The 103,830-nt window shown below is 43.0% G+C and overlaps 5 protein-coding genes across 5 annotated transcripts in view; 3 read left to right on the plus strand and 2 right to left on the minus strand.

The window, feature by feature from the left end:
* Positions 1-8,130, minus strand: part of kif3ca (kinesin family member 3Ca) — a 22,538-nt gene extending 14,408 nt beyond the window's left edge. The window contains exon 1 of the mRNA XM_080790329.1: positions 6,295-8,130. Coding sequence (XP_080646455.1) covers positions 6,295-7,689 — 1,395 coding nt within the window. The 5' untranslated portion in view covers positions 7,690-8,130. The remainder of the gene's footprint in view (positions 1-6,294) is intronic.
* Positions 8,131-11,919: 3,789 nt separating this feature from the next.
* On the plus strand, positions 11,920-33,071 carry rab10 (RAB10, member RAS oncogene family). The gene is made up of 6 exons (XM_080791136.1): positions 11,920-12,644; positions 18,068-18,128; positions 23,143-23,281; positions 30,182-30,271; positions 31,513-31,614; positions 31,746-33,071. Exons 1-6 carry the CDS (start codon positions 12,518-12,520, stop codon positions 31,830-31,832), a joined length of 606 nt encoding a protein of 201 aa, XP_080647262.1. The 5' UTR covers positions 11,920-12,517; the 3' UTR covers positions 31,833-33,071.
* Positions 33,072-38,132: 5,061 nt separating this feature from the next.
* gareml (GRB2 associated, regulator of MAPK1-like) lies at positions 38,133-53,198 on the plus strand. The gene is made up of 7 exons (XM_080791603.1): positions 38,133-38,358; positions 41,155-41,295; positions 44,863-44,993; positions 46,200-46,365; positions 47,178-48,064; positions 49,847-50,016; positions 50,428-53,198. Exons 1-7 carry the CDS (start codon positions 38,247-38,249, stop codon positions 51,035-51,037), a joined length of 2,217 nt encoding a protein of 738 aa, XP_080647729.1. The 5' UTR covers positions 38,133-38,246; the 3' UTR covers positions 51,038-53,198.
* A 114-nt stretch (positions 53,199-53,312) lies between these two features.
* Positions 53,313-66,631, minus strand: hadhaa (hydroxyacyl-CoA dehydrogenase trifunctional multienzyme complex subunit alpha a). The gene is made up of 21 exons (XM_080791602.1): positions 66,483-66,631; positions 65,544-65,594; positions 64,838-64,908; positions 64,389-64,522; positions 63,275-63,413; positions 62,898-63,017; positions 62,157-62,259; positions 61,587-61,709; positions 61,370-61,488; positions 61,187-61,243; positions 60,431-60,540; positions 59,787-59,921; positions 58,955-59,126; positions 58,275-58,361; positions 57,967-58,107; positions 56,597-56,665; positions 55,930-56,043; positions 55,573-55,654; positions 54,846-54,960; positions 54,629-54,774; positions 53,313-54,266 (listed from the first exon to the last, which is right to left on the minus strand). The coding sequence occupies exons 1-21, from the start codon at positions 66,547-66,549 to the stop codon at positions 54,121-54,123; spliced, it is 2,301 nt and encodes a 766-aa protein (XP_080647728.1). The 5' UTR covers positions 66,550-66,631; the 3' UTR covers positions 53,313-54,120.
* A 228-nt stretch (positions 66,632-66,859) lies between these two features.
* hadhb (hydroxyacyl-CoA dehydrogenase trifunctional multienzyme complex subunit beta) lies at positions 66,860-80,172 on the plus strand. Its single transcript, XM_080791604.1, has 16 exons — positions 66,860-66,946; positions 67,724-67,796; positions 68,182-68,223; positions 68,353-68,449; positions 68,892-68,936; positions 69,460-69,559; positions 70,452-70,539; positions 71,919-72,106; positions 72,353-72,533; positions 72,952-73,073; positions 73,941-74,020; positions 75,026-75,073; positions 75,807-75,894; positions 76,226-76,300; positions 78,531-78,695; positions 79,594-80,172. Exons 2-16 carry the CDS (start codon positions 67,730-67,732, stop codon positions 79,627-79,629), a joined length of 1,422 nt encoding a protein of 473 aa, XP_080647730.1. The 5' UTR covers positions 66,860-66,946; positions 67,724-67,729; the 3' UTR covers positions 79,630-80,172.
* The last annotated feature ends 23,658 nt before the right edge of the window (positions 80,173-103,830 follow it).

The raw sequence follows: 103,830 nt of genomic DNA on the forward strand, positions 1-103,830 counted from the left end.
GGGCAATACACCAAATCATTATTATTATTGTTCATGTTAAACCATAAACTGCAACGGAGACTGCTGTTGCAAGGCATCATGGTCTATGTAAAAATACTAAATACGAATTGATTGGTGTGTGTGAGCGTGCATGTGTGTATGCACATGCATGGGTGTATGTATGTGCCTGTGACCTATGAAGATGAAGGCAGGTTCACCTTCCCTGTCCGCATCAGCCAGCCAATCACTGCAAAGCCAGGCCTGCTGGGAACCACCGAGCTATAAATACATTGCAGCATCTACTGTCCATTGTCAGTGTTTAAGTGTGTGCACACTCTGCACAGTTATCTGTTTGAGTGAGCACAAGGGAAGCAAAGCATGAGAGACAGAGAGAGACAGAGACACAAAGAGAGAGAGAGAGAGAGAGAGAGAGAGAGAGAGAGAGAGAGAGAGAGAGAGAGAGAGAGAGAGGTGGGGGTGGGGGGACCGGTAGGGGGATATGCAGTTTGTGAGAGTCTATAGAGAAGGAGAGATTAGGAAAATGAGAGAGAGACCTCTGATCATGTTTTCGACTCTGGTCTGTACTTTTGCTGTCAATAGGAAATACCGGTATACAACATGAAACCTGAACCTCATTGACAGGCACTAATGGCCATGTTCTCTTCACCTAATGTACTACTAAGAACTAATGGCCATGTTCTCTTCACCTAATGTACTACTAAGAACTAACACATTATAGAGGAGAAAAAGGCAGAAAGAGAGAGAGAGAGAGAGAGAGAGAGAGAGATGGTGGTAGGCAGACACAGGCAGGCACGTACACACACACACACACACACACACACACACACACACACACACACACACACACACACACACACACACACACACACAGAGTTGATCCATCAATATTTCAGTGGTGCAGCCTTCCATGCTGAAAGATGGAGAGCAGTGATGTGCTATTTTCTGTTTGCCAGTATATGGACACCTAGACAGACAGACAGACAGACACACCTCCTCCACGTTCATGTAATTAGACAGGAAGGCTGCTATATAAACAGGAAGCAGAATCATTCTACCCACGAGCCTGTGTGTGTGTGTGTGTGTGTGTGTGTGTGTGTGTGTGTGTGTGTGTGTGTGTGTGTGTGTGGGTGTGTGTGTGTGTGTGTGTGTGTGTGTGTGTGCATGTGTGCTGGTTTGTGTGTTATGCTGACCATATTTCCCATGGGACAATGGCTATTGTTGCTGTCCATGCCTTGTGATTGGTTGAAATCCAGCTGGCAGGATACACTGTGCCCTCAGTTCTTACATCTTTCTGAAGCATTGTATTGCAGATTGCTAACAATCAGAGCCTAGTGCAACTAGGTGCTAGGTGCTATACAAATAAAGTTTTTTTATTATTATTATAACTTGACAACTGCATGTTGTGTTGTTGTATAGTCATATCGTTAAGCTGGTTTAGTGTCGTGTGCCGAAAATAGTTTGTACGTCTCTAAATGATAAACAATTGAGTTGTACTGTTAATAAATACTTCAATCAATAAATCAATGAATCTGCTGGTGGCGCTATAACAGGCCAAAGTGAAAAGGGTGGCATTTGTTCCTCTGCCTAGTAGGAATGTGCATGCAAAATCTCACAGAAATTGCGCACTGATTTGAAGCATTTAGCTCAAAACGGTCCAATCCTGCAATCTTTGGAAGCCAATCTTAGCCAATCAGGATGGCATAATATGGAAAATGGAACAGATCCGTATCAGATTTGTTTTCTACAAAATGTGTCTGTCAGACAGACTGACGGACGGACGGGTGCAAAACATACAGTAGTTTCTCGCCAGGCAGCCTAGCGGAGACAATTAAGGATAAAACTAAAGGAAGTGGTGACAGAGACTCTGCGAATACAGAATTAGGGAATATGAGAGAGAGAGAGAGAGAGAGAGAGAGAGAGAGAGACTGAGAGAGACTGAGAGAGAGAGAGACTGATTGTGACCCAGAAATAATTCTAAGTATAGTTTTCAGTAAGGACAGACTCAGCATCCTGCTCAGCAGGAGGCTTCCTACAGCTACTGCAGTGATACCTCATTACTGCTTCATCAGCCCAAGGCATTATGGGCACCATTAAGCACTTAAGCACTAGCTTAATGGAGATTTAGAGGGAGATCTAACTAAGCTATTGATTATATTAACTATTATTCTATTGATTTCCTTCTTTATTTATCGATTAACACATAGCGGCTCGCTGTGGTCTACTTTTGCTATTGTTATTATTAATAATCAATTTGTAATAATCGATTAAATTCATTCGTTTTATTAACTGATCTAATGCGTGGTTGAAAGTTCTCTTTTTGCCTATCCCGCCTAGATACACATACATACATACATACAGTTCCGTACAATTCAGAGAGGTCAGACTCAGACCACAAGGTCAGCTGTCATGTATGATCCCTTTGCCATACTAAAGGGAACAGAGCACCCCAGATGACATACCAGCCACTATGTCCAACCGCCAGTTTACAGCTGGGATACACCCTTCCTGTTGGTGCCAGCCATCGATCTGACTCTTTGACCAACACTCTGAGTTAAATTAACACTCAGGAACGTACAGTGTGTGTGTTTATGTGTAGTAGTGTATTACACATGCACCTTTTACCCCTTCCCTCTACTTTGTTTATAATATTCTTTGTGTATCAATTTTGACATTTCAACATCCCGACCGCTAATGAAGCTCCAACTAAAGCTCGACAACAGTTGCATTAACGTCGGCCTCATTCCACAGATGGCGAGGTGCACCTCGAAGGCAACTTAGCTCATGCCTCCCTGCAGTGATACCAGCTGACTGAACTCAGTATGAAAAGCTTGGATCCTGACCTACTCGTGTTTGTATGTGACTGTGACTGTGTGTGCGTGTGCATGTGCGTGTGTATGTGTGTGTGCATGTGTGTGTAGTGTACTGTGTACCGTATGTGTCGGTGTACAGTGTGTTGCACATGAATTAGTGAGTGGTTTTGTGATATGTGTGGTGTGCGTGTATCTGCATGTGTGAAGGAGGGCAGGTATGAGGTATAGAGAGATGGTTAGGGGTCTAACATGAGCTTCGATCCAATATAATTAGGGTGACAGAGTATTTTTAAAACCTCACTGACTGAGAAGACCCGAGATGTTCTCCAACATTCGAGGCATGATCGAATGGTGAAAGGTTGTGGCAGTCTTTCCTGGAGTATTTTAACACCCTCCCACATGCCTTCAGTCTTCAGAAAGCCAGCCCCTTCCATTTCTCTTTTAGTAATTGATTTATAATTAATTTGTTTATTTACTTACCCTTTGTATTTTTCTTTTTCTGTGATGTCAATGTAACTATTAATATGCGCACTGTCATTTGTATTGTTTTTTTTGGTTTGTTTTGTTAGGGGCGCTAGCCCGGCCTATATCCAGCTTTTGGTGTCTGTCCACAAACTTTGTCTTACACATACCACCGGTACATTAAACTCCCATTGACAAAATGACAATGAATGGAAAATCTTACGTCATAGTGTGAGCAAATGGACATAGTGTCTATTTTACTTCATGACGATAAGAGTGCCCCTCATTTCACACGGGTGTGATTTTTTCTCCATGTTGATTGATCTTTTTCTATTTCTGCTGAACCATGTGGCTGGATTCTATGGTTCAGTTAGAGTTTATATGGATTATCCAATAATACACAGTGGTAATAGAATTAAAGATCTGAGGGATCTGAGGGCACCCTTTCTGACCACGTGACTCATTTTCTTTAGAAGCCCTGGCTTGCTGTTGTTTCCTTGGTTTCTGTCATTTTGGTCTGTTACTGTGATGTCTGCAACTTCCTGGGAATAATGGGTTAACCGTTCTTTGTATAGGATTAAGATGGATAAATAATTGATAGAAAATGAAGACCTCTTTAAAGATGTTCATCTACGCATTCAGTTCTGTACAAGCTTGCCGTGCTGCTTCAGTGATTGTGCTGTTCTAAATAAAAGGTCATTGACTGTGTACTTTGATGCTAGATAACGCAACACTAAAACAGTCGCAGTACCCTTTATATCGCAATTAAGCCCATGGAGATCCCTGATGTCATCAATATTAGTATATGGGTATATGTCAGAACCTGTTCTGACATTCCATATGTTGAACCTTCCCCATCCATCCTTCCTCTTCGGTGTCTCCGTTTTGACTGATACCTGTCCATTTAAACTCAACAGGCCCGAGTTCTCAACAGGCCCGAAAATTAAGACCCGGCCCTACCTGTGCCCTCATCAAACCTTAGATCTCTATATATGGAGCTGACCTGTTCTGACATTCCATATGTTGATCTGACCTCATCAAACCATGTACATTTCTAGTTCTTACTGTACTGTTGAGACAGATACTATACAGTAAGTCCTGAGTGTTCATTTGACTCTGTAGTCTAAATATTTAACCCAATAAATGGACATGCATGGAGTCATGGACCCATGGACCATGGACCCATTCTCGCTCTTGGAGTTACAAATGGATAACAATGAGGAAGGATGCTACTGTGCAGGAGAGCTGACAGGGAGACTCAGGAGGACAGTTGTGGCAGGATTCCATCCAAGGCCAGCAAATATATAAAAAGGACACACACACACACATGCAAATCTTAAGCATGTCATCTGGGAGTCGACTCTAAAGACTCATCCTGATCTGAAATATTTGATACACGAGTGCACTTCGGGCACTAACTCTGTCTGGTCACAGACTCAATTCATCCTTACTCGTGAAAATGGGATTTCTACCACTACTACACTACTAGCATCCCGTGATCAAAAGCAGGAAATATCTTTCCAACATAATCATCCTCCTCAGGGGAAGGAGAGAGAGAACGGGAGGTTGTTGACATCAGACAACATTAGACATCTAGTTCCACAGTTGCCATCAAAGACCTAATATGATGACACTCTCTCTTGAGTTGTAGGCACTGATCATAAACGGTTTGATACAGTCATTATCCTCGCAGTGCTAAGTGTCATGAGAGAAACGAAGTATGTGATAACCCCTCAATCATACAGGGACAAAAAGGATAAGACTAATATTCTCAGAGAAGTACCGGTATTTGTATCCTTTTTATCCTGGAGGACCAGAACTGTTTGTTGCCTGCCGTGAATAATAATGTGCTTTTGGCCTTATTGGTGCTTCCTTTTTTGAAAAAAGCAAGAAGTGAATCCTATACATCAGCTTGTCTTGTGCTATTTCCTAGACCTAGAGAATATAATGTGCTAAGTATTTCCTATATGGTGATTTTAAGCACACTTCTTTCTTTTTTCTTCTCTTCATATTAGGTTCCAGGGCTAATGGGCAAATTGGCTGAGAAAGCAGTGTCTGGTGTTAGCAAAACCAGGCTCTAGCTACTGTATAATAGACTGCAGGCTAGCTATTCAGTCATTCTCATTCTGCATGAGCGACTTATTGACTGAATATGGGAATGAATCGGAGCAGCTAATTAAAGTAGCTTTGACTCAATCTTTGCCCTGTGTGTGTGTGTGTGTGTGTGTGTGTGTGTGTGTGTGTGTGTGTGTGTGTGTGTGTGTGTGTGTGTGTGTGTGTGTGTGTGTGTGTGTGTGTGTGTGTGTGTGTGTGGGGCACTGTGCGCGCGCACTAGACATAAATAAATAGAAAAGTGGAGAAAGAGCAAATGGAGCCATATAATGACAGAACTGACAGTAGAGGAAAGTGAGACACAACCACACTACTGGTAAACAACACATAATTATAGAAGTAAACACACATAATGGTGTTTCTCTAAATCATGTAAATACAACTCTGTTGTAATTAGGCAGGAAGGACTCTGTCTGTGAAGCCCCTCTTTAGCAGTTCAGCAGATTATTTTACAATTATCTCACAGATTCTTAATCTTACTCCCTAGATTACAGGAATCTCCTGTGTGTGTGTGTGTGTGTGTGTGTGTGTGTGTGTGTGTGTGTGTGTGTGTGTGTGTGTGTGTGTGTGTGTGTGTGTGTGTGTGTGTGTGTCTGTCTGTGTAACACAAGTAAGGGCCTGGTTCATTCGACATCAACATCCGCTGCCCACTATCCCATTATGTTTCCTTAGCAAGTCCCTAGCAAAGTATTTGTACAGGGAGCTTAGAATGAATTTGGTATTTTTGTTGTTGAATGGTGAGTAGTGTAACAAAGCCTAATGATGTATGGCTGACCGCTTTTGATATGTTTATTGGAGTGCACTGGTGGTTTGGTTTAATGCACTGACAATAGTGTAATACAACTTTTACAGTGAGAGAGAGCAGCTGCCCATAGCTCTTCATTCATAGTTCTCCTCAAGCGGCCCTTACCTTGAACTTGGCAGTCAGCTGCTCAGTGGCTTCCTGCTCCTTCCGGAGGTCTCCCATCATCCTCTGGTTCTCTCCCAGAAGCTGCTGCTTCTCCTCGGCCAATAGAGAGTGGTCTTCCCCGATGGCCTTCTTCTCCCGCTCCAGTCTCTGCTCCTCCTGCTTCACATACTCCTGCGCCTCCTTCTCCACCTCCTCGTCTCCTTCGGTCTCCTCGCCGCCGTCCCATCCCTCACTGCTGCCCACCTCCTCCTTCTTGTGTTTGCTCCTTCCCTTCCTGTGGTTGAGCTGGGCGCGGAGGCGTGAGATCTCCATCTGGAACTCCCGCAGCAGTGCATCTTTGGGGTCCTCGTTGACCCGGGGCTGGTTCTGGATGTTCTTGGCGCGGTTGGCGTAGCGGAGTGTGGTGAGGGTTTCGTCGTAGTGCTGCGGGGCGGGGCCTAGCGTGGCCACCATGACAGTCCTGGCGTTGCCACCCAGCGAGTCTTGCAGCAGACGGGTCAGCTTGGAGTCCCGGTATGGCACGTGGCTGCTGCGCCCGTCTGCCAAGGCAGAGATCACGTTGCCCAGGGCTGACAGGGACAGGTTGATCTTAGCAGCCTCCTTCAGGCGCTCACCGTGGACACCTGTCTTGGCCTGCCTTTCACTACCCGCCAGATCCACGAGATTCAGGCGGCCCACGCGGATGTGTTTCCGCCCGTCAGGCCCGGGCTGACTGCACTCCACTGTGATCAGGAACAGGGCATGGGAGCGGGAGGAGTGCTCATTCATGTCCGTTGCCCCAACCGCCCGTGCCTGGTTGCCCACATTCATCACCTCCTCAATCTCCTTCACGCTCTTACACACGCATGATGTCAGGTCACGTACATACACCCCTGTGTCAGGGCTCTCCCGGAGCTCCAAGGCCCTGGCTTTGCCATGGTTGGGATCCAGTAGGTCCCTGACATCCTCTCTGTAGATCTCCAGGTAAGAGGCCCGCACCAGGTACTGCCTGTCAGACTGGGCCCGAGAGATGTGGGTGAAGATGTGATCAAAAGCATTAGGGATCACGCCCCGTGTCTCTGGGTCCAGCCATGCACCCAGCATGGTGTATGTTTTCCCCGTGCCGGTCTGCCCGTACGCAAAGATGGTGCCATTGAAGCCTTCCAGTACAGAATCTATGAGCGGTCGCACGGACTCGTCATACAGATCTCGCTGTTTGGAATTTGAGTCGTAAACTGCATCGAAGGTGAATGTTTTATGTGGTTCAGAAGCAGGTGCTCGGGGATTCCGTAGAACCACTTGGCCCAGTCTTAGGTCCATCTGTACAATCGCCTCTCCGCTCGTCTCCTCTTTTCGATTTAACGGGCGGCAGCGGACCACTACCTTTACAGACTCGCTGCTCTTGTTTTTAGACATGATTGTTGAGGCAATTTTCCTCTGTGAAGAAAAATAAAGCTATTTGTATATTTACCACCAACAAAAACAGAGCCACGAACGCCGGTGTTACTGTTTTGTAATTAGCATAAATGGCCTGTCTTTCTGTCAATGAATTGTGTAATCATTGGCCATTAAATCGCTATAATAAATAGGGTATTCGCGGGGTTATCTCATCGTGGTCAAAATAACCCGTTCTAATAGCATAGATCGGTTGCCTTGCTAATTATCTTATTATTTCTACTGATAAAGAAATTGACGGTCAGAAGCTCTCACGCACTATGTCGACGTTCCATTGCACCCCGTCCCCGTGGCCAAATGCATTCGTTGACAAAACATCACACTCCCGACAAATTCAATGGTGCTCCGACGTCTTGTGGCATGTCCTCTTTTTAATGAGCCTTTTAGGTCAGCTGTAGTCGACCGCTGTCCGCATCTCTTTGCTTCTGTCGGCTCACTGGATGCTGAGGAGTGGATTCGCTGCGCTCAGACAGACACTCTGCCTCTCCTCCACGCACATCCATTCAGCCACACCCCACATCACTGCGGAGCAGCGCAAAGCAGTATGGGATATGAAGTTTTGATATAGACTTGGGACGGAATTTGAGAAAATCCTTCAAATTGATATTTATTCCACTTTATTGATCAATTACAATTTAATTTTTTATATCAGACCGGCTAAAGCATTAGGCTATTCCATAACAGATGGCAAAAATGGGAAAAGAAGGCCATTTGAATTTGAAACATGACATAGCCAGATTAGCCACATCCTCAGTCTGTTTATAGGCCTATATAGTAAGCTATTGACTAACAAAACATGTAAAATTAGTATATAGATCAGACTCTTTTTTGCTGTGTATTTGTGTGTGTCCTACTGCCTGCAATGTGTAATATCAATTATATAAACCATTATTGAATATTGACTACTTCAGAAGATATGACACAACAGCATCACCTGTTGGATCAAAGTTAAAGTACACTTAATTTAATTCACATATAGTTATCAGTGCCACTAGAGAAATAAAAGGCCTACAATTGTGTATTAACGTTTTTGTTTTCACAATCTTATAAATTAACTGCCACCTTGTGGTTCAGATATGGGCTGTCACTGTCAGCCTGTACAGGCCAGGGCTGCCGACACTCCTGGATCCTGCAGGGGTCTTCTGCATTTCTACGACATATCCTGAAGGACTCCTGCATTGTCATTACTTGCGCAAGCAGAGCGCGCAAGTAATAGTTTTTGTCCAATGCGTATGTCACCGTTTGATGTGTATGCGCCGTGCCAGCGTATGACGTAATGACTACTTGTGCTTGATATGGCAGTATTGCAGTGGTGTACATACATGTATACATAGGGGCATTACCTTTAATCCGCCCGACACTAAAACATATCGTCATTACGTCACCATCAATTACACCCTGGCATTGGGTCCTTTAATCCACATCTTTATTACGTCATCATTGAGAGATAGTTGTACCAGTTATACCCTGACGTGGACGTCATATGTGCTACTATACATACGCATCAAACGGGGCATACTCAAAGTAACCACAGTATACCGCTAATCAACTTACAAATTACATATATATACATAGAGGCACCCGACACTGATCGACATACGTCACCATCGAAAGCCGTCACTCATCCGTTCTTTCACAGAGAAGCTGAGATTTGACAGTTTGTAGCGGTCGACAGTAGGCCTACTTGCGCGCTCTGCTTGCACACTAGTAGGCCTACTTGTGTGCAACAAGCAAGTAGGCACTCGACAGAGTGCAGTTCTAGTTTATCCTGGATTTATCCCAGGGTTTGGTATCAGTCCCAAAATTAACCAGAAGTAGGAGCTTATATCTACTAGGCTTATATTAAAAGGTTTCTGGGGGAGGACCCCGGCTTGGGAGGTCATGGCAGTGCATGCAGTTACAGTAGAGGTGTTCACTTAAATGTTTGATTATTGTGATCATTATTAAAGATGGAAGGTCTTACATTGCTTCAGTCATCAAATCAATTTCTGTATAGGCCTACGTTTTGCATTTTAATGCTAGTAAAGTTAATTAATGTCAATGAAGTCCAGTGTCCACACTCACAACACCAAAGGGAGTTCAACAAACGACGTGCAACCCAGATTTGGCTCAAACAAGGGATTAAATTAATTTCGCTCCTATGCCAATAAAATGTGGAACGCTCAGCTGCTACCAACAGCCATTAAAGAAATGTGAATCCCTTGCCTTGATTCCTTCAAAACCGCTCTCAACGAGCACAGCGGAAGACTGCAATTCGAAACTGGCCCCTGTAAATAAAAATATTACCTTTACCTTTTTTTACTTTCTTTATGATTTCCTGTGTGTATATTATTATTTGTACGTTTTTAAAATGTGATGAATTGTAAATGGAGGACCCTGATGTAAACAAGTCTTAGTGCTTTTCATGGTTTCGTCCTCAAAGTAGCAATTTTTGTGAATAAGAATAAGGATTATTTTGTATTATTATGTTTCATGGTTGTTTCTGTTTTGTGTTTCGTTTTATGTCACAAGGTGGACCACAAGCTTCTGCTTTTTTGTGTTTAGTCCATATTGGCGTTTTCTAAATTTATGACACTTTTGTACATTTTTTAAACTGCCAATAAAGTATTCTATCTATCTATTCTACATACTGTGAAATACAAATGTCAATCAATCAATTAAAAAAGAAAGCCTGCATGATAAACGTATCAAACTCCCAAAATTCACCAGAACACAGGAAATTAAATCTACTCTGGGTTTCTGGGCTAAGGACCCCCAGACCCCCGCTTGACCCCCACCCCCCCAAAATAAATCTCCTGGATTCTCACAGTCCAATGTTGGCAGCCCTGGACGGCTGGACTAGTTTATATGTTATGAATGCATGATGTATGCCTTCAGGACAGATTTTAATGGACTGCCTTGTTTTGAGCTGAATCTAACACCCTGCACCCTCCCTAACATTAAACAGGTCATAATTTATCCATCATCCACAACTTGATTACTAACACTGAGGTACTATAGCCTAATTGTAGGCTGAAGTCAATCATTTGTGGGTAGTTCACCCCAAAATTTTAGTTTTTCCTATTTGGGTCTACTGACCTCATGCACCTCGCCTTGAATTCGTGGTGATTTTTTTGTTTGTTTTTGTTGCATTTTTGGAATATGTTCCAAATTTGTCTTTTTCTCATCAATTGCTTTATAAATAATATTGTTAAAAGCAAACCATGAAAAATGTGAACTGAGAACTGCATGTGGAGAATCTATACTTTACAAAATGAATGTGGTTGTGCAATTTTCTTTATTTGTTTTGTATTTGTTTGAAATATATTTATAGTTTATAGGTTACTATATCATATTATGCAAACGTAGCCTACAATAAATTGCTAAAATAATTTAAATTAAATAATAAAGAAATAATGAATTGCTAAAATAATTTTAGACAAGCTACTGAATAAGCCCAGCAGTCGAGCTGGTGAAATGAAATCTAGTGGATTGTAAACCATTCCAGGTGTAGCTGACAGCCCCTAAGGACCCCTAGTGCTCTGTAGCCTCATTAACATCTGTTTTACGTTTGTTTTCTCCTTGTTTAGACTGGCATCATGTTTCCACTGTGTGTCAAGTCTGTACTTGGCAGGAGGAAGCAGGGGAATACTCAACATTCCTGAAGGAGCGCCTGATCTTCCGTCAAACTTCTCCGACAGACAGGCAGGAGAGAGAGAGAGCGAGAGAGATATCTTTTATCTTGTATTGTTAATTCTTGTGTAGTTCTTGTATAGACAGTTCAGAGTATAATGTTCTTGGAGTTTAGGGAGAGGATGTGGGAAACGCCCGCGACAAGCACAGAAGTGGATGACATCACTTTGCCTGACTCACAGCTGGGATAGTCTAGTCACCGACACAGAGTCAAAGTGGCCAACAAGCCCTGCCACCAAACACACCCCGGCCAAGATCAGCATTCAGCAAGAAACTGGAGGCCATGTTGGATCATAACTTACATTTCAACACTGGAGTAATGGTTGAATCAGAGCCCACATGTCCGAAGTGGTTACGCAGTAACATTTGCCCTTTCTATATGTCAATTTAACACACGCCCATTTACCTCGGAGTACGTGAAAATAACCAATGAGGTTTGTTAATTCGTTTGAAAGGCAGTAATATAAACCAATCGGAAACAGGCATTTTGACAGAAGGGGCGGGAAAAGGGCGAGTCTAGGAAATCTAGGGTGTCGCCGTGGTGGCTCCCATTCGAAGGCGACGGCGGTCGTCTGTTTCGGCTTCTAATCTTGTAAAGAAAACCCCATATCTGCGAAAACGCCGCGACCCGACACATTATCACACTGTCCTTTTTTCAGACTCTTCTCGGACGAGGTTGTAGCTGGAATGGGAATGACGGGGTGTACCAAGAATTTCAATTAGATCGCTATTAGTTTGAAGAAAGAGTGAGTCGGGCAGAGGGGAGCCATTTTGTCCCGACTGTGTGTGGGAGAAAAGAAAGCGTGGAAAAGAGGAATCACACAGGAGGATACCCTATTGTTTTACCTTTCCATTCTCACGCCGAAAGGGAAATCGTGAAATTTGGGGGAAATAACGCTACTTATTGGACACGGTTCTGGCACGTAATTTAAGCAAACTACCGTATAGCTAGCCAAGCTAATCAACAGATCCACAAATTCTATCAGTCAACAGATCCACCACGGCCCAACAAGGGGTTGTCTGAAAAAAGGAGCTGGCTTTAGATCTAATAAACCCCGTGCTAGATTGATCCCTTTCTTTTCATTTTTTTTGTCTGAACACATTTTTGTTGTTTTCAATGGCGAAGAAGACGTACGACTTGCTGTTCAAGCTGCTTCTGATCGGAGACTCGGGCGTGGGGAAGACGTGCGTGCTGTTCCGCTTCTCCGACGACGCCTTCAACACAACGTTCATCTCCACCATAGGTAAGCGTTCACTTGAAGAGCCGTGTGGGTGTCTTTGCCCCCACAAAAAGACCAGATCGTCGCGTTGTTGTTGGCTTGTAGATCTGTTGGGTTTTTGGGCCAGCGACACCCTCCTGCGATGGAAAAAAAGTAGTAGCATTTAGCCTCCCCCAGAGGCCTGCTAACGTTATGGAGTTGCATGAATGGTGTTTTATCGTTTAGCTTTTTAGTCCCCGTGTTAACTAACCTGTAGTAGCAGAACAACGTTGGGAGTATTTCGACATTGTTTTTGGCAGTACTAGTCAGTATAACCGGTTAGGTGCTACTTGAATTTGCTGTCATTATGATGGCTGTCAAATAAAAGTTAACGTGAACTGTTGCCCGTCAGTTAGCAGAGGGGGGGGGGGGTGGGGGGCGTGCTAACTGCAGCTAGCACGGACTGACTGCAAGTTCAAAGCAAGCTATTCGCCCTGAAACCGTCGGCGCTTGTCATTTGGGGACTTTGAACGCACGGCACCTTTCAGAATGTGTTGCAGGCGCAGTTTTATTTATTAGGAGCCCCCCCCCACCCGCAAACACACAAAGATAGAATGTTGGCTAGCGTGTGGGCTATTACAGCTGTCAAGCTAACAAGCCAAAGACAAATCATAAACAATTCATCATGGTGGCGTCATTGGCTTTCCCCTGTCTTTTCACTACTGGCTGCGCATGCGTGTCCAACATCAATTTAGCATGAGTCAAGTGTCAAACTATGTTAGACCCCTGCATGTATGCATGACCCACACCAATGCTCACTTTACTGTACGCCCTTTGCTTAAGTTCAGGGAGTAATGACAACGTAGACTTGTGTTCAGGAGGACAACAGCCCAGCCCAGATGTTTTTAGCATTCTCTAAGGTGTGTCTGTCTGTGTCTGTGTGTGTGTGTGTAGCTTCGTGATGCTAATCCCATGCTTGATGCCAGAACTGAGTGGAATGGGGTGCTCTGCCAAAAATAACTTCCACCAACCTTGACTATGTGGACATTAAAGTGGCTCTATCCCACTTTCACTTCTTCGAGCTTTCATTCCAAGCCCTGCAGTTTGCAGCAGCTGTCTGGTAACTAAAACACAGATAACTGACCTGGCAGCAGTTGTGAGCACAGACCATCATAATGGCCATTTTTGTTTGATAATAACATTCCATTTAGATTACAGTTGTTGATGTATACCATCACTTGTACTTTGATCCTGCAAAGGTCTGCGTCACAAGTTTACTTGTGACTTTAAGTGCACTGTTTTGCTTTTACTTTGTCTTATATCATAGGAAACAGTCTTATGCACACCTCATCGGCACAGAGACAGGTGTGTAGGCAGGGATCAACGTATTCACAAAATGTACACAATGACCCGCATACCCTCTGGACTTTCAATATGAACACTTATTATTCATCAGATGCCTGAAGAAGGTATTTTGCCTGAAACGTTGCTTAAATAATAAGTGTTCATATTGCAAGTGCAGACGATGTGCGGGTCATTGTGTGCATTTTTGGAATACAGATCAAAATGTTTTAGAATGTGTCAGAGAAGTCTTGGATCTGGGTATTTATTTATTTAACTGGACTGTTGGCAATGTAACATGGCATGTTAACCACTTAAACGCTTTATTCTTCAGTTGACCCTGGTCCCCAAGGTGTCTACTTGGTTCGTGTTGTCAGTCATGTAGATTTTTTCACCAAATATTTGCCTCTTATGACATGCCCCGTATAGGGACGCTAGGGTCTTCACGTGGTTAATTATATACCCTTTTGTTGTGTGAGTGTACGAGACAGTTAGGGGACAGAGGAACTGAGATAAAAGTGTCAGACAGACAAATTCTTCAGCACTCAGACAATTTGTAACCTTTGGAAACTGGACTTTTTGTTGGCCATTAAACTTTGAGGCAGCGGCCACAACTTCACATTTAGTAACAGTACTTTTCCTGGCAAAAGTTGGCTGGATTGATTAGATCTTTTCCTTAGATTTTCCTTTCCAGAGCTTATTTTGTGGTACGTGACAATATTCAATCATGAAATTTCACTTTAAACCTTAGTCAGTGTTTCCTTTATTTGGAACTGATGCAACACCACAGAGACTGCATTACTTCTACCACTATAGGAAATGGGAAATTATTTGGCAGTGGTGCTCCGTTTTGAACAAAATGCCTAGTGGGAATGTGCCTGCAAAGCTTCATGGAAATCACACAGAGGAAGAAATATCCAATCAGCCTCATGGTGGCGCTATAACTGGCCAATTCGTGTTTTGACCTATAACTGCACTGATCTGTGTAAAACTTTGTATGCACACTCTCCAGAGGCCTGTATTTTTCACATCTGCTCTTTACAGACTTATGTAAAACACATCTTTTGATATTACTCCTCCAGATTTTATCAAAATTTCACGCAAATCAGTACACTCTGTACATTATCAGCTCTACATGCTCACTTGTGTTGCTACACATTGAGCTTGGCCTTGTATTCAGCAAGTTTCAGTTAGGGTTTTCGTGTTGAGGAGGGAAATGGGGAGAGTAGTAGTAGAGTTCTGGGGCCCCAGTCAACTAGTAAGTATAGGGTTTAAGTGTGATGATGCAAGTTAGCCAAATCAGATCATCTCAGAAGTACTGTAGGACAGTGCAGCCAGCAAATATCGAACAGACGAACACAGAAAGGTTAAACTGCAACCTGTATTTTGTTGCATAATGGCAAGTGGATCAAAGACCTTATTTGCCATTCAGACTTATTGCATTTTATGGGAAATGCTATGACATGTTTACAGAAATAATACTGAAGAGTGAAGGCAATACCAAAAGAGTAGTGTCTTACTGTCTTCCTCCTTGAGAGATTAGCAGAGCCGGGACACAATCAGGACATAGAGTAGGACATTGGTGTGAGTGAGAAATAACTGTGTGGGCGCATCCTCTTCATGCAACACTCATACCTTTGGAGACAGAGATGCACAGCTGCTTGTCAAAATAACTACACCGGAAACCCCCCTCACTGATACCCCCCCACCCCCCTCCTCCTTTCAGTCTTCTCTCTTACTCTCTCCTCTTCCCTGCGTTCTCCTTTTGATGTACCTGGCGAGTGCAGAGCACTGAAAGAGACATACTTTTGTGTCACGTTCAGAAATCCATTCCATTCCCACAAAGCATATTATAACTTTGCATGGAAACTGTTGACTCATTTCACAGAGGAATTTCTACTAGAGGATCCATGGTCCATCAGGGATAAATGGAATGTTTGCCACAGCTGTGTTGGACGAATGGTCATTCGGTTCTTACAGGACACCCATTTTCCAGTTTCCAATTCGTACAGCTAATGACCTTAACATTTCCCCCCTCATAATATGAATAGCAGCATACTGTAATTGTATATTGATGGAAATGGAGACATCTGATTGTAGATGCACCGATTCCATATTGTTTCCTTGCAGAAGTGTAGGTTTAGGAATAAGCCTATGCAGACTTGAGTTCAGGTCCATTTCCTTGTACTGAAAAGTACAAAGGCCTGGAGTTTGTTTTTTGGATCATTGAACAATAATAATTAAGGTTCTGGTTCTTTCTTAATCACATGAACCCATGTGTCCCTATTCTGTGAATGTCGTAATTGAAAATAGAAGGAAGGAACACTTGGGAAAAATAGCTGTGTTGTGAGCTTGTAGATCGACTATTTCAGCTGTTTACAATACGTACAACAATGTATAATATAGAATAGAGTTTGAGCAACCATTATTTCCCTCGCTGTAGAGACATTCTTTGTGTGGGGATGGAATTGAGTTGCTCACTTTTCTTTGTCATTCACTTTGTTTTCACGCTATTAACACCACGAACGTCCGGGGGTATTTAGGACCATTAAATCAGAGTGCCCAGCGATGTGCAGCAACGGAGCACATTTAGCGAAGCACCAGGCGCCATCCCGGATGTAGATGAAGTAGCTAGATGTAGCCAAAACACCCCCGAGGCGATCGACAACGGGAGGTATGATTAATTCTAATGCGACTAGCGACGGGACCGCGATGGCCAGTCTAAAATACAATCTTTGGTTAGAATTGGACGGAATGATTTAGATCAAGAGTTATTCACGTTTTTAAGATTTTCGATCTGATCCGCAAAAACGGGGGGGGGGGGGGGGGGGGGGGGGGGGGGACGACGACGACGACAGATCCGTCCTTTTATTAATCTCCGTCCTGAGTGTCGAGCGTTACTACTTGATAGGACGGAGAACTCTGTTTATGCCGCTCAGGGTGCTAAATGTGCTTTATCAGAGGTTTTGCCAGATTTTGCACAGCCCTCACTTCGTTGGTGTGAAACGGTGACAAAACATCACACCCGTGTGAAGAGACACACAAAGCTCCCTATAGTAGTGGTTGCACCACTCAAAAAATACAGGTTAAAACTCTGTCTCTTGTGCTAACCCCCCCCCCCCCCCCCCCCCCCTTTCCTCTATCCCTCCCTCTCTCAGGGGTGTGTGTAGAACACAGTGAGTCACACTTTGGCAGCAAGTTTCTTCATTATTCTGTGGCCCTGCCCCACCTAGAACACAGCTGTTTCTCAGACTTTACTAGCTAACCTCTCTCTGAGCACAATCACTGACTGGACAATTTCAACAGTTGGCTCACAAGTTAGGAAAAGACTAAGACCACTATTTATTTTGAACAATGACAGTTGGTTATTATTCAATTATCCCTCGAAATTGCCCTTTTGGTACTTTAGGTCTTGAGAAGATTTCAGATTGCATCACACTAATGGAATCTTAGTTTTCCTAATGGCTATGTGTAACTTTATGGTACAATGTAGATAGGCGATGTTGTGAATGAGGCAGATTCTTATGAATATAAAATCATGGCAGAAGTAAAATCCTTTTTGTCGATATAATATTGTTCACTGCCACTAATACAAAATTTCAACTTAATTTTGTTTTAGTCAAAACCTTGCCCATGGCCTTCTTTAGGTAGCTTGGTTGACCCAACCACTCTTATGTAGCAGACAGTAATTCTGAACCAGCATGCTTGTCAGTCAGTGCTGCCTGCGGATAGGCCAAGGGCCTGGGCATGACACTGCAGAATCAGGAAGAGATAATGCCATTGTCTCCCTGATGGAAACTCTTGTCACTCACTTTCCATTTGCCCCTCTCTCTGTCTCTGAATATCTGTCACTGCCTGTTTTTCAATCCACATCTCACATTATCTTTATCTCTCTGGGTCTGTCTCTCTCTTTCCTATGGGACTTGGTCTTCACCTCTTCCTTATTCTGTTGGTACCGTTCTAAATATCGACTGCTCTCATGCGGACTTCATCCCTCTTATGGTTTGCGTTATTGACCCCCCCCTGTCAGTGATCTGACAATGTCAGTGTGGAGAGCAGATGCACTGACTCCAACACCAATGTTGAAAGAACCTCAAGCTGATTACGTTTTTTGTTTTGTTTTACAGGAATAGACTTCAAGATCAAAACTGTTGAATTGCAGGGAAAGAAGATCAAATTACAGATATGGTGAGTCAACGATTGTTCTGAGGCGTGGCGTTTTGTGTACAATTCATATCCGAGTGGTTAACGTATGAGTGGCATGCAAAACACGATAAACCTTCATTGATATTACACAATTCTATAATACATGCAATTGGTGTTTTGATGTGGTGATTTAAATCTTGAGATTTTACTGTATAGTTTCATCTTCTTTCGTTTGTATTTCCAAATGCATTGAAGGCTATCTTTCGGTCCTTAGACCCGGAGATTAAAAGCAGGTCATACCGTATGTAGTACATACCTGGACTGGTTTCAGTCTCTGCAAATTGAGCATTTAATGACTAAAGCCTATGCATGCAAGTGTTGAAGTGAAAGACAATAGCTTACACAATTTCAGTGTTAATTTTTCAATTTTTACCTCTTTAGTATACAAATAGGGTCCATAGAAAATGGATTGCATATGTTGCTTTTATACCCACCATTTTAGCCCATCTACACAGTAACAACCATTTGTACATTTTACTGTGTATAACTAAACTGTATCACCATATTCAACCACATGTAACCTAGTGTCCATATGTAGACCTACACTCCTACAGTATATGTAAAAGGAGTATAATTGTAAAGCGCCGTCATGTGAAAAGCGGCAGCATTTTAGAATGCTGCATCAGTGATATACATTGAGCAATTATTACTGGCGGTCTGACATTAACCAAAGTTATGCTTCTTGCCTTCTTCTCATGAAGAAACTGTTGATGTTGATACCTTGTAGTACAATGGTGAATTCACCATAGCATTTAATGACCAAGTTCACTGTTGGAGATTAAAAAAGTGGAAATAGAATGAATTGCTCTATGAATTGTCCCCTTTAAGCTATTCCAAAGTCTGATATTTGTGATTAAATGTGTTTTGTGTAAGGAAGTTTTAAGAAAATGTGATTTATTACGGCATATTTTTGCTCAGGTCTACTTATAAACCAGGCGACTCATGCAGTCTGGATGCTCAGTTGGATCCAATCATATAATGCACCAGTGCACCCAGCGTGCGCCGACTATAATGCTTAATTTAGGCTCCGTCTTATGATGTGTCGCACATCGAAAATAGATCTACAAGCTCACAATGCGTTACATTGCCGGAAAATTGTGAGCTTGTACATTTGGTATTTATTTTTGGCAGGTGTCTCCCGTTGCACTATGAAGTGTAAGTCAGGCCTAAGAGAAACAATAACAGCATGCCCATCAAGAAAGAGACAACTCATTTAATGTTCTTACCCCTGTATTTTCTAGCTGTTTTAGCAATTGCTGGACACATTTATGTTGAAATGTTCTGTCACTGGCATCTAGGGATGTACGATTCATTTCACTGACATTTAAACAATTTTATTAAACATTTATTTGACCCAGAAAATGGTATATAAGGTGGATAAGGCCAAATCTCTGGGAAAATAATATTGGATTGTATAACTATAAAATGAAATCCATTAAAAATACTTATAATATTCAATTAACAGAATCTGATTTTAAATGTGGTTTTAATTGTGAAAGTAGGTCAAATTAGTGGCAGAAACTGAAAGTCACTGGCAAGCACATTTCTTTATAAACTAAATGCTTTTGTCTGTACTCTGTCCTTCAGATTCTTTCAATTCTTGTGGCTGTCTACAGATTAATTCATTTCAGATAAACATCATGTTTAATCAGCTTGTTTAATGATTTTAACAGGTGATTGCTTTGAATGATAGGCTACACATTTGTTGAATGAACTAGCCCTGTTGTGAGATATTGACCCCCCATAAATATCTTTAAATGCCGTTCATTAAGAAAAAAACTTGCCGCCTTGTGGCCGCGGGGTACTGCGCCCTGGGTGCGTTTTCGCATTTTGAATTCACTAATAAATTAATTATTAATTTAGAATTTGTTAAATTGGAAAAAGGGCTTCGTTAAGACCTCCATATTATTATGGTCCATGTGGGAGCGATTGGTGCAGGCGGTGAGGAGATATGGCGGTGTTTCTGACAGACATTGAGTTAATTATAGTATGATATGATGTGGGCACCTGCCATATTTATATGCTCCATATATTCCGGTCCATCAGATTATTGAAGCCCCAAAAAACTGAGTGGTAGCATGTCTAATTGTCTATTGCTGTCATCTGTATGATGACTTTTCTTTATGGTTCTTTTATACCAATTAAGACTGTCACCTATTACATGCAACCTTCATCTTCTTCTAAATCAAAGTATTCCTGTCCCAAAACGTTTTTCAAACTGACATTGTGTAGCTTCATCGAAGTTGGAAATGAAATCAAAATGCCAGGCTGCTAAACAGCGCTGTGAAAATCTGTGTGACAGGCCCATTAATCGCTATTGTTAATCCAAAAAAAGCAAAAGTACATGCCAATTAAGGCATTAACACATTACATTACCAGTGATGTAAATAGGTTTTCAATGTAATGGGTCCCGGGATGCACAGGTGGTCATTCAAATGAGTCCCAAAAAAATCTTATGAGTCCCAAAACAAATCAGTGGTGCAACTCCGTGTGGGGGTTGGAGGGGAGCCACTTGGCCTTTAGTGTGGTCAGCTTTTTGAGGGCACAAGGCCAAGTGCCAGGGCATGAAGGCCATCGATTAAAACAATGATTTTACGTCCCCTTAGCTTAAAGGTTAAGGATGATTACATTTATTTTTATTTAAAGGCGAACATTGGTTCAGAATAGTGCCTCTTAAATAAATAATCACAGCTTTAAATAACAAAATATAAGTAGCTACTATTGTAAAATATTGTAAACATGTCTGTAACATGGGGTCCCAGTGCAGAGATGAAAATCATAATGAAATGGCCTATAGGACCCTGTCACCCTATAGGCTAATTCAGATACATTTAATTTGGGGGTCCTTGAAAATAAAATGGCTGAGGATTAGGATTAGGATTAATCACTGGATTAATCTGTGAGTTAATTCACAGAAAATACAATGACAGACAGCCTACATTAATTTGTATAGCCCTATGTTTCTGTTCTGCCTTCTTTGTTTTTGTTCTGATATTGTCACAACTGTGATATGTTCCTTGTTTAAAAATTTCTTCTATTGTTTATACTGTGCAAATTGTTCAGCACCTTCTAACTTTGTTTTGAAAGGTGCTTTATAAATAAAATTTATTTTTACTCACTTACATAACTTTTGAATGAGGGCTTGGTTTAGAAAAGCCTATATTTTGTGCTAAAGTAATATATTGAATAACATATAAATGACTGGCATAGCCTATGGCATGGTGGGGCTGCAGGACTGAGGACTATAGATAAGTCAAGTGTAAAAAGCATTTTGTACAATTGTGTGCTTAAGAACATTTACCACGTTATGTCCGCATTGATACAGAAATGAATGATTATTATGCGAGCGACGAGTGGTGTAGAGTGAGCGCGCTCTGGTGCTTGGCTACTAGCATTTGGCTAGCGATATTAGTACGGACAATTTACTCTGTCAACTAACTTGGCAAATGGCAACACAACTACAATACAGACAATACAAGTCTGAGCGAGACGTTTGGGGAAGGTTACCGTAATGACTGGAAAATTGTGCAGAGGAAAAACTGTAAAATGAACTGCTGTGGGCCGCGCCGGTCAGAGTACAGTAGTGCATCCCATGGACGCCGAGGTTGATGGTGTAATGCGTCCCAAAACTATAAAGTACGTTTTGGGACGCAAAACGCACCCTAGTTGCATCACTATTTTAGTAGGGGCAGCAATACAGCACTGTTTAACTGTTAGTTGAATAAACCGTCACATAGTTAGTGGCTGCATCAGCACTGTTATGGGTTTCACACAGATTGGTGGGTTTCAGTATCTTGAGTGCACAACAAACACATAGAGCCATGTAGAGAGTCTGAACTGAACTCATTTAAACATCATCACGTGGACTTGGGACGATAGAAAAGTTACAGGGGAGCTTCCTGAGAGAAAAAACAGAAAAATGTATGAGCATTGGTGAAAACTGAAAATTATAAACCGATGCCCCTCAAGAATTTGAACTTGAGCTGTGGTTGCACTTGTTAATTCAATGTCATTTAGACAGGTGTAGCTCTTATGACTACACCTGGACAGCGACACATCTTTTATTCAGTGTCCACCATATATGTTTAGCTCATCCTCCACATCTCATGGCGCATTTTGACTGGACTGTATCCTGATGAGATGAAATTTGATCAAAAACAGTGTGAGCATGCCCACACAGGGATGTGGCCTGGCTCCCTGGATCACCATTCCAGTTAAACCCAAAGCTAAGAGCAGCCAGCTTCATGTGTCTTGATGTGTTGACTGTTGAGATTAGAACACGTGCTATGTAACCACACTGTAGATTGCTTAAGCGCTTGAACTTTTAGCCTCCCTATTCTGGGGCCGACACATGGTGAAAATATCAGATCTACGAGCTAGTAGATTTGTTATTTTCAGCAAAGATATTGTAGATAGTGTAGATTTGAAAAAAGTGGGGTTGCACAGCTCGTAGTCAGGATGCAAAAAAACCTTTTAATATGAAACCAATGTTTCGGCAACAAAAGGCCTACTTCAGCGTATGTAGATAAATGGTGTAGATTTAAAATAGTAGGGGGGCCTTGTATAGAACCCTGGGGCACTCCGGTCAAGAAGTATATTGTTTAAGTGGCTAAGCGTTTCTGGTGCTTGTAGGCTTCTGTCTCTTTCAGTAGTGAACTGAGGCATGTATGTTGACAGTGTTCTCCAATGTGAAAATGTCATGGCAGAGGTGTATGTTGATGCACATGCAGCAGACATTGTTAGCCTGCGGGGGTCCATTTCTTTTTAATATGGGTTTTCTCAAAGGTGCTGGTCAATGCCATGGCATTTTATTTTTTCCAATCCTCAACTGAATTTCTTATATTTTGGTGTAAAGAAAAGTTTAAAAGTTCTCTTACCTTTCCTGAAATCTACAAATGATTGCTTTAATTTCACATATGAAATATACGTATAAAGAAGTGTGAAATTCTTCATACAAGTATAGCAATGGTCTGTTTTTCGTTGTGTTTGTGTGCAGGGACACAGCGGGACAGGAGAGGTTCCATACCATCACCACCTCCTACTACAGAGGAGCCATGGGCATCATGCTGGTCTACGACATAACCAACGGCAAGAGCTTTGAAAACATCAGCAAATGGTTGCGCAACATTGACGAGGTGAGTCATATAACTACTTTAACCCTGGCATCCCAATTGTGTGCATGTGATTAAAGATCATATACGTATATTCGAATAGCCAATCAATAATTTGTAGATGACCAATCTACAAACTCAAGGCAAACTTGCATATTGACTATTTACAATTGAATTTGGAATATTTTAGTGCTTGCCTTCACGGGCTAAACACATGCATCTACTGCCCCTCTTTTCTTTCTCTGTGGGACGTTGCCATGCAACCTCAATGCCAAGATTTCCATTTTTTGGGGGGCGCTATGTACACAGGGAAGACAACGGAGAATACCGCCTCCAACCGCATTTCCTAGAGGCAGAAACCTTCATTTAATTGAAAAGATTAGTGTATTCAAATTAAACACGATTTTAACATAGCATAGTTGTCATATCAAATGGCTACTTGGAGAAAGAAATTGTTTTGCCTGAAATGTTCTTATTTCTTTGGTCTAAGTTTAGAATGCAGGGTTGCAGGAAGTACCCTGCCTGACTGAATCATCCAAACTACATTAGTCAACTCATTGATTAATCTCATTAGTGTGTACAATAACCAATGTTCCCTCAAAACTTTCATCTGTATGAAAAAACACTCCAACCGTCTGAGCACAACTTGAGCCACTGCTGAGCAACATGACGAGTCCACTGTGTAGGCTATAAAGGTTTAATGTGTCAGATCGCACCGTATCGAATCAAATTCCATGAAATTCCACGAAATTGCATCTAATTGCACTGAATCGAATCGTTCTGTATATAAAATGTATCGTCTCTGATGCATATCGAATCGTCTTGTAAGGGAGAGATGCACAGCCCGAATAAAAGGCAAATGCAACAGATATGTATATGTAGACTGTGTGCCAAGTTGCATAATAATTTAGGCATGTATTATGAGGTGAACATTTGGTAGGCCTGTAAACATTTAGGTTTACAAGGTTAGCCCTATATAGAGGTGGACTAGTAAGAGACGTGATTCTCTCCTTCATTGTTGGACATTGCAGGGTTCAGGAGATGGTCAACAAAAATATAAAGTCAATGTCGAGCTTCATAGAGGAAACATTGCAGTTATTAATTCGTACCTTGAGTACCGTAAGTGTGTTATCTCCACTGTCCACAGTGGAACCATGTTTTAAAGTTGTTTATAAAGTAAGAAACTGAGTGTGATCATTTTATCCGTGGTCCCTTTCAGTCACAATGCAAAAGTGCATGTGTGTGTTTTGGTATAGCCATGCTTTTGCGTGTTGGAAAAAAATAATGTTTCTCAATTCTTCTCATCTCGATCTGATAGCGGATATCAGACTTGTGTGTGTGTGTGTACTTCCACAAAAGAATCGACAACTAACTATTCATTACGCAAATCTATCTGGTGTTAATGTGTGATACATAAAATGGTGCATTTATATAGTGCCTTTATCCAGGGTGCTTTACAGAGATTGTGCATTACATTCACCCATTCACACACTGATGCTGGAGGTAACCATGCAAAGCACCAACCTGCACATCGGGAGCAATTAGGGGTTCAGAGTCTTGCTCAAGGACACTTTGACACTAACTCTGGGGGAGCCCGGGTTCGAACTGGGAACCTTGCGGTTCCCATCCGGTCACTCTACCCCTGAGCCACTGCCACCCCTATACATGTATAGATTTGTTCTGCACGGCACATACACGTAACGGAGCCACACAGGCACACATTAGTGTAGTGAGTGCAACTCTGTGTGGGGGTCCCTGGAACATCCAGACCCCCAGGAATGCGGCCAGGGGGGGCGGGCCATTTCCGGCGAGCCGCCCCATGTCCGAAACGGTCGAGAAATGACAGTTACCATCTGGGGGTCCCCAGGCGGTCCCTGGAACATCCAGACCACCAGGAACATGCCCAGGGGGCTGGCCCAGTTCCGGAATGTGCCCAGGGGGCCGGGCGTTTCCGGCAAGCCGCCCCGCGTCCAAAACGGTTGAGAAATGGTGAAAACCAACGAACCAAGCTATTTTCGTGCTCTGACAGACACAGGGACCCAGGGACACACAGCTCTGTAATGGAGTGGTTGCACCACTCAAAAAAATCCAAGTCATCTCACACTATCTCTCACTGTTTGTGTTAAGTTGATGGCTTGAATTGTACTCGTTCATTGAAGCTTTATTATAAAGCTTAGTGAAGTGTTATTATTTCTTTGTTCTCCATTCCCCCATGATCCCTTACGAGCAACACAACCATGAGGAAGTTCAAATAAACAACTTATCACTTGGAATTGTTGAGGCGAGCGCCTCAGACCTGGCTGGAATTGCCTAATTGTTTCATGCGGATCTCTACTTTATTCATTGGAATTGTGACAGGCGCAGCTTTCAAGGAATGTAGCCAACCGGGCCAACTAGCTGTCAATCCAGTGTAGTGATAAATGTGAGTGTGGAGCAGGTGCTTCCTACTGAATTACATTGGCGTGGACTTAATTATGCTTCAGTTAATTAGTTCCATTGTATACATTTAGAGGCTCAAACAGCATAGCTGGGATAGGTTGTAACCACAATGGGCAAGATCAAGCCTGTTGAGTGTCTAAATTGAGTACTGGAATTTGGCAGAAGCAGCCCAAGCAAGTTACATTTGAGGCTTTACAGAGCTAGGTTTAACCATGGGAGAAATTACTTGCTTCAGAATAAAATATGTGCTATCAGTAACTGGTGTCGGATGCAAGGCCTCACACATGCGCGACGGCGTGTACACGCATTTAAAGATCATCCCCATATGGGCTGTGATCTGGCCTAGTCCTGAACGTTACCGGAGGACGTCATCATGATGTCATTTGGCTTGTTGGGACAAGTCTCAGGCCTCATTTACACGTACCAAACACCAATCAAGCTTAATGTTTGGTCGTTTTGGGTTTTTCTTTTGACCGTGACAAATTATGCAAACAAACACAATATTTTGGACCAAACAAATAATTACAAAGAAGAAACGCAACAAAAAGTGTTGTAACCTGCCGTTCTTTTCTACTTTCTAATTCTTTGTTTGGCCAAAACATTGTGTTTATTGTCATGATTTGTCACGACAAGAGTTGGCTTTGTCCGCGGCGTAAACGTCTTCAAAAAAATACTTTCTGAAAAGTCTGAGGAAAATTAACGGGGATTTATTTTCCTGTCTCTTGAGGGGGCGGGACTGCGACGCTCTATAGTGTTATTTTCTAGTGCTCACTGACTTTGCTGATGACATCGTGCTTATCAGTCAATCATTGGAATACGCTCGGGCTCTCCTTCAGTCTCTTGAGCAGGCCTCCAACTGTGTTGGTCTTTATCTCAACGAGACAAACAGAATACGTAAATATATGCAAATCCAACAATAACCACATTATAAAAACATTTAACACTCCTCTGAAACAGGTTGATATTTGGGTTCATATTTATCTTCTTCTAAGGACTTTCAAACTAGGAAGGGTATAGAGCGGTGCAGTCCCTCCCCCTTTCAGAACAACGAACGGCCCAGGAAATGAAAACGCAATGCATTTCCCCATAGGCAGTTTTTATTTAATTTATTTAAAGACCTTTTAAGCGTCGTACGAAGCCAACTCTTGTCGTGACAAATCATGACAACACACACAATATTTTGGACCAAACAAATAATTACAAAGAAGAAAAACAACAAAAAGTGTTGTAACCTGCAGTTTTTTTCTACTTTCTAATTCTTTGTTTGGCCCGAAATATTGTAGTATGTGTTATGATTTGTCACGACAAGAGTTGGCTTCGTACGACGCTTAAAAGGTCGTTACGGTAACCTTCCCCACACAGAAGCCTGTGAACATAGACATTCCGTGCATTCCGACATCTATGCACGGAATGTCTATGTTCACACGCTTCTGTGTGCGGCCTAGAGGGCATCTGAGCATGTGCTACAGCTACACCATACCTTTTACATCATGTGTCCTTTGGGAAACTGGGCCATTGTACGTCATATGTGGACGAGCAAAATGTTGCGTCATGATGATAAGAGCGCCCCTCACTTCTCATTGGTGTGATTTCTTTTACAATATGGACACGTGCATACTCTGGCATTATTTTCAGATAACCACACCTGAATACGCATACTAAATGTTACTGTATTCATTATTTTTTTTCACTTAATTTTTATTGAAGAAAAAAACAGACAAGAAAAAACAAACAAGACTATACAGAAAGAAAAAGACAAGGCTGCATTTTTCATATTACAAAAAAATAAATCCTATTGCAATATCGCTAGGCTGAGAGAAGAGATCCCACTTTTCCCACTTTTAATAGAATTTATCCTCTTGTAGTCTAAGTATGAATGTTAGTTTTTCCATAGCATACAGTTCCTCAATGACCATCCATTGATCTTTCGTTGGTGGGTCCTGTTGGCACCAGCGTTGTGTGATCGCTTTTTTACTTGTTGCTAAGAGGATCTTGATTAAATATTTATCATGTATTAGAAACTCTTCAGGGATATTTCCCAACAGTAGAAAAGAAACAGTCTGAGGTATCTTAAAACACAGAATGGTCTCCAAGGTGGAGTGGATATCCTGCCAGTATTTCTGAATTTTAGGACAAGTCCAGAATATATGAGCGTGGCCCGCCCCCTTGTGGCCACACTTGTATTAATTATTTTAATATATATTTCTATTGAAGAATACAAGATAACAGGATAGCAGTGATGGCAATAAACACATCACTTTTTCTGAAAAGAACTCTGAACTGAACCCGCAAGACAAACGCATGTAGGAGTGAACTGCAGCTGTTTTTTTGCGATCACGTGATTTCCTGGTAGAATGTTTATATGAGAGTCAAATGCTGATGAGTACCATCTAGCGTAAACACTTGAAAACACTCAACATATGTCAGTGTGGGCTTTGGGTTTGACATGCAGTGAAATACACCCTTGGTAGAGAATTACACATTATGCAATATTTCATGTTAAGCATCTCCATTAATTTACACAACGTCGTACAATGATGATGTTGCTCGCAGAAAATCTGGACACGATTGTATAACATATAAATCCCAATTTGGTAGCCAAAGGACTGAGCAATGTGTGAACATGGGGACCGTGTCAGTGAGCATCTGCCTGCCTCTGTGTCATCCCATAACAGGCATAAGGTCATAAGGCCAGAGGAATGTAGGCTAATGAATGCAGTCTGCAATTAAATCAGCCACAGTTCTGCCAACGGGGACAATATTTCATAATGATGACATTGCAGAATGACGACTATTTTGCTGTCTAGAACCAATAGTCCACTCCAGTGGTTTGACTTAACTTAACTCTTGTTGGCCTATTTACCTCTCCTTTTTTATTTGATTAAGGCTTCCCTCTACCAAACGGTAGCATGGTACACAATTCTTCGTGAGGCCCATTGAAAACCACATCAGGACATCTATAGTGATGGCAGCCTTGGTAGCCCTAGCTGGCACACATGGTCATATAGGTGCAAAACTAGAATGCAATGACGTCTATGAATCTGCCTAGACAAGTGAGGGGCGCCCACTGTGCCTGCCAAATGATGTCACTCCTTAAAGGACCACTTCACCACTTTTCAAACTATCTTCATTGGTACTCACTAATGTTCATGATAAAATACCACCATTTTTTTCCCTACTCGGTCTGTGTCTCATAGGAGGGCTGTGGGCAGTTCAGAAACCCGTACACCAGTGACAATCGTCGTTAGGCAGATCTTTTTTAAACAAGATTTCTTTTTCGAAAGATATTTAGTTCTTTATTATCGTGAGGCTTCACTATGGCTTCCATTTTCGCATTGCAACTTTTCAGGAATAGAAACTACATGCTTTCTATTCCTGAAAAGTTGCAATTAGCTAATGAACAAAATAGTAATACTATACCTTCAAATGTTTGATTCTATCAAATGCCCCCCCTGACAGCCCCATACAACTTCCACACACTATGGAATGCTTGAAGTGGTTGCCATGGTTTTGGTCCAAGCAATTCTTAAGCTTTACTTTACAAAGAACCAACTCAGTCTGCTCTATCTTTTCTCCTCTGGTGAGGTGAGTCAGACCTGGCTTAATTTAACACGCACATTTTCTCTTACTTGACATCTTTACACGGGCATCGGAACCAGTTCTGCTCCACCGGGGATTGATGATTTAGACAGCTGTAGTGGTGTTATCAGACATGCTGCAACCAATACTCCGGAAAATGTCTAGATTATGTCAGTCCATCACCTTTTTTGTGAATGTGTTTTACACGTCGCTTAACATTATTATATAAATAAATACTCTACAAATAGCATTTATTCATTTGCGTTTTGCTCAAACCTATATTGCACAATGTACTATATATAAGGCATCTGTACTCATGCTTAAGCCATGTTGCAGATTTCGTTTCTCTAATGTTGCTATTGCTGCGATTGTAGGTGGATATACTACAATGTAACATTCTGTATAGTAACGTACATGGTTTTGCATTTTTGCACATTCATTTCAATTATGCTTGCGTTACTGGTACTACTATAGTAATTCTTGACAAGGCTTTTTCTTCATTATGTTATCGTTATTATGTTGCACCTCACATGACATGTGAGGTGCAACATAATAGTTTTTTGACAAATGTGGCAGCTTTGGCAGACACACTCTCCCCTCTAAACACACGTCTATCTGTGACATTAAACGGCTAAAGTTCTCTACATCAAACCCAAAGACCACTGAACTCTAATTCAGTGGTTCTCAAACACTGTCATGTCAAGGACCCCCAAATTGTAAATGTATTTCCCCGCAGACCCCCATTTAAAATATTGTGTACCAGGAATACCCATAAGAAGATTTGGGAAGATTTGTAAAAAATAAAAAATAATGGCCCCCTCAAGGACCTCTTGTGGGTCCACGGACACCCCTTTGAGAACCAGTGATCTAATTAATCCACTTATTTGTTTCTTTTCTTTTCTCCAGCATGCGAATGAGGACGTTGAGCGAATGCTGCTAGGCAACAAGTGTGACATGGAGGACAAGAGGGTCGTACCAAAAGCCAAGGGGGAGCAGGTGAGTTGGTGGCACCATTTGGTCACTGAGGCTCTGCCAGATGTTGATAGGCTGACATGTTGCTACTGCTTTGGAGCCTCATGTTCATTGCAGAGAATAGTACCATATATATCCCAGCAGGACGCCAGGAGCTTCCACTGTCGAGTCAGGACCTGTATTTTGACAGGGCAACATAATTATTATTCTTTTACACGTAAGCCCGTTTTTGGACGTGGGCCCAATGAGAGGTTAGCTAAAGAACACAATTGAAGAGTCCATAACATATGGAATTGACAGGACGGTCTCGGTACATTTCTTAAGAACACTGCGTTTCATAATACTGTGCAGTTGTTTGAATTCCAGCCTTCAATCATTGAACCCGCAAAGGCAATAACGGGAGCATTTTTAGAATGCATGCACAAATAAATGTTTTATATTCTTGAATGAAGACCGTTCCTCTAAAAAGACATAACAGCCACAGCCTTGAGGTTACAAAATGGGTTTAAATGACGTCTGGGAACATCCAAGTGGAGAGAGAAGTACATGTAAGCCGGGCACCCCACCCCCAAGTATACGCTGTGTCGGAAGTGCTGTTATGCAACTTAATGCACGTCCCTTAACTTGCAGCTGTTCATCGTTTAGTGGTAGCCGACTGTGGTTATAGTCATTTCTCTATAATCAGATGTGAGACATTTGTCTCACATGTGATGTCTCACTAATGATAGTTATTAAGCGCATTCAACTCTTTTGTTCATGTCTTCATAGGCCAAGAGTTTTACAAAATATCAAATTTCAATTATGCCAATATTCACTGGCAAAATGTCACGTTTTGCTTTATTTGCTGAAATTCTGCTATGTAGATTTCCTGTCCTATACCTTCATACACTGAAATAACACATGTGAATAATCTACAAACTCACAATGGGTCACACACTGCTTTATGACCTTGTAGATCGGTTTCGCTCCCATTATGAAAGCTATTCCATAAATGTTTGTTGAAGATTCATAACTACATCAACTGGTGACCAGCACTGACCAGTGAGGCTGCAGATACAGAAACCTCATGTACAATTCTATCTGCTTACTCATCCTCACACACAAACACATTTCCAAAGGGGCTGACAGAGGGTGCGAGAGCAGCCACAGATACCTGATCCTCTGCTTCAATCAGGAGATCATGCAACTTTATTTTTGGCCCAACCCAAAACCCCCTCTAACGTTATCTCAATCACCCCCGCGCCTTCTCTCTCTCCCCTTGGCAGATTGCGAGGGAGCACGGCATTAGGTTTTTTGAGACGAGCGCTAAGGCCAACATCAACATTGAGAAGGCCTTCCTCACGTTAGCAGAAGACATCCTCAGAAAGGTATGCGTTTGTTTGCAGCTGTGTAAGGTGAATCATGTGAATCATGTGTGTGATTTAAATGGAAATGTGTGTGTGTAATTATCATCGGAAAGATGTGATGATCTGTGATTTTGTGTCTTATCCATTGACAGACGCCTGTAAAAGAACCCAACAGTGAAAACGTTGACATCAGCAGCGGGGGTGGAGTCACGGGCTGGAAGAGCAAGTGTTGCAGTTGAACAACTCACCTATGTCTCACGCACGCACGCACAACACACACACACACACACACACACACACACACACACACACACACACACACACACACACACACACACACACACACACACACACACAGGCACGTACATACATACACTCTTTCTTTCTCTGTCTTTGACGACTAATTCTAACTCTCTTGCCCCCTAACCTGTATCATGAGATTTCTTGCACACTGACACATTGGCCCAATTTATGCTTCGTCGTGCAACAGTGTTGCGTGTCAAAAACAGTGGATCTAGAAGCTCACAACCCATCACAGACTTGTAGATTGGCTATTTTCGGCATGTGACACTGTTGTACGACGACAATGAATCTGGCTTTAATCTCTTTCTTTCAAAGTAAATAATGAACCACTTCACTTGTCTAACAACCCCCCCAACACACACACACACACTCACTCACACACACATGTTCGTCCACTCTCAACTGCTTTCTGATCATCATTTTTATTTCCGATAAAAAGAGAAATCTTGTCATGTTTCTTGTCATTTGTTTTAAAGATTGCTAAAAACAAAAAAGAGTGTGAAAAGACAAGCTCACAATTTTTAATCTTTTCCTTTGCCTGAGCTCACCTTGGTTGGACCGCCCCAACCCTCACTTTCAGCCAGAGGAAAATGACAAAAACAAAAAAACAAAATAAAAAGATTAAAATGAAACAAAAAGACAAATGTAGGATTAACATTTTGTATACTAGTGGGGTTTCTGTTGTCTAACCGTATTTGGTCATTTACAATTTGTAACCAAGTTACGGAGGCGTGGCTAGCTCCTTTTGTATGTGGGGTTTATTTTGTCCTGTGCCTTATATGGAAGACAGGGGGCGGGCTGTGTGGAGGGCGGAGCCACATCCACCCAATGAAATTACAATTTAATCTGTTAGTTCTGGCTCCTCCCTGTGAAGCGGAACTGAAGCAGAAGCGTTTGAATTTCTCCTCCAGCCAAGAGAACGGCATTATTATATGTATTGTTTATTGTTGGTTTTGTTATTTTTTTCTCTGTATGATTTATTTTACATATTTGATTTCTCCCCTCCCTCTTTTTTTCCCCCCTGCATGCAGATTTCTTTGGGTTGGAAACGTTTCTGTAGCGTTTCTGTAACGTGTAACGTTTGCCACTGGGTAACTGTGGGCGGGAGGTTCAAAAGTTCTCTTTGGAAATTCAAACAATTTTGCAGATCCATTAAAAAAAATAAGCTTGTTTAAGTTAACTTGTTTGTCCTCAATGCTGTCCCATGTGTAGTGTTGTATTTCTATGTGTATCAGATGACGGATGAGTGCATATCTACTGATGGCTTTACCATTTCCAGCGCCTCATGGGTTTGTGAGAACTGGTAAGTTTCTGATTAAGTGGATAGGACAGTTCTGTCATGAGATGCTGAACTGGTGGGTGGGACACGTGACCTCCAATTCAGGCTTGAGTCTCTAGTTACTGTGTTGTCTTCTCAAGCATCCTTATTATTCAGACATTTCCCATTGAACCCATCATGTTAGGCTCCACAGAGTTATGGACTTTAGATCATATTTATTTGCCTTCTCTTGTCTTGTACTTGCCCCTTCCTTCAGATTTGACTGTTGAGCTCTTTAGAGGCCTGCAAGAGTCGGTGAAAGGATTCCTGTAAATGGCAAGGTGGGCAAACTATCATCTAACTATCAACTTCAGTGGCGGATCACTAGGTGAACAGCCGTGAAGATAAATATGATTAACTTTCCAAATGAAAAAAGAAAATATTAGTGACCTCTAGTTTCCAAACAAAGTAACCGTTTCAGATAGGTATATCAATGATCAATGTATATGTGTGAAATGGAGGTGAGGCACTGATTCACAAATTAAAACGGTCTACTTAAATAGAATAATAATAGACCCCCACCCCCCAGAGGCATATGCCTGTTTAATATAGGAATTCACATTTCAGGCATTTCCCAAGAACTGCTCTCATAGCAAGTCTTGTGCTAGAGACTCTTGAGTGGTGTAGTATGGCATAGGGATAAACCTTGCCCATTGTAAATATAGACACTTCAGAATTAGAAAAACAAGTCCAGTATGCATGTGATGTCAGATACCAATATAGCCATTAGGTGGTGCTGTTTCTCCACATAAATTGACTACTGGTTGTTTGATTGGCATAAGTTACTTAAAGAAAGATTGTACAAAAATGTAGTGTGTGTGTGTATACTGCCTCCTGCATTGAGTTTGACTGATGTACATTGTGCACAATAGACTGATTGCATTAGTACTTGATTATGATAATACACTATTTATAGAGCACTTAAGAAATTTACAAAGTGCTTGATATAAAAGGAAGAAAAATCGAATCGGCACAAAAGTGCCGTATGAAAATAATCTCGTCAATAGAAAGTCGACATCTAAATGGTGGAAAGGCCCTTCGATAAAAGCCAGTAATAAAAAGAGGAAAGAATTAAATGGAAATCAAATGACTCCCTGTTCTTACACCCTCAAGCAAGTCAGGAAGAAGTCCCAAGATTAACCCAAATAAAAGGGCTTCTTCCAATGCTGCAGATATAAATTGATGTTTGAACCGATGAATATTCCCTTATTTGTGAGTTGGTAAGCTACAGTAGCATGGTGAATATCTCCAGCCTTCTGTGAGCAGGATCAGTCATAGTCCCCATCTAAATGTCCGGAATAAATCCTCAGAGAGGACAGTTGTTTAGAGCTTTCTGGTGACTATAGTCACAGCAATGCAACCTCCTTCCTTGGCTTGCTAATCATTTTTTCTTCCACATTTTTAAAATGTTTTTACAGACCTAACCTAACAGTATATCAAATGTAAATACAACAGGTAAAATGTCTGACATTGCACATTTGTAGCCTCTTCAGGTAACCGGTTTCACATATAGTATGATTAAGAACTACTGTTATTCTTTTTTCTTTTCTTTTTTCTAAATGAATGATGGAGAACCAAACTTTCTGTCTAGTAGCCAGAGGCGTTAGGATTGAAAATGGGAGCCATCCATCGTCCACTTGAAGATCGAAGACTCATGAAGGAACATGTAGCTCCAGCCAAGGGAATTCTTTTTTTAGCTGGTTTCAAAAAGCGGATTTCTGGTAAGTTGTAAGATAAGATGTGATTTTTAACTCTTTGATTACAGATCAGAGAACAAACTCCTTCATTTTATTTTAAGACATTAAAACATCTTTAGAAATGTAAGTTTTTTTCCTCAGGTTTGCAAGTAATGCTGAAGAGATCTGTAGATTATGTACACATACATACACAATCATCCATAAGTGAAACCTACTGAATACCACATAGTGCTTTAGCTTTCTTTTTTATACCTAATAATGTGATGTGTAGTTGAATGCCATGGACTTTAGACCCCCTACATTCAACTCAACTGGATCAGAAGGACCAACTTGACTGATTTCAGACAGTTGTCCTGTGAATTTTTTTTTTTTTACTTCATCTCATTAATATACAGAAAATAAATGTTCAGGTTTTGATTCCAATTTTATCCAATCTGGAGAGGACTCCAAAAAGTATTTATCCGCTCTTTCATAGTGTTTCAATTTTAGTTTGTTCATTTTTTGTTTTGTTTCATCACATCCTCTTTGAATTTTCTCTCTTGATTGGATCATACAACTGGTATGTTTTACTAGGGCTGTAGAGGCGGGGAAATCCCTGTTACTGAACTGAACACTATATGATTGCTATGGGAATATAGAGCTATTTAACAAAAGATACCCCCATCCCCTTAAAAATGTAACTATAGAAATTAGTGATAATAGTATAGCTTAGGTATATGCTGCCCTGCTAAGATTAAGGAGGAAGTTATACTCTGTCCTAATATACAGTAAATGTCAATTATGTCACTGTAGTAGAGAGTGTCAGTCAAAGTCAAGGGAGATACTAGGTATGCACAGTGAAATATGACATTTATCACTGCATAGTTATTTTAGAGTGATATATTTAGGAAGGATTCAATTTCAAATTTTAAGTCATGTCAACATTAAATGGAATGTTGTGTTAATACCTTCCTGTGAGCTTATAATGTAGTAAACTACCGGTATGTGTTAATGTGTGTTATGGCCCATTGGTGTTTAGTATTGACTACTCATGGTGAGTAGTGTGCTTCATGGGCAGGCCTGTCCTCATGTCCACATTGGTACATTTTAAAATATTAGTTATTCCTGGACCTGCAGTCCTTATTTGTTCTTAATCACTGAAGAAGAACACAGTGGACATTGAATTATAGGCCAAAGCACTTTCATGTACTCAACTCAGCCCCACTACAATTAAAATAGTAAGCTGAAAGTCTTCTCGCCTCCTGGAGAGTTTAACTGATTACGGGTCATGGAGCATGACTCTGTTAGGAGGGACGGCGCTGATTATGCTTTATTTAGACTAGATTTATATAGACGGTCACTTAGCCCTCAAGTCTGCTGGTCTGACTGCTTAGACTAGATTTATATGGACGGTCACTTGGCCCTCAAGTCTGCTGGTCTGACTGCTTAGACTAGATTTATATGGACGGTCACTTGGCCCTCAAGTCTGCTGGTCTGACTGCTTAGACTGGATTTATATAGACGGTCACTTGGCCCTCAAGTCTGCTGGTCTGACTGCTGCCATTTGAGTGCTGCTTCCGACCTTTCAGGTTTTTAATGGACGATATGGGCAGTCAAAAAGCTGGCAATAGCAACTTCCACCTGGACCTGTCTGCTGTCTTTGTTCCTTGCCAAGCAGTGCTCCTCACCTCTTTTCAACAGGGCTGGGTCTATTCCTCTCTAATTGACTCTTATCACATCATTTTGATGATAAGAGCCTCGTCACATGGATGATCAAAAGGCTGTTATAAAATATATTAACCTCTATTAGTGTACATTGTATTATAGCTTAGAGAAGAATGACTAATGAGGTTTCTTGCTAATTATTTCCACGAGAGTGATGTCCTCTCTCAGTGGGTGGTAAGTCTGCCACTCCTCTGCTGGCTTTGTAAGAAAACAATTTAAATTTATATCTTTAGCAAAATTGTACTTTTTCCTGTCATCGGGAGGAACACTTTGTCTAAATGTGTGAACTCAGTTTGAGAGCAGTCATGATCTGTATAACGTTAAACAGGAGTCACTTTGTTATTAGTGTGGTTGAGACTCTAGTAACTGTAACACTTTATTGTTATTAGTGTGGTTGCCTATGGGCAACCATACTATTGCTTTTCTACCCTTTTATTGTGGGCTCGCCACAGCGAGCACACTATTGTTACTGCCAGTTTATATTTATTTATTCCGCCACTTTTTTCGTCCTCTAACTACTTCCACATACTTTATGCTAGAAATGTAGTTCAAACTTCAAACTGTTCAGCTCTTTGCAGTGATGTGTGCTTGTATTTAAATTTTTACAGTTTTATACTTTTTATACTTTTTAACTTTTCAAACGTGTGTGACAAATCGAACAAATCTCATAAATTCAAATCGAACAAATCTCAAATCGAACAAAATCTCAAATCGAACAAATCTCAAATCGAACAAATTCAAATCGAACAAATCTCAAATTGTTCCCTGGGCCCAGGGGTTCCTCCATCTCACTTTGAGAACCACTGGTCTAGAGCAAGGTCTGGTTTTGCAAACATTCATTTCCAGGCCATGAACCCCAAATAATCAGAACTGGGGGCCGCCCGCAGTCCCACACCCTGACAAGCACTTGTAATTGTAGGAGTTGATGGCATATAGCCTACCACATTACATTAGTTTGACTCAAGGCATTGTGAGCTTGTAGATCGGCTATTTTTAATGTTTTTGCTCTCATTATTAATGTATTTATTTAGTATTATTTATGTATTTATTTAAAAGGTCTTAAATATTCCTTAAATTGTCAATGATAGCCTACCCTACCCTATACATACTGTATACAGTATGAGGGTAGGGTATAGGTAGCAAACCAACATATATGTTGGTTTGCTTACTGTTGACTGAGAGAATTAACAATGTTGCACAAGCTAATCATCTGAGTCCCAAAATAATTTGATGACATGGGGGTCCCAACCCCACCGTTTGGGAACCATTGATAGAAGGCTAGGGGCAGGGTGCGCTCATGGTCCTGCAGTGAGAGCCAGACCATTCCCCAACTAGGACGTTTCCAACGGTCTGTTCGCTGCTCTGACTGGAGGAGGGCCAGCCTCCAGAGAGAGAGGAGGAGAGGAGGTGTCGGCGGATCCACGGGGACAGAGAGAGAGAGAGACTAGCGAGAGAGAGGGTTTGCGCTCCCTCCGCCCCCGCGAGAGCCTGCGTGCACTGCATGCACACCCTATCTATTCAAACATGGCGAGACTCTGTGCCCTTCTAACACCATCGGCCCCACGGACTCCGCCACCGGCTCTGGAAGTCTCTGGTACTGCGAGCCCGTGAAACCACTATGACCCGAGAGGATGGACAAGTTGTCGGCGAGCCTGTCGGAGATAGCGTGGAGTCCGTTGGCTCTGCCGCTAGACGCGGTGGTCAGCAAGTTCCGTCTGCCCACATTGGTCCGTCTCGCCCACGGTAAGAAGAAGAGCGGAACTTTCTGAGTGGTTTTCTTTCTGTATTTTCCCACGGCGATACGACCCGAACGTCACAACTTTAGGGCTGTTGCATCCTAAACAATCGCCTGTTTTAGATCCGTTGTATCGCCGTACTTGTTTACGCAGACCCGTTACTCGTTATAGGCTACTGTCAAAAACTACTAACTATAGAATAGAGTTGCACAGAAAATATCCTTCAAAACGTTATATCAACTCACCCTTTACATTTAATAATGCTGCCCTAAGTTATGTAGTATAGGCTATATGATCTCCGAAAATGCATTTGTTCTTTATTCTTGGGTGTCATGGACAAATTGTTATAGGCTGCCCAGAAAGCCACAAAGTGCCTGTTGTGTTGCTGAAGTGCTGCTCAATTCTTTTCATATGTAAATGATGTAATCTGTCGGTGAATGTTCTGAATACTAACGAGCGGCGAAGAGGAAACATTCAAGTTTCCTACATTCCCACTGAACACGAGCGCGCACCCTGTCACGGTTCCCAACAATACGCACCACGATTTGGCGTGCGTGCGTGTGCAATAGAAGAGAGAGTGGGTGTTCATTAACCGGACTTCGTTTATCCTACAGATGACTAGTTGTTTGCACAAGCAGTCAGCCCCATGGCGGTTATTTATTTACAATGTGATGCCATCATCAATTTCTGGATATTATGCCCTATATTGCATATTCATCTGACTATTTATGACTATTTCCTGTCAGCAACAGCAATGCATGGTAGGTAAGTATCACCAACCAAAAGCAAGTAGTGACAGTAGTCTAGTAAATAAATGACTGGCAATTTTTTCTGGTATAAAAGTTCCCTGTCCAGTAGATTATTGAATATCTTATGAAAATTATAACCCATTATGGATTGCTATTGTGGAAGTGATAGTTTCCTTTTGGAAATCACCTCATCAAAAGCATCATTGAACCAACGCATCAATTTTCTGTCCAGCACCTCTTTGCCCTGTTTTAGTTGTAATGGTTGGAGATTAATAATAATAATAACAACAATAATAGAACAATACAAATTAAAAGTAGGCAATACCCTGCAAATATGGCTTTATGTATTATGTTCAAAGCTCATTGATTTAAAGATGAGAGCTCCAGTGGATTTAAGGACAGGGAAACCTGAATAATTGTGTGCGTGGATAGTAGCCTATTCAAATGAGTCTGATTAATCACCCCCCTCCAGTTACTAAATGAGGTTTTTGCCGCTAAAGGGTTTAGTGCAAATTGCAACAGGTAACACACTCAGGGTATCCAAACAACAGTGGAAAAAGGCAAAGACCATTTTTTGATTAAGCACTCCACTGTCACTGTCACAAGGCAGAAATAAATATTTCTGTTTCAGCAATCCTGTTTCTGTCAAGCTTGACTGTGTCCCCAGCCCAGATGTCCACTACCATTTTTCACTTATTCAGAAGTGTGTGTGTGTGTGTGTGTGTGTGTGTGTGTGTGTGTGTGTGTTATGTGATTGAATTGTGCCATTGTGCTCTCAGCAGAAATCAATGCTACTGTGCTACATGATGGCTTTAGTGGAAGCTGGAAAGGGCCCTCGTGTGTGTGTGTGTGTGTGTGTGTGTGTGTGTGTGCACACGCACCACGCATTGTCGTCTAATAGGAGGTTGCCAGATAGCGGGGTCCTCATGAGCAGGTTAGGGGTGGAGAGACATCACTGATAGGGGTAATTACCTAGTCCCAACAGACTGAATTGTGTGTGTGTGTGTGTGTGTGTGAGCGAGCGTGTTGGTGGGTGGGTGGGTGCGTGTGTGTGTGGCGCGTTGATATTGCAGTGTCTGTGTTCCCTGTGTTCTGTGTTTGTGTCTGTGTGCTTGTATGTTGACAGTAGGGGGTGGGGTTAGAACAGCAGTTGGGTTTGTTGTGTGAGTGTGCTCTTTACAGGGTTTGGGGAATGTACATCTGTTATCTATGTGTTTTGTATAACCCTGGGTATTGTATTTGTGTTTTCCATATATTTAATTATCACCGTGTAGGATTAGAAAATGTCATTTGTCACTTGTCTGTTGCTCGCGTGTAACGGTTACACGCAAGCAAGGGTTACCATACAGGGTTACCGTGAGTGTAACCCATTTCTCTCTGCATTTGTACGAGTACTGTGTGTAGGTCCACTGTATGTGTACTGTATGTATGTCTATGTGTACTGCATGAGTATCTGCACAGTACTGTATAATATGTCTTTGTGTACTATGTGTATGTGTACAGTAGGAGTTTTTGTACAATATGTGTATGCATAATATGTGTATGTGTACTGTATACAGTATGTGTATGTATACTGTATGTGTATCAGGTATGCCTCATATGAATAACCCAATTAAGTGAATATCCCGTTTATGATCATAAGAGAGAACTTAAATAATACCGGAGTGACATCAGTATAGTCAGTCAGAGGCCAGGGTATGTATACTGTAACAGATACTACATAGACCTTTGTGCAGGTGACATCATTTAGTAGCGTATCATCCGTATAAGACGTGTCAGTGTAAAGTTAAACACAACGCAGGTGGCAGTATAGCGGCAGCAGGGTGATCCTGTGTGCTGGCCTGTGTTGTCAGGATACCTGATTATGAATCCCACCAACGTTCTAGGGTAGACCTGCCTTACCATGTGTCTGAACTGTGGCTTCAGTACATCTGATGGTAGCCAGGTGGAAACTGTCTAAAATCTTTTGAAACATCAGATTGTGGACTGGAAGGTCTTTTTATGTGTTTGTGTTCCAGTGTGGAGGGTCTTTTAATTGTTTGTGTGTGTTCCAGGTGAGTGTGTGGAGGGTCTCACAGAGGAAGATGTGGTTCTGTTGCATTCCTGTCGACAGTGGACCACGGTGACGGCCCACAGCTTGGAGGAGGGACACTATGTCATAGGACCCAAGATAGACATCCCACTGCAGTACCAGGGTGAATACACACATGCACATGCAGACACACACGTCACACATCACATACATACTGTTAGGCACTCGGGGCTCTAAAGAGCGCTCTGTCCAACATTTTGGTTCCAAAGAAGATTTCTTGAAATTACTGTATTGAAATGACTGTATTGTCATGGGTTTTGCTGTGCATTTTGGTGACCCCACAGCCTTTCCAGTTCCACTAGAGCCAGCCAACATTTCCAGTTGCGAGTAACTCTTTTAAACCACAGGGCACGCGACAACGCTTTTCCCCGCCGCCACTCCCATGTTAATGAATGACAAAAGATTTACGTTTTCCCACGTGCATTCTCATTGAAATGCATTAACCATAACCAGACATCCCAGGTTTGGCCATGCTTTTTTGGGTGGGTTTCCAGTGTAAAGCAGCACGGCTGCTAGCGGGGCTTTTTAGATGTTTTTGTCTTGTTTTTTTCCTAAAATAGCATGAAGTGAAATAGCAACACATTCAAAAACATGCTGATTAGGTCAATCTTGTACTGTGGAATCTCGTTTGGAATTTGTCCACACGAGCAGACTGATTCGTGGCATAGTGGGTGATGTCTGTCACATCACACACACACACACACACACACACACACACACACACACACACACACACACACACACACACACACACACACTCACTCACTCACACACACACACACACACTCACACTCACACTCACACTCACACACACAGCTCCGGCCACTGTTTTTTCCCAGGCATCCACCCACTGGCAGCCATAGTGCGTGACCTTACCTGACTCTCATCCAATCCAAGCCACTGAGCTTGTCCTCTAAGGGCCTCCTCGTCATCAATGGACCCAGCCAGCGTTACCTCACCAGGGCTTCGTCCCCATCACATTCCCATTGTTCCAAGTGTCCATCCAGTAGCGTCGCTCCCTGTGTAACAGGATCCTAATGCCTCCGCTCCGCTGCTTCCTCTTTTGATGGGAGGGCTGATGTCACCCCGACTGCTGTGATTACTGAGTCAGTAATCAGAATAATGAAAGATGTCTCAGGGACCGGATGGTCAGGGGGATTTTCTTTTCTTTTTTTCATATATAGGCCTATATTTTTAAGGAGGGATAGACAGTAGGCTGACAGGAAATGGGAAGAGAGATGAGGGGGGGGTGACATGCAGTAGAGGCCGTCGGGATTCGGGAGTCGAACCCGCGGCACACTGCCAGGCTGGATTACCAGCCAGGGTGGGGGGGTGGGGGGTTCTGACAAGTTGAGATCAGGGTCATTGTAGAACTTGCATTATTGACATTTTTAACAGAAATTCTAATCTAGGGCCATTTCACATGACCTAACCTGTATTAGTTGACCGATCTTGTGGATGCTCTCTTAATGTAACAGACATACAATGGGCCGACCTGGAATTTGTCCTCTGCATTGAACCCATCCTAACTATTAAGTGCAATGAGCAGCGCCCAAGGAGCATTTAGGGGGCAATGTACTTTAACGTGATACAAACAGGAGTCAGGATCGATTCCCAGTCAACCACCTGTAGGAGATAGTTAAAGGAAAGTCCTGATCCCTATTGCTCTTGTGAATCATGGCGGTAACAGTAGATCCGTCCACATCAGCTTCTTCCTCGCTGCTGTGTGCTGTAGTCGCACGTGATGGTAGTCTGTCATCATTCGTACCGCTAAGCGGTACACATCCTATATATAAACAGGAAAAATGAATCAATTTGGATTGCTTTGATCTCTCTTTACATGATGACGAATGAGCTAGTGTGTTTGCGGAATCATCGTAGATGAGCTAACGTCTGCTTGATGATGTCATACAGGAAGTACAAATAGGCTTAGGAGGAGAGCAATATAGGTTCCCCCTGGGATAGACAACAGGATGTTCCCCCCCTCTCTGTCTCTCTCCCCATCCCTCCTGAATGAGTAGCGGATGACTGAAGGTTAGATGAAAAACAGAACAGCTGAATGATCCACTGAGGTAAGTAAGTAAGTACACCCTGGAACACCCAAGTGAAAGGGAACCAACATCCAGAGACAATAAAATCCTTAGTATTATTTTAACCAATTAAACCCTATAGGCTACTTCATTGGCTGGAGTCCCCTAAGGCTTTTTCCTTGCCCCACGCCTTTTTTCTCTTTTTGATCGTTGTTCGCCTATAATTCCGCGTCCAGAAGAATAGGGATGTGGTTCACATGGTTAACTCTAAATAAGGGCCATTCGCACAGAGCACTAGAACTATAAAAACATAGTTTTAAAAGTCAAGTGTATGGAGTTCACACCTACTATATGTATTGTTATAGTTACTGTACTCTACTGTGCTCTGTACTGTACTGTATTGTAGTGTACTGTGCGGGGGTCCCCGGAACATCCAGACCCCCATATAGTTATAGTGCTCCTGGAGCCAACCAATATGAGCCTAAATATTGTTCTCATATTTGAAGGTGCATTGTTGTTTGCCGGAAGACGTCTTGCTAAACGATGTTGAATGTTGGCCTTTGCTGTCCGTTCGGCAGACATTTGTACGTTCGGCAGACATTGCCTAAGCGTGACAGGAGGTCTGCTATAATTTAGCATTTGGTTTGTTTTTATTGGCTGGTGAAGCGTTCCGTTCAGTCACCTTGTGCCTTGGCTGCTGTAGGTGGGGGTAGGGGGGGGGGCAGGACCTGTTGAAATGTAGCACCACTCTTGTTGTTTGAGGTGGAAGTGGCTCCTTATCCTCAGTGCAGTGAGGAGAGGAGAGGAGAGGAGAGGAGAGGAGAGGAGAGGAGAGGAGAGGAGAGGAGAGGAGAGGAGAGGAGAGGAGAGGAGAGGAGGAATGTGGACATGTTGGCCTGGCGCTTATTATTCTGCTTGGCCTGCCAGACTGGGAAAAAAAAACCTTTCTGATCTCTTTCTCACACGCACGCACGCACAAATGCACGCCACAGGTCTCACTCGCTGCATCCCCCCCCCCCACACACACACACACACACACACACACAACATAACACAGACGCAAACACAGAGACACTTGGAATGAGTGCTACTGCTTCCTTTCCTTATCCGGAATACTTGGATCAGAGAGAAAGAGAGAGAGAGAGGGGCAGAGAGAGCAGAAGTGTGTAAGATTTACGGATGGGGGGGGGGGGTTGTGTGTGTGTGTGTGAGAGTGTCGCCATGGTGATGTGTCTCTGCTCTGCGTAAGAATGGGGGTCCTTTATTGGTTGCCATGTCAACCACCATCAGCTGTCAATTGACTGACAGAGAGCCAGGTCGTAGGTCACTGAGGTGAAACTTGTGCCCCCCACCCGTGTGTGTGTGTGTGTGTGTGTGTGTGTGTGTGTGTTTAAGTTAGGAGGGTTGATAATACAAACAGGAAGAAAGGAAAAAATCAAGAAACAAACACAAAGAGAGAGAGAGAGAGAGAGAGAGAGAGAGAGAGAGAGAAAGAGAGAGAGAGAGAGAGAGAGAGAGAAAGAGAGAGAGAGAGAGAGAGAGAGAGAGAGAGAGAGAGAGAGAGAGAGAGAGAGAACAAATTAAACAAAGACAGAAAGAAAGCAAGGAAACAACTTAACCCTCTCCTCTCCTCTCCACAGGGAGGTTCAAGCTCCTTGACGAGGACAGGGACATCAGAGATCCGGTCCAGTTCTTCTCCAGTGTGGAGGAAGTTGCAGGGGCGTTCCCCGACCGGGTCTTTGTCATGGAAACCATCACCTTCAGTGTCAAGGTTTGCTCTCACACTGTTTCCCTGATATAATAATACTCAGCTGCAGTCTCAACATGTTGTGGGTGTGTAGAACATCGAAAATAGCCCATCTCCATGTGAGCTTGTGGATCAGCTATTTTCGGTGTGTGACACCAGCGCTCAAGTGCATGTACTAGGCTTTACCTTTCTATGCAAAGACACATTTTCATTTCAGACCATCAACACTGCATTTGTCAACTAATCTATTTCAGTCAAATAACTCACGAATAGAATTAACCAATATCTTGGCGTTCAGGGCAGGCTCTGCTACATTTTCTCCCTGCTCAATTAGATAAATAACCATCACTATCATGAACCATTACGAGCAGGGAAATAGATATACAATAACAACCGCCCATGGGGATACAGAACTAATAGCAGAGCCCCACTGGTGGTGCTGGGGTGGCAGTGGGAGAAAACAGAACATAACAACAAACCAGGGATGCGCAGAAGGAACACAGAAAGAACACCGACTTTGGTGAGTTTAAGTAACCCGCCCAATTGGTCAGCTGATCACCACGTCAGCGTATGATGTATGAGACTCGCACTGTATAGAGCGTCGCAGTCCCGTCCCCTTTCATGACGACGCCAGGCCCAGGATTTCCTTGGCGGAATCCCAATGCATTTTTCCCATAGACATTTCAAGTGTTGTACCCTGCCCTTTATTTATTTTTTCTTATTATTTGTTCGGTCCAAAAAAATTGTTTGTTGTCATGATTTGTCACGATCCGAGTTGGCTTACAGATCTTTAAATAAATACTTTTTGATGTCTATGGGAAAAAATTCCTGGGCCTGTCGTCGTCATGAAAGGGGGCGTGACTGCGACGCTCTATACACCCACATAGTAATGCACAAGAGTGTTAATGCTGACTGAACTAACTTGCAGGCTACGTATCACTAGTTGATTTCATCAACAAATCTGTAAATTGTGTTTGCCAACTACACTCCTGCAGAGACCAGTCTTTTTCACGTTAGTGGGGTTGCGAATTGACTATACTTATGTTCTGGCCACTGGTAGAATTAAAGGACTGTATCTTGAGTCTACTAGTTGAGATGTGCTCTGTGTGTGTGTGTGTGTGTGTGTGTGTGTGTGTGTGTGTGTGTGTGTGTGTGTGTGTGTGTCTGTGTCTGTGTCTGTGTGTGTACTGTATATGCGTGTGCGTGCATGTGCATGTGCGCATGTTGCAGGTGGTGTCGGGAGAGTTCAGCGAGGACAGTGAACCCTACAGCTTCACTCTGCAGGAAGGAGACGAGCTGTCACTCATGGGGAAGGCGGAGCTTCTGTGTGCCACGCCTTCCAGGGAGAGGACTGGACTGAGCGCGCTCCTGAGACGCCTGGGAAAGACCCCCAGAAGTAAGGCCTATGGCTACATTCCATACATGCATGTAGACCAAGTAGACTAGAGGAATTCTAAAGAATTACTATTAGTAATAGTAATAGTAATTGTAAAGTGTAATGTAGCGTCAATATATGTGTTTTATGTTATATTGAGTGAGTTGCTTCCAGTGAGTACTTTGTTTCTTATTTCGATATCTTGTATCCTGTATGGATTCAGCATACAGGTTCAACTGATTGGGTGAAATCCTGAAGTCCCGAAAATGTATTTTCTTTTTCCTAAAGCACCCTGTCAAACCCACTGAATTGAAATAATTGGAACATAGAGCTATTCAAGGGGCTGTGTCCACAGAAAGTGCTTTTCTGCCATACAACATTTTTATGTTTGGGAACAAAACAAAACATAAACCATAAACAAAAAACATATATACCGTATATAATATTCCCCCAGGGGTGTATTTGTATAGATACAAATACACCCCTGGGGGAATATTTCCCCCTGAAATTAGCTGAACAACTTACAAGCTCACAATATGTCATGTTGTGATGCATTGTGAGCTTCTACATCTGCTATTTTTGGTATAGTTATCTCTGAGCATCTTACCTTTATGTACAACGGTGGTTCTCAAAGTGGGGTCTGTGAGGGTGTCCCAGAGGGGTCTGTGAGGGTGTCCCAGAGGGACCCTTATTGATTGTTAGGACTCTAACAATCAACTCTGTAACTCTGAGAGTGTACAAATGGAACCAAATGAACCCTTACTTGATGGTTACTTTGTACATGAGTATGTTTGTGTATGAGTGCCTCCATTAACCGTCCTGTGTGTCAGCAGGTAAAACTCCCTGCCTGGTCTGCATGAACCACCGCACCAATCAGAGCATAAGCCTGCCGTTTGCCTGTCGCGGCCGCTTCTGCACGCGCTCCCCACTGGAGCAGGGCATGCTGGGAGCGGAGCACACGGTGCGCAGCATCATCGAGCGTGTGCGGCTGCCCGTCAATGTGTCTGTGCCCTCGCGGCCGCCGCGCAACCCGTACGACCGTCACGCCGTGCGCGAGGGCCACCGCTACAAGCTGCTCAACATCGTCAGCAAGACGGTGGTCCTCTGCATGGTGCTGCGCGGGCGCCACGAGGTGTCGCCCTCCCACTTCCTGCTGCTGCGCTGCATGCCGCGCTTCAACACGGCCGAGGCCTCGGTCTACGTCGCCGCCCTGGAGAGCCTGCTGCTGAGGCACGCCTTCGACCCGGACGCCTATTCCCGCGCCGTGCGCGAGACGCGGCCCGAGCTGGAGTGCGTGACGGAGGAGTGCGTGAGCCCGAGGCGGGGTGGCGGTGGCGGGTCAGGCCCCTCGTCCCGCCTCTGCGTGGTGTCGGCGCGGGATTCGCTGGTCCCGCAGGCGCTGCAACGCCTCTCGCTCTGGGGCGGGGTGACGGACGGCCTGTCGCCGCGCTGCAGGGACTCGCTGGGAGAAGGGCTGGGGGAGGGGCCGGGGGAAGAGGAGCGGGAGTACGTGACGCCAGACTGGCCGACGGAGGCCGACGTGAGGACCGCAGAGGAGATCCCCTACGAGGAGCTCTGGACCAATCAGAATCACACGGAGGGCTTGGGGAAGGAGCCCAACCTCATCTCTTTCCATTCTACATCGTCCCTGGATGGATCGCTGGGCACCGTGGTGACAAGGATGTCCACTCCACCCCCCGTACCTCCCAAATCAGATGCTGTGAGTTTCCCCACCTCTCTCTCTCTCTCTCTCTCTCTCTTTCTCTCAGACCTGCCATTCTCTTCCTGCTCCTGGTTGTCTGACCAGGCAGCATCCGGTTGTTAAAAGTCAGGATGGCTGGCTTGAATTATTCATTCATTACAGCTTTTAAACCTCGCTGACCACACGAACATACACATGCATATACAGTATACACACACACACACACACACACACACACACACACACACACACACACACACACACACACACACACACACACACACACACACAGAGTTTCCTGGAACTGCTGCCACACACAGAAAGCTCTGCACACATTGCAACGCACGAGCATCTCACGGCCAGGCATGCAGAGATATACCGTATACAGTATGCTGTGACCACAAGGTTCCAGTGTGTGGTATACATTTCTATGGTGACGGTCTGATGATATGCCAGCCCAGTGTAATACTGTACATAGTTGCTGCTTGTGATGTTGGCTCCAATTTAGTGTATTAAATCTAGGTTCACAACACAGATGTAAAAGAAATTAGTTTGATCTGTTATTGTTGTAGCTGACTGTAGATATACTAAATATATATATAGACAGTTTTAGTGTTGGAAAAGTGAATTCAGTTCATCTGAGCACTTTCTTTGGCAGCGTAATTGGGATTAAAAGTGCACCCATTCTACACAGTAAAATGTTAATGTGTACAATTTGTCAATTTCTATTCATTAATTTATTAAATACAATTTGGCTTCCAGGTATTTTAGTCCCATAGCATTGGTTTCTAGTGGTGTGTTCAGTGTTGCAACGCACACGGACCATTTGACCACTTAAAACGGCACCCGTGTTAAAGGGATATTTCACAGTAAAACAATATACCCCTCTCACCTATTAGGAGGGCAGTATGAGTCACCAGAACATGACTCATGGTTAAAATGGTATATATATATATATATATATATATATATATATATATACCGGTATGTATATATATATATATATATATATATATCCAGGAACGGTTGGGAGCCGTTTCTGGCTTAGGGTTCACAATCACCTGACTTTCCAAGCATTAAGTTCCACTGCCTGTCTGTGTTTCGGTTTGGTGTGCGCGTGCGTGTGTGTGTGTGTGTTTGTGTGTCTGCCTGTCTGTCTGCGTGTGTGTCTATGTGTGTGTGTGTGTGTGTGTGTGTGTGTGTGAACATAAGCGTGTACGTGTGTACGCACGCGTGTGTGTGTGTGTGTGTGGGAGGGAGGGAGGTTGTGTCTTTTAAGCAGTTGATTTGAATTATAGCCTGTTACATCGAGTCTGCTTCATCCCCTGATATTTAGCCTGCCAGGACATTTTGTGTGTGTGTGTGTGTGTGTGTGTGTGACTGTGTGTGACTGTGTGTGTGTGTGTGTGTGTGTGTGTGACTGTGTGTGTGTGTGTGACTGTGTGTGTGTGTGTGTGTGTGTGTGTGTGTGTGTGTGTGTGTGTGTGTGTGTGTGTGTTTGTGTGTATTTTTCATGTTAGTGTTTGTAAGTGCTTGTGTGTATGTGTACAGTATGAGTGTGCTGTGTGAATAGCTTGAGAGTGTAGGCGAGTGTGTTTGAGGTGTAAAGGTCATTAAGTTTGACATTTACCCAACCGGAACGCACGCACGCACACACGCACACGCACACGCACACACGCACACGCACACACACATTGAACTTTCTGTGAAATGTTAACCGAAAAAAACAAACACTTTTGTGCGTGGATGTGTGTGTTTTTGTGTGCTGGCATGTGCGTGTACACGTGTTTGTTGGCATAGGTGAGAGAGGAGTGTCGGTTCCTGATCGCCCCTCCCGTCCCCCCTCGCTGTTCTAAAGGCAGCTCGGGACCCAGTCCGGTCCCCAGCCCCCCCGTCCCCCCTCGCTTCCCCAAGGCCTCCACTTCACCCAGACCAAACCTCTCCTTCTACTCCTCTGGCCTGCAGGACAGGTGAGCACACACGCACACACGCACGCACGCATGCACGCACGCATGCACCCACGCACGCACACACGCACGTGTGAAAGTGGTTTTATAAGGGTGGTGCAGTGGCAAAGTAGCTATCCACCACCACAGAGTCTCGGGGTTCGAATCCACCGTGGGTTTTTTCGAGGGCACATATTAATCCTACGGGCTAGGAGGCACCTGTCAGAGGGAGTGCTCGGTGGGGGCTCCCCAGGTGAGTTAGATACAACAGCAGTGACAACACACAAATGTGTGAGGGGAGGAAATAATTGACATACTGACTAAAATTGGGTAGAAAAAGCAGGTAAAAAGCTAAAAGTGAAAAAGCAATGAAAAGTATTACATGGAGACTTCCGGCTGACAGAGACCATAACCATGATGTCTTGTGTGCCCTAGCTGTTTGCCACCTCCGGACACATCTCTGTATTGTTATCCCTGCTCCTGGGCTGACTGTCCCGCCCCTAACGCCACCCACTCCAGCACCGAGCCAATCCCTGCCCTCCCTGCTAACACCACAGCCAATCCTCAGCCAGCACAGGCCACCTGGTTGGAGCCGTCGTGGGTGGACTCCTATACTTCTGGGCCTCGGCTGAGGGCGCCTCCCCCTCAGAGCCGATTTGCTCCCTTTGGAGCGCTCAATCCTTTCAACCGCCAATCGCCTTGTCCCTCTCCCGAGCCCGTAGCCAACCCCGCGTCAAATTCCTCCCGAGGTGCCGAAGGGGGCGGGACTTCACCGGGGGTCACCGAAGAGTCGGCTGCCCTTCCAAGCGACCCAACATGGCGCCCTCCCGCCGACCTGTCTGCGCTGTCACTGGAGGAGGTGTCCGCCTGTCTGCGCTTCATCGGCCTATCGGAGGCGGCGGTGGGCGTGTTCCAGAGGGAGCGAATCGACGGCAGCCTTCTGGTGCAGCTGACTGAGGACATCCTGTCACATGACTTCCACCTGAGCCGACTGCATGTCACCAAGATCACACAGTTCATACAGGGCTGGAGACCCAAGATCTAACACACACACACACACACACACACACACACACACACACACACAAGCACAGACGAGACAGTGCTGTCTTTACTGATAATGTGCCTGTTGGCCATTGAGCCATCCTGAATGTGCCTTCCACTATAGGACCCTACTGGCTGCTATAGCCCCACCGGCTGGAGCGCAGTCTCTGCAGGAGGGAAACCATGACACCTTGTGGTGAAACTGTTACTGACACCTAGACTGGCATGGTGTCTGCCTGACATGACCCATTGACTGACTGATTTAGCCTACCAATGTGAAGATGAAATCCAACCCCGGGCCTAGTTTACTAACTGACCACATCAGGCAGTCAGACTTATGCCAATTTATACTCCATGGAGTCAATCTATGAGCTCACAACGTGTTGTGGATGTGACACTTTGTGAGCTTATAGAGCTGCTATTTCCTGCGCGCAACGCCATCGTATGACGGAACATAAATTGAGCATGAGACGGATGCACTGTATTTCAACACGTGTGTCAAAACTTATCTTGTATCATAAGACAACAAAGGTTGGAGGCAATGCTTGGATCTGTAATTGCCTGAGGGGTGAACGCACACATACACTCTTGCACATCCACGTGACGATTACTGACATGAGCACTGAATCACTGATAGCAGTTTCAAACCTCACAATCTGGATTTTGTTTCAATAGAGCTTGCATTGAAAGGATGTTGTGTGTTGTGTTGCAAGGTTTCACAAGATGAAATGTGTCACACACTCTGGCTCCATATGAAGTTATTTCTTAATCAGTACCCTTTTTGATGAATGGAAAAATTGATTATTTCTTATGTTCATTCAGAACTTCCATTAAAAATAAATGTGTGACATGTCATTTGATCAATCTTCATATGACCACCGCGCTCTGACTATAGGTGCGCCACCCGTTCAAAACATATCAAAATAATATGAATATCTGATTGACTCAGCGACCTCTCCAGAAATGTTTGACTGTCCTGATTGTCTGATCAGGTGTGTATTTGTTGGTGTGGCCTATAGCAGTTTATTATGGTACAGTCATGTGTTCATTCTGATGAATGCCAGCAGGTTGAAACATCAATGAATGAATCAGAACTTCATACGGAGCCAGTGTGACACCTTTTACTTATTTTTAAAGTTTGTTCCCAGTAAACTGCACCTCTCACTCCACATGAGCCATTGGTGTGTGTTACCTTTTCTACCTACAGGGTTTCACAAGACCATCACTAGATGCATAGATGTGTTGAAAGAATGCAGTGACTGCTGTAACTCCTGACCATAACAAACAAACTTGGTATCTATAATTTTCTACTGCCACACAAAGTGAATTCTTAGAATGTACTGCAGGGTCACTCATTCAGATTGTCTCGATTCAGACAAAGGATAATGTTTGGCAGGAGAACCTGCCATTGGACTTGTTTCTTCCAGCATCAGTTACATTTTGAGATAACTGCTAAATTGCTGCAGTTGGACATACTGTAAAATAAGGTGAAATTGATACTGTCTGTGTCATCTGCCCTGAATTGTTGTGCTGTTCGCTTGATACATTTTTCTCTATTGTTCCCCCTCAAGGTTGTCATTGAATCTCTGAGCTAATACAATAGGGTGAAACAATCTTGGCACACCCATCTAAATTGAACCTACCTGAGGGGTAGCTAACATTTGATTTACACCAGTACAAGACCCCATGCAGACACAATTGACCTCCTTTATGGCTGCCAGGAGAAGTTGAAATTGTGAGTATTCAATTTACTATTTTATCCAAGCCACTTTTTGGAGCATTTTGCAGCTTTTCAACAAGAGTGGGAGTCTGTTCTATGAATTCTATTTCTAAGTCTAACTTTAATAGAATTTCAAATCATGCCACCACACGGTTAGTGATCGTTTAACCAGGAACTGTAGCCTAAAAAAATGCTGATCTAGAAGCAGGCTTACCCAATTAGCCAGATAACTGTGAATCACAATTCTGCATAATCTCTGTTTTGAATAATTTGTCTGGAGTCAGATTAGCCATTGGTTCTTGTTGATGTCTTCTAGCCAAACCGACTGATGATCTCTCGTTATGAACTTGAAGAATAACTTAATTATAGGAAGTTAGTCATCAGGAAAACTGGGTGATTCAGGACACTTGACCTTTGTGGCATCTCCCTCCTGGACGTTGTTCTAAATCCACATTGTACTGATCTACTCTGACGCTGTAACCATGACGGACCTTGCAACAAGAGGAACCAAGATGATAAATGAATTAAAAATAAATAGAAACTTAATGACCTCTGGAAGAATTAACCGTTTCCCTCGTGTATTTTAATTCTTTTTTTGATGGCAGTGAACATGGATATGGCCGGACAGACACTGTCCAGCAATGCTTTCAATGCTTATTGCATTGAAAGACAATTACAAAATAAGCAGCAGACTAGATACAGTTATCAGAGATGTATTGGAGTGCAAAGGCCAGACTCCCTTGAGTAGGCCTAACAGACAAGTCAAACAGTGCATTATCTACGCATGTTGCCATACACATTAGTCCATCTCGTCACATTTGTCCAGTTTTTCCTAAGACGATTTGTTAACTCGGGGATGAAGTACTGGGATAAGGCATAGCTCTGCTACAAATAATTATTTAACAATCCAAATTATCTAAAAAAAATATCCATCATCTATTAATCAGTTGTAGTTGGATATGTTAAAAAATACTTATCTACAATCTAGTAGATTGGCTATTTTGCAGCGCTATAGCAGTTACTATCAGCCATTTGAAAATCAGCAGTATTATCACAGCAGCATTCATGTAATTTCAGTTCCACGCAATAAATGCTAGTTTGCAATTCTGTAAAACCCTGCAATATTTATGCATAGTCAAATGGGAAAAATGCTGTATGTCTGTTTGCCTGGCCCTAGACAAGAGTGGAATCACAATTTTGCTTTGCTGCTACAAAAAAACCACAACATTGGAAATTGCATCATTTTAAAGCAGCTGCAAAGTCATTTCGGGCTGGCATAGTCGCACATTAAAAGCCCAGTTATATCATGACGGTGGGTCTTCAACACGGTCTCTCTGTGCACTTTGAAAGAGGTTGCGGTGGGGTTACACGTGGAACTTCTTGCTGGGATCTTTGGCATGGTCCAACAGTAGCTGACAGGGGGTGAACTGATTCCCATAGACATCCTCAAAGCGCCTCATGATGCCCACCAGACGCTCTGCTCCTATGGAGTCCACAAACCTGAAGGGACCTGGTGGACATTTGGTGACAGAATAATAGGATTATAGCAACATCAATCATTTGATTTGATTTTTTTGTATGTACCCGTTGTCCCATCCCTCATATTTAGCTTAATATTTAGCATAATTGGTTCCAAAATTGTCTTCGTAGATAAGAGTAGATAACACAAGATAAAGCAGTGACAGCAGCAAGGATGGAACACAGGAGAGGCACGGGTAATGAAAAAGCCTAACCTAAGAGAAACCTTTCACTTATAATTAATATCCCCTTCCATTGAGTCATCATGAGTTCCAATTACCAATCATGTTTCTGGATATGAGTCAATAATCACTGAAAAATAACATCTGTCGTGTGTGTGTGTATATGTCTTACCGCCCAGGCATGGAGGAAAGCCCAGTCCAAACACTGCTCCAATGTCTCCCTCCAAAGGGTTTCCCAGAATGCCCTCCTGCAGACACAGCACGGCTTCGTTCACAAAACGAGACACCAGCCGGTACTGGATGTCTGAGTCAGTGGACCTGCAACACACACACAATGAGCAAGTGTCCGCAGGAGAGCAGTAAGGTTGAGTAGAGTTAGTTTTTCTTACACGGTGGGTGGAGCTGGTAGTTGAAACCTCTTCAGGATCTCTTCAGCCTCAGGATTCACACTCTTGTCTTTCTTTCCCTTGCCGTAAATGTAGCAGCCCTTGCCAGATTTACGACCTGCGCGAAACAACAAAACACGTTCATTGATCCACTGCTAGATAATACAGAAAGTCAAGAGTATTGGGAACTTACCTTCATACTGGTTGTCATTGTTCCATACATATATTTAACATAATTATGTATGTAACATTTTACTTAAGTACTGTACTTCCAATACTTTTACCTCTACTCCACTACATCTGCTCTACTCCACTACAGGCAAATATAGTACCGGTACTTTTACTCCACTACATTTATTTGAAAACTTTACTTTTACTTTGATTACTTTATTTTGGTTATTAATATTATTAGGCTACAAAACTTAAACTCTATATACATTTCAGCCATTTGAAAATAGCATATCTACAAACTCACAATTGTGAGCTTGTAGATCTGCTATTTTTAAATGGGACAGTCTGCATGATAAGTAGGTTTACTTTTGGTACTTTAATTACATTTTGATAGTACCTTTTACTCAAGTAAAGTTTGAATTATTTTACTTGTAACAGAGTATTTCTACATTAGAGTATTGTTTTAAGTAAAATAAATGTGAGTACTTTTTACACCACTGATAACACCGCTCTGTACACAAGCTATAAATAAAGGGGGACTTCTTCAGAGTAGATATACCTTTGAAGCCTTTCTGCACCATAATCTGAAGAGCCTCAACGTTCCCTCCTCCAAGACGAGAGCCGAAAGCCTTTCCCAGATCCTACAAACACACAATGTGATCAACGTTCAAGAGGACAAAATTAATGTATTGTGTCATATCTCACTTTACATTTCCACTGCAATTAAAAAAACAAACAGGTAGTATAATTTGCTTTTTTTGGTAGAACACGGACAACATATTTAGTCTGTATGACTGTATGACAATGGATGACTGTTGCTCGCCGGAAAATACCCTGTTTTCCCGCTTATAACCAATTATTTCTGACTAGCATGAACAGCACTGTTGTGCGACAAAGAATTAATTAGTTCAGTTACCTCTGCCACGTGTGCACCCACGTCAATACCAACTTCATCCACCAGGGTTACTGCGCCAACGGGGAAGCCGAAGCCCGTTGTCAGGGCGTCCAGCTTTTTAAAGCCCACCCCTTCCTATAACGCCAAAACAAAAGCTTGTGTTAACTTCTCTGCATTTGTCTGCTTTTGTAATATGGAATGGTTTCCAGCTGTTACATGGTCTGTTACATGGTCTGTTACATGGTCTGTTACATGGTCAAGAGGGGAGACTGCGGAGAGAAGGTTAAACATGCTCTCCTATTTACATTGAAATTGAACTGGAAGAATTTACAATTTAGGCATTTAGCAGACGCTCTTAATCCAGAGTGATTTACAGTAAGGAAGAACAACACATGGCAATACATTAAATACATAGAAATAGTCATCAAGCATGATAAGAATCATATCTGTCTAACAGTAGATTATCTGTACATCTGCATAAAATGCTGAATTATAAATCTTTATCCTTTGCACCTGTAAGATCGCCGGGGCTAGTGCAAGTGCTACGGCAAGTACTATAATGTGGAACAATGTTGCTGCTAAAATTTCAATTATGACTTTTGTGTCAAAGATCCTCCAAACCAGACTTGAGCATTAATTTATGGCATTTAAGTCAGGGGGCATTAAAGGCAGGTGGATGAGGGCTAACCTGGAGTGCACGGATAGCTTCTGCCAACATTGGACCCAGACAGCGAGTGGTGTAGAAGCCAGGGCCATCCTACAGTACAGGGAAATGCACATGTACAGAAAATACAGTGAGAAAGTGAGCAATGGAGGGACTGGGGTGGGGGGGCGTTTGGTCACAGAGAGAAAGAGAATAAGTGGCAGATTCATACATGTATTAGGATTATACGGAGCGAACACACCAAATTCACAGTTGAATTAATTAATCTAACTTTAGAGTGTACAGACGGAACCATGGATGTCTTTTTTATGCTCTTCTGAGTAACATTAACTCTGGAGGAGTTTACTGTGTAGTGGGGGTCCTCTACTATGTAGTGGGGTCCTTTCAGAGTTTACTGTGTAGTGGGGTCCTCTCTGGAGGAGTTTACTGTGTAGTGGGGTCCTTTCAGAGTTTACTGTGTAGTGGGGGTCCTCTCTGGAGGAGTTTACTGTGTAGTGGGGTCCTTTCAGAGTTTACTGTGTAGTGGGGTCCTCTCTGGAGGAGTTTACTGTGTAGTGGGGTCCTCTCAGAGTTTACTGTGTAGTGGGGGTCCTCTCAGAGTTTACTGTGTAGTGGGGGGGCCCTCTCAGAGTTTACTGTGTAGTGGGGGTCCTCTCAGAGTTTACTGTGTAGTGGGGTCCTCTCAGAGTTTACTGTGTAGTGGGGTCCTCTCAGAGTTTACTGTGTAGTGGGGGTCCTCTCAGTTTACTGTGTAGTGGGGGGGGTCCTCTCAGTTTACTGTGTAGTGGGGGTCCTCTCAGAGTTTACTGTGTAGTGGGGGGGCCCTCTCAGAGTTTACTGTGTAGTGGGGGTCCTCTCAGAGTTTACTGTGTAGTGGGGTCCTATCAGAGTTTACTGTGTAGTGGGGTCCTCTCAGAGTTTACTGTGTAGTGGGGGTCCTCTCAGTTTACTGTGTAGTGGGGGGGTCCTCTCAGTTTACTGTGTAGTGGGGGTCCTCTCAGAGTTTACTGTGTAGTGGGGTCCTCTCAGAGTTTACTGTGTAGTGGGGTCCTCTCAGATTTTACTGTGTAGTGGGGTCCTCTCAGAGTTTACTGTGTAGTGGGGTCCTCTCAGAGTTTACTGTGTAGTGGGGGTCCTCTCAGAGTTTACTGTGTAGTGGGGGTCCTCTCAGAGTTTACTGTGTAGTGGGGTCCTCTCAGAGTTTACTGTGTAGTGGGGTCCTCTCAGAGTTTACTGTGTAGTGGGGGTCCTCTCAGTTTACTGTGTAGTGGGGGGGTCCTCTCAGTTTACTGTGTAGTGTGGGTCCTCTCAGAGTTTACTGTGTAGTGGGGTCCTCTCTGGAGGAGTTTACTGTGTAGTGGGGGTCCTCTACTATGTAGTGGGGGTCCTCTCACCTTGACCACGATGATGATCTTGCCCTGTCGGAGGCCCACGCTGACAGCCGCAGCCACGGTGTCTTTAGACGTCTTGTCAGTGGTGATGATCTCCAGCAACTGCATCTTGTCCACCGGGGAGAAGTAGTGCATGCCGATCACCTGCGCACAAAAAAAACAGAAGAAAACTTCAATAGCTCCTTACTTATTCAGCTTCATAAATGCTTAAATACACCACTGACTGCCATGACATAAATTCTGAGATTGTGACCCCCATTGTGAGATTGTGGGCTGTTAGCCAAAGAGTGCGTGTGCGGATTATAGCTGACCTTCTCGGGCCGTTTGCTGGCGGCAGCGATGTCTTTGATGGGCAGAGACGAAGTGTTGGAGGCAAACACACAGTGGTCAGGGATCATCTGAGAACACAGTGAGCGTCAGAGTCAGATGGGAGGGAATAGGGATCATCTGACACAAAGAGCCACAGAAAATAATATGTCTTATATCGACATTTAATGACCACAGTATTGTTTTTATGAACTTGCAAGAGACAACAGATGACACCACATGACCTAGTGTCTCAGTCTAGACACTTTCCCATGTGAAATCAGGCTGCTTTGTTTGGATTTGGTCTTTATAGATCAGATTTAAGTATTAGGGAACCTCTCCGATACCAATACCTTATTCAAGCCTGTTGTTCACTGTGTTTTCCTAACAGTGTATAAGATGATTTCATTTTCTCATAGAAGTGTATATTTTTGTATGTCTTTAAATGTTCTGATGAATTGAAAACGGAGGACCCTTATTATGTAAACAAGTCTTTTTCTGGTGTTACCCTCGTAGCAGTTTTTGTATTGACCTGTATTTTCCTTAAACTGCACCCATTCTGCAAAATGTTAATAACATTTTCAATCAATCAAAGGCTTGTCTGCACTGCAGTCACACCCACAGCTGGATAACTTTAGATTTCACATATCAGTAGCTGTAGATTGTCTGGCTAGGTGAGACTTACCGCTTCCACCTCTTTGAGTACTTTGTGTTTGATGTTGATGTCCTCGAACACGGCCTCGATGACCATGTCAGTCGTCGCGAAGCCGGTGTAGTCCAGCTGCGCCGACAGGTTGGACAGGATGGAGTCACGCTCAAATGACGTCAAGGTCCTCTTTTTCACCTTGTCATTAAGGCTGAGGACACACGCGTGTTGAAAAGGGAAATAAAACCGTGTTAAAAGTTTATGGACAGTTGGTTATTAGTATGGCCACACTGAGTACAGTGATATAATGGTGACCTCTAGTGCAAAAGGTATGCTATTGCAGGCATTTCCTCAATAGAATAAATTGATTCCTTAATCCTGGCATTGTTGGAGATTATAATTATTACTAATATTATTTAAATTATAGTTGTCATTAAATAATGAATTGATTTTCATCAAATGTTGTCACACTTTTTCCCAAAAAGGGGACGTAGTATTGTGCATGGCATCGCTACACATGGACAAGCTGGCAGTGGTTTTAAACCAGTGGTCCGGGGACCACCAGTGGTCCTTAAAGGGATTCCAGGTGGTCCCCAGCTAAATAATGCAGAGTTGGCAATGGTAACCAAATGGACCCTTGAGAGCGTAAAATGAAACCAAATGGCTGTCGTGAACAAAATCTTAACCAACGACAACAAAATATGAAGTTTGGGATCTGAGAGGGGGGCTCTAAATCTCATCAAATGGTGGTCCGTAGCTCAAATGGACAATAAATAATGGGCCTTGATATGAAAAGGGTTGAAAACCACTCCAGCAAAGTCTTTGTCATGTGTTTTGTTCTATTCAACTAGTGCGTGTGCATGTGATTTACCCTTTGTAGACCTGTTGTTCTCCCCTGCTGGCTCCATCCTCTGTGGTGTCCTTCAGAATGGTGCTCAGACCCTTGTCCACAGACACCTGAGCTACACCTGCTCCCATCAGCCCTGCACCCAGGATCGCCAGCCTCCTAAAAAACACACGCCGACAAATGAAGTATTTGCCACTTTTTAACTAAGCACAGCACACCTTTGGTGTCAACCCGGTCTCACCCAAACACGGTTGAAATAACACAGATTGGATTCCATACACACACTACCAAAATCCGTACATATTACACTGAAATCCTCCCTATTAAACGTGACGGAGGGTCGTCGTCTCAAGCGAAGTTGAGCACCAAGACTCACCACCGAGCGAGCTAAAGCGAGAGAGTTACCGTGGCGAACGTTGCGAAGTTCAATTGAGCCAACTCGGTGGGCACGGGATCGTAAATGTTTGTGGGGAGCACATTTGCACCAAATGAGATAATGGGGTTAAATCGCACTCAAAACAGTAGTAGTGTAATATGTACGGATTTTGGGGTTCAGTAGGGTATGTACGGAATTGACAATCAGTGTTATTTCACCGTGTTTGTGTGAGATCTGGCTCTTGGTGTACTGTGGAAACTAGTGAACCAGTCACCCTGGCCACTGGACTTACTTCACTTCCCTGACTGGCTTTCCGTAGTGGTTCTTCTTACAGGACACCTGACCCTGGTACAGACCAATCAGCGCCCTGGATTCGGACGTCATCGCCAGCTTCCCAAAATTCTGAGGAAGAAGAGAAAGAATTTGGATGGTATGGCCAAAGAGGAAGTAAATCCCTGAATACCTTTCACAATGTGAACATAATCCTTTGGTGTGAATACTTTGTTTTTTACAGTACAGCAGGAAAAGGTTGGCGTCTACCCAAGAATGCTATGATGTCACATGGGAGGACCACGTCAGAAACGTGGACCTCCACGGGGGGGCCTCCCACAGGTCACGGACAAAGTCAGGGAGGGAAGAATGAGGCTGGCTGGGCACCATGTCCGGCACCCGGAACTGATGGCAAGCAAACTGACATTGTGGGAGCCAACCCAGGGCACAGCCAAGAGGGAAAGGCTGGCGCGCCACCTACATAAAACACATTGCGACGTGACAGCGGAGCTAGCTACACTGCAGAGCTCTGGACCCTGGTGGACAAGGTCAGTGAGAGAAGGAGGGAGTGGAGGGCGGTTATCCAGGAGTCCCGAGTTGGTGTCGGCTACTCTCATTGGTGCCAAATTGGCACTGGTGTGCTTGTATCTACGGCAAAATGTCAATATGACAATCAGATTTATTGTTGTGCCACATTGACTTTTGAGTGTTTTGATACTAAATTGACATTGTTTGAATGTATACAGTATGAAGTGTTTTGGTGTGTGGGCCAACTCACCTGAGCTTCAGCCAGGTAGCCCGCCTCTGGTCCCTTCTCCATGCCAGCCTGGACACTCTGTGTATCCAACAGAAGCAAAGAAACAGAGAATTCAATTCCAAGTTACGTTAGCAACACAACAGCTTGCATTATAGAATAGCTATGCATTCGTCTGTAGGAATACGTATGTATGATGTTTCAGACCTCTATGATTTTAACAGGAGCAGGGTACAGCCCTTTGGTCTGTTTCTGGACCTTCTCATTCACTGTCTTGTAGATCTTGTTCCTCACTGGGCCCAGAGCCATCACTGAGTCCTGAATCTCTACACACGCACACACACATTTATTACACATTATATTGGAATCCACTGATATGAACATATTTAAACAATTTCCAGTTGTGGGATCTGAGATAACCGACTCTGCATGAAGCCTTTCTCCTTCTTCAATGAAACAGTCTTGTTGGCGATGCCTTTGGCCACGCCCACAGCCACCTCCTCCAAGTATTCAATGGTTCTCTCCTCTGCAGACTTCAGACCAGGGCCTAGTGCACGACAAACACACACACACACACATACACACGCGGCGCGCGTGTGTAGGGAGAGGGAATGAATTTACATTACTTAGTATTTGTCTTGGCCTGTCGTAACATGCTTCATTAAACTGCATTTCTTTGGTAAAGAAATGAGAGAGCTAAAAATGGGAAGAACTTATAACTTTCACAATTCGACTTGACCTTCAATGCATCGGTAGCTACTACATGCCCAGATGTCTGTGTGAATCTTTAAAGCACAATACAAATCCTGTTTTTTGGAGGTTGCTTTGTTCTCTCTAGATCTACTGTAAATATAACTGAATGAGTCTACAAGCGGGAAAACCAAGTGTAACTCAGGCGAAAGACTACGTGAATGCAAAGGTAAATATGGTACAATATGGTGATAAAGCTGGGGTATGGGACATGCTGACAAAAGCATGCGCATGCACGCCTTACCTAGAGGGTCCACAAGTTGGTGCACAAGACCCATTTTCTTTGCCTTGTCAGCCCTGATGTTTCTGCCTGTCAGCATCATGTCAAACGCTGCAGGAAGACCCAGCTACACATACACACATGGAAACAATTCCTTAATTGTGAATGTTGGTGCTGTGCAATAGCAGGACATACAGACGTACTGTACTCAGTACAGGAACCACACAAGCTCACAGTAATTTAGGACCATACCGGCATTCATACATGTTATTGTCTATTCAGTTTTGGCCATGTATCAAATAATATGAACCATTAATAGCTTTATTTATTTATACTTATATTGTTCGATTACCTATCTCTAGCCTTGCATAGCCAGTTCCAAAGAATTGAAAACCTTTAATCCCTATTATTATTACCGTTATTGTTAGGGATATTATATCTGAGTTGATCCTAGTGACCATTGGGTCACTTCCCATCTGTGATCATTTACTTTTTTGATTGATTGAATATTTTATTAGACAGCAATGCAAACAGCACAAGTACAGTCAAACACGTCTAAAGGGATCAAACAAAAAAGTCCAGTGTACTTGTTTCTATTGATGTCCTTAGCAAACATTATGTCAATAAGAAATATAAGTCAGATGAGAACAGCCACTAAAACCAATCATATCACTGTCCTAATATGAAGGTCCACCCTAACATCTCTGCATTGGTTCTGTACTGGTGGTTAAGTGGTCAAGAAGAATTTCTTAAGTGTCTGCGTACCATCTTAGGCAGTCTCTGTGTCCCTCCAGCTCCAGGCAGCAGTCCCAGCATGACCTCAGGTGTTCCCAGTATGGTCTTCCTGCTCTTGGTGGCCACACGGTACTGACAGGCTATAGCAAACTACACATAAACACACTATCAGGACGGTACAGGCTAGAGAACAAAAAACAGCAAACTACACACAAACAATGAAAGGATGCAGGCCACACTGTAAAATCCTCAGTGTTCATTTAACACAGAGTGTACAAATTATATAAACAAATGGATCCATAATGGTCTTTTCGGTCCATTTGTACACTCCCAGAGTTACAAATGGATTCAATATCCGCTATTCGGACCTGGGCCTCTGCCTTCCACACATACACACAAACACATACCTCCAGGCCTCCACCCAGGCAGGAGCCGTTGATGGCAGCAACAATGGGAATGGGAGACTTCTCAATCCTCTCAAACATCTTCTGGCCTTCTCTGGACAGACTGGTGACCTCTTCGCTGCTCTTACAAGCTTGGATCATACTGATACAGTGGGAAAAGAAGAAAGAAAACGTTTCTTAGAGGCATGGTGGCTTTCCATTTTTAATCTTTTTTTGAATACTGTACATACTGTATGAACCCCGTCCAGAAGGGTTAAAATGCCAAAAGGGGTTCCTGTCCTGAATGAGTTTTATTATAAAACTTGCGCTGGGAATGATGGCTATTGGTATTGAATACCCTTCCGGTTATGCAATACCCGTTGTAGCTGTTATCAGAGTACTATGCACGACATGAGTAATATGATGTCAAAATGTATGACATCAGGTATCTCTAACCCTACATTTTTACATCGGGTATCTCTAGCCTAAACCTAACCCAGACAGACAGACAGACAGACAGACAGACCGACATGTCTGTATTTTCAGTTCTGGACAACCGCCGGTCCGACCAAACTTCCATTTGGTGCAACACAACCTCGTGTCCTCTGCGATAAGTTTGAAGTCGATACTCGGGAGGGGATTTTGTGCATTTATAGAAAGAAACACTGTTGTACAATAAAATAGGAATTGAATGGTTTATCAGAATAATAAATGTTATTAAAAAGCAATTAGAAATCGACACGTTAATATATTAAAAAATAAACATTTTCAAAAACAAAACACAGTTTGAGATGATTATTTGTTTATTCAATTTCTAAGAAAATAATGTATAGTTGCAGCCACAATATGAACTATTTTTTATTCAACTAACAACAGTGGTTCACAAAATACACCAGCAGACAGTTTTCTTAGCTGCCAAAATATTTCTTTTTAAAGACTGAATGATTGAAAAATGTAATACTGGTTAGCTGCCTGCCAAAGAAGTGACAACGTAGCCAATATTTACTGTCATTCATGTGCGTGCACGAGTGTCTATTTCAGTCTGTGTGCTGGGAATCTGTGCTGTGTGTGTGTGTGTGTGTGTGTGTGTGTGTGTGCGTGCATTTGTGTGTGTCACGTGTGGCCCTAGTGAACCTACTTGATGTCTGCCCCAGCGATGAAGCAGCCAGGCTTGGTGGAGATGAGAACGGCACTTTTCACCGCTGCGTTGGACCACACCTCTCCCATCACCTCGGTCAGTTCAGCCTGCATCTGTACTGACAGGGTGTTCACCTACACAAACACAGTGAGTGTGTGAGTACATGCACACACACTTTGAGTAATCATGTTGAATCCGTCAGTCAGTGAGATACTGAAGCAGACAGGTAGACAAAAGACTGTCACTCACAAACACAGTCTCCATCAAATGCACACACACACACACACACACACACACACACACACACACACACACACACACACACACACACACACACACACACACACACACACACACACACACACACACACACACACACACACACACACACACACACACACACACACACACACACACACACACACACACACAGTCTGTGACAGACCCACCTTGGATGTCGGGTCGTTGAGTCGTACAACTGCCACATCATCCTTGAGCTCGTAGCTGACATGTGTACGAGCTTTACGGAGAGAATATTGTCATAAAAACAGGAGAGGCAGACAGAGAGACAGACATAAAAGGTATTAGAATACATTACAGTATAGCAGAGGAGCTGAACCCACAATGACATACTGCAAGCAAGCGACCCCATGTAGTGATGCATTACAGTGTTTAGCTTATGTTAACTTTTTGAGTTGTGCAACCATTCCTTTGTGTGTCTCTGGCTGGCTATGTCCCTGGGTCCGAGCACGAAAATAGCGTTTGGTTGGTTTTAATCACCAATTGTCACTGTTGTGCAGCCTCACTCACACACACACACACACACACACACACACACACACACACACACCCGTGCCCCCTGGGCACGTTCCTAGGGGTCTGGATATTCCGGGGACCCCCACACTGTAAATACGTCATTTCTCGACCGTTTCCGAGTTCCGACGCAGGGTGGCTCGTCGGAACTGGGCCAGCACCCTGGGCTTGTTCCTGTGAGGCTGGAAGTCCCGGGGACCCCTTGGGGATCCCCACACGGAGTTGCAACACTCACTGATTTTACTCTCCCCCCCCCCCCTCTATAAAAATAATCAGTTTTTTTTTTGGCGATTACATGGCCAGAATATAGATGCTAGGGTTCAAATGGTTAAAAGCGATTACCTGCCAATGTGGAAGACACAGAGAAGTTTCGGCTGGCAAGCCTGGCATGACCTGTAATACACGTTTAGCACAGATAAATGCGTGTCCACTCCCCTCCCTCAGTCACAAGCACATAATGGACCAGATTAGATAGCTTACAGTCAAAGCAAAGACAACCCTTCCTTGAAGTACTTTAATTTTTACTTTGACCTAGTCAACACAAACAATGCTATTTAATACCAGACATAATGTTGAACACAGGCCAGTACTGTGTGTGTGTGTGTGTGTGTGTGTGTGTGTGTGTCAGTGTGTGTGTGTGTGTGTGTGTGTGTGTGTGTGTGTGTGTGTGTGTGTGTGTGTGTAAGCAGAGAGGTCACCCCATCATGTTACCATGACCTTGTTCAACTGGCTTGCTTTGATTATTGGCACATGCCATCTGATATTGGCACGATGGCATACAATGCATTATGTTTGATTATGTTTTTCACACAGAGCTTAAAACACGTAGTATGGTAACTTATACAGATTTAACATTAACAAGCCGTTTTCCTTCACCAATCCAACCTTGATATGCTTAAAGTGGGTACAATATGATGTCCAGAAAACCAAAGCAATACAATAAAATACATAAAATACAATTCATTAAATGTATTTATTAATATTTAAAAATAAATAAAACAAATAAATCTTAAAATTAAAGATTTAAAAATAAGGTCCTAGCACTTATTTATAATAACTGTCCTAACATTTGAAGTGAAGTCACGAAGTCAAGTTTATAATTTTCCAAACTCAACGACGCCACCTAGTGACTTCTTTTAGTTCTGGGTGAAAGTTCACGTTGGGTCGCATGAATGGAACGAAGAGTTCCTATGGGAACTGCGGAGTCATAATACAACTTAATTGAAATATATTCCCAATCAAATGAAAACAGGACAAACACACATCACACACACACCCTACCTGTTAAGACGGAGTATTTGCTAGTTGCAAATCTAGACAGAACGCCGGCTGCACGTACTCCTGACATTCTCAACACATACAACTCTAAAACCAACTACGACACGACTCCTGACAGCTGGGGGCGCGATAGTATGCATGTCGCCCTGGAGATATATGGACCCGAAAAGAACAGCCATAATACTGCCGTAACGAATATTTTCTATTTATAGTTTGCTTTAATTCATTTCGAATGAAATAAAATTAAAATCACATTGACGATAAGGACAAAAATGTAACAGTGTCTACATATTTCAAGTTCTGATAAAAGAGATATTTTGAATGTCCAACTTTGTCGTCAGGCATATTTAAGGATTACGAAAAGGTTGGTGGGGCTTTACATGTCGAACGATTTTTGTAGTCATTTAGCTGGATCGGGGCAGACTGTTTGAAGCATCGTTGAGTGCAGTCTTAAAACACCCTTACAGGTAACATTTGTTTATTTCATTTATACAACTCTGGTGAATCTCTCCGACATTAATATGCTGTTCTGCTTTGACTTTATGTCACGTTTCGTTCACTAGACGGTGCGGAAGAATGGGAAAGTTGGGCTAATTTGCTGATCAGCTAGCTATTTAGCTAACGCTAGCCACCTTGTTATTTAGACAGACAGACCCCCAGCCGCCGTGCTTAAATTAATATACTGGTTTTAATGGTGTTGCATAAACAGAACTTCAACTAGAATGTTCTCTGACAGTGCTGTCTGTCTGGGCCCCGTGATGCTGTGGTCCTCCTGTGCTTGTCATTCTCTAGCACCGGAATCTAGGTGAAGGGTCACCTAGAATTGGGTGACCTGGAGGCTGGTTGTTACATCACTTTTATGATTTATTATGATAGCAAATTGGCAATGACGCCTTTTTGTCTGACCTTGTGACATTACACAATATGGATCTGGGTCATAACCTGGAAACGGAGGGTTTTAGTTACTGTCTGATAGAGTTGATCTTTCACTTGACCTCTCATACAATCAGCTGTTCTGTCAAGTGAGCAGTGGTCATCGCACAGATGGCCATTATTAATGGTACATCAGTGTAAAGGGAAATGGGTAGGCTTTCCCATATATAATAATAATAATATAATGCTGATTGTAAATAAATAACATATGACCGAACACATTTCCAATTTTTTTTGAGAGGTTTATTTGGTGTCGTAATGTAAATCCCTTATAATCAACACAATAATTATGGACAATTATTTAATTCTAGGATACAATGGCCTCCATGCTGCTGAAGTCGATTCGGAGCAGCCCAGTGAACCCTGCCTGGGCAGCACAGTTCGGTGAGTCCTCAATATTTTTACTGTTACCACCACCTATGACTAGTTTTGAGTGTTTTTGTAAACATTAAAGACAAAAGTGAGGATGCAAATTGTGATTGGTCAGAATGAAATTATGTATTATGATGATAAGAGCGCCCCTCACACAAAAAATATTATGGTTAGTATTCTCCATATTTTGCCTTGACCGGCTTAATAAAATGGTGTTCTCAGAAAGAATCTTGAGTACATACAGTGTGAGCTTTAGCAGTGTTTGATGCCTTTCATAGATCATGTATGGCAGTGTAGTAACAGCGTTGTGCTAAAGTGATTCAAGTTTGAATATGTGATTTTAATTTAAACAAATATTGGCGTGATGAAGGTTGACATTATGTTTGTCTGTCTACAGCGGCTCGCTCAGTCAGTTCTACAGCTCAGCTCCATGCTCAGGGTGAGTCATCAATAGCAAAATAGTATGTAACGTACAGGTCTTTCGAGTTCCTCAAGTGTTTATCTAATGCTGATAGTGTTAATGTCGATTCTTACACTGAGTTAATATTGAGGATTGTACTGTCTCCAGTTCAGACCAAGAGCAAGAAGACGCTGGCGAGGCCTGGGGTGAAGAACATAGTTCTGGTAGAAGGAGTCCGCACTCCATTCCTGTTGTCTGGAACCACGTATGTCCTGCTCTGCTCCACTACTCTCATTCAGAGCCACTGTGAGCAGAGGCTCCAGAGCTTAGTTATTTGACTAGTATTAGATGATAAATGTGGATAATTTGTGGTGAACAAATTCAATACTCCCACAAAGGAAAAACATGTTAAGCACAAAAGAAAAACTACATTAACATGAGCAGACTGATGGAGCCACTTTCACAGATAATGTTTGGTTTAACCCCCTCAGGCCAAGAACCTATTTTGGGGTTCTGTACAGTATGTACAGTATTCAAAAAGATTAAAACTTTGATGCTGCTATATAAATATTTGAAGTTTTTCAAAAAACTTAGGTCAGGCTTAAGTCCTTTTTAGCCTCAGGCCTAAATGGGTTAAACTGAAAGATTACCAAATTATTCTGTTTCTAAAATATGATTGTTTGAGTTTAGGTTTTGTGTTTTGACAGGTATGCTGACCTGATGCCCCATGACTTGGCCAGAGCTGCTCTACAGTAAGTGTGTGTGTGTGTGTGTGTGTGTGTGTGTGTGTGTGTGTGTGTGTGTGTGTGTGTGTGTGTGTGTGTGCACGCACCTGCACTTGTACATGCTTATCTTAAGTATTGTTAGTGCTCCTGTGTTTGTGGCGACATGAGCATAAAAAGAGGTCAAGGTTATTTAATGAAACACTAGTCATGTCATATAGTGAAAACCTATGACGACATCAACATTGGACACTGAGCAGTTCCACTGGAGCAGCAGCAGTTCAAGTGCCGCGTACAAGGGCAGAGTGATGATACTGTAGCTGTTAACGGAGTGTGTGGTTAGTTGTACCCAATGGCATTCCTGTCATAAGCCTGCTCGTGTAAACCCTATTCTATTCTACAATTACCACGTGATGTAATAGCCCAAAGAATGCAATGCATGTTCTGTTGGCTGTCAGCATTTTTCGCATACTCCGTGCTTGACACTCAAGTTGGAATCATGATGTACAGAACTTTCAATCTGGACCAACTTGCTTTGTATTTGTGCTTTTAGGGGTCTACTACATAAGACTGGTCTCCCAAAAGATGCTGTAGATTACATAATCTATGGAACGGTCATCCAGGAAGTAAAAACCAGCAACGTAGCAAGAGAGGTACAGTACACACACAAATGCCATATACTGGGTCCTTATGTGAGGTTCAACCTCTTATGAGTGCAGATACATAATTTGTAAGCGGAGCGACGTAATTTTGGAGTTGGTGGTGGGACGTAGAACCCGATGAGAGTGAGACCATGGAAAAGCACAGAATGTCACAACTTTATGAAAATGAGGAGCAAATATTGCCGTAGTGTTTGACAACCAACCTGGTTAATGTGACAGATAGCAACACTTCGTTCTGTCAGTGACACACCATGTGAGATCATTATTGTAAAATGAAGTAGAACCTTATTGTTGCAGTCGTATATTACCCATTGTGTATGACACGTGTATAGTCACAACCTCCACCTACATCCGCAACCTAGTGTCATTTTTGACCCTACCACCCCCATGTAAACCACGGCATTATTTCATCGGAGATGCCCCCTCCCTCCCTACCTTCAAAACCGCCCTGAAAACCCACCTGTTGACTTCCCGATGTTTTACTACATTATCTTTTCCTTTAAGTTATTTTTTGCTCTCCCCTGGTCACCACATGTAAAGTGTCTTTGAGTACTTGAGAAAAGTGTAGTAGTAGTAGAAGTAGAAGAAGAGAGATTTCCTACAAAAAGAATAAAGCTCGGAGGAATGTGCCCGAGGTTGTTGATGCTTCTCATGGGTTTGAATATTTAGCAGTACACCCCCTATCAACATAGCGCTTGCAGTGAAGAAAATTCGCTCTGTTTACTGTATTTGCATGGTTAACGTTGTGGTTTGGTTGGAAACCACCGACTCCCTAATTCAGGTTTAGACTGGTGTTTTATTGAAACCTTTATTGAAAGGTGGTAGTAGGATTTCCTTTCTTTTGGGGTGATGTTGCTGATAATGATGTGTTTGTGTGTTGCAGGCAGCACTGGGTGCAGGCTTCTCTGATAAGATCCCAGCTCACACCGTCACAATGGCCTGTATCTCTTCCAATGTGGCCATGACCTCAGGTTTGTGTGTGACCACCGTCTGCCACTTTTGGTTTAGCTTAACTTCGATCAAATGAACACAGACCCAATTAATGCATTAATTAACCACTTTAATTCCATATTCTTTGACCTTCGAAAGGGTCAACAATGCATAGTGTTTAATGGTACATTGTCAGAGATTTTGACCCCCTCAATGTGGTGTAACCCCAGGGAAGCTGTCTAGGCACATTGCTTTATTAAAGTTTTGTTAATGATTTACCACATGTATCAGGTATGGAACATTTGGAAATCTATGCAAATGACACTACAATCTATGTCTCAAGTGATTTCTTTTCTGTTAAGTTGTTGCAAGATGAGCTGATGCTGGAACTGGGTTATTGAAAATGGGCTAAAGCTGAATGTTTTAAAAACGGTATTATGCCGGGTTCTACATTATGTTGATCTAATTCTGAACTGAGTCTTGTTTAGCAAGTTACTGTTATTGAACAGGTGAAAGAGGCCAAGTTGTCGGCCCTGATTATTGACAAAACACTTTCTTCGTCAATGCAAATTAACAAAATGGTGGATAAAATGAGTAGCACTATTTCAATCATAAGAGGAGTACACCTGTTGACTTGCTCAACAGTTAAAGTTGTATTTCAATCACTAGTTTTGGCCCGTTTTGATTATTGCCCAACAATTTGGTCTAGTGCTTCAAAAAAGGATTTGGACAAAGGACTTCAGCTGTGCTCACTCAGAACAGGGCAGCACGCCTTGCTCGACGCTGCTCTGGGAGGAGTAGTGTTGAGTCGATGCATGCTGCACTGTCATGGAGGAGAGTTGAGCAAAGGTTGTCTTGTAGCCTTGTGACATGTCTGGTTAGATACCTGTATATCATACTGGTAATGGTAAACCTAGTGCACAGTTGTTTATGCAGATTCAACCTATACTAGACATGACTATGCAACCAGAGAGGCGGTCACTTTACTCCACCTTTACCAAGAACTAATGCGCTTAAGAGAACCCCATATAATAAGGATAGACAACAAATCAAGCTTCAAAATATATTGTAGAAAGCAGTGATTGGGAAAGAAGTTATCTTTAGTTGGCTTCTTTACAATGTTTACTTAGTATTTGATTGTGTAAACCAAAAGGTAATTTACTAATATGTAATGTAGAGAATGTAACGGTCAATAATCTTTGCTTTGACTATGCAATGGTATAAACTACCGTATGTATTGTAATGTTGTATTATGTAAGTGTGAATGTTTGGACCCCAGGAAGAGTAGTCTTCACTCTCGTGAGGACTTGGGGAACCATAATAAATAAGCTAGAACATTTTAAAATAAAAATGACATTTCTGCCAGAATTGCCACATTGCCCATCCCTAATTTGTATAATTGGTTTATACCTCTGTGTAGCTGTTGGTTTGATCGCAGCGGGCCAGTGTGATTCCGTAGTAGCAGGCGGTGTGGAGTTCATGTCCGATGTTCCCATCCGCCACAGCCGCAAGATGAGGAAGACCATGCTGTCCCTCAACAAGGCCAAGACCATGGGCCAGAGACTGGCCCTGATTGGTAGCATCCGCATGGCACACCTTGCACCAGAGGTAACGAACACATGCACGCACATGAGTATGAGGAGTCAGATCTTCATAGAGTTTCTACAAAGGGATGTTCAATGAGATATTTCTTCCCCCTATGCTATACATTATAAATATCTTGCATTGGAGCAACTTTCCAATACAAATGGGATGCAAATATCTTATATTTTGCTCATGGCCTGAGATCAGTAAATGGTGGACCACAGTCAAACAAATTATGAATTAAATGACAATGAATGATTATGTGTGCAGCTGCCAGCTGTGGCTGAATTCTCCACGGAAGAGACCATGGGCCACAGTGCTGACCGTCTGGCTGCTGCCTTTGGGGTGTCACGGTTGGAGCAGGACGAGTTTTCCCTGAGATCGCATCACAATGCCAAGAAAGCACAGGATGCCGGCTTACTGGAGGACGTGATCTCCTTCAAGGTGCCAGGTAATCCTAGTGGAACTGGACATGGTTGTTTTATACTTGAACGCCATGTACACTTTCTGCATTCAATGTTTAAAGGAAAGCACAGTAGGGTGGGCCGTTTAGGCATTGTTTTAGTGTAATGGTTATTTTGTCATTTGGACAATATACACATGGAATAGCATGCAGTGTTTTCCACTGCCTTTTGGTTTCCTACTTCTCTTAATCGGCTCTCATTTCAGAACTAAGCTTTTAATTTACATTAATAGATGCTGTATATAGTTTTAATTATACACATACACATAATTTTCTTTTAAATTTCTTTTAAATATTTTTGGTTACTGGTAATCTGTTATCTTTTTTTGTTCAGAAGCCAGGTTTGTCTGGGGTTCAGTGTTGGTGGATTTGCTGTTCTAATGCTGAGTATTGTCCTCCTGCTCAGGCCGAGACATCGTCTCGAAGGATAACGGCATCCGCCCGTCCTCCATGGAGCAGATGGCCAAGCTGAAGCCAGCCTTCGTCAAACCCCACGGAACAGTGACCGCTGCCAACTCCTCCTTCCTGGTGTGTACACACACATACACACTTAACTATGCAACATTTACACCACTGCATATTCGTCCCCACAGTTCAGAAAGGCAAGAATGGCAACATATGTATGTCAATCCTATGAGAATGCACCCACGTACAAACACCCAGCCACACATGCTAGCCTCCAGGGATTGAAATTCCAGCCAGCCACCAGGCAGATTCTGGTCAAATATTGTTTGTGGTTAGCCTGTCAGCCTCTGGTGAACCTCTTGGTGCACTACCCACTGTAGCCGCTTAACAAAATAAGTTATTGTCCTGTTCATGGAACACTCACTGTAGCCGTTTTTCTGCTCGAATACCAGTATATTGCCGGGTAAATAATTAACATTCACACATCGTCCTCCTTACTATCATCAGTATCGTGTGACTGTTTCCACGAGAGATTGTTTTAAATTAGATTAAATTAACTTTAATCTAGCAGAGGTAATTTGACTTTGTACGTGTAAAGTGACAATTGGCATTTATACTCACGGGATAACAATGCATGCATTCTGAGAAGGTAGGGTGACGTGATATTGATGCTGACGGTATGAAATACACTGGTATTCAGAACAATGCAGGTTCCCAAGGACAGAGAACTTATACCTGTAAATTGCAGCCATTTCAAGCGTGTTGTAACAGGGTTTATGACCAGCTGAGTTCCTTCTGTATAGATTAGCTATTATCAGCAAAGACATTAGTGTAGAGTGGAAAAAAGGAGGGGACCAAGTATAGACCCATGGGTGTGGTCAAGATGACGTTCTAATCCAGAGTTAGTTGGAGACCACAGTATTGTGAAGTGTGGTGTATAAACTAAAGCTAGTTTTCACTAACCTCAGTAACCTGTGCATGTGTCCTTAGACTGATGGTGCCTCAGCTGTTCTCATCATGTCTGAAGAGAAAGCACTGGCCATGGGCTACAAGCCTAAAGCCTACCTCAGGTAACTTTTACCTATTTGCATCCAAAGCGACACCCAGTATGACAAGTGCACACATTTGTAGCATTGACTACCCTAGTACCCTAGCTGGGTAGTACTGGTAGTATGGTACACTATGAATCCGTCCAACCTTACTGTGTATATACTCTACTATACATAACCTTGTGGTGAATTAAGCCTAATTTATGCTTGAGTGGAAAAAGTGTGGTGCATGTTGCTCAACAGGAATGACACATCACTTTTTCGTTGACACTTCTTCAGTTGAGGATGTGTCATTTCGAGTGACATGTCAACACTTTTTCATCTAAGCATGAATTTATTAGGCTAAAACAGTGGCTCTCAAAGAGTCGTTCCATGAGGGACTCATTAAGACCCGAGGCCAATTCTAAGGCCTTGTAAATCAACAGTAGATGTACAAGCTCCCAGCGCGGCATGCTGTGAGCTTGTATAGCTGATATTTTGAATAGCTAAAATGACAGATGCTTTCCCAATGGGTTAACGATCTACATCTGGCATATTTACATCTAACCCTGTGTATTTAAAGGAGAATTCTGGGGTAGTCGTTTTCTTACCGTAAAATGACGATATCCATTAACCAGCGATGGAGGCAAAAAAAGAAAAACGTGCACGGCGCGTCAATTGCTAAATCGCTTATTTAGATCTCTCGACAATTATTAAAAAAAAAAAAAATTGTTGTCTGTTGTCCATGATGAAAGAAATCCAGGCTTTTGTCACAAATGGGCTTCCACCTACGGCGAGAGGCCGATGAACCCCACCTCCCTGCTTAAATCTACAGCGTGCTAGATATGTTTTCTTTATCGTCCCTACCAGTGGTTCATGGATGTATATTATCAGAAAGCGGTAAGAAATGGGCTACTCCGGGAATTCTCTGTTTTAATACATAAATCATGTTTTAGTGTAGATGAATGTGCATTGTCCCTACAAAGTGAACAAATAAAGTAATTGTTCCATAGATTTGTTGATAGTTTCTCTGTTTTGGCCCCACAGAGACTTTGTGTTTGTGTCCCAGGACCCCAAAGACCAGCTACTACTAGGGTGAGTCTGTTACAGCTGTTACGTTTCAGGAAATGGAAGAAATAACCTGTGTTAAAAGTATAGTATATAGACACATCATGTCTTGGTAATACTTTTCATTGGTTAAATTATAAAACCCACAGACAAACTTAACCACTCTACAAGCTTACATCGCATTGTGAGCATTTTCACTACTTTTGCGTGACAATGTAAGTATAAAATATGGCATTGGTTTATGAAAAGATCATAAAAAGTTGATATATGGACTCGGGAGATATATACACTATACACTACATCCGTGTGTAGTTTTGTTTGTTTACAGCTCAGATGTTTGCTACTACGTGGCTTATTTCTAACCTATAATGTTATCAGATACATATTTTAGCGTTCTGATTAAGTTTAAAATCAGCTGTGTTTAGAGGAACGTGAAAACAGGTGAATTAAATCAAGATTATTCTTTATTCATGCGGGGCTCGACACGTCATCACGCATCACATTTTTGTTCAAAGGAAGCAATTAAAACTTTCTGGACTTTTGATATAAAACTACACGCATTGAAAATGTCCCATTGTTTTGGCATCAATTGTTGGAGGGTGGATACATATTAATGTTAATAGATAGACAAAGATGTCGTAAACATCACATGAATTCAAGATTAGGACTTGGGAGTGAGTCAGCCGACAGATTAAATATTTTCACCCAGTAGATGTTACTGTATCTCAGTACAGTATGCTTTTCTCATTGACTTCTTCAGGCCAACGTACGGCACACCCAAGGCTCTGGACCGTGCCGGGCTGACCATGGCTGACATCGATGTGTTTGAGTTCCATGAGGCGTTCGCAGTAAGTCTGCAGATTGTGTCTGGGAGATGGAATGTGTTTAATATTCCATCGATCTCTGAGATATTGTGATTTATAGACGAGCAGATTTTCATAATTGAAGTAATTCCTTATCTATTGATCCTGTGTCTGTGTCTGGCTCAATGCCACCGTGGCCTTCTTTATTCATGGCCATCCATGTTTTGATGTAGCGAGTGAGATTTGACTAGCTCCACTCTAGTCTACACCACTCCAGTCCACAACAAGCGCTTAAGTGGTTCTGACAGAGCTGTACGAAATCAATGTGTTTCCTTCCCTGTGTGCGTTATTGATTGTTCGTTTGTTTCTTTTCCAGGGGCAGATCATGGCTAATTTGAAAGCTATGGACTCGGACTGGTTCGCTCAGACGTACATGGGCAGGAAATCAAAAGTAAGCTTGAATCTTCCACTTGGTGTCTATTTTGGGGGAATAGCTAGTGAGTTGGCTGTTGCTGCTACTATACCAATGTGACTCGATAACAAAGGGCGTAATAACATTTTAAAACCCCTCAATGTTCTACACAATGGTTATTGTCTCTGTGATAAAGGCCAAAAGGAAGGAAATGCGGGATACCCTTAGTGATGCGTTCATTCAGGGTCAATTGGCAGGTTATGTCTGATTTATACTTGGTTGAACGTGAAGCTTACAGCGCTTCACATTGCAATGTGTTGTGAGCTTGGAGGTCTATATTTTTAGTACAAGACACTGGCAAATAACAAAATATATAAGTCAGGCTTAAGACTCAACTGAAGAATGCATTGAGATCGGGTTGAGCAGATGTTGGTTAAATAAAACTAACATAACGTTTTCCTGTCTTTCTGCTTATTCTTCTGCCAACTGCCAGAGAGAGAGAGAGAGAGAGAATCCCCTAATATGTGTCTGCTCGTTTTGATTGGTATTATTGAAAGGGAGAAAAATATATTACGTTTCTGAACTTCTTTTGAGGAGTTTATGTACTGTATAAACTAATGTGGAAACAAATACCTGTTGAGTTTGCAGGTCTACAATTATCGGTACTATGTGTGGTGTGTTGGCACATATTGGAGTACCTTGCTTATATGTGCATAACTATTGTATTAATTAATATATCATGACCTGTACTTTCTATGGCTTCCATATAGTTGTCCCAGCTATTGGCAACGACATTCATCTACAATTCTGAACAAAACATCTCATTCATAGTGCAGTAGTGTTATTGTGATCTTAAGTCCAACCTTAATGCATTCCAGTTGGACTGTATTATTGGTTACACTTCCGGGTACAACTTGGAGGCGTTGCACTTACAACACAAGTCCAAGTGGATACGTGAAATGTATTCCTACTTTTCCACTTCCCAGAAGCCCTCAGGTGAGAGTAGCACCTGTGTGGTTTATTCTCTCTGGCTTGAGGCTTTTTCTCTTGCCTTTCTCAACATTGTTTAGTAGAGAAGGCCCCACCCACATGAGCACCACCTAGTCCATTTGTGAAATAGACTAGGAAATTCTTACCAGATTTGCAGCATCCTTGTCACCCTAATGAGACATTTCCTCCCTTTCTTGCGCTTAACCCATTTAGACCTGAGGGCGATTCTACAAATGTCTTCTAAATCCTGACAGTTTTCTGATAAACCTATATTTCTATGTCTGTGCGGACCCCCATCTGAAAATATGTTTTTATGGATTTATGGATTTGAGTTAAAAATGTTTGCTCTGAAAGAATATACATTTAAAGATTTGTGCCTCAATTTCAGGATTTTTCCAATAACATATCTACAACCAAGTGCTGTGAGCTTGTAGATCTGCTGTTTTTCAATAGCTAAAGTATAACATAATGCTTAAAACACCAGCAGGGATTCCCATCCAGAATGGGTTAATTCTCCTGATAATGATGTAAACTTTTGTACGATTTACATTTAAAGTGTGGCATACAGCTGATCTGATTTTAGGAGGAATTTGATGAGCGTGTTGCTGCAGTGAGCTACCAGCCGGTGGCTCATGTTCTCCATTTCCATATGTGCACGGATTTTGCCTTGCCTCTGGGCATAAGGGTTAAGGCTAGAATAAACTCAGTGAAATGCCAAAAATGGGCGGAAATATAGTTTTCAAGTGACGTCTTTCTTTTTTTTCTCACTTTGCACAATGAATGAATAGTAGAAACAAAGATCACTGTCAAATATATTTTTTATAAAAGACTAAAAGATTTGGACTTACTGTAAGAGTTGAGAATTATATATATATAATTCTCAACTCTTACAGTAAGTCCAACAGATTTTTCCACACAGTCTCCTCACTTGACAGATTTTTCAAGCACAATTCAGATATACAGTACAGTACTACAGGTATCGCTGGAGACTGGTGTTCTTTGAAGTGTAGTCATTTCCCACATTATTAATGCAGTCAAAAAGTGACTGCATGAATGAAAAGTGTTGTTGAATACTTTTCTTCAAGTGACAATTTTACAGTTTTGGCAGACTCTTATCCAGAGTGACTTACAAGTGCAAGATCATAGTAAGCGTGAACCATGATGCATGCACTTTGATCATTTCCTCGCAGTTTATGGGAAACTGTGCGTAAGGTTTCCCAGTTCGAGAGCTATTCCATGTTGAAGAGTTGCATGTTAAATTTGTCCCCGTTTTGTGCAGGTCGGCACTCCACCGATGGAGAAGTTCAACCTGTGGGGAGGCTCCCTGTCCCTGGGTCACCCGTTTGGAGCCACAGGCTGCAGGCTGGTCACAACCGTAGCACACCGTCTGATGAAGGAAGGGGGACAGTACGGACTGGTGGCAGCGTGTGCAGCAGGAGGACAGGTGAGGAACACATACCACTATGATGAAAAATGTTGGTCGACTACCTTTTTTTCACTGACAGACTGAATAAGAACTAAGCTATGATGACAAAATATATATAAAAACTAAATATACTGACAATTTTGTCAACACATAAAAACTTGACTAAAATGTTAGGGAGGGACTAGTGGAGACTGGAGACGTGATAAAGGACAAGTCATTTTATGCTTTGTTGCATTCTGAAATTGGCAGATGTACAAGCTCACAACACGTGGCTCTGCGATGCGTTGTGAGCTTGTAGATAGTCTAAAATCTGCGATTACGAAGCAATCAAGGCCCCCCAAAATACATTTCAGTGGAAATCAACTGTAGATTTAGGCGACTAAACCTAGACTAACACTAAAACATTTCAGGTGACTAAAACTAAATGGAATTTAATTCAAAAGACTGAATAAACTAAAATCTTAATTTGCTGTTAAAATCAACACTCGGAAACAACAGTTTGTACTGTAGGGAAAAGACCATGACATGCCTGTGTTTTTCTTTTAGTCACATCTTGCCTTAGATTGCTTTGGCAAATGTTATTTTGGCACTCACATAGTTCACATAATGTAATGTATATCCATAATATCATGATATGAGACTAGATATCGTGATATGGAAAACGCATTATCATTTCTTGGTTTTAATTACATAGGCCTTTGTTTTCTTCCAAAATGTGAAAATGGTTGATCTACAAACTCGCAACACGTTATATCGCAAAACGCTGTGAGCTTGTAGAGCTGCTATTGAAGGTTTTGAAAAAAAAATAATGTGTATTATTGGCACAACATTGATATAGAGGTATTTGATTTAAAAACGTATATATTGCCCATATCCATGATCTATACATTGATTGTATATTGTTTGGATGTTCCAGGGTCATGCCATGGTGATTGAGGCCTACCCCCAGTAAAGCACTGAGGCTCTGTGGCTCCATCACAACAACTCCACACGCATCAGTAGCGCTACGGAGGCTGTACATGCATACCGCCAGCACTTTGCCTTGATTGGGGAATTAACCGTGTTCCCTGATTTATACCTGGTTCGTTGCGTCGCACACGGGAAAAGAACCCATCTACAAGCTCACAATGTGTCACAGACTCATTGTGAGCTTGTAGATGTGCTATTTTCGGTGCATTGACACCTGCTCACAACCAAGTATAAATCAGCCCAGTGTTTGTGAAGGCCTGTATGTAAATGTACATGTTGTTTATAGGGATTGTCCTGGTATGTTCATGTGCCTTGGGTTTGTTTCACTTTGGGGTGCAGCGTTGCAGTACCGTACGTCATTGGCAGGATCTAGTCAGCACTCCTGAAGTCTGAAATGTAATATAGAGAGGTGTATGCATTCATGAGGAGCTAATAATAATGATAATAGCATTGTTTATAAAAATGTAAAATGTCTTTTTCTTACAAACTCATGGAATAAAATGGTCTGATGGTAACTAGACAAACACTCATTTGTTACTTTTCACAGTATTTTATTCTGTGAAATCTGCATGATTAAGACTTATTCAGATAGGAAAAGATGTCGATTAAATATGTGGGCAATGGAACTAAAGTAAATCACTATTAATCTTAACCCTACTGTGCGCAGTATATACAGTACTTTAACTGGAATCCCCCAGGGTTCTGTATTTGGCCCCCTCCTTTTCCCCCGCCTACACCAGATGATGAATATGATAATCGCGTACATACCGTACACCAACATGTATTTGGGTTCTGATGGGTATGATTTTTAGATTCAAAATTGTTATAGCTGCCAGTCCAACTTTCTCACTGACAAAAACAAATTCACTCTGTGTGGGTAAATATATATCAACACATTGTTTCACAACCGCAGGCAACTTTGGTGCGTGTATGATCTCCTTAGTGTTCACAGGGGATTCCAGTCTGCTCAGCGCCTGCATAGACGATCGCACACACGCGCACACACACACACACACACACACACACACACACTAGTAAACACAGACACGACTTGCTCATACATACTGTATGCACATACACATTTCTCACAGGTCGGGGCTTGTTAACATAACTTCAGACAATTCTGTTTAAAATGTATTTAAAGATTTAATTCTCCTTAAACCGTTGACACTGTGTGTGTGTGTGTGTGTGTGTGTGAGTGAGAGAGGTGGAGTTGATGAATGCAGTGTTTGTCACACAGGCTTACAGGCAGGGGGAATAAAACCAATGTTTTACTGGCAAGGCAAAACGGAGCTCAAATGTAAATAGCAGCGTGCGGGAGAGAAGTTTTTTTCCCCCTTCTTGTTTTAAAGCTTCAAACCGCCTCAACCCTGCGAGACGTGGAGACACGCAGACACACACCGGCATAGCGGGCGCCTCCCTGCCTCGGCAGAGCTTTGATCAGACGGAGCCTTTTATGGGGTGTGACTGGCGAATGCACCCGCTGCTGTCACTACAAATCTACCTCACCGCACTCGCGGGGAAGAGGGGGATCGGGGGGAGGGGGGGGGGGGGTAGGAGGGAAGAGAGAGATGCAGGGAGAGGGGGAGCTTTCATCTCGTCCTACTCCGCTCACACGGGGCAGCACCTGCTGAAAGCTGCACTTGACTTCCCCTTCCTCCACCTGCTCGATGGGGTGCATCTGTGGCGCTGTGTGTCTGTGCTGCTGCGCAGAGATGGAGTCATTATTACACTATGGAAAGTTGCTTAATGTTATGCACATACAGTACATACACAAGACGGGCCAACTTTGGGAAGTTGTGTGCGTTATAGTCATAATATTCCCACTTGACTTAGTGTAGTGTATGGTACTGTATATGTTAACATTGGAACTTTTGCCTGAGGTGTCAAGGAAAATCCTGCGCCTATAGTCTGTATGCTTTGAGTCTTTCTGCCCACTATTTTGGCCTGCAGTCTTGCAATCTTTGCACTAAAATGATCCCCAAATTATCTAAAATTGCCAACTCCTCATTGTGGTATTTATGGTTTGTGAACGCACATCATTGATGTGTGTACTATAAATGCTGCTGTTCCTGTTTTTAGTCTGCATATAATGTAAAACTAAACTTAAGTCAGAGGTGTTTAAAATGTTTCTAGGACATACTGTAGAATACATATGCCTGGGCTACACACAATGACCTCTCACATATTGGAATATGCCCATCGCCTGGAGTGCCATGGTATAACCATCTGTGTTCAAAATCATGGTTGGTAAGGGATTATAATTTGCAATGTGTGAAATCATACATGCTACTGGCACCATATTGAACTTAAGTGACCTTCAAATTGTGTTATACAAAATGATCCACTTCTTATTTCTACAGGATACAGGCCTATGTCAAATGGGCCACGCCTTGCCGTATAGCACGGTACTTCATCTTTCAGACAAAGGCTCGATCCAGTTTGAATATTGAAGACCCACACAGATGTAACCGTAGGCTGCCCAGACAGAATCCCTGCAGGTAAGCTCAAGTCTCCAAGCAGAGATTGACATGGATTCAAGTTCTCAGGTTTCAGTCATTTAAAGAGTTCTCCCCCATTAGAATAGATCAACCTAGCAATAGAAGAAGCATCTTCCATAAAACCCTATGGTCTGGGATATTTCATAAAAACAAAGGTTAAAGCCTCGTTTTGCGATTTCTTCAATATGTTTACTGTAGAACAGCAGGAACATGTTTAAAATGATAACTAAACATCCTAATTACCGGTATACATTTTGTGTTAATTATTTAGGAAACGGTGCTAATGTGGGGCAGTCCTATCACAGATTGGGGTGGCTTAACGAAATTGTGAGTTTTGTTTTTGCTTTAATTTATATCGTTCCTATTCTTGGGCAAACATTCACAAAGCGCTGCAAGCTTTTAGATCTGCTATTTTAGACAAAGACATTTAGTGTAGCTGGGGGACAAAAGCAGGGGGTCTTGTATCAACCCCTGGGAGACTCAACTAAGTATATTTACTAATGGTGCATAGCCTACTGTGGTTCCTACAAGACCTGAAATTTGGTATAGGGGACAATTTATTGTGTGTCTATGCGTGCCGTGCATGGTTAGTGGTTACAAGGGTCCACAATGGTGGATTTCCTTCCGCAGAACCTTGGCGTCCGCAGGAGCAGCAGGCTCTGCAGTAGTCTGTGTGGACACAAACGCACAAATACATCCTGATTTCTGTCGGTTTTACAGCTGCTGTACACGGCGGGATGGCAGGGGATGGTGTGTGTGGATCGCAACTGGATTATGAGCCGCGGTAATTGGCTGTCCAGAGAAACTGTGTGTGTGTGTGTGTGTGTGCATTCTGTCCGGAGTTCATCATGTTCTCATAACAGTCGGTTAGGGCTGTCCGCTGGGCTCCCTCTCCTTTCGGGATTGTAAATGTTATTGATCAGACGCAATACGCTGCATCCATAACAAGACGAGCAACTCATTAGGAGCCGTACACACCCATACACACATCCTCATTAACACTCTCGCTCGCCATACACACTACACATCCATGCACACACATCTCTAGTTGTCAGACACACACACACCAATTCGGCTGCTTCAGTTGAGTGAGATGGGGGTTTAAGATGGGGGGGTGTGTGTGGTGGGGGGATTGTGGAGCAGAGAATGTGGACATGAATGGTGCACAGCATGTCAGTGTGCGCGTGTGTGTTTGCCCACGCATGTACATTTGTGTCTGTGTGCAGCGTGACATTTGCACGAGATTGTGTGTGTGTGTGTGTGTGTGTATGTCTGTGCGTAGGTGCACCCAGGAGCGTGTGTGTGTGTGTGTGCGTGTCAGAGACTGTCAGCTGCAGTGTCTGGTGTCAGGGCGAGAGGCGAGACATTAACAGCTTCTGTCATTGTGCTGACAAAATGGTGGCATGAGATTTCCCATGGTGCCCTGATGACTGCTGGCGTTTGTCAACAAGCCCTGTCACCACGGCAATGAGGGGAGGGGAGAGGGGGTGGAATGGGGGTTGGCGGGGTTGAGGGGGTAGTGACAGGGCCCAGACCTTTTCCCATGAGCACCAGGGAGAGCGGTGTGTGGAGAGAGAGTGTGTGTGTGTGTGTGTGTGTGTGTGTGTGTATATATATATAATATATATATATATATATATATATATATATATGTGTGTGTGTGTGTGTGTACTGAGGGGGGGGGTTGTCTCTCAGCAGCTTTCATACTAGACTACGAAAAAACCAAAATGAGCTGTCACTGCAATTCCCAGGATGCCTTGCTGTTTAGCATAGCAGCAGCAGCAGTGTGTGTGTGTGTGTGGGCGCCAGTAAGCTGGATAAGCTAACTCTCTTTCTCCCTATCACACATATTCTCTCACTCTCTCTGTCTCTCTCTCTTTCTCTCTCTCTCTCTCTCTCTCTCTCTCTCTCTCTCTCTCACACACACACACAAAACTCTCTCTCTCTCTCCCTCTCTCTCTCTCAGATAATTAAGCATAGCAGAAGCTCCCCCTGACGCGAGGCAGAGCTCATCTGCATTTTGGCCTCCGGCACGCGGTTAGGAGCAACGCCTGATGGAGAGAGGGAGGGAGCGAGGGGGGAGAGAGAGATGGAGAGAGAGAGGGAGAGAGGGTAAGGAGCCAATTAGGCAGCTGGATGGATGAGTGACTGGCAGCACTCTTGACATACCACTATCTGGGCTTCTCTGTTGGGGCGTGCACACACACATGCACACGCACACGCGCACGCGCACACACTCTTTCACTCTTTCACTCTTTCACTCCATCTTTCTTTTTCTCTCCCTCACCATCTCTTGCTCTATCCTTTTCTCTCTCTCAATCTTTACCTATCTTTTATTTTTTCTCACTACATATCCTCTCTCTCTCAGACTGTGTTGCTGCCTCTTGTTCTCTCTCTCTGTCATGCTGTTTCGGGATGCTCTTGCCATCAGGCCTGTGGCCCAATCATATCTCCTGCAGGGCAAAAATGTCCAGCAGCCTTGTCCAATGATAGAGCCCGCCGGGCTGTGGTCCCGCCTCTCAGGAGGCGAGATCAATAGGATCGCTGGTGGGGTGTGGTGGGGGAGGTTGGGTGCAAAGGTCGTCTGCTTTCCGTCAAACCACAACTCTTCGTATTCTCTCCTCATGACAAGTTAGGGTGACTTGGAGTTTCATCCTTGCTGAAATGTGGACTGTGTGTGTGCATGCGCGTGTGTGCGTGTGCTACTGTATCTCTTCGGCAGTGAGTTAGTAAGCTGCTCTGTGTCTCCAGTGGATGTTAGAGGATTGGGCCAGACAGTGCCGAGAACACAGTCCGTTCTGGCTTATAGCTCACACACTTCAGCCTGTGAGCCACAGTGCCTGAGTGAGTGAACCTCGGCCTGCAGAGATGTGATTGTTTTGGAAGTGGGGACGGAGGGCCCCTGTCTGCAGAGGAACTGCAGAGGAAAACCAAACACACGCTTAATGGGCAGAGGCCGCCGGAGAAAGAGATACTAGACAGAGATGCTTCCAGACTGTGGACTGAGTTGCCTTAGCTGCGTGTTATGCCCTGTTGTATTCTCTTTCCTTCTTAAATGTTTCAATTAAATAGCAGATCTATTCTATACATCACGGCACATGAGCTTGTAGATAGGCTGTTGTTGTACGACAAAGTATTATTTATCGTTGCTGTCGGATGGAAACCTTTTAAATCCAAAAAAGCCTGTTCCTTTTTTTTATTAGTATTTCAAAAGTGATTTAAAATAGTCAGATGAGGAAAGGGCAAGCTGTGTACTTTCAGTGGCAGCTTTATTATGGTTTGCTGGTGAGAAGCACACACATGCAGTTGTTTATTACTGGGGGAGGTGGGTGCCCAACTGCAATGCTTTTACCCACATTGAACCTGGCGTCCATATTTTGGGCATCTCATTATAGGTGAACATTTTCAAACATTTTCAAAGTTTTGACACGTGAGCTTGTTAAAACCTGCTAATATTGGTATATTTTGCGATTGGTCATACAACTGAGCAAGGAGCAGCTACAGGTGTAAGAGGGAATTCAGAGGGGGACCTGCGATCTTCTGCCCAGGGGCCTACTTCGCTAACCTTTAGCCAGCCTCTTTCTACTCACATGGCTGACACCATTTGGCACAGGCAACACAGGATAACATGCAGAGCAATGTCTTTCTGATTCACGGAGGCTCTTTGTGTAAATGGCTTCCCAACTGTATGCAAATCCAGCAGCAAGTTCAGGTGCGGGGATAAACAGATGTGCAGCCGCGTGGAAGCGAGTATTTGCAAATGACAGAAGTAACGCAGCTGGTTGACAGCAACACAGTCAGGGGTATTGTACCACAGGACATACACCACAGCTGTAGTTTTCTTGTTTGCCCACAGAAAGATGCAGGGAGAGAGAGGGAGGAGAGGAGACAGCCAAAGGACAAATAGATTCACAGAAGAGAGAGCAGACAGTGCCTGCTGGTGAGACAAGCAGAGCATGTGCGGACTAGAGAGACTAGGATGTGGTAGGAGGTGGAACAGAGACAGGAGAATGAGTGTGTGAAACCGGGTTAGAGACTAGTGTAGTACATGCAACTGGATTACAATAATCTGTGGCACTCAGATTCCAGATACTTTGAGAATAATGTATCTCTACCTTGGTTGAAGGTCTGGATAGAATACATTTCACCTTCAATCATAACATTTGAAAAGGTATCATGAGTAGATGGGAGCAGATACTGTAGGATTCTCCCAGAAAGAGCATAACTGTTGGTGTGAGGATCAAGTTTACTTAATTCTTCTGATTCTGCTGCAAAGTTTATGGCAGTGATTCTCAACCTTTTTAATAACCAGGAGGACCCCAGTTTTATATGCATTAGGCCACCATGCACGTCCATTTCATATGATTTTGTATCTCTCAGACCAGTTTACGCTGTAAAATCCTTAGGATCTGTTTGTTTCCATTTAGACCCTTATGGGTCTGTTTCTTTCCATTTGTACACTCTCCCACTTACTGGTTCCTAACTATCCATCATTTAGCTGGGGCCCCCCTTGAAACCCCTCAAGTACCCCTGGGGGTCCCCGGACCCCATGTTGAGAACCACTGACTTATAGGATTACTTGTGAGACATGTTTGAGGTGGAAAGGTGTATTGAGACTGAGATGCTGCTAGTCATGGATTTGGGGGCGATTGAAGAATAGAAGAAAGAACCTGGTCTCTGCTCTCTGGCACCTGTACGATTGTGAAATTATACAATGTTGCCAAGGTCGCAAAGGTTACAGAACTGTACAGTAACTACAAATGAGGGTGCCTGGTGGCTCAACCAGTTAGTGCACAGCTTCTAGTGCAGTGGTTCCCAAAGTTTGGTCTGGGGACCCCCAGGGGTCCTTGGGGGTCCCCAGCTATATTATAGTTTGGAACCAAATGAACCGTTATGGGTTAACATTGACATTGATATTGAGGTCCGTAAACTAATTAATGTCAAACTGGGGGTCCTTGAAATTAAATGGGTTGAGAATCACTGCCAGAGCCGTAAAAATCTTCTCTTATGGGGGTCCTTGGCATATATTTTCAAATGGGGGTCCGTAGGCTATTGAGTGTCACCTTGACATGAAAAAGTTTAGTGAGCATGACGACGACCTGGCTTCAAATAATCTTTCTTAGATTTGATGATGAAGGTGACTTTCCTCACCCTGGATGCTTAGGTCTATAAAATAGACAAATTAGAAGTTGGTGTTGGTGCCTTGGTGGCACTGGAGTAAAGGTACTGTATGGAAATTCCAACCGCCTAATGACATTAACAATAAGGGGGACCTAGAGTTGAGCTGCGTGGGTCTACTCTTCGCCAACCTTGGCCTTTGAACCTTGTGTTGTGGTAATGGTACAGTATACAGTATTAACCACTTAAACCCCCTCCTTATTTCCCTCTACACCAAATTTCTTTGAAAATGGTTCTTCTGACGGGCACGGTGGAACAGTTGGTAGTACTGTCGAGTGTCGCCTCACAGCTAGAAGGTCCTGGGTTCAATTCCCGCTGGGGATGCTGTGGGCGCTGGGGGCGTGTTCCCTCCTCCGCGTCACCAGTGCCCATACCCGAGGCGGGGTTGGCGAAAGGGCCTTTCTGTGTGGAGTTTGCTCTCCCCGTGTCCCCTATAGGGTATGTACCCTCACAAAAACATGCAGTAATCCTGTTCTAGCGGGGGATAGTAGAATAGATTTTTTTTCTTCTGAGTGTTGGTAAACATTGCGTTTAATTGTACTATTTCAGCCTGTTTTAGCCTGATGTTCACCTACTATGACATGCCCAGGTAGAGAAGCTAGGGTTCATGAGGTTAAGAAATTGCAAACAGAGAGACATACACTATTACACACACACACACACACACACACACACACACACACACACTAATGGGCGCATGCAACCACACATATGCACTCGGATGTGCGCAGACACACACACGCACACACACACACACACACACACACACACACACACACACACACACACACACACACACACACACACACACACACACACACACACACTTTGTATTTCTTTAGCAGCTCAACTACAGAGACTTCATATCTATCTAACTATAAATGCACCAAGTCTCTGTGTGTGTACACAGTTGTAATCCACGTAACTCGAGAACGGTTCGCCCCACCGACTTCAAATTCGACACACACGTTCCACCCCACCACAGGGGGTGCAGTGCCCGGTGTCGAGTCGGTCGGACCCACGGTTGTCCAGAACCGCCCCAAAAAGGCCTCTGCCCGGACCCTGGGCAGGGACCCTGCCCACTACCCAGTATCCATATATGGAGCTGGCCCTTTCTGACATCATTCTGACGTCTGCATAGACTGCATTTGGGCATGCCTGACAAAGAACTCCATATATGGGCATAAAAGGGACATAGACGGCATCCATTTCCAACTTGCATCGTTCCAAGTAGGCCAGTGCCCAATGGGCATTGCTATAGAGGCTCAAATGGGCACCGCTCTAGTAAATGAACAGTATAAGACATGAGGAAGTACAACATTACCTCATAGGAGGCTAAAGAGCCAATAGACAGTATATACTATACATTGATATTACTACAGAGGGGACGCCAAATCTTTGTGTAATTGCATCATTTACCAATTAAACTTCCTATTCTGAGGCAGAGGCAACATTAGCCAAGTTCACAATGCATTGCAGAGCGAGGCCTTGTGAGCTTGTAGATCATCTATTTTCAGCCAAACAGTTTGGTGTAGGGAAAAAAAAGAGAAGACAAAGTACAGAGTGAAATGACAAGGTCAAGTATTGACAGTTTAATTGGTTTAATGTCTGAAAATACATGAACATGAAATGCATGAATACAACATGATAGTGCTATCAAACAAGTCTATGAAGCTACTGTAGCTGTGGAATCTAGGAAAATGTTTTATTTGCAACACAATTTTATACGACATGCAGTGAGGTTCCCTGCTTCTTCTCTATCTCAGCTGAAAAACATTGAAGACCCCTGATCTAGAGAGAGAACGGGGATAGAAACTTAAGAAAAGTGATGAAAGGTCCAGGAGAGTTAAGGGAGGATGAAGTGAGGGAGGTACATCTAATTTAATCTACTGAGATTTTGCATGATTAGGCCATTTATACAGATTTTATTTTGGAATAATTACCCAATTTTACGATTTGTGATATTTCACTTTCAAAAAAGTTTTGGGTAATTTCATAGTCTACTATGGCTTGTGTGAATACCCTGGACAGTTTTCAAGTTGCTTGATTGAGTATTTAGATATTTGATATTCATTTTGCCCCCTTCCTATACAAGCCCATTCCTCTAAATCACTCGTCCCTGGTGACTGATATTTACTTTTATTTTTATTACTACCATACGTTTGTGATTACCTCAATAATATAAACATTCTATTTCTGGCTATACTTCAATCCATACTTTCAACTAAACTATGCAGTGATATTGTAACTTCGATAATAACAATAAAGACATACCATTGAAATGTATGTATAACCAATGGTTTCCAGGTAGGAGAAATGCATAAAAAATATGATCATTTCCCTGAAAATAATAGATCTACGTTCTGCAGATGCGCTGAGAGTTTATAGATCGGCTATTTTCAAAGAAGGTTCAGGTTCATTTGTCATGTGTACAAATACAAAATACATGAACATTTAATATCATCACAAGAACAAAACGGTGTGGACCTACATGGCTATGTGTCCACACAGCCATGTACTGTAGGTCCACACCGTCCAGAAGTGTGTAGCGTAGAGGGAAAGTATCCGCTTTAAGTTGTTAAAGGTGGATTCATAATGCATGAATAATGACCGTACCTGTATGTGACTACAGTAACGTAATTACTGTCCAAATTACAGAATAGTTTCATCACCAGTATTGTAAATTGTATATAAAGTTATGAATTAACATTATCTTGCAACCTAATATCGCCATATTAAGTAAGCAAAAGAACATGCAGTTTCTTTCTAAATGATATTTGTAGAAAAACGTGTTGTCATAAAGCTAATAGAAATTTTAATACTTGTTATAAAGGAGAGGTAAAATTATAATTGTTTCATGATCAGGAATATGGCACATTTTTAGAGAAATGATCATGGGTTGTGCATGGTCAGCATTTCACTGTAATCCCTTTTATTTAAATGCACCTGATTGTCACTTTTACCACACAGTAAAAGCGTAACATTAACTACAGGATGTAATGTCTTCTTTACATCACCAAAACCCTGTAAACTTTTCTTTCTACCACTCCTTTTAGGATTAGTTCAGAGTTTTGGACCTAAAGCTGTAGGAAATACTTGCCATTAATATTGTGGTTGCAGGAATTCATTGATTGCCTGAGTCCCGTGGTGGGAGGTCTGTTTTTGGTGATATTAAGTAGTTCCGGTCATTTGGTGGGGGGTCACTCATTAAAAATAAAATAATCCACAAAACTAGCGTCATTTGTATTGTTGACATATTTCTAACATATGCAGTCAACTTTGACCCCTCTGTCACATGGAACTAATTCTTGTGTGCAGTATCACTACGCCAGCAGCAGCACAAAAACATAGTTCCATGTGACAGACAGAGGGGTCAAAGTTGAACAAAATGTATTTTTAATGAGTGGACCCCAGGCCCCCACCAAACTACTTAATATTCACCAAAACCAGACCAGAACTCCCACCACGGGGCTCAGGCAATCAATTAATACCTTTGCAACCACTATATTAATTGCAAGTATTTCCTACAGCTTTAAGTCCAAAAATCTGAACTAACCCTTTCATAGAGAGGGGAGGGGGGTGGGGGGATGAGGGACAGGTGGGTGGAGAGGAGGTGGTGTGGGTGGGGGGGGGGGGGGGGGGGGGGGTTGTAGGGGGGATAGATGCTGGGACAGAAGGATGGAGAGAGTAAATCCTTTTCTTCATCATTACCTCGTCTCTGCCACTGCCCTCACCTTAATTAGTCTCAGAGCAGCCTGCGCAGCCAGGAGTCTGCCTCCGCTCTCCCTCGCACTCTCTCTGTTCCCTTCTTCCTTCCATCCTCCGCCCTCGCTACATCCATCCGTCCTTATCATCTCGCCCTCTCTTCCTCTCTGCCCCCTCTCCTCTCCTCTCCTCTCCTCTCCTCTCCTCTCCTCTCCTCTCCTCTTTATTTCCTCCAGCGTTAGCTCTCCTCTCTCTTTTTCTGTCACTCTCTGTCTCTGTCTGTCTCTCTGTCTCTCTCTCTCTGTCTCTGTCTCTCTTTGTCTCTCTCTGTCTCAGGGAAATTGACTGAAATACCGACCCTAACCCGCAATATCAACAGCTGTGCAGCAGAACACAGTACAAAGAGTTCAATGTTGCTAAATACTGGAGAGTCACACACACACACCTGGCTGCTCCAGGCTTGGCAGCTATAAATACTAAGGATTGCAAAGGGAAGGAAACTCGGTTAAAAAGTTAAGTGGGGAAAAAAGCAGCGCAGCGAGATTGACACTCCGACGCCTCAAATCTCTAGAGGCTAAATTAGGAGATCCGGATCCCCGCACGCGCGCACACACACACACACACACACACACACACAGTTACTACTTGCAGACAAGCACACCTACAGACACATGCTCATACACATCCACATAAACTCAACACAAATCTCTAAGCAGACCTACAAGGAGACACACACACATACACACGCGCACGCACGTCCTCTGTCAATCTAAGTGGTCCCCAGCTCCACAGCTTGAGACTAGAGGCCTAGAGAATGTCCCCAGCTCCCTGGCACCAGCAGAATGTTGATGACGAGGCCTATTCATATGGCAAGCCATTAGACGTGGTTAGCTGGATGATGCGTTGGAAGTAATTCTCGTCTCTTTATCATTTTTATGGTAATTCTGTGCCATTACCGTGAGCTGGAATGTGATGGAGAGAGACAAGAAAACGACAGGGAGAGCGAGAGAGAGACAGAGAGACGGGGGAGGGGATGATGTGCAAAACAGAACGGCTCGTGAACTGGATTCAAACCGGCAACTTTGGAAGTGAACACAGAACACAACTTTAGGCCGTGGAGACGTCGGGAATCTCAGGATGACCGGATGAGATTTAATTAGTTGTTTCTTATTACTTGTTGTTATTGCTGTCGGGTGGAAACCTCATATGTCCAAAACTGTTACTTTTCAGGATTCAAATAACAAAAGAACCCCACGTTTTGAACTTGTGTGACACAAGTATGATCAATATGGAAATAAGTAGCCTGAAATTGTCCTCGGTAGATTTGGTCTGGCACTGCTCAGTTGTGATTGGATTTCACTCCCTCCGAAGTAGTAGACCAATCAGGAACCACTATGCAAATATGGGGCAGGTTTATCACCAGAGGCATTTTCTTTAATCCGCCCCTTGGAAATGCAGGTTCCACTCAGATTCCAGACTAATTTCTACGCAGTGATATTAGTCTGGACATGACCTTTCCAAGCGAAGAAGCAGTGACTATACTCCGAGTCTCTCTCGCAGTGACATCATATTTGAACTGGGGACCCCCCACCCCGACAAGCACTTGGAAGGAGGAGTAGGAGTTGAGGCATTTAATTTAGTTTGAATCTGTTCCACAGATATATATTGATCTATAAGTTGCGAGGCGTAGTCTGGCCATGCCAGGCTAAGGGTCAGAGTGTGTGAACTGGCTCCTTCATTTCTCTTCTCGTCTTGTTTCAATGTAAACGGCAACAGTTGCAGCCAAACTTCACCGGAGCATCATTGTGTTTATAACAGCTCTCTGATTGTGATTTTCAAGATTTGGGCTACACTGTTGCACACATGCGAAACTAAATCATGCGTGTGCGTGTGTAATCACACACGCACACTGTGCCCCAACATTCATATTAGAATGTCATGGAAAATGATTTACAATTGGTCTGGGGAGAGGGTCATTTTACATAATTTGCTTGCTTAGCTTGTTTACCTTTCATTATTGGACCAGTGAATAAAGATTCAGATACCCAAGTGACAATGGCAAGAAAATGACACCCACTGATCCACTCAGTTGAGGGAGCATGTTTTCTGGTCTTGTACTTTAGGGGGCGCTGTTAACATGCTCCTTGTCGTCCCAAGCCCATGGCTGCTGAGTGCAGCGCTAATTTAGCATCAACACAGTAAGGAAGGGACCATCTCCTAAACCATGACAGACCACCGCCACTAGATGGCGTTAAGGCTCTGTAGACTGAACCTTGTTGAAACCAATCTAAGACATGTCTATCTGTGTGACTGACTGTAGACCTGTCTGCCAGGCTTTCTACTGTCTGTCTGTCTGTCCGTCTGTCAGTAATACTGATACGTCTGTCTGTCTGGAACGTTGTGGGCTATACTTGCTTGTTTCTGTCTTTCTAACATAAGCTGTCTCTGTCCGTGCTGCTTGTTTTTCAGGGAGTGAGGCGCAATCTATTGATTAAAGTATGGATGAGTGCTGTGTTCTCGCACGCACACGCACGCATGCACATACACTACGCGCGCCGCACACACACACATGCTCACACAAAAGCAAGACAAACTATACATTCCATCTGCATACGGTATAACCCCCCCACCCCTTTTCCACGCTATTAAGTTGCACAGGTGTACAGTATATAGAAGTGTATTTATGTACAGTATGTGAATACCTAAATACACATTCTGAATTACCCCTGCACATTCTGCACATCCCCCATTGCTGCTAAGGTTTTACCCACACCTGCCATGTAGGCTACTGCCAACTTTATTTTTATTATTATTATTATCGTTAATATCTTGTGGTTAAATGATTATTGAGCACAATATGCACACACACACACACACACACACACACACACACACACACACACACACACACACACACACACACACACTTAAGAGGCAGTAACCATTCAGTCCATTCTTCCGTAAATCAGTTGGCCTCAGGGCTCTCTTAACCCTTTCTGTGTGTGCGTGCCTATTTCCCTCTTCATGTGTGTGTGTGTGTGTGTGTGTGTGTGTGTGTCTCTCTCTCTCTCTCTCTCTCTCTCTCGCTCTCTCTCACTCTCTCTCTCTCTCAGATGTCTCTTTGAAAATGATAATGCTGGTGGACAGTACAGATGAATGGCACCCTGTCTATATGGGAGTATTAAATTATCCCGTTTCCAAGATTAAATGAATACACTGAACATTCCTGAGTGTTAATATAATTACAAATGGATTAATGGCCACTGAGGATTCTACTGGTATTACATATTCTAGTATTCTCTCAATCGATAGATATGTAGTGGTTCAAAATAGGAATGGTGTATATACTGTGTTGTATAGTATTCTATTCTATACGCTACATGAAGTTTGGTTTTTATGTAAACCTATTTGGATGAGCTTGTGACACTGATTTTGGTTGACTTGAATTTTGTGTATACTTCAAGCATAAGAATATTTACTTTGACACAATACTGGACCAATGTTGTCATATTCTTATGGCATTTGCCAGTTAGGCCCTAAATACTTTGTGGTGTGACAAATATCAAAAATAGCAGATTGGCTATTGATGATTTTAGGTTACGTGTGTGCGTGCGTGTGGTTAAAATAAGCTCTGCACTCCAAGGTAGCATATCCAGGTTAGTGTTATCCATGGCTGTTGCTTTAGTGTTATGTATACTTGTATACACTATTAGAGTTAGCTTGAGTAGCGTTAAAAAAACCTAGAATGACCCAGTAACTGTGGAGTATGTTTGCTGTTGTAGCACTATGGTTTTCAAAGGAAAGACAATGGTACGGACAGGTGTGCAACTGTGCATACATTCTCTCTCTCTCTCACACACACACACACACACACACACACACACACATACACTCCCAGATTTCAGTATCAGCGAGTTGTCTCGATCTGGCTGAACCCCCGTAATGCTCCTATTAGCAGCTTCAGTTAAAATGGCATTTCATCAGGCAGCTGACAAGTGAATTATCTCTCCGACTCTTCCTCCCTATTTCCTCCCCCCCTCCCACCCTCCCCTCTCTCTCTCTCTCTCTGCCTCTGTCTACCACTCTCCCCCCGGCTCTGTGACAGTAGCCTAAGGCCTGAGATAAAGAGCAGGCACGCGGCGCGCGGCGCTCTCACACACACGCTGCAGAACTGAAGTGACATCCTGTCAAAACAATAGTTTACTACAACAGGAACTTGTGTGTTCTATCAGACAGAGGCTGAATTTCAACTTTGGGATGTATAGATTTCTCTTTCATATTGATCTTCCACAGTTTTATAGTCTTGTGTGTGTGTGTGTGTGTGTGTGTGTGTGTGTGTGTGTGTGTGTGTGTGTGTGTGTGTGTGTGTGTGTGTGTGTGTGTGTGTGTGTGTGTGTGTGTGTGTGTGTGTGTGTTTCATTCAGGCCATTCAGAAGTAATCCCAGATACATAAGACTGGGTAAAAAGCCTAAAGGAGAATTTAAGTGCCACTCACCGTTTTGTGAAGGCCCCAGGGAGCAAATTGCCACATGTTGACGATTGCACATCACCACCGGTGATGGCATCTTGATGCCTTTTTCCTGCTTGTTGTGTTCTGGTGGTGGCTCAGGATCTACAGAGTCAGCAAACCCTTCGCCACTGATTTACTACTAGCAACAAATTGTTTTAGAGTTGACTTCAGTCGACTCGGGTCGTTTCGTTTGCTCCCAGAGCTCATAAGGAATCGGCCTAGTACCTCAAGCCATTTTTGCCCATCAGTGCATGTGGACTGCGATCACTGCCATGTGCTTTATGTTTGAAAATAGCCGATCTATAAGCTCACATTGCATCGCAACGAGACGCCTTGCAAGCTTGTAGTTCGGATATTTGTCGTACAGCAAACTACAGGTACAGTGGTTTAAGTGTTTAATGCTAATACCTTTCTTTCAGAAAATAGATGTTGCGCCCTCCTATCTCCCTTATTACGGTTGAGGTGCATACTGTGTTTTTTTACTGTTTTATTTTCCCTTTTACGATTGTATTTATACTTTTAGAATTGTTTCTGCCAACTGTACCAAAGCATTTTCCTGAGGGGAGTCCTGAATCCCAATGTTGAATCTTTAGTTAGAATACAAACTTTTTCCCCCCATAGTGTGGAATACGGTATGGATACTGAGCAGGGTGGGTGCTGAGGGTCAGAGGTGTGTGTGTGTGTGTGTGTGTGTGTGTGTGTGAGAGAGAGAGAGAGAGAGAGAGAGAGAGAGATAGTACTATACAGCATACAGGTACACTCAGAAGAGATGCTTCCCAGAACACATTGCAAGAGCTGAAAAGTCTAACGCAACACTTGCTGTGGATGCAATACACAATAGAGATAGACAGTGTTATTTGCTGTATGGGGAGTTAATTATGCCAGCATGATAGCTCTCTGGACACCCATAATGTTAACTAATAATAATACAAAATATTTTTTTACAGAAATGTACTAGCTACAGGTATCGGGTCACGAGTCACAATGTGGCACATTGTGAGCTTATAGATCAGCTATTTCCACTAGTTGTCATACGATGACAGTCACAGTCACCACCACTGAGTTCATTTGTATAGAAGTTATAGCGTGTCTTCTATGAAAGCATGCCATGCACTGGAAATATATTTTTTGTTATTCATTATTTCAAAGTTTATTTGAAGTGGTCAAACTAGCAACATGTACAGTAGAATCTTCCAGAAAATCCTAATGATGTCAGATATTTCATATAAGCAAAGGTTAACCTCTGGCATTTCGTTTTAAAATGCAGAAATGACTATGACTTTGTGCCAGGGCTGGTATGGCCGACTTAACGATCAATCTGCAGTTTATTCAACTGGTTGGCTGTACGGCTACGCTAAAACATCATCATTCAACTGGTTGGCTGTACGGCTATGCTAAAACATCATCATTCAACTGGTTGGCTGTACGGCTATGCTAAAACATCATCATTCAACTGGTTGGCTGTACGGCTATGCTAAAACATCATAATTATACATATTGTGCTCATTGTTTAACAAACACAGCACTAGACCGTGTGGGGTGGCTCCATTCACGCATCACATATTAGGACTTGGCAGAATCATTTGTTTTCAGTCATGAGATTTGATTTAGCTTGACCCCATGCATACATACAGTACATGGGCCTTTAAATGGTTACAACCTACAAAGCACGGCGTCTTTCATTGCCCCCTTCATATTTGACATTTCCTTCGGTCCGAGGACGACGTGATCCCTTGGCTTTCTCAGCACGTGGTGTGGTGTTAGAGTTAGACCAACACCACCTCTGCTCCGTCCATCCATCCTAATGAGGGGAGAGAGAAGGTGGAGGACAGAGAGAGGCTGACAAGGTGAGAACCGAGGCATTAATGTGGGAAGGGCGGCGGCTTCAGTATGCGTGCGAATGTGGACGTGGTGTGACGTGTGTCTTACTGTTGTACTGTATGTATGTATGTGGTCAAACAAAAGCACCGCTATAGGAGAAAGGCTGATTGAGTGTTTCTTTGCGGCTGTATGGTGGCTTTTGGATGCATTAATTGCTGGATGGTCATATGGTGAAACCACATTTGAGCACACGCACGCACACAAACATAAAGCCACACAAAGAAAGAACCCCACACAGACAGACTGACACACACACACACACACACACACACACACACACACACACACACACACACACACACACAGATCTATCTTTAATATATGCGTGTGTGTGTGTGTGTGTGTGTGTGTGTGTGTGTGTGTGTGTGTGTGTGTGTGTAGAATGTGCTACTTGATTGTGCGTTATACGCTGTGGATGGGGAATGGGTCGAGTGTGTTATGTGTTATGTATGTGTGTGTGTGTGTGTGTGTGTGTACATACATGTGTGTGTGTGCGCTATACCTGGCCAGCAGTGGTAACAGGCTCTGAGGCCTTTAATGGGATTTAGCCCGAGGCTGTTTTATTAAGATGTCGGCTTTCCCTGCTGCCTCTGCAGCTGACACCATTCCCTACTGATACCCCACCCCTCGCCCCCACCAGCACAACAGCCTCCAAGCTGAACCCCTCGCCCCCCCCCCCCCCCCCCCCCCGCACACCCAGCCTTCACCCCGCGCAAATCCCCCCCAACTGCCCCCACCTTCCTTCACCTCCCTCAGCCCGATGTTCCCTCACTGCACTGTGCTGCACCCTAATGACCACCCCCAACTCTCACACACACACACACACACACACCACCACCATTGCCAACCCCCCCCCCCCCCCCATGCACAGTCTCATGGGTCACTCAATGTTTGGGATTTATTATTTTTTGATGTGGGACCAATTTACAATTGTTAGAGGAGTTCTGTCTGCGTCTGGTATGTTGCTCATGCCATACATAGTTGTATAAATCAAGAAATGGATGTTCATGGTATGGAGACCATCATGTTTTCTGTCAGAGACACAAACCTAATGCCAAAGTCTGAAGGCAACAGGCAACCTGAACAGCATTGTCAAAATCTGTTCTAAGATCGCTGGAGTGAAACAGAGACACTTGAATCCTTTCTGCAACCACATCCTTAATGCAACCAAAAAACTCTGGAAAACTATTTTTTTAAGTTTATTTATTTTAAAAAGCCAGTGATTTCTTTCTAGATTTGTCATATCTGCCCTGTGCACTGTTTCATTACGAAGCTTAAAAGGCAAACTAATGTAATTTATAAATTTTCCATTGCCAAAAACACAATTAAATCATTAATCACAATGGTTTTTGTGACAATTTATCATCAATTTAAATGTGTAATCGTGACAGCCCTAGTTTTACCTGCTTGTGTAAATCCTTCTTGTGTTTGTGTAAACGGCCATTCAAATGGTCATCTCCTCTGCACTCTTTATGAAGATAATCCTGTTCCACATTTTAGCTGGTGTATTTATTTGTATGTTACTGTTTCTCTGCCTGTTAAAACTAGGCCTTATAGAAGAACTGGACATTTGACAACTGACATGTCGAGTCATGCTGATGACGGCTCTGTTCTGAAGACACTATACCATCAAATCCAACATGAGAGATTACTGCATGGCTACTTGCTTTAATTTAGCTAACTCGTATTTCTTTCTTAAATTTTACTTGACAATCCCTTAAAAAAATCTCTTTCCATCTTTGGTACATTGCATGTCAATATTTTCATTGCATTGATAGCGTACACAAGTGTCAGGTTTGGAACCGCAATGACGATAGGTGTTTAGTAGTACTGTGATCTTAAAATGTTCACATTTTAAATTTAGGTGACACTTTATTGATCATATAAACATAAACAGGCTACACAAATGTATAAATGAAATATATCGCTTCACTTCTCCAAAGCGAGTGACACCCACCCACAGCCACAACACCCACGATCTTCTACTACTCCATCCATTAAATGATGTGAATCACTGGACTAAAAAGCATCTAAGGCTACAAGGGGAGTTAGATATTAATTCTCGTTGCAAGTTTTGCCTTTTTCTCCTCCCATTTGTTCACATGTTCACATGTGTTAATATTATATGCTCTGTTGGTGAATTAAACAGTGGTGTGTGTGTGTGTGTGTGTGTGTGTGTGTGTGTGTGTATACACACACTAAGTACATTTACTAAAGTACTGTATTTAAGTACAATTTTGAGGTACTTTTACTTTACTTGAATATTTCCAATTTCAGTAGCCTACTTTTACTTCTACTCCACTACATTTCAGAGGCAAATATTGTACTTTTGTTCCACTACAAATGTATACTGAAACTTTAGTTACTTTTTACTAGATTTTGATTATTACAAAAAATAAAACATTACCCACTTCAGCCCTATGTTTTGGCCATTTGAAAATAGCTGATCTACAAGCTCACAACGCATCACGATGTGAGCTTGTAGATCTGCTATTTAAAAAAATATATATTATACATTTGAAAACTAAATTCTAGATAATGACTACTTTCTACTTAATTACATTTTGATACCAATACATTTGTACAAGTCCCAAGGACCTTTTTGTGATATTCTTTTAGCCTAAATGTCGTACTGTACCTTCTAAAACTGTTAAAAAAAATTGACTGTACAGACATAGAAAGCATAACAATGTGTCCTTCTAGTTTAATTGCTGAAATATGGGAAGGATGAGCTGATCTCAACCAATCACAACACTGGATGTTACCCTACTCCAAAATCCCCCCCCCCCCCCCCATGCTCTTATCTGCCTTTCCCCCAAATATGGCTTCTGAGGTTTCCTCTCCCTTAACAATGATTCCACTACTATTACACTTCCCCTGGAAACACTTAGCCTCAATCCTCCCCTTAACACAGTGCCTATAGCGCTGGCGCTGCCTGCATGGGCCCTGGACCTCAGGGCACTTCCCCTGAATACACCTCCTCCTTCCCCTGCAGGTACCCGTATACCCCTCTGAGCGCCGTACGCCCTCCAGGCACTGGTGAGATTCTAAAGAGGACCAGCAAATTAGAGCACACACACCCCCCGCTTTGTACTCTCTCTCATACTGCTGATAGATGTGGTTTCCTCGCCGCTATAGCCGCTTAGCCGCTTAAACCCTCTCTGTGGTCTTAGTGAAACAGACCTGTCTACTCTACACCACATCTCTTTAAACCCTCTCTGTGGTCTTAGTGAAACAGACCCCAGCCTTTTGTCTGTCTACTCTACACCACATCTCTTAAACCCTCTCTGTGGTCTTAGTGAAACAGACTCTACTCTACACCACATCTCTTAAACCCTCTCTGTGGTTTTAGTGAAACAGACTCTACTCTACACCACATCTCTTAAACCCTCTCTGTGGTCTTAGTGAAACAGACTCTACTCTACACCACATCTCTTAAACCCTCTCTGTGGTCTTAGTGAAACAGACCTGTCTACTCTACACCACATCTCTTAAACCCTCTCTGTGGTCTTAGTGAAACAGACCCGAGCCTTTTTTATGTCTACTTTCTAATCTACAAGCTCACAACGCATCGCAGTGCAAATAGATCTGCTATAGTTATGGCTAATAGAATGCATGGGGATCAAGATGGTTACACATACTAGAACCCCCCCCCCCTCCTTTTCCCCTCTACACCAAAAGCATGTATATGTGTGTGTGTTATATATAAGTAACATATGGGCAGACAAGTTGTGAGTAGACCGTGACTATTTTTGGCCTTTTTTCCCCCCCAGGAGGTTCAACGTTCTATGGTTCAAGAGGCAAATAACTTGCGATTAGCGCCGTATGCTGTTGTCCTGGTGGCGATGAGGACCGTCGTGATGACCAGGCCATGACGTGTGTGTACGTGAGCGCTGCTTTGTCTCTGGATGAATTGTTGCTCAGGGAGTTACACTGTGTGTGTGTGTGTGTGTGTGTGTGTGTGTGTGTGTGTGTGTGTGTTTTTTTTTCTCCAGGCCAGTCTTGAGTGCTTTTCCTGTTTTTCCCTGGCAGGCTGTTCTGATTGGCTGGCCCAGGGGATAGGAGATATCATGTTTAGCCCCAAACCAACATGCATCCCTCATCCACTGCCGCTGTGTGTGTGTGTGTGTGTGTGCGCGCACTCTTGTGCATGTGTGTGAGAGAGAGAGAGAGAGAGGGTCAGAGAGAGAGCTAGAGAGAGGGTCAGATAGAGAGAGAGAGTCAGAGATAGTTCTGTGCGTTCAGGCGATCACACACTCTACTCTTTCTGCCAAAGTGCCTCTCGTCTCCTCTGCGAAGGCTGATGAGCTATGACATCACAGCACTTTGTTTTATCTTTTAAAGATGAGCAGGGAGTCCTTCACTTCCCCTTAATGAGGCTGAGGTGCTCACAGAATATATGAAGTGTGTGTGTGTGTGTGTGTGTGTGTGTGTGTGTGTGTTTGTCAGAGATAGAGAGAAAGCGTGCTCGTGCATGCACTCCTGTCCGCGTGCGTATGCCTTCGTGTGAGGACGTGCATAGGTGTGTGTCTACTTCTGATTCTCTGAATGCACCCACACCCGTTTTACCCATAACTCCTGGCGCTTCCTGTCCTGGAGCCATCATGTGTCAGAGCTCATTGGCTCACTGGGCTCCCAGCTCCACGGCGTATACTGAGGCTGCCTCCCCTTACCCAGCATTTACCACAGGGCTGCGTGATAGGACTTCAAATCAGTGTCACGCTTATGTCAAACTTTTACCTCGATAATCAATAATGAAAGATAATTAAAAATTAAAAATAGCAGTATACATCCTCGCAACGTGTTCTGAGCTGGTAGATTAACTATTTACACTATTCTATAATGAAGTAATACAGAATTAGGTGGTCAATCAGACTAATCAATTAGATTTTTTTCATGTCAATTCGTTGAAAATGTATATTTAAAAAAAATATATAAAATGATTAGTCGATGAACCTAAATGAGCAAGATTAAAGTCTCACTATGTAACTTTTTTTGAATTGACAAAATGTAATTTTGTCCAAAGCTATAGAGAATGTTAATACAATATAACAGGTATAATAGGGTGGTTATATTTTGTCTCTCTGCGCTTCTTTTGAGACATTTAGATCAAAAGAATCACCTAGACACATGGATCTGGTAAACATTTGATCTGATGGTCAAGATTCAATTAATCCCCGAGCAAGCATTTCAGCTCTATCAGCTCAATGGTAAAAAATATCACCAGGTTCAAATCCGGGGTAGAAGAGGAAAGTTACATGGTGCCGCTTTAAGTTTGTTGTTCGTTCTAAATATTGGTTTCAATATATTTTTGAGGGGTGCTAGCCCCTCCTATACACAGATTTATTGTTTGTCTTTAGTTCAATGTTTGTTTTGTAAACGCATTGACAATGAAGGGAAAATTTACGTCATAATGTACCTCATTATGTCATATTGTCTCTATTGTTAATGGTGTTTAATGTTTGTGTTGGCACCGTTTGTTTTACATCACCATTACCTCACTTAATCAATATGAGTTAGACTTTAATATATTAGCGCCCCTCACTTCACACGGGTGTGATTGTTGATGAATTCCCCAGTCCTAATATTGGGATAGCCTCACTACACCGCATCAGGTGTTTGGAGAGGTTAACTATACCCTTTACCTGAACCCAGACTCTGTCAGAAGCTCATAGTAATGCCAGTGAACTGCTCGGTTCTCCAGCCTTGTGAACAGCTGCACTGGAGCGGCCAGAGTTCAAATTCAGTACCTTGCTCGATGGTACTGTGAAGGTAGTTGACGTAGCAGAAATGTGCAATTTAACTTCCCTCACCCCAAGTTCAAGAATTAATTTGTTTCAGTAAGGCAAGAAACATAAAGTGGTATTTATCATAGCCAAATTCTGCTTCAGACATTTCTCGGACAGAACAGTATGTTAGGCACATGGGCTCAATAATGCAGAATAAACGTTTCCATATAGTACAGAACTCTGTTAGCCCCATCACTGTGCCTCCGGTCCAGTACTCAGTCACAAACAGTAAAGTACCGATCCAGCCGAATTTAACACGCATGCAGGCACAATCCTGATCAGCAGCAGATGAGGAATGTGCCTCCATGTTAAATTCTGTCAAAAAATCACACCCATGTGAACTGAGTGGTGTGCTCTCTCTCTCTCTCTCTCTCTCTCTCTCTCTCTCTCGCATTAGCAGGCAACAGTGCAGCACTATCTCTCTCTCTGTTTCTGGCACAACAGCGCCACTTTTGCCCCTACTGGTACTCATAGTCACATAGGTTAACACATAGGTTAACACATAGGTTAACACGGACATTGCTGTTCCACTTCCTTGGAGTGGTTGCACCACTCAAAAACCCTATTTAGGTTGTTTTAAGACATGCATCTTACCACAGTGTCAAATCTACCAACCTTAT

The sequence above is a fragment of the Protomyctophum bolini genome (assembly GCF_963924005.1).
Source record: "Protomyctophum bolini genome assembly, chromosome: 19".
Lineage (NCBI taxonomy): Eukaryota > Metazoa > Chordata > Actinopteri > Myctophiformes > Myctophidae > Protomyctophum > Protomyctophum bolini.

What these genes read in the sequence shown, in the direction of transcription:
- rab10 (XM_080791136.1), top strand. Translation starts at nt 12,518, where the DNA reads ATGGCGAAGAAGACGTACGACTTGCTGTTCAAGCTGCTTCTGATCGGA. An exon ending in AAGATCAAATTACAGATATG is followed by an intron (nt 18,129 to 23,142) that starts GTGAGTCAACGA and finishes GTTTGTGTGCAG; the next exon opens with GGACACAGCGGGACAGGAGA. An exon ending in GGTTGCGCAACATTGACGAG is followed by an intron (nt 23,282 to 30,181) that starts GTGAGTCATATA and finishes TCTTTTCTCCAG; the next exon opens with CATGCGAATGAGGACGTTGA.
- gareml (XM_080791603.1), top strand. Translation starts at nt 38,247, where the DNA reads ATGGACAAGTTGTCGGCGAGCCTGTCGGAGATAGCGTGGAGTCCGTTG. An exon ending in ATTGGTCCGTCTCGCCCACG is followed by an intron (nt 38,359 to 41,154) that starts GTAAGAAGAAGA and finishes TGTGTGTTCCAG; the next exon opens with GTGAGTGTGTGGAGGGTCTC. An exon ending in TACCTCCCAAATCAGATGCT is followed by an intron (nt 48,065 to 49,846) that starts GTGAGTTTCCCC and finishes TTGTTGGCATAG; the next exon opens with GTGAGAGAGGAGTGTCGGTT.
- hadhaa (XM_080791602.1), bottom strand. Translation starts at nt 66,549, where the DNA reads ATGTCAGGAGTACGTGCAGCCGGCGTTCTGTCTAGATTTGCAACTAGC. An exon ending in GAACAACAGGTCTACAAAGG is followed by an intron (nt 59,127 to 59,786) that starts GTAAATCACATG and finishes GTGTGTCCTCAG; the next exon opens with CCTTAATGACAAGGTGAAAA. An exon ending in CTACCAGCTCCACCCACCGT is followed by an intron (nt 54,775 to 54,845) that starts GTAAGAAAAACT and finishes TGTGTGTTGCAG; the next exon opens with GTCCACTGACTCAGACATCC.
- hadhb (XM_080791604.1), top strand. Translation starts at nt 67,730, where the DNA reads ATGGCCTCCATGCTGCTGAAGTCGATTCGGAGCAGCCCAGTGAACCCT. An exon ending in AAAGACCAGCTACTACTAGG is followed by an intron (nt 75,074 to 75,806) that starts GTGAGTCTGTTA and finishes TGACTTCTTCAG; the next exon opens with GCCAACGTACGGCACACCCA. An exon ending in AGTTCCATGAGGCGTTCGCA is followed by an intron (nt 75,895 to 76,225) that starts GTAAGTCTGCAG and finishes TTTCTTTTCCAG; the next exon opens with GGGCAGATCATGGCTAATTT.